This window comes from Lathamus discolor, chromosome 3, assembly GCF_037157495.1.
Source record: "Lathamus discolor isolate bLatDis1 chromosome 3, bLatDis1.hap1, whole genome shotgun sequence".
Taxonomy (NCBI): Eukaryota; Metazoa; Chordata; class Aves; order Psittaciformes; family Psittacidae; genus Lathamus; species Lathamus discolor.
Genome location: NC_088886.1, coordinates 146579342 through 146723520, shown reverse-complemented (window position 1 = coordinate 146723520; position 144179 = coordinate 146579342). Strand labels below are relative to the sequence as shown.

At 39.6% G+C, this 144179-nt stretch overlaps 1 protein-coding gene and 1 long non-coding RNA gene across 5 annotated transcripts; both read right to left on the bottom strand.

Annotated features, from left to right (window-relative positions):
- Positions 1–44963: 44963 nt before the first annotated feature.
- Positions 44964–57883, bottom strand: LOC136011318 (uncharacterized). Of its 3 annotated transcripts, none has more exons than XR_010611330.1 (3): positions 57844–57883; positions 57501–57555; positions 44964–45402 (listed from the first exon to the last, which is right to left on the bottom strand). It is a non-coding gene; the product is annotated as an uncharacterized LOC136011318 (long non-coding RNA). The 3 variants fall into 3 exon arrangements; XR_010611328.1 differs by having other exon boundaries at positions 57758–57865; XR_010611329.1 differs by lacking the exon at positions 44964–45402 and adding an exon at positions 53762–53895 and having other exon boundaries at positions 57758–57865.
- Positions 57884–63122: 5239 nt separating this feature from the next.
- PLPP4 (phospholipid phosphatase 4) lies at positions 63123–124955 on the bottom strand. Of its 2 annotated transcripts, none has more exons than XR_010611327.1 (8): positions 124596–124955; positions 103581–103689; positions 99302–99392; positions 96027–96090; positions 94683–94807; positions 68564–68734; positions 65914–66192; positions 63123–64627 (listed from the first exon to the last, which is right to left on the bottom strand). XR_010611327.1 is itself a non-coding variant. In XM_065672958.1 (8 exons), the coding sequence occupies exons 1-8, from the start codon at positions 124649–124651 to the stop codon at positions 64617–64619; spliced, it is 816 nt and encodes a 271-aa protein (XP_065529030.1). In that variant the 5' UTR covers positions 124652–124955; the 3' UTR covers positions 63123–64616. The 2 variants fall into 2 exon arrangements, 1 of the variants encoding a protein (XP_065529030.1); XM_065672958.1 differs by having other exon boundaries at positions 66004–66192.
- Between the last annotated feature and the right edge of the window lie 19224 nt (positions 124956–144179).

The following is a 144179-nucleotide window of genomic DNA, read 5'->3' as shown; positions in this document are numbered from 1 at the left end:
AGGTAAAATAATCTGACCCCAGGAAACCCAAGACTGTGGATGCCTGGTCAAAGAGGATTTAACTGTTAATACACAAACAAATCTATACAGGAGCAAAGCACCTATTTTGTTTTAAACCACAACTTGCTAATTTGTTGTGTGCTGTAGGAAATTCATGTAACGAAATTCACTGCAAAACCTTATGAAAGTGAAGGTAATATTTGGTTTATTTAATTCAAACTTAGTTATCGCACTGCTCTTGTACGCCTGTATTCACAAGCTCCAAAACATGTTCTATTCTATTCTATTCATAACTATTCCATGATTCTATGTGCATCAGAAGTGTCTGGCCAGTGTCAATGATTTATTAAGTGACAAGATTTATTAATACATATAAGTCTTTTAAATCTTTATTGTTTCTTCTGGAGTTTTCAAATATGAACCTTTCCATTCCTACTTTTATCCAGACCAATTTTAATATCTCTCATTTAAATCTCTGCAATGCCATGAATTTCTCCATTAATCAGGGCCAAATCATGACAAATGAGCAAGTCACATCTCCTCAGAACTGCTATAGCGAATTGAAAAACTGCTTCTTCTTGATTTTAACCAAAGACTAAGTGTTCTGTGCCCATAAATCACTGCCAGAATATCTTAGCCCTGCTTGTTTCCTTGGGAGAAAGTTTTCTAAACCTAAATGTATCTAAAAAATTAATTCTTGCTTCTTAGGCACTGTAATCATCAAGAAAATTAAGGTGGTTTTTTCCTATTATCAGTTGTACTAATAATGTTTGAGTTCTCATACCACATATAGTCTCATGGCATTTTTCTGTCCACACCGAGAGTCAATGTCATGTAAGTTTAAGCAATTCTCTCCCCTTCATGAAGTCCTCTGGCTCTGAAGGAACTAAAATCTTATCTTAAAACCCCCAAGGCATTGCAGTATGTTTGGTACCAGGGGTCCCATCATCCCATCTGCTGTGCGAGCTCCCAGTTGCATCACTGAGTACTCTACCAGCTTCCAGCACACCGCAACCACCACTTGATTTCTCACATGAACAACAGAGGGTGTTCTATTGCAGTTATGTTGGATAAAGCAAATGTCAGCCATGATCTGTCCTCTGACATTAATTACTATGCAGCTTGGTTGGTCAGGCCCTGCGCCATCATTTTGAACCACCGAAATTTGGTGTGTAAAGATCTATCGTTTAACTCTGACCCACTCTTGCAATCCACAGCTGGTTTTTCTACAGAATAGGCCTTGATTGCTCTTTCTTTTGAGCTGGAAAGAGCGCTTTTTATTTCCAGCCTTTAAAAAGGCTTAGGTCTGAGATGGTCTTTTAATTCAGAAGTCCACTAATGACGAAGGGCTTTCAGTGTGACAATTGCTTTCTAACACTGAAAATCCAACTTATATATTCAGGATGTGGAAATAATTGCCCAAATTACCCACCTTACTGAAGACTGCAGCTTGTCCAGGGGAAAGAAAATGCCTGTAATGGTCAATGACCACTCTACCAGGGTTAGTGTTGCACTTGGGAAAGCTCCTGATGGCATCCCAGTTGAATGGTGGGGGATGTGAATGGCCCTTCACCCAGCTGCCAGCCCTGCTGTTTCTTACTGTTCTTCCCCCATGATGCTAATAACAACCCCTCTGAGTTTACAGGGGAAAACAGAAGAGAATAAGAAGAGGAGCTCTATCTATATTAACAAAGGAAGGAATGTGTTCATGAAAAGTCTGTCTCACAGATCTGCTGAGAGAATCACTGCACTGCTTTATTCATACTATGGGAAACCACAGCTTTTCAGTGAAAAATGAGGCATCTGGGTAGTCTTACGCTCATTCCCTACCCATCCTTCTGCTTTATGCCCATATGAAGCCACATGGTGATTTAGTCTGAGGATAGCCCTGAGTACACCTGGGAAAACATGCAATTCTGCATTCTTGCAATTTGCTAGTCACAAAATACACCTTAAGAACCCAATCTGGAGTCCTTATTTAAACTAAATACATCACACCCTCTTTATACTTCAGAATTGGAAGCTTTATGTCCTAAAACTTGGTATGCTAAGGGTGGAAGTGAATTATTCAGCAGTCCACATCTGTTTCTGACACTGATGGCTCAGATGTGGCTCTACACTGAGCTACCCTGGAGCAAAGAGATCATGCAAATGAAACAATTCCACATCTAAGCACATGTTGATATTAAATGGTTGTCACAAAATGCATACAGCTATTTCATCGACCTCAGATCCAACAGAGCTATGCTTTAGAGGTTTCCTGAGCTGGAGCCACATTTATATGAAAATCTGAGGAGCAAAAATGACCACCAGAAACACATAGCTTGTTTGCCATCGAGCCTATTTTAATAGAAATACATTTAAAAGCAAAAGCTCCTCCACATCCAAAATTTGGATATTATTATTTTAATGTTCCAGATTCAAGAAAGTTCTTCAGAAAATATTTAAAGATTTTCTACCTGACATAAACTGCAGATTTATTATTTTTTTGCATTTTTGTCATTTTGCTTGGAAGTGGAATTAAAGAACCTAACCTAAAATTTTGGGGAAAATTGGCTGTCATTGGCACTGCAGGAAAACAGCATTTTTATGGTTGACCTTGAAATGGGAAAGCTGAGAGCTAACTCATTTAACTTTAGCCCAGATTTATTTCATCAGATATGTCAAAATGGGTGTTAATCTTTCTTTGGTTATTGAGAAAGCATCCCAGATCAGCAAATCAGACAGGTCTGTCAGAGAGAAGCTCTGAGTTCCTCATATTAAACCAGAGCAGGCATTTCTGAAGCCCAAGAGGAAGGCAGGCTGGATGCTTGGAAAGGAGGATTTGCTATTTGGAATTGACTTGTCAATGATGAGGAGTATGTTACTGTGAAAGAAAATCGATGACGAGGGATGGTGGCGGAGATGAACAGCAAACAGTTGGTAAATGAACCCCTGCCTCCTTTGTGGTCTGATCCCAAAGCCTATTTGATATTTTTTTCCTAGGAAATCAGATTGTGTTTATTCTTAATTTACATCATGATTTCCTCAGGTGGCTACAGGTACTAGAAACATCCACTCATCTTTGAATAAAGAAATGAACCTGAAAGCAGAGCTACCAACGCCACGTTATAGACAGTCAATCTGACTGGGGGATTCCTCTTTAGATTATAACAAATTTATGTCAATGAGTTTTTATTTTAATGTTTTACCATAAGGTAAGCAAAATTATGGTAGTGTTGCCCTCTTCGTTCAACAGAAGCTAATAAAAATAACAGAGAATCATAGAATCATAGAATAGTTAGGGTTGGAAAGGACCTCAAGATCATCCAGTTCCAACCCCCCTGCCATGGACAGGGACACCTCACACTAAACCATCCCACACAAGGCTTCATCGAACCTGGCCTTGAACACTGCCAGGGATGGAGCACTCACAACCTCCCTGGGCAACCCATTCCAGTGCCTCACCACCCTCACAGGAAAGAATTTCCTCCTTAGATCCAATCTAAACTTCCCCTGTTTAAGTTTAACCCGTTACCCCTTGTCCTGTCACTACAGTCCCTGACGAAGAGTCCCTCCCCAGCATCCCTATAGGCCCCCTTCAGGTACTGGAAGGCTGCTATGAGGTCCCCACGCAGCCTTCTCTTCTCCAGGCTGAACAGCCCCAACTTCCTCAGCCTGTCTTCATACGGGAGGTGCTCCAGTCCCCTGATCATCCTCGTGGCCTCCTCTGGACTTGTTCCAACAGTTCCATGTCCTTTTTATGTTGAGGACACCAGAACTGCACACAATGCTCCAGGTGAGGTCTCACAAGAGCAGAGTAGAGGGGCAGGATCACCTCCTTCGACCTGCTGGTCACACTCCTTTGGATGCAGCCCAGGATACGGTTGGCTTTCTGGGCTGCGAGCGCACACTGCAGCCGGCTCATGTTAATTTTCTCATCGACCAGCACCCCCAAGTCCTTCTCTGCAGGGCTGCTCTGAATCTCTTCTTTGCCCAGTCTGTAGCTGTGCCTGGGATTGCTCTGACCCAGGTGTCTTTGGCAAAGTCTCACAAATTATGCATCACTTTTGAGATTACAAATACTCCTTCCGCAGGAAAGTGAAGTTAAATTAATGTAGAGACAGGAGTAAAGCTTTAGGTATGAAATAAGGCAGAGAGGGAAAACATAAAAGAAATAAATTCCCCAAACCAAGCAACCTCCCGCACCCCAAAGTAAGTGCAAACTTCAGCAGACTGCTGCTTAGCACCATCCAGTGCCAAATTCAAATCAGAGTCCAAGCCAGAAAAATCCCTTGGCTTGTTCTAGCAGCATTGCCTTGCCACGCAATAATTAACAATGCTGGTTGTGCTCTGCACAAATAACATCATCGCAGGCTCCTGCATGCCCTGCGTCAACCGAGCACTTCCTGAGATGTTTAGCACAGCTCTGGGGGCTCACGCTGAAGCTCCATCGCACCTTGACAAAGTCCAGCACCCTTGAGGTGTTCAGGGTGGCCTTTCATAAAACAGCTCAGAAACACAAACACATTCACATAACCTGTTCAATCAATGTAAGACTGCTGTTGGGTTGTTCTCCTTTGAGGGAGGTGGTGTTGTAATATAATCAGGTTTTTTCCTCACTGTTGGTGAAAACTGGCACTGAAGCAAAGCCCAGAACATTTCAGCAACTGTAAAGGTGCAAGTTAGTGCAGAACTGCCCTGATGGAACTGATTTTCTCTAGCTAAAAATGCCACTAGTAAAGCAAAAATGGTTTATCCTGCAGGAGGTAGTATGATGTAGTGACTTTAATCCCATATTTAATATACTTCATCTGTTCTACTGCCCTCATAAACTGTTACAGACAAATCTGTGTGCTGAGTCACTGAGTTCAAGAGCTGCTTGAGGGAAACAGAGTCCAATTTCAGGTCCACCTTGTTGCTTTTGAAGTTGTATATTTTCGTTGTTGTTCTAGGAAAGGAGCATCTAAATATATAAATAAATACAGAATAATCAAGTCACAGTAGCTTAGACAAAGCAAGCAATTGATATTGCATGTGCATTTTGTAGCTGTGGAACTCATCTAATTTGTTAGCTTTCAGGCTTTAAGATTACTTAGTACAAACGTGTCCTGATCCCATGACTGGGATTCTTAGGTTTTAGCACAATACATCATCTTTATTAATACTAACACAAGATGTGCTTTAGCTACTCATTTATCTTCTCCTCCCCATGAGGCTGCCCAGAACCTGGACAAAACCTTATAATTTGTAAGAATTATCTCTGGATTTCCTGAAACGTATGAATAGCTAAAAGGATGACTATTAAAATCCTCTATTTCATAAATAGAAGGATGCAAATTGACACGTTATTAATTATTATAATTAATCTAAAATACTCTGACTTTATGGCCCTATATATTTTCTTTTAGTGGCAGAGATTCTTTTTTGAATGATTCCAGGATATCTGACCATGTATTCGGTTTTCTGTTTGCAAAGCTCAGCATCAAAAGAACAGGAAAAGACTCAATATGAAAGCAGCATCTAGATATGCAAACACATAATAATAAAAACACAGCAGTTTAAACAAATCAACAATTTAGTTTTGCATTCTCATTTTGCAGTCGTGAAACTGAGCTACAGAAAATTGAATTACAGAGTTACAGAAAATTATATTCCTTTAAAACAATTCAACCTCTGGGTGACAAGGTCTTCCCTGGATGAGGACACGTAATTTTGATCGCATGCGTATGTGCAAGACACCCTTCTTCTCTACACACTAATGTAGTTATTTTGATGGATATTTGTGTCAGACGTTGAAATTGATGGAAGAGACAGGGAGGATTTCAGGATGTTGGTAATAACATTTGCACTAAAAAGTGAGACCCTGTAAGAAAAGAGTGCAAAGCATGTTCATCTGCATTAGTAAATCCCATCACTAACAAGCTTGATTACCAGAGATAGATGAAGTACAGAATGAGTCGGAAATGGGATATAACTGACTGTGTATGTCCTGAGTTGCTCCAGAGTGTTTGAAATGCAAAAAGATTTTGCACCGGCTGACAGCAAAAGGAGTTTATTTGCAACCTGAGCTTGCTATATCTTATTCTACCAAGTAGAAGAACAGCATTGTTTCGTCACTATTTGCTTAAAAAATCCCAACTCTGCTCCTGTGGTGAGGATGAATGTGAGATGGAGAAGTTGTGCTTTCTCAAAAGAAGATGCAGCCACACTGGGGAATGAGGGAGGAGAGGATCCTAACCCTGAGGCAGAGAGCAGCTGAGTACACACACCATTGTATTTAAGCCCAGTACCAACTTTCTAAACTAGGGCATTCACATCCAGTGGAAGGCATGAAGGTACAAAGATGACATAATTGTATAGGATTTGTGGGAAACACACAAAGCCAAATCAAACTAACAAAAATGATTTGCCTAAAACTCTCAAAGAACTTACTTGGCTTAAAGTAGGGTCCAGTATTCTTGGAGATATCAGTACAGGATCAGGGACTTACATTTAGGTTAGCAGTCTAAATTGTCTTAAAAATAACCTGCTTAAATTGAAATATTATATGGCTAGCTCTAAAATTAGATGAGTTCAATCTAAAACTAGAAGTTACCTGAACATATAGGATCCTGCATGTGACTTCCTTATAGACAGAAGGAAAAGGAGACAAGTTTATACCAAAACCGTAGAAAATTTATTTGAGAAAGAAAAAGTTAGTACAAATCACAGCAATTCCTTCAGAATACAGCTGCTCTGAACCTTGGTTCTGGCTCTCAGAAATTAGAGGGAGAAGTCACAAAGATTTCAAAACCCGCACAGTTTCAGCTTCTAAATATAAGGATGAGATCTGAGAGTTTGGCTCTGGTTATTTTAAATCAGGGGGTGGTTTAGAGAAAAATAAGGTGTCGTGATTTGTGAAACTGATTTGAGAAATCAGACATAGTTGTTTTCATACTGCAGGCAAAGCTCTTGAAACACCTTGGCTAATGTTTCCTAAACTAATTTAATTGCATTTTTGGTAATCTAACTAAAAGTGGTTAAAATATAAAGCATGGTGGCATAGATGTCTACCAGAATCATCTTTGAAACCAAGCCATTTGTGTGTCCAAGCATGGATTTCAAAGTCGACATGGCTGGCATTTTTAAGAACCTAAGAAACCCAAACCTCTAATTCCACACACTATCCCAAGATCTTTTTTATAAAGACAATGTGAAGGATAAAAACAACCCCTGAACTCAAAGATTCAAATGACTGCATTTATTATGAGAGATAAAAGTACATTCCTCAAAGGAATTCATTGATGTTGTAAAGTTACCATCATGAAACGAAATTTAATGGGTCTTTGAGCAAAGAAAAGGTCTGATGTTTGGCACTGCTATGTATATTTTCATCTTTACAAATAATGATTTTCTCTTTGCTGTTACAAACGGGAAAAGAAAGATGTTGCTTTCATGTTATTTTCACTCTGTAGTCATCAGGTTTTGGGCTATGTATATTTAAAAGTTCATTATCAGACAGATAAAGTTAACAGAAGTATAATGTTTTTAGAAGTTTATGGACTTGCTGACAAACATGTGATGCTATCTGGGAGCTCAGTGACTCTCTGAAGTACTATTCCCCATCTATCTTTAGCAGGGTAAAATCAACACCAAGTCACCAACCTCACTCATTAAAACATCTTGATGTAGACCTATGAGGAACTCCTTCATGAGAGGAAGAAGGACTAGTTTATTCATCTGTGAATTTCAGGCTTTTGGCAAGTAATGCTAGCTCTAAAAGTGAATGTGACTATTGTAATACATACAGCTGCAGTAGGGTAACTTCCAAACATATATATGTACCGTGATTGGCTATATGGCTTATCTTTGACTTGAGAGGATGTCAGATTGGGCAGCTATTCAACATCCATTGGGAGATATCTTCAGCATGTATTCTGCCTGAAGGACTGAGAAGCTAATTTCCCAAGTCCTTGAGCCTGACTGAACTAAGCTGCAGTTTATTTTGCTCAACGCAACTTCTGCCAGCTGAGTCCTCTCTTAAAACTGATTTTCAGATATAATCATTTTGCCATGTCACAGACAGAAAGTGAGACAGTCCTACTTGCCCTTTCATGGAAAGTTACTTAGTTTGCGTTATTCACCTTGCACATTAGAATATAGGAAACTGTTTCCAAAATAGCAACTCTGCCCTCTTTTCTATTATTGATCACAACTTTTGACACTAGGGTATTAGTAAGCCAATGGCATTTTGCCCTTGTTCAGTTTTCTTTTTGATACAAGGATAAGAATGATGACACAAACATGGAAAATAGTCTGACCATGATGATCCAAAGAGCTCACTGTCATGCAAGAAGACAGCACAAAATCTACTCAGAGTTAGGATAACATTACAATATTAAAAGGTTACGTTATTCTTCTGATAACTTTGGCTGCAGGAAGTTAGTACAGTTCAGCTGTGCCACTTCTTTTTGACACCTTTATATAAAACAGAAAAATACAGTTTCCCCTTTTAATAATTCAAATGAAACTTCACAAAAAATGTTACGTTCAGCTGAAGCTGCTTGAATATGCATTCAAGTGCAAGCAGATGAGAAGCGTTTCACTCTTAAATTACATTCTCATAAAGGCCATTTGATCCTCATCAGTCTAAAGAGGAAAGCTGACAGTGTACACAAACAATAGATCCTTTACCCCCAGAAGTAGTGAAAATGGAGGACTTGGTGTTTTTCATACAGCTACAAGATATTTGAGAAATAAAATACAAAACAAGTTCAAACTGTTCAGAGCAGCTGGTCAGCAGTGAAAGATAGATGCATTTTTCTTGCATGTTTGTTTTCTCCTTTATTTTGATCTGCTTTTCAGACAGAGACACGTTAAAATAAGATTGTGTTACTCAGGAGGTAAAAAAAAAAGAGCATTACCATATTCAATTTCCCAGAAACGTCTATTGTAGCAGTAAAAGCAGATGGCACCAGAAACAAATGAACATCAACTATTCTTGAAGTGAAGTTTGTCTAATTAGAACAGGTTGGGTTTGATGAAGATAATGACCTTGGAAAAATGCATCAATTTTTATGCAATAAAAAGAAATTGCAGCAAACATTTTCAATACATCCAGGCAGAGAGTTAATTTAATTGGCCTGCCAAGGGTTGGGCTTGCAAAGGTGAGCGCTTTTTCATTGCTTGCTGCACTGACACAGAGATAAAGGCACGTGAAACTTTTGCAGGAGACCTCTGTCAACATAGACACCTGAATAAATGGAGCTGAATTTGATCAAAGGCATAGCTGTAACACTGCAAACCCAAGTACTTTCTTTGACCTGTTAGCTGGTCATTTGGTGCTGTTCATTCTGAAAGACAAGCACCTACACTGAGTTAACTTTGGCCCTGCAACTACTATTTTTATGCTGAAAATCTAATATGGGACTGTAGATGATTTGGCCATAGATGCAAGTGAGTTCTAGTGATGTGGATTTCAAATATTTATTTATATATATATATATATATATATATATATATATACACACACAAGAACACACACATATATATATGTATATTTTTCTTTTTTACCTATATGGAGCTGAGTCTTAAGGAGTCCATTACAGAATCACAGAATCCCAAGGGTTGGAAGGGACCTAAAAAGATCATCTAGTCCAACCCCCCTGCAAGAGCAGGGTAACCTACAGTACAACCCTACAGTTCTGAATGGAGAAATGGTAGGTATAAGGCAGGACAATAAAACATTACCATATGCAGTTTGTATGGTATAGCTCTAAAGTTTCTCCCTGTCTGCCTAGGAATCTTGTAGAGATTTCCAGAAGATTCTGATTAAACAATTTCTATTTGAAGGGCACTTTGTTATGCCTATGATTTTTAAAGGTTTCACTTATCTTTTCTATTATTTTCCTCCTTTCAGCTCGAAGAGAACTTGGATTTTCCATGCTTGACATCTCTCTCTGCCCTGTTGTAATTGAAGCCAGTTTTCTCTTTGCTTTTTGCTGTGAAATTCCATGATGGAAAACATAAAGGTAGCCCCATACTATATCTAGTTTTTATCACTTTGTCACTATGTGGGATTTCCAGTACTTCCCCTTGTGACATCCTCCCTAAAGTCTCCAGGAGTGAATGCCACTGAAAACAAATACAGACATTAAGACTTTTTGAGTCCCCATGTCTATCCTATGAAATTATATTCTTATTTCTTCTACAAGCATTAAAAATCAGACACCTGGAAAAAAGGAATAAACCAAATATTCTCTGGACCAGTCTCCTCCTTTCAAGCACTTCTGAGAACATGCAATTCACATCAAAACAAAGCAGGCTTATAAATTCCTTACCATTAAAACATGGATGAATATGGACGTTAGCAATTCATCTTTTCAATGAAAAATAAAAGAAAAACACACCACTCTCCCTCCAAAATGGCCCAATACCACCAAATTAACAGAGTTTAATACAATTTGGCAGTTAAGATACAGAAACAGCCACTGGGTAAATTGAAGAAGGTCCAGCTTCAGCTCCACAGATTTAAACAGTAACTCATTACAGATTACTTCTGAGAGTTTACCCAAGAAATAAAATTCTGTGAAGCAAATTCATTTGTTTCTAAGAGAGCACCAAAATTAAGTACAAACGTATTTAACCACAAATAAAATGTTGACGCTTTTTCATGTATGCCAAAAGTCTCAGTGTTTTATAGGAGCTGGTCTCAATGATTCACAAAATCTGCCAAATATTATTTATGGCTGGAAAATGTAGATACAACTCAAAATTTAGAAGAGCTGTAATCTGAAATTTAAGGTTAAAACCAAAAATATGTATTTTCAGAATCTTGCACATGATTTTTTAAATACAAAATAACACATCTAACAGAGGAAAAAGTCAATAAAAGAAAGAGAATTAAAAACCCACCCTATCTCTAACATAAGGTGATATTTATTAGGATTAGAGATATTATAATGATGAACCCAGACTTGATGTTCAGGAATAAGGTTTTGTCAGTATGAATAGAAAAAGAAAGGAAGGAAGCTTGAAAACACAGAGCCACCAGAGCATTGCCACGTAATATGAATATACTAATGTTTGTCAATGAATTTCATCTAGCTGAAGCATACTCATTTCCATATCACTTACTGGAGATGATTACTTAACATTTTAGTTAATATTCAATGTTAATTAAACAGGCTGACAGGAGAGGCATGGATCAACATCTTTGCCTCTTCTCTCTCCTTTATTAAAACACCTTTGGTCTCAGGACAGTAAAGGATTTTGCTACTTAACACTAGCATCATTAAGTGTATTAAGCATCATCTCATCAAAGAGACCTTGAATTTTCCAATAGTTTTCTGTGAAGTTTCCTCAGTCTGCCCGTGAGTACCATAAGTTAATTCACTGCATTCAGTACAACTTTAATGGGGAGAAGAACATCCACCAGGTTCACATCCAAGATGTTGGAAGGATCCAGCCAGAAAAAAAAAAACCCACCTTGATTTAGATGTTTTGGCCCACTGCTTTGATTTTTTCTTCCTTACGAAGGTTTGGATAAGCCATAAAATACTTCAGTGATTCACCAGGCTTACACAAGTCTGGTTCTTTTGTGATTTCTGACAGCTGCAACACTGGCAGCACTGTTGGATTTAATTACCCTGACAAAATGTCTGCTGGCCCTTTCCCTTTGGGAGAGGAGATGTTGTTCACTGAAGAAGGCTCGATCGTTAGGACATCTCTGGGAGCTGTGAAGGCTGAAGTTAACTGACAGATGTCCTTGTCCATATCCGTGAACAAAAAGGCACCTGATATGCCAGATTGAGAGAGCAAAACCTAGAGAGTTTATGCTCATGCCCAATATGTTATATATGAGTAAAGATGGCAGCTAATCACACATCACCCTGCCTAGCCTGGTTGACTCTACTGAGCACAGCTGTGACATGCTTTCTAGCCTAATGGGGATCACTGAAACACAATATGGTTGGCTGGGATTTTTCGCTTCCAGAAAACTCTAATAGCCCATAATGCTTCCACAAAGCTGGCTGGGAGCCTGTCACAGGGACCCTCTGAGTGATGCTGCTCCATTCACTGGTTCTCAGGGTATGCACAGTTTTCTTTCTCAGTTTCTTGCTGAAGCAATATGAGAAAGCTACCTAGATCTCCCCAAAATATACTGCTAGGAAGGCACTTGCATGCAGATGTGACTTTGCCACACAAGCATGGCTGTAACTGTAGCATATAGATGAGGTCTTGCTAAGTGTGTTTCTGCTCCAGTCCCTGTAACAATTACTTTGATCTCTGAAAGCAATAGAAACACATTAATAGGAACAGGCATGTAACAGTAAATGGGATATGACAGCATCTTTCCTCTCTCAACAGGATTCCCTTGCTTCTGATTTCTCTCAACCCCTTTTTCTTCACTCTTGTCTAACAAAAATCTGCAGCTGGGAGGTTCAGCACCAACACTTCTTGATTTCTGCTCTGTGCAGCCATGAATAAATGAAAATATCCTTACTAACCCTACAGATCTCTGCTTAAGGCTACAACCAGTGCCTTTTAGCAGTGTGCAGTATGATGAGACAGAGCTGCCAGCTCCTGTTCCTGAGAAGCATGTTCCAACACAAGCTATCTCTGTGACAGGCTCCCCCTTTACCTGCATAAGTCACGGTCTCTGATGGAAAAGCAAGATGAAAACATCAGTAATCTTGTAGTCCTTCACCTTCAGGCATGGCGTTTTCTGCCTGTTCTGCCCTGCTCTTAATGTGCTGGTCCCCTGCTTTCTGTACTGGTTTCATCCTACCTGGATGTGCCCAGTGGGAAGAGCTGGTTTTCCTCACAAAAATTATTTTGTTGTGCTCAAAGGAGAAAGCTCTTTTAGCCTTCACCCATAAATCAAGCTCCATATTCCTGCTCCTGTTCCATCTCACATTCATCTTCCTTTGCCCAATGTACGGGAAACTCCAAATGAGACCTCACCACTGCCTCTCATGGGACGTGATGATCTCCTCACTTTTACACATCTGGATACATGCAGCTTTCTTTACAAGTCGAAAAACAACGGAAAAGTGCCTTTAGTAATATAGCAATTAAAATTCAAGTTATTGAGATCATGGACAGCTGCAGATATGCAAAGAAGAAATCCCACAGCCGTGTGTGTTTCCTCTAGGAATCACATAGCATGGCCTTTGCCTCATAGGAAACAGACTATCTGGATGGTGGCCTTATAGTCCCCTTCCCGTTATCCCCAGCTCCTACCACACATTATGAAATCTAGTTTAAAATGACTCAGCTGTGCTGGGAAGGAGAGCAGCTCTGGATGGTGGATTATTATCTGTTGGGGCAGTGCGTACGACCACAAGAAACATATGTGACCTCCAAAGAAGCCCCTCTAATACCCGGAGGGATTGGAAGGATTTGCAGTGATACAAATTGATGATCCAGTTTCTTCTGTAAGTAAACACTGGGTCTTTGCCTTTGCTTACGGATTACATATGCATTTATAAATCCATAGGAAACAAAACAGAAGCTGTTTGTGAATAGCAATAGAAGGAAATGCATTTAAAAAGGGGGATTTTTTAATTGTTTCCATTAGTGTTGGGGTTTTTTAAGTGATTTGATCACAAGCTTTTGAGAAAAAGAACTTTGACAAATCTCACCTCCCAAAGTCATTCCCACTGCTCGGAGAAGAGCAAGACATTTACCAAGGACAAAATTAATATTGATTGCTTAATTTAACACAGTCACATCCCACAATCAAGGCTGTCTTTGCAAGTGCGCATGCATTTCTCATCACAGCCAATACATGGACTTTACAAGCAGGGCTGAATAAACATGGGCTTTAGAAGCTGACACCGTGTAAAGCAGCCCTTAAAGTAATTTTCTTCTCAGAGCAGCAGCTGTGGCTGTTCTTTACCTGATGTACATGAACAGGCTCCAGCCAGCAGCCACAGGGGTCTTGATGCTGGCCACAATGCTGTGGTCTTCACATGCTGGTTGCTTGCTGGGCATGTAATGTCAGCCCAGCAGGTCCTCTGTACCTTAGGCTTTTCCATTTCTAGCCTCAGTAGGCTCCTCAGAATAATTATGTGCTTGGAATGGATTAGAGAATCTCTATACCAGGACTGCCAGAAGTACATGTAAAAATCTGTAAGCACACCAGTGTCAGCTCCCCGAGAAATGAAGTGTCAACTACTCCTTGTCCTGCCTCTGAAAGATGGGGACCATTACATGGTACAAAGGCTGAACGAAAACATGCTGCTTTGGTTTAGACCAATGGCTTTAAGACTGGAATTGTTTTAACTTAAGAACATTTGCATTTTCATCTTTCACTGAAGCTATTGTCTACCTCTGAATTTGCAACAAATACCTGTCACTCTGAAATCATACTTTCCAACAATAATCTATTTCATAAAATGACTTTGCTGTTTGCGTTTTATCCCCTGGTTGTAGGAAGCCTCAGATCTTTCTTCCCTTAATCAAAGGAGTGCTGGGAAGTGATTCTATAAGGACACTAAGACCTAAACAAGCTCTCACAGCCCAAGGAGAAATACAACACAATCCTTAGGATCTGAGTGTTTTCTTAAGATGCTGAGTCTTCCCTATCCAGCCTGGCTCTTTTCTGCAATGTTAATGTGTTTGGATTTACCACCATCCTGAGCCAGCTGGTATGGACTTGAGTCCAGACTGTCCAAAACTGGCACCCTGTAAGGCAGGCTCTCTACATTGCCTCCATTGGGAACAGGTTAAAAATAAGGAGTTCAGCTCTGGAGTCAGGATCTAAATAGAAGCAATGTTCCTCCAGAGACTGGAATTGGGAAAGACTGGGAACACTGGGTTACCTGTAAAAAATGCTTTTGAATTCAGTTTTCAAAAACTCTGTCTGCATTGTAGTTTCCTCCTTTGACTTCAACTAAGAGATTTTATTTTCTACTAGTGAAAAATATAGACTACTGAGCAACTTGATGTATACCTAAAAGAAACTCAAAGCTTGTATCTGAATATCACCCCGAGATAGAGCTCACTGCTAACAAAAAACAGGTGAAGTGCTGAGATTTTGAGATGGTTAGAAAAAAATCAGAAAGAAAAATCAAGGTGCTGATGGAGCTCTTCGCAAAGGACACTTTTACCCAGGAAAGCCCATAGCCAAGACATATCATTGATCCAAACATGACAGTGCAAAATACCACAGTCTGGTAATGAAAAAAGAGATTGCACATATAATGGAAACTTATCAGCCTAAGAGGAAAAAGTGGCGGCCTAACTGAATAAAATCAAGACACTCCAGTGAGGTCCAACAATAATGCACATACAAGGGTGGATGTGGACTAAAGGAGGAGTACTTATCACATCCCACTTGTTTGCAGTGCTGGAAGAAAAGGTAACGTACAGAGAGTAGCATTAATGATGACATGAGGTGAAAAGATGGGGAGGTGATGAGAATGACCTGATGGTATGCTTTGATCTGGAAAACAGTATTCCATGGGGTGCTTTAGCTGAGCACAGTACAGCCTCGCTAATCTGTGTTTAAACCAGGCATCCCATGGCAACAGCAAACATCCATAATAGAAAAGCATCTTGCATAATAAGGGTGAAGACACGAAATTCTCTGGAGGTTCTGTGTCCCCCTTATCCTCATATAATCACTGTAAAGCACTCCTTGCCCGAAGAATCACTTTGAATAAGAAAACTATGAATATAAGTGAGGAACTCTTCTGTTCTAGCAATTCACGCAGGGGTTTCCTAAGGTCAAAATGCACATTACCATTTTCCGTTTGCTTTTTATTTCTCATCCAAAAGAAATGTTTTATATGTGCTACAATTCCTGGACTTCACTAACCCATTCCCGTTATCTTCTACGTAAATTACATTTCTACCTTACTGGAGGCTTTATAGTCACTGTGAAATTTACCTTGGCGAGCAAAAGCATCGTGCACTAAATTTTCTGGTAGAGAAAATGCTGCACTTTGGGAAGAAGCCAGTCACCATAAATCCGTGAGCAAAACTGTGCTGCTCTGTGATCAGGGTTTGTTTTCTGCCCACAGCTATGGACCATTCCAGGAGTGGGCTGCCCACAGGTCACTGGGGTGTTTCACTAATGCCTGCTAAGAAGAGAGAGAGATGAACAGTTAGAAGCTCATCCCCATTTTTATTTTCTCAACAATTTTCCAACGGGTTGCCAATACTGTGATTCAAGTTAATGCTGACAGCACAAACTTACTCATAGATAACAGAGTATGGAAACAACTGAAGAAAAGGGTCAGATTATGCTGTTCTGTTTTTGTCCTCAATAGAAACAAATAAAGAGAAGCCAGTGTCTGCCGAAACCTGCTTTATTACACTTGTCAGTGTAACTTCTTTGTAGTTTCAGGAGATGCTACATTTTTTAGGTGCTTCAATAAAGCACACAAAGGGAAGGAAAGTGATGACCTTACTGGCATGGGCAGGTTTGATTCCTGCTCATGTGTTTTCCCCCCACTTCTTTCAGAGTTGGGGCACTTTTATATTTTCACAAGTGAAATAGAACAAGAGCAGGAATGGAAATCTGTTTTTCACACAACTTCTGCTTTTGCTTTTTATATGGTAAAGCTTCCATTCCTCTTAAGAAATTAGCTGCAAAAGAAAGCTGACAGCCAGCATTCCTTGTCACTAGACAGCACCACTGCTAGGATGTAGCGAATTCCATACTCGGCTTGCCTGTGAGCATTGAGGGGTTTACAGGAAAAAATTCTGTTTCTTTAGATGTTAAGCAGAAACAAGGACTCTGAGAGCACCCTGAGCTACCTCATTGTGAAGCTGCATCTGCAGCAAGCATAAAGGAGAAACCAAAGCCACATTTAATTGTGGGTGATTGACTACAATGTGGCATGGCCAACAGCATAAATAGATAATAATGCAAGCAGAGTATGATTTCAAATCAGGAAATGGTTTTATTCAATGCTAATTGGCTGCTGCAATCGATTGAATTAAAATATAATCATAGAATCATAGAATAGTTAGGGTTGGAAAGGACCTCAAGATCATCCAGTTCCAACCCCCCTGCCATAGGCAGGGACACCTCACACTAAACCATCCCACACAAGGCTTCATCCAACCTGGCCTTGAACACTGACAGGGATGGAGCACTCACAGCTTCCCTGGGCAACCCATTCCAGTGCCTCACCACCCTAACAGGAAAGAATTTCCTCCTTATATCCAATCTAAACTTCCCCTGTTTAAGTTTGAACCCGTTACCCCTTGTCCTGTCACTACAGTCCCTGACGAAGAGTCCCTCCCCAGCATCCCTATAGGACCCCTTCACGTACTGGAAGGCTGCTCTGAGGTCTCCACGCAGCCTTCTCTTCTCCAGGCTGAACAGCCCCAACTTCCTCAGCCTGTCTTCATACGGGAGGTGCTCCAGTCCCCTGATCATCCTCGTGGCCTCCTCTGGACTTGTTCCAGCAGTTCCATGTCCTTTTTATGTTGAGGACACCAGAACTGCACACAATGCTCCAGGTGAGGTCTCACAAGAGCAGAGTAGAGGGGCAGGATCACCTCCTTCGCCCTGCTGGTCACGCTCCTTTTGATGCAGCCCAGGATACGGTTGGCTTTCTGGGCTGTGAGCGCACACTGCAGCCGGCTCATGTTCATTTTCTCATTGACCAGCACCCCCAAGTCCTTCTCCTTGGGCCACTCTGAATCTCTTCTTTGCCCAGTCTGTAGCTGTGCCTGGGATTGCTCTCGCCCAGGTGTAGGACCTTGCACTTGTCGTGGTTGAACTTCATCAGGTTGGCATCAGCCCACCTCACAAGCGTGTCAAGGTCCCTCTGGATGGCATCCCTTCCCTCCAGCGTATCAACCGGACCACACAGTTTGGTGTCATCGGCAAACTTGCTGAGGGCGCACTCAATCCCACTGTCCATGTCAGCGATGAAGATGTTAAACAAGACCGGTCCCAACACCGATCCCTGAGGGACACCACTCGTTACCGGTCTCCAGCCAGACATCGAGCCATTGACCACAACTCTTTGTGTGCGGCCATCCAGCCAGTTCTTTATCCAGTCAGTGGTCCATCCATCAAATTGATATCTCTCCAATTTAGAGAGAAGGATGTCGTGTGGGACAGTGTCAAACACTTTGCACAAGTCCAGGTAGATGACATCAACTGCTTTACCCTTGTCCATCAGCTCTGTAGCCCCATCATAGAAGACCACCAAATTGGTCAGGCAGGATTTCCCCTTAGTGAAGCCATGCTGGCTGTCACCAAGCACCTTGTTGTTTTTCATGTGCCTTAGCATGCCATCCAGGAGAATGTGCTCCAAGATTTTGCCAGGCACAGAGGTGAGACTGACTGGTCTGTAATTCCCCGGGTCTTCCATTTTCCCCTTCTTGAAAAAGGGGGTTATATTTCCCTTTTTCCAGTCACCGGGAACTTCACCTGACTGCCATGATTTTTCAAATACGATGGCCAGTGGCTTCGCAACTTCATTCGCCAGCTCCTTCAGGACCCGCGGATGGATTCCATCAGGTCCCACGGACTTGTGTGCGTTCAGATTTTTAAGATGGTCTCGAACCAGATGGGTTCTCGAACAGTGGGCCCAAGGTCTTCATTCTCACAGTCCCTGCATCTACCTTCTAAGACTTGGGTGGTGCAGTCAGAGCCTTTGGCAGTGAAGAGGAAGGCAAAGAAGTCATTCAGAACCTCAGCCTTCTCCAAATCCTGTGTATGACCATGTTGCAAAATTCCAAATCCTGGTCTGACCCCATCTTGCAACTTGTTTTGTTTGCTGGTATCTGTAAACAGCCACATGACGTGTGTTTATTAGAGAAGGAGTTTAGGGAATTCACAGACAAACAAATCCCTGCATGCAAATGAGTTTGATTTTTACTTCACTTACTCCCGGTTTAGATGCTGAAGAACCGACATGCCTTTATTTCACATAACAGATAGCTTCAGGGAAGTCTGTGAAATTCTTATTCTAAATCTATTCTAACTCAGCCAACCCACTCCTTAACTATGGACTAAGCAAAACCCTATCATTTTTGTAGCTTACTTGCGGAAGTAGCAAATCCAGGGCCTGCTTTTGTGTGGAAGGAAGAAGAAAAGTTCCAGGCTCCTTGTGACTATTTCTTGCTTGTCAAAATTTTAGCAGCAGGATGAGGCATCTCTCACAGCCCTTCCAACCTGGCTGAGGCACTGGCATTGCTAAGCATGCAGTGATGCCGCAGTACCAGGCCAGTACAGGAGAGATGTCAAAACACTGGCCACAAGGATGAAGGGCAGAAAGGCAGGTACAGATTTTATTCTTCCATTAGTGCCTTACCAGCCATGCAAAGGCCTAGAGAAAGAATCCAATCCTTATACTGAGAAAGAACAAAATTCCTCAAGAATTCAATTTGAGAGAAAGATTCTTTCTTGCTTCCGAAAGAAAAAATACAGCAGGAAGCCTTTTGCTCCCAGGCCATACTGCCACATTGGTGGTCAGGGATGGCTTTCTCAAAATCCCTTTTCCACTCGTCTTAGAGAAGCAGCCTCCAACACACTGTTACCATCAGACACAGGCAAAGACTGAGCAGGAAGGAAACTGCATAGGAGAATGCAGTAGCTCTGGTCACAATCATTGTTTTAGTGGGTGCATTACGGTAGATTTGAAAGTTAATTTTGTTGATCTAATTCAACCAAAGTATCTGATTTGTTACTAAACTTCAAACCTGGAAGTTTCACATCTTGCTAAAAAACAGCCTCCATACATCACTAGTTAAAATTAAACCTAAGAATTCAAGTGATTTAGCAATTACGAAGAAAATCAATGCTCAGCTCTTAAAAATCCATGATTTCCAGCAAAACTGGATCCTCAGTTATATGGAATAACGCGGAACATTAGAAAATCAGCAATGAACAAGTGGCTTCGAGTAACTAAAAATAAAGTGCTCATTTCTTTCCAAACAAAAAGTACTTTCCAAACAAAAAGTACTTTCCATCAAGTTTGTGTCAAACTGGAGCTCTGATGTGGCACCTGTCAATCCTTCCAGTCTGCCTGATGCATTAATGTCACATCAAATATCAAGAGAAGTGCCTCAGCTGTAAAAACAATATCTCACTAAAGTTGCTGAACTTTTAAAAGTACAAATAATAACCACTATATAAAGATATTGGAAGCTATATTCTAACAAGTGAATGTAATAAAGCAGATATGGGGGGTTTTGATGCGTTTTTTTATAAGTTGGATTTCTTCAGCTCTTGATACAAAACCTGTTGGGTTTGTTTTTAGTAGCTTTTTTTCCTAACTGCCAGCTTTGCAGACAGTAATGTGGGTAGTGCTAACACTGTACCTATCATTCATCAAAGATTCTGTAATAAGAATTTAGTTCATAGTTTTATCAAAACTATACAGGTCAGGAAAAAAGCAAGCTTATGGTTGCATAAACATTTAGGCTTTGCAAGGATAAAGGGCAATGGGAACTTCTGTTGCGTGATATAAGATAGGCAGTTGAGTGACTGAGACACTGATGTGTTTGATAACACTGTGCTGCACATTTGGATACTGGATTATTAAACACAAATAAATTTCACCTTTGCATAGTAGTAATTCACAATTTAAGTTAGCTTTATTTGACCTTATTGGATGTACAGGAGGTGTGTGGTGCTTTCCCCATTTACAGAAAACAACTATTCCCATGTTTGGTATGGGAATAATATTACATGGTCAAGAAAATAATCATCCCCAAGAACAAGACCAAGTTTTCCAAGATAAATTACATACTGCATCAGACTCTGCTGAAAACAGCTGATGTTGACCTGAAATGACGCTCAAGTCTGCATCCGCTTGGAGTTGTGCTACATTTTTCTCTAGGTGAAACTGCTGCTTGGCTTGATATTGCACTCGCTCAGAAAGTCTTGTCACCACTCCCCGCCTCCCTGTCTACCTTCTAAGTTATTGCTGCTGTTAAGCACTCCTGCTTAATAGGTTCAAGCTAGAAATACAGACTGCATCCTATCAAGGCCACTGTTGAAATAAACATTGCAATGTCAAGGAATGAGTTCTGGGAGAGAAGCAAGGAATGAAGTGAGGGGACTGTGATTAATCAGAAATGATTTACCTGAGCTGGCAGTACTCAGCCTGGATGTTTCCTGAAAACATGAATAAAGACTTACTTACTTTGGGAACAAAACTCACTGAGAGCAGTTATAAGCCATCCTCCTGGGCGATATGCCAGATCACAGACCACACTTGAAACAGCTATAACTGCTGTGCTTAAAGAATACAGGTCCTAAATGCTTTCTTTGCATTAGCACTTTAGCATTTTTACAAGGTCTAAAGAGAAATAAAAGAAACATTTTAATACATTTTATGAAAGTTAGTGTCCAGCTGCCAAAAAGAACACTGTGTTTCCCTTAGGTTTGTAATGGGATCAAGTATAGCTTGCTCTTTTCAGGCCTGGATTTGTTCCACAGTTACAAAATAAACTGGTTCTGTAATTTGCAATGTATGATATGCAAGAGCATCAACTGAGGTGACCTCAAGGACCTCTTTTGGCTTTCATTTCCCTGGTATGCCAAAGGTGAAGTACAAAACGCATCGCCTGGGTTGGCAGGAGGTGGAAATAAAAAGGGCAAAATAAATGAAGGGAGGATCTGTATTGTTGAAAGTTGCTCAGAGAAGATGAATCAAAAAATGCCCAGCTAGTTTCAATAGAAGATGAGAGAAAGATAAATTGGATGACTCCTTAGGATCCTTTCCATCTATTTTTAAATGACGTGTCAGACAGCACACTATCCACACTTCAAGATTGCAACAGAAGTCTGTAATTCCCTCTGTGTGCTCCTCTTTGCACAACTGCCAGACTCACAGGTACCAAATTTTTGTGTATGTTCATCAGAGGGGTGCTTCTTAAAGATGCTGGTCACCTTTTCTCGCCTATGTCATGACATGTGAATGTTTTCATAAGCTGTGGTAGTTAATGCATGTCAGAAAAGAAACTTTCCTAAACATTCTCAAGAAACAGGCAATGGAGGTAACAAGGATAATTGCCTGGCGATCTATTCCACAATAACAAGAATCAGAAGAGGGACACAAATAACAGCAAATCTGGCTCACCATGATACCAGGTCACTGGAATCGGTTGCCCAGGGGCCTTGTGAGTGCTCCATCCCTGGCAGTGTTCAAGGACAGGTTGGATGAAGCCTTGGGTGGCATGGTTTAGTGTGAGGTGTCCCTGCCCATGGCAGGGGGGTTGGAAGTGGATGATCTTGAGGTCCTTTCCAACCTTAACTATTCTATGATCCTATGATTCTATGATTCTAGTTTGATGCCAGCAGCGTTTCATGTAGCAGTTATCACTCTGCCACTTAACTGCCTTGTAAACCAGCAGCTTCTGTCACTGAAGCTGTCCATGTGTATTTTTAGAAAGTGACTGTATGCAGACAACTTTAACTACAAAGGTTAAAAAATTACTTATTATGTGAATATCAGTGCAGAGCCTTTGTTGATGATTTCAGGATGACACAGTATTAACAGAAAAGAATAAACCTTTAGAAGAGTCTTCTTTCAGAGTTAATAGCTTTGAGAAGTGTGAGTTTTTTTCTGGTTTATATGAATTCTGTCTGTTGTCCCAGATTTTTGTACTGTTGCCTATCCAAGAGTTTTCCATACAGCATCATTAGACTGATGAAGACTTTGAAGAAACCAGTCAGACCCTGAGTTCCTGTAATCTTAGTGTAGCTTTTGATTCTTACAGATGAAAACAAAAATAAAACCTGAAACTCCAAGCAAAGCTGAAAATAATCTGAGCAATGTTATATAAAGGGAAAAACACTTTCTGGAACTTCCAATTAAAGCAAACCAGGAGCAGAAAAAAAAGCCAAGTGTTCAAGGCCTATATCTGGTCATAATTTTTCAGTGTCACTGTAATGGAGTTCTGATTAGTACATTGCCCTCGCTTCTTCAAACACTATTTTAGTCACTGACATATCATTGATTCTTTATCAAAATGATAATGTTTAAAAGGCACTGACAGGGGACAAGAAGAATCAGGGAGTATTAATCATACAGTCTATTTTTTAACACAGTAAATACTTACTGAGTCACAGACTAGCTCTTGTCTAGGTCTAGAGATGTGGGGAATTGCCACTTTATGGGAGCTGAGCAAGCAGAGGCTGCAGAAGGAAGCATGGAGGTAACAATGCAGAAGCACCTGTGGGGAAGGGGACCTTGATCTTCCAGGGTGTCACCAGCCTAGGGCTGGTTGTGTTTTAGTAGAATTTCATCTTTTTTCCTGTTTTCCCCTTCTCCTCAGCTTCCCCTGCAGGCCCTTTTGCTGTTCTTTCTCTCTGTACACCTGACAACTCGAATAATTGGTATTTATACACAGCATCATACATCAAAGCTATATATACCTTTAGTGACCTAAACCCGTTGACATCTGTTTGAAGACCTAAGTAAAATGAATTACTGCTCTTAGCATCTAGTAAATAAGTCTGCACCTTTTATCACTGCCAGAATGGCAGTGTTAACCTGTTATTCCAGGTTAACAGATAGGACACGCCAATGAAGAATGTGTTCACATTCACCCTGACTCACCTGAGGTTGTGCAGTCTCCTTTTCTGCCATAAGTCTTTTTCATTAAATACAGATGGTATCAGAAGACTGGTATTGTGAGAAGACACAAACAGAAGCAAAAAGGTCCCCAAGTCAATCCCCTAACATCACCAAGGTGCAGTCCCACAATGATTGCAGAGAGATTATGTGCTCACCAAACCTGTGATAGAAATGGGTCAGAGAACATATAGATGGCAATGCTGGATTCTTCCATTCACTTCTACAATTGAAGTTTTGTTTCTTTTATCCTACTTCAATATACTGTTAGTTATCAAAGTGAATCTACAGGGGGAATAATCTTCTCTGTAGTTTGCCTTTTTCTCATTTACTTTGCCAAGCAAGATGTTCCTCTGTACCAGTTTGTTCAACAGATGTAGCTGCATGGCAGTTTTGAATAGAGCTTAGCACTGTGCACAGCTGAGGTAATGACACATTTGAGCCGCTTTCTGTTTCCACTTGATAACTGTTTATCTTTGACTTTTAAAGTCTGTCAGATATATGTACAGCAACTGTGAAATCTATTGTGAAGTCTAATGCACAGGGCTGATGGTCCTGTTTTGATATCATTACTTAGCTGGAGTGTGATACATTACAATGCGTTATATTGACCTGACAGGAAAATACCAAATCCTTTGGCTTTAGTGGCCACATGGATGTAGGAAAGCACAAAAGAAACAGTGCCTTTTCATAGCAACATGTCAGACAGTTTGGGTTGGAAGGGACCTTGAAGTTCTTTTAGTTCCAACCCACCTCCCACAGGCAGGGACACCTTCTACTAGACCATGTTGCTGAAAGACCCATCCTGTTTACTTCCATGCTTCCAAGGCTTTAACTACCTTCTTGGTAGTTCTATAATCTTCTGCTCAAGGTGACCAACCCGGCCTTGAATATTTCCAGGGATGGGACAGTCACAGCTTCTCTGGGCAACCTGCTGCAGCGTCTCACCACACTCGTAGTGAAGAAATACTTCATTATTTTTAAACTACAAAATGTAGACTGTTGAATATCAGATTTATGATGTGCCTAAGAATGTCCTCTTTTTTTTTTTCTACAGAAAATAGTTCAGGAGTTCCAAATGGGAATTTGGACCTGGCATAATTGGCTATAAAAGTCAGATGTTCATATTCTTGATTATGGGTAATTCTCCTCTGAAGTCTGTTAACTGATTGATCACACATTTTTACTCACTGGCTGTCAAACTGGAATTACTTTCTTTTCTTACTTCAGAGAAGAAAAGAGTGAGGGTAAAGATGATAGATTTTCAGATATATAAAACACTACTGAAAGAAAAAGATTGTATTTCACAATTTCTATCATACTGCAGTCACCATCAGATGCAAAAAGTTTCTAATGCTAAATATGAGTGCAAATGATAGGGTCAGAATCTCTGAAGTTATAAGAAACTATAGTCCTCCTATGCATTTTCTAAGAGGACTGAGGAAGTACATGGTAATTAATTATACATGACATCATCTTTGTTTATGCTTCTTTATATCAGTTTTCATATCTAAAGCTAAAATTGTTTTTTGTTGAATTTGCCATTAAAAATGAAAGTATCTAATAGGTTATAAGCCAAGTGATACTGATTTAATGCCCCTTTTTAAGGAAAAAAATCTGGTTGCAGTTAGTCTTGACATCTTACAAGATCTGGTAAAATTGATTAAACATAGGCCAGCATTTTCAGAAGTGATTACCAACTCAGAGCACCTCATTAGGGAAACCATGTCGAGCAGTCTATGAATATCATGGTTCTTCATGCCTAAGGTTGGGTATTTGAAAGGGAGACATGTACAAATATCAATTACTTAGGAATTGTATTCTGACATACAAACTGAGAGGGAGCAAGCACAATTGAACTGCAAATCCATATCTTATTTTCAAGGAGTGATCCCATATGAATCCACTTCAACCTGCTATTCAGTGAAATCTACTATTGCATTAGAAATTGTTCCTATTGATACCATTGCTCATGATCAGGAAGAGGCTAAACTTTCTTCTGTTACAAGAAATGTCTGAGGATAGAGCAGGTGGAAAGGGAAATGACACCAAGGGGATTGTTAAGTTTTTCATATGCAACCATAATAGAGATTGCAGAACTAAACAGAGGCTAAAATTGAACGGTAAAACCTTCTGAATTTTCTATTCTTGCCTACAGTTAATCCAAAACAATCATACTGCATTTGTAACTGTAACAGCTTCATAAAAATTGTACTTTTAAATAAAGTTACAATTGCAAAAGGGTTTTTTTCTTTATATAAAGGACAACTTTCACCCAGCTCTAGTGTAGCACACATTTTGGTGACCATGATAAGTTATGCAGGCTAGAGCCTGTAGTCAGACACAATAATATACCATGGTGAATGGATAAACAATTATATAACCAAACTGTTTAGTTACTCTGAAAGTATCTTTTGTTTCCAAAAGCATAATTATCAAGCAGTCCATATTATAGCTAATCTCTCTGCTTTGGAAATGGTTCATGCCATCTGCTGTGGATCCTTGACTTTTCCCCACAGTGGTGGTGTTTCTCGTGTGATTATTAATAGCTCAATTAGAAGATAAGAATTTTGGAAGTAAATAAAGCAGAAACAATCCCTATATTGAAAACTGGTTTTATCACCTACCTGGACTCCATTTCTTCCTTATAACAAAATCTGTGCTTCAGATTCCTGCAGGCACGCCTTTGCAGAATGAATGCCACACGATTTATCTGCTGGGTCTAAAATGGGTATGATCGCTGTCTACTTTGAAATACAGATACAGATAAAGTCTGCATTCAAGTCTGCACACTCTTGGCATGGCTGTCGCATCATCTGCTGAATTAAGAGAAAATGCTACCTTGGGGCATAGCATTTGATCTGGATCAGTAGGGTCAGGGCATGGGGTTGGTGACATAAATGTTTTTATGCTATTTGTGATGCTCACTTTTTTTTTTTTTTTTTTCCTATAAGAAGTTCATATAGGCAAAACCATAAAGCCAGGGCAATTCTAGTTTGTGCAGTGAACACTATTCCCTGCTAACTTTCACATGTGGCATTTTAAAAAGTAACGGGTTGCATTTAAGTGTGAGAACATGAGACATACACAAAAAGGTAAAAGACTAAGTATAAATAGCTGTGGAGCACTTAATAGAAGTTTGCTTTTTTAAGGACATATATATGAAGTAGTGGACAGAAAAGATACAGATATTTAACTTCCCTTTTTGCTGGTTCATCCCCTTGAGTGCCTGCTAAATAATGCTGATGATACTTTCAAGCTGTTAAATTAGTAGACTTGGTCTTGTTTTGAAAGAGGTTTAAAAAATGGGAAAAAGACACACTCTTTGAAATCACAGAACTTCATCTGCTCAAATATCCCTGTCAATATTCATCTTGCTTTTGGTTCTGTTTAGATAATGACCGCTCCTCTTCTCTCTCCCTGAAGTTTCAGACTCAGCGACAGACTCCTTCACTTTCTATCCTAATCTGCAGCAAGGTGTTATATGCGTTGTTAAACAAGCAACTTATTCAACATCAGAAGTGGTTATATTAAGTAATTGCTATACAATATGCACAGACACACAGCCCTTACACACACACTTAAATGTTTCCTTAAGTATTTTAGAAACTTCTGGAAGAAGAGTTGATACGTAGATGTAGATATAATCCATTTTAATTGCTTGCCCCTCCATAAACTACAGCTTCAGAATGTTCAGACTCTCCCTTAAATATGATTTTTAATTACCAGCAGAATAAATTCATAACTGCAAAAGATAAATCTGGAAACATTTGCGTGCAGTCTTAGCTTAAAGCGTACGTAGGTATCAGCTTGAAGACATCAAAAAGGCAGAGCGTTGATTGCACCTCAGGTAAAGCAACATGTGTAATATACTTAGATATTAGTGAATCCAATTACTGAAAAATCCCTCTGCCTTTTAGAAACAGTAGTTTAGCTGAAATGTCAACATTTCAAAACAGGAGTGTTCCTTTGAGATATTTAACCTGAACTGCCCCCATCAAATGAACAATTACTTTTTTAGATAGCATTTCCTTTGATTAATATCATCTGTCCTTTCTAGTTAGAATCATTCAAGTATTTTCAATTAAACAAAAATACCTTAGGTAATGCTTGGTAAATTAAGGTCCGAGTGGCTTATTTTAGTCTGAGACTACTTGGTTCACGATAAATAAAAATAGTACAGATTATTAAAACACAGGAGAAGAGACTTGAGGGAAACCAAGCAACTGCTTCTGAACTTTAACAGCAAATATTTTGTTGCTAAGGACCCGTGATTAATTATGTTTTATTACTCTAGCACCCCACAAGGAATAGCTGTGCTCTAGAAAAAAACCCTGCTACTTCTTATAAACCGTCTTCTGCCTGTGCAAATTCTGCATAATAAAAATCCCTGAATGATATGTGCCTGTATACCGGTGATTGTAGGCACAACGTGGTGGGAAGTAGAAAGAGGAGTCATCCTATGCTGAACTGAGAAATTAGGTCATAGGCTTGTCCCAGATTTCACCGGTGCAACTGGAGAAGAGTTTTTTATTCTCGTGCAGACCCTATTGCAATGTAAATGGACCGGTTCCTCTCCTCCCTAATGGAAGCAAAAGTGGAAAATCATAGAATTGTTTGGAAGACACCTACAAAGCTCATTTAGTACAACCTCCTGCAGTGAGCAGGGACATCTTCAACTAGATCAGGTTGCCCAGAACCACATCCAGCCTGGCCTTGAATGTCTCCAGGGATGGAGTGTCCACCACCTCTCTGGGCAATCTGTGCCAGGATTTTGTCACCTCTTTTAGATTAAAACCATCACCTCTCATCCTGTTGCAACAGGCCCTGATAAAAAGTTTCTCCCTATCATTCTTATATTAAGTATTTCCTAGGAAGAGGAAGAAATCTTAAATGGCTATTTAAGCATAAATAATTAGATAGAGGACAAAACATGTGACAAAGTGGAGCAAGATCATCTTTGCCAACATGGCAGCTAAGGTAATAAGCCTTAAACAAGGTCTGGCGGAGATGGAGACCTAAGTCTGAAAAGCATTGGAGCAATGGGTGTCAAGAGGAAATCTGTGCAAGGAGCCAACTGCTCTCAGAGGTTACAGTAAAATGACTGAGTCAATGGACATGTATTAAAGCACGGAAAATTGCTTCAGACACTCGGGTAAAATTCTTCAGTGTGTGAAAGGTTTAGCATGGAAATGAGCCCAGAGAGGCCGTGAAATCTGCAGCCTTTGAAATGCTGAGCACTTGTCTGGACAAGGGCCTGAGCTGCAGGATCAAGCTTGAAAATGAATCTTACTTCAAAGCTGGCTCTGTCCTGGGTTGGGGGGACTGGAGCAGATGTTCTCTGGATGTTCATTCCAACCTAAATTTTCCTATCATTCTGTGACACAGATCTGAAGTTACTGCACTGAAACTGGGGGATGTGTCTACATGTATTATAAAGTTGAATACAAGGGCTGTCCAACAACAAAGCCAGACACTGCTTGAGCTATACAGAAATGGAAGCTGAAGAGGAAGGAAGCGGCTCAAAGATAGGCTGAGGTATCATACTCACTCTAACATACCAGCTTCTTAGCTCTACCTTAAGCACCAGATACACTGCATTAAGAACCCTAAAATCCAATTGGTTTCATTGATGGTGAAACATCACAGTGTTTCACAATGGTAGGATAGATGAAGATAATCAAAACAGTAAATAGAATCCTCATACACATTCACAACACCACTCCTTAAAAACAAAAAGATCCTATATGTGTTAGGCAAAACATGTTGTACATCTTTATATTTGCACATTATTTACTTGAAAGTTGCAAGTTATTGTAAGAAAAAGCTTTTAGCAAAATAATTGCTATCCACGACAAATGTCTGTTCTCTCCAAGAATTAATAGAAACAGCCAAGGAGGAAGGACAGCTCTGAGAAAGACTTGAGTAGAGATGAGACAACACAGCCGTAATATGGACCTTGCATTTCGTTTGGTCTGTGCAGTTGGAACTCTCCTCCACCAGATCAGACACCAGATGCTTCTATAATAGAAAAAGTAAGGAGGTTTTGCAGACAATTTTACTGACCTCTACTTTTGCTCATACGAGTGGCAGCAGCATAAACAGTAGCAGAGCTCAAATACATATCACTTTTTAAGATCCCACCTTAAGATGGGTAAAAAGATGGAGTGGGGAGGGTCATCTGACATGTAATAAGTATTGTCAAGCACAGCTAAAGCTTTTTCTTAGTTTGCATCCTGATATACTGTACCAAGGCTTCTGAATTTTACAAAGTGGTCATTTTATCTTGTTCTTTTGGGCAACACAAACATAAAATTTTTAGCATTTTGTCCAGTGCATTTTTCTAACTAAAAGTCACGCAGTAAAGTGTTTGCAGAAATAAAACACCAAAAAGGTTTAAAAAGTGATTAATATTACTGAATAAAAATATTAAGATGCTTTCAACATTATTTTACATTACAGCAGTATATTTCACATGTGCACTGTCTCTTACTTTCTTCTGGTTTTATGGATAAATACTGCACGAGGCAGGCCAGGCTTGCAGAGTGCATTTGAAATGAGTAATACTGCCTTCTCCCTGCAAAGTTCCCCACCATAAAATCTAGACTGTTCCCTTGAAATCCACTCTACACAAACTGGCCAGTTCAGAGTAACAAATAGTAAAATGACCATATGAATCACACAGTGATGAAGGCAGAAAGTAGAGTCCCTTTGTGGCAGGTGATAGATAAAACTGACAAAAAAATGAAGGCATTCTGAAGGGCTCATATTCCTTCTTTATGCTGCTAGCTGCAGGTTATTCATCAGAGCTCGACCTGGGTAAATACATCCCTGGTACTATTCTTGCCCATGGCTATAAGAATTTTCCTGTTCAAAATGGAAGAATTTGTTTGGTTAGTCATGTAATTTCAGCAAATGCAATTAACATGAGTAATACTTGTTCTAGTTTGAGTATTGAGGAAGCCCAGCTCCCATAATGAATAATCAAATCTGTGTAGCTGTAAGTGCTATTGATTCAAGCTGGATTTACTACTTTTGCTTTGTTACTTTACCACATCTAAATTAATGATATTGTGGAAAATTACAGCCCCTGCCATTTAAACTCAAAGCATCTACAGTTCCTGATAGGGCTCACATATTCCATTTTATTTGCCATCTGTGTGCCAGCTAAACTAAAAGCTACATAAAATGGAAGGTGGTTATAGTTCTGTTAGAACCATATACTTCACTACTGCTCTTTTGGTCAATTTTATTTCCCACATTGGGATCAAGTGTTTATAATGGCCAAAGACTTTTTCATTACCTAGGCTGAGCCCAGTGTCTTCCCCAAGCTGTGGTTACTATACTCAGCTTGGAGAGAATTTTGGAAAGGCAGAGAAATGTGTTACATTTTTTGTTTCTTAAGATGTCTGTACGTATTCAAATGTTGACTTTTGATCGGCTCTTAGCTTTGTATTTGTTGCTGAGAAGAGAGACTATAACCCAATTCAATCTGTCACCTCAGAGTAAATGTTAAATCCATGTACACCTTTGTTCCATTTATCTAATTCTTTTTTGTCCCACCAAAAAATAAAGCTTCTGTGCAGAATTAACACTTAAAACCAGAGATTTTCAAACAGGAGCCAAAGCCACATTAAATCTCAGAAAACTTTGCTGTATTTGAATTTTGAAAATTCCAGAATAAATAATATGAAGGCTTTCAATTAGGGATGATGTTTTCAAATGCAACTGAACAAGGAGCTGAGTTGCATTTTGTGTCCATCTGCCAGGCACCCACCCAGCAGTTAGCAAGAACATTGAGTTCACATGGATGCCACCAAGGAGTAAGTGTAACTGGGAATCTGCTCCCATATTATTTTCCTGGGTTTTATAACAAGCAGGCTGGAAATATCTAGAACCACCACCTTTCTGATCAAAGACTTTTAAAAGTCTTTAAAAAGAAGCCAATACCCAAACGACCTCAGTGACTCCGATGTGTCAGTGGTGGCTTCAGAGGCAGAGTTGATAACATGCTTAAATGCATTGACCTATACAAAGTCACCATGCTTTGAAGTGCATTTCAACAATCCAGCAGCTTGCTTAAGCTTTTATATTGCTACATGTCCATCCTTTCAGATATTTGGATTTATAATCCTTTTAGAAAGAGTGATTTGAAATTATTCATTGCCAGGCTTTGAGCTAGTTCCAGGTATGCAAAATACTTTTTTTTTTTTTTTACCTACCAAGGAGACTAGTGTAAGAGGAGTACAAATCAGTTGAGGATTCATTAAAGAAAAGGAGATTTAGAACTGTCATCTGTCACAGGCATCACATTTCCAAATGGAAACGCAGTCTGGGAACATGTCTCCTGTGTGGCAAGTCTGCCTGTACTAAAGCAATGCCACTTGTGCCTAAACTTCTCTTTGATCTTCATACTAGATGAAGAATAGAGAGGATCTAACTGACCTGTTCCCAAAAGTTCATTTTTCTCAAGTCATTAATTAATATAAAAGTGGTGGTCTTCACCATAGGGTTATAAAACCTTTTACTGCTAAAACTGAAACCTTTATCACCCATCCAAGTTTCTGCCTATGATTTCATGTACATGCAATACCAGCTGACAGAACAAGGACAAGAAACATCAGTTCTAGGAAAGCTCAGAAGAATGACATGTTAGTTTCACCTATTTACAACCACTTCCTAGCATAGATGTGGCTAAAAATTTCATTCTTCTTCATGATACAGGTGATTTTTTTACACATTTCCACCAATTTTCATCTTTCTATGGTTATGTTATTATTGGAACTCGATGATGTACTTAGTTACTGAAAAGCATCCCAAGAGAAATATAAATAGAAACCAGAAAAAAAGATTTCTATCTTCCTCCTAATGAACAGTAACATCCCCACTGGTTTCCTACCCATTAGAGTAGCTCTGTATAGCAGTACCTCCAAATTTTACTTCACTTGTATCAAGCAAAATACTTAATTTTTTGCATGCATTGACTTTCTAAAATGCTCAAAAATTACAAAAGACTCAGGAAAACAACCCTAGAATTATGGGGTTTGGGGTTTTTTTTCAGTTGATTTCTTTGAACAGTGGAACATATAGAAAATTTTTACATTTTTATATGGTACCCAGATGGGTTGATACCATGGTGAGGAGAAGGACAGCAAAGCTGGAGAGATAATGAACCGAGAGATAAAGTTGTACAAGGGTACAGAGGGACTGTTTCTCAAAATAGGCTTTTAGCAGAAGCCCAACCTTTCAGAAGTTTATATTCATTAAGAAAGAAAAAAATGGAAATAATGTTGCCAAAATGTAATTAGGAAGGAGATAACCTGATTTCTGAGGAGAACAAAACAGACTGATGTCACAGGGGAAAGAACCTCCAGGGATGTATTTTGTAGAGCTTCTCTCAGAAACATTAAAAAGGAAAGAAGTTAAAATTAGAGCAGAATAAGATGTTCATAGTAAGACTAAAGGGCCAGGCAGAGATAAAAGCTCCCTAAAAGTCAGGAAGGCATGGACACCCGTGTTAGGCACTGATTTGCAGGACCAAGCTTTACTTACTGCTACATCCTCCCTCAACACTGCATAAAAGTGACTTTCTGTAAAGCAGTGTGTAACAAAGCACTGCTCCACTGATACCAGCATCTTGCTCACATCTTCTCACTAGTAACAGTATGTAAAATAAGCAAAATGGAAGCAGTTTCTCTCCAGATCGATTTTTCTGATCGTAAATGTTTTATCCTTTGTCCATATTAAGTTAAAAGAAGATTGTGGAAGGATAAGTAAGGATGTCAGCCCCTGTGGTTTTTTCAGGGGTTTTTTTGCCATGCACTCGGTGCTATGCATGGGTAACTGAATGCTTGTTTATCCTCTCTTTGAACAGGTTTCTCTGCCAGCTACTCTGTCATATATTTCTTAATGATTTTCAATATGCTGCTTAGGACCAAAGCATTAACACATTACGTCTGCTGGCCAGTAAATACAAGGGATGCCAAATACTAAGTCTGAGCTCAGCTGCATGTTCTGCTAAAGTACAATGCCCAGCTTTGCTGTAAACTGACTTACTGTCACTGGGTAAAGATACAGATCAAGCAATTCTCTCCGCAGTCTGGACCTTCTCATCAGGGATAACCACACCAATGAGAAAGGGAAATGTTCCTAAGCAATGTTACCTCTAAATCCCAGTATACCAAGGCTTGTAACAAGCAATACTGCACCAATTGCATTTTAATTGCATTTTTTATTTGCCTTTACTAATATCAGAATAATTTATCCCCTCTTCATTGCACATTTCAGTGCGCTGAACTTTTGATAATGGACCAAATCTACTTCCCTCTGTTCTGTCACCAATGGGGGTGCAACCCAAAGCATCTGGTCCACATTGTATCTGTTGAATGGAAAGCTTGAGTGGGGATATATAAATATCACCATATGGAATATGGAAATCGTTGTGAGGATATGTAATTTAAAATAGCCTGGAGGGTTATAGTCTGGTTATTTTCCTCAGTAAATGCTTGAAGCAAAGTTAATTGGCCTGTCTAAATAATTTGGCAATACAATTTTGTAGTCCTCATAAATGTACAGGGAACCATTTACTAGACAGATTATATTTACCAATAGATGCTTAGTATTTACTAGTGCATGCAGAAGTCCTCAGAAAGCCCATCAGCTCTTAATCTTTGACATTCAAGAGCATTTCCAGCAAAAAAATAAACCCAATGCTATATACTAAAGGAGAGACGAAAGGTGAGAAAAACAATGCGAAGGAAATTAGAAGAAAAAAATAACACCAGAATTAATAAATCCCTTCATCCAAAATCCAGGTAGTGAGGTAGAAGCAGGAGGCACAGGAATTGTTAAGCACCCTGCAGAGTCACACCCTCACTGCTTATGATCTCACTTGGTCCAAGTATTCTGGAACAAGTTGTTATTTTCTCAGAATACTGGACATTCAGGTGAATCAAAGTTGTCTGCAAAATTGATGCACCAGGTCCCAAGTCCTCTGACATCCTACAGTAACATTACCATTTACAAAATACTGACATGGACTGGTTTTCTCTCTATTTGTATTGCATTTCTTTAGAAAGAACATTTATCAGATGCACAACAGATAATTTGGTTGGCCTAGCTGGCCAGATATAGCCAGCCTATTTGTAATTAAAACATCTATTAAACTCTTCAGCAAATTTTAATGTTTTTACTTGTCATAGAAATACTTTTTCAATTGAAAAATGCAGGAACTGATATAATATCCAACTGAGCTTTAAAATAATAGACTATACTCAAATGTATAAAAACAAGGTGACACACTACAGCATTTTGCCATCACTACTTTTACTGGTTTCCGACACCTTGGATGCTGATTTTGTATTCTTCTCATGGTTATGGCTGTGTTTGTAGATCTGCAACCGAGATATTCTGCTGTGAGTACTGCAGTGATTTATCTTTCCTTCCCCTGTGACATGATGAGGAAGACAGAGTCTTACAATTTTTCTTCAGAAAAACGATTTTACTTGGGCCTCTAACAATCAGTTACGTTTTCTTTTATGTTCTAATTTACATTTCACCTTTAACAGTGGAGGCTTACGAGTCTGTTTCACACGAGCACCCAGGTAGCTTAAAGAGACTTCTGTAATTGAAAGTAAAACACTCTCTGGTTAGGGAATAGGCTCTGTCTCATTAATGCTCTATACTGCTTTCTGCTGTCTTACAAAAAAGTGTGCTACCTTAAACCTCTCATTGCAATAGTCACTTATGCACAGAAGAAACTAATTAAAAATGGAAAAAGTGGTACTTTTTTATAACCTTCAGAAGTAATTTCATGAGCCGCGTGGAGACTCATTGATCTATGTTTTATAGCACTGGGTAGCCCAATATATGTATTTTTAATGATTTGGAAAGTGCTCATAAACTAGTATCCCTATCTTGTAGTTGTTCATGACTGTGTGTAAAAGGAAGCAGAATCCATTACTTCAAAGGGAGTGTAAGGGAGAAATCTGATTAGAAGTATCTGCATCAGCACTGCCCGTAAAGTGAGGAAGTTTTTATTCTGAATTCAAGCTAGCTTTATTATTGTGTAATATGTGGTTCTTTAGATTCCAGACTCAGACACCCACAAGAGAATTTAATGCACCTAGTACCAAAACTGTTTGGAGGTCTTGGGCAGATGCAACCAGCTGAAGCTTAACAAGGTACACATAGAAAGTGAGCTGTGATAATTGTCCTTGCTGGATATATGTAACCTGTAGATACGATGGTCATGGGTGAACTACATGAATATATATCCCTAATACAAAAGAGAAAAAAAAAAAAGAGGCATAAGTCAACCAAACAGTTCTTAAGTTCACCAAATACTTTGCAACCATTAAAAGCAACTGTATCTCCAGTTTTGGACAGGATTTCGCCATTTTCTTTCATTTCATTTCTTTCTTTCTTTTCATTTCTTTCTTTCATTTCATTTCATTTCTCACGAAACAAAAAGTCCAAATTTTCATGAAGAGCAGATTTTTTTGCCCCCTCAAAAACAATTAATCCAAGTAAATACTACTGTGGTAGAAGAAAAATTTCACTGTATAAATGGAATACTGTCTTTAATGCATCTAGTGGTAGAAAGTTGAGTTTTCTTTATTCCTATGACTTACCTGCCTCAAGTTGAAGAAGTGCCTGATTTCAGATGTTTCTTTGCATTCCCTACACCATCCATGTTTGATTTTCTGTGAAGCATTGCCCCTGCCTCTAAGCAGAAGGTCTACCTTTAACTCCTCATCCGTACTCTGAAGTTCTACCACAATCACCCTAAAGAACACAGCCGTTATTAGTAAAGGATAACTAAGTACAGAAAGTTAACTTTTGGCTATTGTTACCATAAATCCAACTCCATGGAGTCTGCACTAAGTAAGAATGTTTTGGCTCACTTGGTTTTAATCCTTCAATATGTCGTTTTCTCCCTCTTTAAGCATGCTGAAGGAAGGACAGCAACTAATGGATCAGAAATAAAGAAGGCTAACTCTAAACCATATCCCTACTGTGTAATACATTGTGCCTGAGTCCTGAATGCATATTTTTTTCTTATCATAAATAATGATAATACCTAGCTCATCTGCAATGTTTTGCACCAGTAGAGTTCAAAGTGATTTACCAAAAAGCAAATAACAACTGAGGCTAACCTAGTTTGTTTAAAGGAAAGTTTACCTTAAAATGTAATAGTAATATATAAATTAGGATTATGCTACTGAATGTTCACTTTTCCAGGTTCCTAGAAGTTATATATCAGTGAGACTAGGGCTTTATAAAAGCTCCAGAAGCCAGCTTTCTGTAGCTAGAAATGGCACAGAGGAAATGTTACCAGAGGAAGGCATTTACAAGTGCACTTCTTACAAGCCATTTCTGGCATTTGCCACTCCATCCCTGAAATTTCTTCTCCCTCTGCCACAGGGGCAGCACCCAGCCTGCTCATTTACCATTACCCTCTATAGCAAACAGCCCCTGTAGCTAGAAGTTTCTGCATCAGTGAGATTGAACCTGAGGGAATCCCACTAGAATCTCTTCAGCTCACTTTGCTTTCTGTGCTGTTTCTTTAAACCCACAGATTTAAATTGCCATCTCTTTCTTGTACATGCACAAAAACTATCAAAGAAAAAGCAATTATTATTGCTCTTCAACTATATCATTCAGTTCTATCAAGTATTCTGTGTTGAAGTATGCATGAAAGGCTTTGTATAAAACAAATTTGCACAGAGTGACACAAGCGTTCCTTGAAGGAGTAATTGTCATGCATAAATCAATGGAGATATCCAAGATGCAGAGAAACTCAGCTATAGTTTTAAGTATCTTATTTTTAAAAATGAAGTAGAATTGAATATTCTTTTCCCCCCATAGTCTTTGGCTCATTATCTGATTATCCAAACAGAAGTATAATAACAACTCACTTGCCAAGTAGAGTCTGAAATCACTCAAGGCTACCCTGCTTCTCAGCTGTCTTTGCAAGAATAAAATCCATCCTGTCATGGAATCAGGCGCTATACAGCAGAAATGATTAAAACTGACAAGTACAAAGGCCTAATGTTTTTCAGATGCAAATCAAGAAGATCAAATTGAGCAATGTAGTATTTCCTATCCAGTGTTTCACAGGTCACCAGAGCAGGCAGGCAACTGGGTTGAATCAATACTTTAAACATCCTCTGTGCTGAGGATGTGACAGATCTGCTCTAATCCAGCAGTAAGTCCGCCTTTACAGTATATTAGTAGAGGGTAAAAGTGATACCACAACACTGCCACCATAATAGCCATCATATGCGGGTTACGACCTTCATACTGAGAATAGGGGTGCTGATCACTGCAGAAGGTACATACAGAAGAGGTAGCCAGCAGCTGTGAGGGTAATCTGAGACATTCAGGTAGGCTTTTACAAAGGCTGGGATCCATGACACTGCTTATAGAGTATTTTCTACTTTATTTCGGGATCCCACTGTCACCTGTTAAAGTTTCTAGTCTTATTTCTTGTGTTCTGGGCATGACCTAACCTATCATTCCGAAGTACAGTTCAGTTTATATGCCAAAGTCGGTGCATTCTGTATTTGCAATAATCCATTGCAGAAGTTTTTCATAATGAAAAGATATTTCACCCTCTCCTCCAATAGCAATGAACACCTTCACCCTCAATGGCAAATAAATTTCAGGGTGCAAATACACCTAACGTGCTACAGTGCAATGAAAACAATGGGTGCACCTTCAAAGCACTTCACTTTCTTAGTAGCTCTGGTCAAAACAGTGTTTAGTTTAACAATTTTTTCTTATGGAAGCTTACTCCTGAAAAAGGCTTCATGAGCATCTTTGTATTGACTAGATGCACCTGGTCATTCCACTTTTTATTCAATTACCAACAATTAGGCAGTGAGCTTCAGGGAGTAAATTGCTTTTTTACTTCTTTTGCAGTATCTTTGTTTGAACATATGGCTCGTGTAATGGCAGTGATCTATTTTCTTATGCACCAAATTTACTTCCGTTTTTTACTTCAACCTCCACAAAACCACTTAATCAAAGTAAGTTTAACCCAGAGACCAGGCTATAATTCAGAGATAAAAGCAAGCAAGTTCTATTGTATTTAAAAGAAAAGGCAAAGCTGTACAATTGCCTGCGTCTGGGAAGATTAATGGAGTTTTACTTCATAATAATGTTTTAATTAATAGTGTTTTCTATTAACTAACTGACATGAAAATTTTCTTTTGCCATGTGTGTCAACTATGTATGTGAACCAAGTGTCGTCTACAAAGGGAGAGGGTACGTTAGACTAATTTGTAATAATCAGTCTTAAACCCTGCACCTTAACTCTTACATCCTCACGCACCTTGAGGATCATCACTCAGAGACCTGTTTCAATAACACCCTCCACTGTACCTATTTGGTATGACAGTCCACACATGCCTACACATCCTTCTGTTCAGACAGTGTGAAAGCTCTGTGACTAAATTCAGACAGGACATGGTGCCACCTTTGAAAGTGCCCACAAATCATTTTATATTCCAGGTGCTGAAGCCAGTCACAGATTTAGTTTTCATTTATACGTTAGCATTTTACACATACTTTATGTGCATTTTCTTATATGAGTGATATAGCATATCTGCCTGAAGGAAATGTAAGGGACAAAAGCGTACATACTTTTCTTCTGTGGCAACCAGATCCTTACCAGAAGAAAAAGAAACTGACATAAATTCTTTGCAAGAAAAGGATTATAATTAGCACTAAGACTGATAGGCCAAGAATTAGCCTGTTAAATAAAAACAGAAAAGAAACAGCAGCAATAAAAAGAGACTAACTACAGCTTTTATAAGTAAAAAGGATGTCCCGAAAGAGCTAACTGCTACAGGGAGTCTTTGCAAGAGTCATCAGGGGTTTCGTTGAAGCTTTTAGCTTCAACATTTAAAGAGTAGGAAGAAGCAGATGAAAGGGAAAACACTGATGAGCTGATGAGCAGGATGGCAGGACCAGAACTGGAGGAAAAGACAAATTAACGGATAACTATGGCAGCCTAGAGAAAAAACCTCTCAAAGTAATCACTTGAACTCTGGGAGCTCAACACAATTGTGATCGGATTCAGGTGAAGGGGTGAAGATTGCAAAGCAGCCTTCAGGGAGGAATATAAAAAGGATAAAGATGAAATATAAGTGTGTGATTGGGAAAATTACTTTTAGTCTTGAGGTAAGGTCAAAGGACACAGCCCATGTCTCCTCCATTTCAGTAGTCACTGCCTCTCTTATCTAGTGGCATACCATGAGAAGACAGCTATAAAAGCATAGTAAAATAAATGCACCCAAATCTTGCATATCCTATTCATCTTGTTCTGCTTTTGATGTCTGTCTGTGTTTTCCACATCCATTCCTCTCCTCTGACCGCTGGTTGCACAATCTGCGTCATTCAACAAACACACAAATACTCCAGAAAGAAAGATCAAACAGGAAGACTAATTACTAGCTCCCTCTGCACTGTAAAGGTGTTTCTACTTCATTCATTTGCCACTGTCAGGATTTTGCACACGTTGATGAATACATGTATGATACCCTCCAGTTCCTGCTTGGGTTTCATTACACCCTTGAGCACCTTCACAGCCCTACACCCAAATTAAACCAATTCCACTTCGCCCTAAACAAGCAGGGTGAAGTGAAGGGTGATAGATTGTGAAGCTGAACTGAGGAAGAATAGTCGTCTTGCTTTACTTGTGCTTTTTTTCTAGAAAGGAGTAATGGAGATAAATGTTCAGAATAGATCCGTTTGGGAAATTTGGAATAACAGAAGTTAAATAAGGTTAAATTCCAAGATTATGGATCTTGAACAGCTTTTCCAGCAAGAAATCCTCTTTCATTTTCAACATTTAGAACTATGCTAGTCTTTATTGTAAGACATGAGACAGCCTTAGCATGAATCACTGCCTAGCTAATGACCACAGAATCCTCCTTGTTACAGAACAGCAGGTTCAAAACTACATAAAAAATAAAAAACCCAGGAATTTTACCCATCTACAGCTTAATATAAAAGCTGCTGAGAATAAAATGAAGTTTCATTATTTCAAACTTAGAAGGAAAGAAAATTAAACTTTAACAAAATAGGCCAAAGAGTACTGGTTTTATTATAGATCATAGATCCGTACAGAAGTAATTTTCCTTTAGATGCCTCTCTCTGGGCTACACATCTTTGGTATCATCATTAAATTATTGGACTGCAACAAAACTTTCTACTCCATTCATTTATGTCACTCTTTTCACTTGTAAAATACTTTTTATCTTTTCAAATAGATTATTTGGAGTGTTTGCATCCAGTTATTGTGAGAGTTACTGTACGAGATGAGAAATATTCTTTGAAAAGCACAGAAACACACAAGGAAAATCTGACCCTTCACAAATAGTGACTTAATAAAATTATGTCATGTGGCCATAATCTTAGGTGTCTTAATTTTCTGCTCTGTAAAGGCTATATTATCACACCTAATTATTAACCATTCACTGAATAACCAATTTTTCTACACTTTTGCAGAGACTAGCAAACTTGTTATTCAGTCCATGCACATCCTGCAGTACTATGAGGTCACGATTACCCAATCTTCCTCCCATTTACTTTTAGCTTTATCCTAAGTGAATATTTTTAGGCTAATCAGTATCTGCTAAATCAAAGCACCGATTCCCTCTCTCATCAGCTCATGTGAGCTTTCATTTTCAGCATTTAACTGTGTGTATCAGAACCGCCAACTATATTTAATGTAAGTCCAGGAATGTGCACCATGTGAACACAGAATATGCTGAGAAATGTTTCATAAAATGCAGGTAACATTCAGCAACAAAAGCTCAGAACACCGTATGTATCACTCACTGTTAAAAAACAGTTCTGAAACATTGCCATTTATACAAGAAGTGATGAATTGGCCATCAGAGGGGGTAGTGGCATTCAGTGGGAAGGAGGAATAGACACAGTGCAAGTCTCCATTGTCATAGGATGTGTTGACCACGTGGGAAGTCCAAAGGTATTAGAACTGGCCTGATCACAACATAGGTTATAAATAGTCCCAAGGTTTCATTGAAGGGAGACTTGATAAGGCAAATTAGGCTGGAAGTTTAGGTCATGTAGTATTTAGATGCTGTGATGCTTTCAAGTTCAAGTGGAAGAATATTTTTGATGTGTGCATCAGTGCTGAGAATAGTGTTTATTCCATGAAAAATATAACCAAGATAAAAAATAAGTCTGTTTTTTCGGGTTTTTCTGTTTATAGATTTTGATCTTTGAACTCTTGTGAATATTTTAATAAAAACTGAAAGATTTTGATTGAAAAATCTTTTTATTCAAAAGCCATTCTGATGGAAATTTATTTGCAAGATTTTTTTTGCCCGGCATGTATTGCAGAGAAATTTGAGATAACCCATGTAGAGCTGGAAACTCAAAGCCCAGGAGTACTTTGCCAATAGCAAAAGGAAATCAACCAATTTAATAAATTGCTGGAGCCAAGTGAAGTAAAATGCTGTGCAAAACCAATGCAATTTGTGAAAAGTCATTCACACAGATGGATGGTCATGCAACACTGAATCAGAAGGGTGCGTTGACAGACAGACAGCTGAGATACCCCTCTCCTGTGGACAAACAAAATCTATAGAGCAGGCAACCAGAGAGGACTTGGAATCCACTAACAAAGACACAGAATCATAGAATAGTTTGGGTTGGAAAGGGCCTTAAAGAGCATCTAGTTCCAAAATCCATCTTTGTTCTCCCAAGGACTAGAAGAAAGCACATGAAGGAGGGCTGTGAGCAGTGCACGTTGAGACCACAGCTACCTCTCCCTATCAAGAGAACTAAATTTAGTTCTTACTTACCCTAGATGTCCACCTACTTCTGTCACTTCCCTCAAACCCAAACTACAGAACTGCTGCTACAAGTAGTATGTTTAAATAACACCTGAAAGTCACAGGTACACAGATCTTAAGGATACAGTGATACAGTTTTTGCATACACAAGAGAAGATGCAGACCTAAGTTAAAGAATGAACTATCTAGTGCTGTGAAACTTTGAATGCAGCCAAACAATCATCAAAAATGAAAAAATGATAAAAAATCATCGCTGTTTGGAAGCTGATTTGTAAACCTGGCTGGAGATTTCAGAACATACTGAAAAATATCATCAAACTAGGCTCATGGGAACTGTTGATCCTGTTGAAGTAAGGAATTCAATACAACTACACAACAGGGTAATTTACCTATCTGCATCTTTTGGTCTCTCCATAGTTTGGGATCTAAAAGTTTATAGCAAAAAACCCACAGAAATTGAAGAACATTTGTTGCTATTGTCTTGCAGCTGTTCAGACTTAGAAGGCTTTTTATGATGTTTATACAAAATGAAATCACTCAAAGATTTGGTATTAACTTCTCCATTCTCTGCAGATTGCAATTTTTCAGCAGCAGCTCCTTACAGTGGAATTAAGTTGGTGTCAGCTCCACCTGGAGAGATCATGAGATGAACAATGACATTTGTCCAGTGATAAATCTCAAGGTTTTGTGCTGAGCTGGTGGAATTAGTACAACAAATTGCAAGTGACGGATGTAAATGGTCTAAGGAATCCCAGCCTGGAGCATGTAACTGCCTGTCAATTTACTGAGTGTTTCTACCTATGGTTATCCTTTATGGAGTACCAGGCACTTGCAGGATGAGGAGCTGTGGGTGGTTTTCCACCTGCAGCCACAGACTCACGGCATGGTCTCAGATGAGCCTTACCTAAATTTCAGCCTCCATCTTGTCAATTTACTAAGTTACTAACAAGTCCCTTCCTCCTCCACAATCTAAATCAGCGAAGTCCTTTCTTGCATGTGGTTTTCATTACATGGTACATAAATATTCATAACAACTGCTTCCCATTCACTGGTTAGCTTCCTACTCCATAAACTCATTATAAGACTATTTTTTTCTTAGTCTGTTTAGAGGCCAAGATAATGACAATATAAACAGAAGCACTTTCACAGCAAAAAGATGTGGTATCATTATCTGAATGCTTTCCATTTTCCCTTTCATTAACCTTCTGTGATACAAAACTGCTGCTAAGTCACTTTGTGTGATTTACTGGTGAGACAGAAATGCACTCCTTTCCAGTCGCTTGGAAAAAGAGTTTATATTTGTGTTTTCAGACAGAAATACTGGTATCCAGACAAGTATGTCTGTGCATCTGGGTGGTTTTCAGTGTTAGGAAATGTTTGTGCAGGGACATTTGCTGCAGAAATTTAACCCTGGCAGACGGAACAGGCCAAGGATGTTCCCATCAGACTTGCTGGGATGCCAAAACTGAACTTGTGGTGAATGCTGTGGTACCCAGCTGTGGCAGCCTTCATTCTCCTGCATGAATTTGGTGCGTTAAATACTGACAACTCCATTTTTTTCTAGTTTCATAGAATCATAGAATAGTTAGGGTTGGAAAGGACCTTGAGATCATCCAGTTCCAACCCCACTGCCATGGGCAGGGACACCTCACACTAAGCCGTCTCACCTGGCCTTGAACACCACCAGGGATGGAGCATTCACAACTTCCCTGGGCCTTCCAGTGGCTCATCACCCTTACAGTAAAGAACTTCCTTATAGCCAATCTAAACTTCCCCTGTGTAAGTTTTAACCCATTACCCCTTGTCCTACCACTACAGTCCCCAGTGAAGAGTCCCTCTCCAGCATCCTTATAGGCCCCCTAAACAACATGTTTACCAAGTAAGTCTATGTTGGACCTGATGAAGATTGTTGTTGATTGACTCTTAGCAGTTGCCATGGCCTGGATGGAAGCACAAGTCCAAACACATTTTAAAAGCTTAGGGTAGTTTGGATATAAGCCCTGGCCATTCAGGTTCTGATCTCAGAATTCTTGTTATGGTCTCTCTTTTAAAACAACCCAGATCTTGGAAATTAAACTCCAGTGGGCATCAAGCTACCCTGCCTTTAGCAATGGATCTGTCAACACAGAATGATCTAATCACAGAGTTTGGACCGTGGCACACACATCCTTGACAATCACTTGAAGAGCTACACTGCAACTACACTGCGGCTGCTCATAACCACAACCCTTTATACTTCAAGAAGGTGCATGAACGTGGAAAAAAAAACAAGATTTGATTTGATTTTGGGGAACTCGTTCGTGTCTAGACTAAAGCTCTGCAAGTTCCTCTGATCATTATGATGGTTTAGGGCTCTCCCTAACACCCTGTTCCCCATAAAACTGTTTCATGATTTTATAACAGTTCAATATTCCTATAGTCCAATTTCTCCTTACCAAATGTATTTGTTAAAGCATCAAGATCTTTATAATTACCATTGTTGTCAAGGAGAAAGGACTTGTTCTAATTAAGTCAGTATAAAAGTATTAATCCAGTGCATTTACATAAAATTTTAATTTCACATTCATTTGTGTTCAGTTCCTTTTATAGAATGCCCAGTAAGCTAATAACTTATTATGTGTCCTTTCCTCTCTAGAGGGAAGAAACACCCATCCTTACTGGGGTTACTTTTAAATCCTATTACTGAAAGCATGTATTTTCATGCTGGCAACTGCTTTGGTCTGTTCTGTGGCAACTCTTCATTGAGCCCTACTGGCACTGAAAACATCAGCAAAACTTGCTTTAAAGGAACTTCCCGAGTGATGAGCAATCGGACTGTCTGCCAACAAACCTGACACTTCTCACTGTGGTTTGCCCTCTTGCTTTTTCTCAGCTATGCATGGACCTAGAGCCAAGATTGTGATGCATTTTTAAGTTCAAAGCAGCCTCGGGGCTTAGGCTGATTGAAATCAAATGTTGGCTGTTGTCTGCTTGTCCCCAGGAGCTACTCCAGGCTTCATCCTTAATCAAGGTCATTTCTGTCCTCCTCCTCTGCCACTGTAAGTCCTCTGCAAAGGACAACAGAAACTGTAGAGGGAGCCTGGTACATTGATGTTATGGTTTAAGCCCTGCCAGCAACTAAATACCACACAGCCACTTGACCACTCCCTGTCCTGCCCTGTTGGGATGGGTAGGAACATCAGGAAAAGGCAAAATCACAGGTTGAAATAAGAACAATTTAATAATTAAAATGAATATAATAGAAATAACAACACAAATAGTAATAAATAGGGAAGTAAAAAATAAAATTATTTAAAAAAAAAAAAAAAAAGCAAGCAACAACCAGGAAACACAAGTGATGTACAATACAACCACTCACCACCCCCTAACCAATACCCAGCCCGAACCAAACAGTGATTTGGGCCTTCCGGGTAACTCTCCCCAGTTTCTATACTGGGCATGACGTGCTGTGGTATGGAATGCCCCTTTGGCTAGTTTAGGTCAGCTGTCCTGTCTCTGCTTCATTTCAGCTTCTTGTGCCCCTCCTGAACAGCAGAACATGAAAGACTGAAAAGTCCTTAACTGGGGTAAGTGCTACTGAGCAACAACTAAACCATCCGTGTGTTATCAGCATTGTTCTCAGACAGAAGCCAAAACACAGCCCTGTACCAGCTACTGGGAAGGAAAATAACTCCATCCAAGCTGCAACAGGACAACTTTGTAGCTTAAGAAACAGTAGGCTTGCCTTATGGGCCTTAAGATTGCCCCATCCAAGTTTCATCACTATGAAGCAGAATAAATCCTATTTGTTTTCTTAGAATATTTTATATTGTAGTGAGATAAAGCCACACACACAATGTTTGAAAGGCAAACTTCTGACTGTTTTAGGCTAATACCATCAGCCATTATTTTGCACGCAGATTGTTAAACCAAGATTTTCTGTTAAATCAACTTTTCTTTGGAGTGGATGCTTTCTTTACCCAATTATCTTTTATTAGCTGTGTCATTAACACATTACTGTGGACTGCTGTTCTGTTCACACACAGAGCACCAAGGGGCAGCACATACCCTTTGCTCAACACTGCTTAGCAGAGAACAGGCATTTGCAACAGGCCTGTGCTGCCTGAATGGAAGGGGGGGTTTGTTAGTTCAGTGTTGATGCTTCAACAAGCATAGTCAATGAGACATTTTTAGAGCTTGTAGGTAATTAGATTAATGAGTTGACTCTCCTCAAACACACGATTTGCAGTAAGCCTTTCTGCTCATTTCTTTATTGAGTGGCACAGTAATGATATCTATTAAACCTCGCCCAACCATCAGGAAATGCAAATATATTCTTGCAGACAGATGCAGTCAGAAATGACAGGCACAGTATTGATGCAGTGCATACATTTTCTGAGGCAACTACAAAGCTCAAGTTGGTATTAATCAGGAAGAAATAGGACTCTAACAAAGGGCCAAATTATCTCTTGCTACAGTAGAGTTCTCTAAGGTATGATGTCCACATAAGGATTGTTTCGTAGGGATTCAGCTAACCCTTTGTCTTTCTAGAGGTGATGAGATAGGCAATCCTCAGGGTAAAAATCCTGGTTGCTCTGAATAACCACCTTGACAAGCAAGAGTTAGAAGACAAGTGCCTTATGCAAAGCACCTGATTTTCCTCATCCCAGCCCAGCAGCTGGAATTTAGGTTGTTAGCATGGAAAGCTCTGTCAGTGTCCTTCATTGATTCCCAAATAACAGCTAGCAGAAGCAAACTAAAAAAGACACCTTGAGCTGAAGATAGTCAAAGTAGCACAAAGGTATAGTTAGAGCCTTGGAAGAATGGAAGGAAAGTGGATGGGGCTTTGAGCAATCTGGTCTTGTGGAAGGGTTAGGGGCACTTGTTTTAGAGGAAACCAATAAAATTAAATGCTGCACATCACTGGGGTCATGGATAGCACCCCTAAATATAATTTTTTAAAAATATAAAATTCGTAGTAGCTATTTGGGCTGCACGTGTCACCCCAGAAAGAAGCGTATCGTGCAGCTTAGCAGTAAGGAGGAGACAAATATGCCACTAACGTAAGGTTAGGACAAGCAGCTTTGGAAAAGGCCTGAGCCGTTAAGATTCAATAGCAATGGAAAATTTTCTTGACAGATGTCAAAATGCTCTTGAACCAGAAATACAGCAGCTACTGGTATCAGAATTGGTACCAGTCTCAGTGCTTCAATGGTAAGCTGAGTGTTTCTGCTAATAGCTCACTGTCATTGACCTAAGAACACAGAAACAGCAACAATAGATGTGACTGTCACATACATTTAGTTCAGCCAGTTGTTTGGGAAGTCCCCGGGAGCACAGCTCTCCCAGCAGATATGGCAAGGGTAAGCCTTGCAGAAGACCTGGCCTGAGCCAGCAGCACTGTCCTTCAGGCACTGGCTGAGCTGGGAAGGGTCCTGGGAGCTGGAAGGGCTCTTACAGAACTGATGCTTGGAGCAATGATGCTGACAGAGGGAACAAGCACAGTTTGGTTTGGGAGTCACTGCATCGCAGGACTGAGACAGGATACATCAAAAATAGGTGACTTGTGTTCATAAGGGGTAGTAGCGTAGGTTATCCAAAGTTGTCTGATGGCTGCATGAAGTTGCTTGTCCAAACATATATCTACTATAGTAAGTGATGTCAGGGGCATTGGAACTAGATGATCGTAAGGTCCTTTCCAACCCTAACTGTTCTATGACTATGATTCTATGTCAATTGCAATCACCAATGTGGACATAGAAAATGCTAAGTTGGGTTTTTCAATTCAATTAAGTCCGAAAAACACGGACTTCAAGAAGCAGATGCAGCTGCACTGCAGGCATCATAACCATATGAGCCTGTTACCTAACTGCAGTGTTGCCAATACAAAAAACCACAGTTCAGTACAGAATGAGGTGATATTAGCAAATACTTATAGACACCAACTTTCTATATTTCATGAATCCTGGGTTTTATGAAGGTTATTTTCAGGAAAATTCCAGCAATAAATATAAATCCCTAAAGGACTGTGCACTAAGCCAGATGAAGAACAGCTGACAACTCCTACAGGGATTCTTGCTGGGAAACAGTGATCAGTGACAACTTGCACACCGCATTTAACAAGTTGACTGTTGACAAGCTTAAGAGATCCCCAAAACTTTAGGAAGTCTTCAGAGCCAGAGAACCGATGGGATGAGGACACATGCCACATTGGAAATAGTGTTTCTTACCCTAGCTCAAGAGCCAAAACCCACTTAATTTCTTTTTGCTTTTACTACCTAAAATATATGCCTAAATTTTGTGTGTGTTACTGTGCTAATACTGCTGATTTATAAAGCAAGAAAGACTCAAAAAATCCATTCTCTCTTAGTAGGTAAAAATAAGTAGGAAAAGTTACAATAAAAATTCTTCCTGATAGCTTTGGCAGTAGATGTTTGGAAAATTAAACGTGTATTTGTCAGTCAGAAAATAGTGTGGGCTGAGGGGGAGGAAAGGGGTGAAAAGTTTAAGCCTGCAATAACAAATCCATGATATATATTCAGTATCCTTGTTTTTTCCAATAAATCCTGAAGACATAACCTTCCTTCAATCGCAAACTGATGAAAAAGAAATTCCAAGTTAAGGAACTCCTCTGAAATGTTTCCTTTGGACCTTTTTACCTGTCATAGCCAGAGTCCAAATTCTAAATCCAGAGGTTGTTTCCTGGTTGCAAGTTTAATCACCCACTTACATAGATTAATAGACTTCAAATAGGAAAAAAAATATGACTTTCCCATTTATCTGAGATTTAATTAGAGCACAGATGTATGAGACCTGATGTATGGTCTTTACCTAGCGATGATGCTACTACTTGTATGTACTAATAAGAAAGGATTAGGAATACATCTCTCCACTTAAAGAAGCAGTATATTATTTTCAGTTTGATTATTACTATCTCGGACTTTCAGGCACCAGTTCTTGTTCCAAGCTTTATTTCGCTTTAGAGATGTTACCTTCAGTGTAATAGGTTTTAGGACCTTCAGTTAGGGCCTAAATACTGACCATGACCTCATTTTTTTAAGCCTGTGGTCGTGTATATCTATTTCTCATGACACTGAGGTAGGTGTCAATGTGAGGTGTGCTAAATTCATGCTGCCTGCAGTAGGAAAGCTTTTCCTGTCAGCTTCCTGCAAAGGTACATAACTGCAGCTAAACTGTCACTTAATCTGTTCTGAAACGCAAGAGCTGCACTATTATAGTGATTGGTATGCCATCGATTATTAAAATTCATTAGTAAAGATAAACGTAGGTTATTTAGCCAACTTTCCCTGTAGCTGATCCATAGTCTTCCTGGGGTATTTCCAGATTTATCCCTTGGTGGATTTAAAATTAATTATATCATTTATAATGGATAATTCATGGCAAATTAATGTAGAGAAAATAAGACCTTCATACATAAACTTCTGTTAAAAACTCACAGGGTACAGAAGTACCATTCAGGAAGCCAGATTTTAGAGCTCCTGCCAAGGCTCATCTGATGCTATTTGTTGACCAAGAGATAGAACCCTTGCACACAGAGGACATCTGCAGCGCTGAGTGCTGGGGGTGCAGGCAATGCAGCTCTTCAACTGTATGTACTGCAGGGGTCGTTGGTTTTGCAAACCCTTTTTTCTACAGAGACACAGGGATGATCTATTTTAATTGCATCGTTATGGTTTTTACTGAATATTAGAACTTGCATAAGCAGGCTACAAAATTTGCTGCCACATGGATACCTGTTGGTTAACAAATAACTTCTCTGTTTTTATGGAGCAACATTCTCTTTAAAACAAGCTGCTCTGATGGACAGGTGCAAAGAACTATTGATGTTAACTAGTAGGGTTAGCTGGAAGAATGGAACATGCAAGGTTCTATGAAATTTAATATACAAGCTAAAAATAAATTAGAGATGCATAAGCTACAAGGAGTAGATCTTTATGAAACTACCTAGAGAGGTTTCCTGAGTAGAATATGAAAGGCATAAAGTGATGAGCTGAGGAAGCAAACACTTCTTCCCAGGATATCCAAACCCTATTTTATGATTAACATTAGCTGATAAATGTTCTCGCCATTAATAGTTATTTGCGTATGCAAATAGTTATTTGCTTATCTATTGATATTATGTTCCCACCCTTAAACACAAGGTAAACAGTGATTTACCTTGGAGAAACAATGTAACTTATGAGTCAATACAGTGTTTTCTATCATGACTAAATATGGACTAATGTAATTCTTAATAAGACATAATAGGATGTAGATGTAGAATAATAATACATATGTAAGGTTATTACAGACAATCATCATAGAAAGGTCAAAAGGATAGATACTTCCCAGAATAAATTACTACCAAATTGGACGGTCACCTAAGGACCGCAAACTCGTTGTTGAATTGCAGTAGACTTTTTCAAGATGTGCAAGAGCATCTTCTGAACACCTTGAATATTGTTTTGAACCTTTGGATACACGACTAAAAAGAACCAATTTACATGGCTGTAATGAGGCAGAGCAATGGAGCTTTGCTCTTTGCAAAACTTCTTGTCCCTCATTTTTAAGAGCTTGTACTAACCTGAAGCAAAGCTCTAGAACTGAGGGCTATTATTATGTGAGTAAAAATAAAATGGCTTTTTTAGGATCAAAAAGTCATACAATAGTGATGGATTTGGCCTACTGTTTGAGAAATAAAATGTTCCACAATGACTCTTCACTATCTTGAAGATCTTAAAGTTATGCTTATAATAAATATAACCAATTACAGAATCACAGAATCACAGAATCCCAAGGGTTGGAAGGGACCTAAAAAGATCATCTAGTCCAACCCCCCTGCAAGAGCAGGGTAACCTACAGTACATCACACAGGAACTTGTCCAGGCGGGCCTTGAATATCTCCAGTGTAGGAGACTCCACAACTCCCCTGGGCAACCTGTTCCAGTGCTCTGTCACTCTTACAGTAAAGAAGTTCTTCCTGATGTTAACGTGGAACTTCCTATGTTCCAGTTTACACCCATTGCCCCTTGTCCTATCACTGGATATCACTGAAAAAAGCCTAGCTCCATCATCCTGACACCTACCCTTCACATATTTGTAAACATTGATGAGGTCACCCCTCAGTCTCCTCTTTTGCAAGCTAAAGAGACCCAGCTCCCTCAGCCTCTCCTCATAAGGGAGATGTTCCACTCCCTTAATCATCTTTGTGGCTCTGCGCTGGACTCCTTCAAGCAATTCCCTGTCCTTCTTGAACAGAGGGGCCCAGAACTGGACGCAATATTCCAGATGCGGCCTCACCAAGGCTGAGTAGAGGGGGAGGAGAACCTCTCTTGACCTACTAACCACTCCCTTTCTAATGCACCCTAAGATGCCATTTGCCTTCTTGGCCACAAGAGCACATTGCTGGCTCATGGACATCCTCCTATCCACCAGGACCCCCAGGTCCCTTTCCCCTTCACTACTTTCCAGCAGGTCAACCCCCAACCTGTACTGGTACATGGGGTTGTTCTTCCCCAGATGCAAGACTCTACACTTGCCCTTGTTAAATTTCATCAAGTTTCTCCCCGCCCAACTCTCCAGCCTGTCCAGGTCTCGCTGAATGGCAGCACAGTCCTCTGGTGTGTCAGCCACTCCTCCCAGTTTTGTGTCATCAGCAAACTTGCTGAGGGTGCACTCAGTTCCCTCATCCAGGTCATTGATGAAAATATTAAACAGCACCGGTCCCAGCACCGACCCCTGAGGAACTCCACTAGTCACAGACCTCCAGCTAGATTCTGCGCCATTGACCACAACTCTCTGCCTTCTTCCTTTCAACCAGTTCTCGATCCACCTCACTACTTGATCGTCAAGCCCACACTTCCTTAGCTTATCTATGAGGATGCTGTGGGAGACAGTATCAAATGCCTTACTGAAATCAAGAAAAACTACATCTACCGCTCTACCATCATCCCTCCACCTAGTCACTTCCTCATAGAAGGCTATAAGGTTGGTCATACATGACTTCCCCCTCATAAAACCATGTTGGCTGTTCTTAATGACCCCCTCATCCTTGATATGCCTAGTGATGGAGTCAAGAATAAGTTGTTCCATCATCTTTCCAGGGATGGAGGTAAGGCTGACCGGTCTATAATTACCCGGGTCCTCCTTCTTGCCCTTCTTATAGATTGGTGTGACCTTTGCCATCCGCCAATCCTCAGGCACCTCGCCCATTTCCCACGACTTACCAAAGATGATGGAAAGTGGCCTAGCAATGACCTCCGCCAGCTCCCTCAGCACCCGTGGGTGCATTCCATCCGGACCCATCGATTTACAGATGTCCAGTTTGCATAGCTGATCCCTAACCCAATCCTCATCTACCAAAGCAAACTCCTCCTTTGTCCTGACTCCTTCTGGGGCTATAGAAATCCGGGGCCCTCGGGGAGAGTCTGCAGGAGTAAAGACAGAGGCAAAGAAGGCATTCAGCACCTCTGCCTTCTTTATATCCTCTGTCTCCAGGGTACCCACTTCGTTCAGCAGTGGGCCTATATTGCCTCTTGTGTTAGTTTTATTTGCTATGTATTTGAAGAAGCCCTTTCTATTGTCTTTAACCCGACTAGCAAGATTGAGTTCCAAGGAGGCCTTAGCTGTCCTAATTGCCTCCCTACATCCTCTAACAACTGTCCTATATTCCTCCCAAGCGGCCAGCCCCTCCTTCCATAATCCATAGATTCTCCTTTTCCACTTGAGTTTGCCCAGCAGCTCCTTGTTTAACCACGCCGGTCTCCTAGATCCCTTACTTGACTTCCTACTCATTGGGATGGTTTAAGGGTTTGTAAAAGTTTGCAGGACAATCTATCAGTGCTATTGTCTGCAGCTTTCCAGATGTTCTTGTCCTGGAACATACCAAATAAAATAGCTGGAAGGCATTTTTCTACTAGGAGGCATGAAGCCTGAAAAATTAAAGGTGTTCTCTGTAAGTGCATTACATTAATGAATTACATTACATTACATTAATGATCAAGGAGGGAGGTAGGGAAAAATATCACTATAGTCCTTCCTGCTTATATCAAAGCAGAGTAGTAATCATTATTGTATGTAAAGAAATTATAGAAGCTTTCCCATGGAATAATGGATGCCTCCATGAATGCCCAGCCAGCATCCCAGGAAGACACCTGTTTCTCAGTCACACACACCATGTTGATAACACATTGTCTTACAGCTTCCATTTGCAGCAAGACTTTGTTTAATAGCCCTAGTGTCTAATCATTTTATCACTGCTGTACTTCACCTATTTAATGAACATGTACTCCATGGATATCCATCCAGGAACTGCCGCCTCAGCTGAGATGCTGGTGATCTCATACAGGTTGCTAATGCTTGCAGTATATCATCTTTGAGCACAAAGCCACATTTCTATGGATTTCACAGGTAATTTGCAATGCTGGATGGAACAAATCTAGTCTTACATTTAAAACACAGCCTATGTAATGGACAAATCCAAGCAAGTAGCCACTTGAGTTCAATGTAGCGTTGTAGCAAATCAGTCGTCTTCGTTCACAGGTAACAAATTTCCCGACTCACTAAATTGTAAAGCAAAGAGCTGGTGTTAATTTGGACCATACAGAAATGCAGTAGGTCATTACTGATTGCTTACACTGCAGAGGAAATGTTTCCAGTTATTTCTTGTATGACGTGTATGCTCAAGTGCAAGTTGTCTTTGTTTCTTTTCCTCCTGTGATGGAGCAACTATTACATAGTTCCAGGCTCAAGGTTTATAGTGCACAGCATATAGCTCTTTTCCATAATCCGTGACTCCCCTCATTAAAAAAGAGATGAAGGACTATTGCAGAAATGAGTTACTGCACGTGGCCATAAAAAGTCCGTGACAAATGACTACTTGGCAAGCAAAGTACAGTCACTGAACTTCAGAAAGAAAAACAGACCTCCTTCCACATTACAATCTCATGAGTCACAAGAACTGGAATGAACAAAAGAGTTGAGACAAACCATTTCTACTATATTCCTAGCAGTATAAATTGTCTATGCTCTGTCAGGTGAATGGTATTAATCTCCATCTGCTTCAGGAAGAGGCTGTTTGAGTGAGCACAAGGGATAAAATAGCCCTTCAGTGAGGAAGCTTCCAGGGCTTACCCCAGCCATTCCCCAGTTCAAGTTTTCAAAAAGATAAACCTTTATCTTTGATTGCCTGAATCTCCCTTTTCTACTTAGCAAAGGAGATAAAGCAGTCAAAATGAAGGCAGCCACTACCTGCACAAAAGCAAGATGTTCAGCTTAAAGCACCTCAGGCAGCTGCTGACTTCATTCCTCTAGCCCAACCCTCTGTTATGATCCCATTTCAATCCAATCAGAAATGACCATGAAGCCAGGCAGACTTAGGGAGCAGTAGTGTCACAGTAAGCAGTCATCTAACAATAACAAGCTCTCAGATGTCCAATAAATAAGGGAAAACAAAGCAAGCGCAAACACACAGACCATGAATAAAACAGTTCACAAGCAAAGCAGGAGTAACCCCATGTTCCATGTCCAAATTCTAATCAAGATTTTTACTTAGCAGAAAATCTAAGAGAAAATATGCATAATAGACATGATCAATAATTAAAACTACTCAAACAATTTTTCAGGTACTTAAAATCATTAAACTCTTAGCACACACAATTTTGAATGTCTCACTGTAAGTCAGCATTAATACTTAATGACTTGGAATATTGCAGACCCATTGCTTATATAAATACAGGACTTGTACAAACTTCACAGCTTTCCAAGGCTGCAGAGTAATTTGAATTGTTGTGGTGGTGTTGATGTGTCTTTAAGTTTACTCTTTGTATTCACTTGCCCTGTTCAAACAGTTACTAGCTTGGCTACCAAAAAAAGATGCACTGAAATGCATCCTGGGGAAGCTCTGGAAGGGGTATTTCAGTCATGTTCTCCCATAGCCAAGGCAAAGCTTGATCACGGACAGCAGTTACAGACTTGAAAAGTGAGTAATTTTTATTAAGTTAACTGTCACAAAACTCCCAAACCTTTATAGGTGTTGAGAAGCAATTCAAACCATGGGTACCGCAGACATCCATCATCCTATTATCCGCATTTACTGTGTACCAGGAAAGAAAGACTGTATCAGAGCTAGGTTAGCAATGTGAATAATTGATATTAAGATTTGTTGAAATAAAACAGTGTGACTGACCCACTTTTAGAGTTCAGGGAAGTTTATCTCATATAAAGAACTATTTTGAGTTTATGATGACTTATTTAAGAGCGTAAGCATGCCTACCACAAAATTTATAGAAAGTAATGCACGGTATAATGCTAGTATTCCCCAACTATATTTGGCTTCCGTTGATTCAAGCAGTGATCAAAGTTCTGTTTCTTAATGACTAGAAATGACATTAATTTTGGTATAAGCCTTTCCTTATGTCCTGGGTTCACCAGTAGCCATTTTGCTCCTTCTTAGTAGCTGGTGCAAGCTCTGTTTTGACTTCCAGCCTGGGCAGAGAGCTGATAACACCGATTGGTTTTAATTGTTGCTAAGTAATGTTTGTTCTGGCCAAGGGAGGTAACGGGGAGTTACCTGGAAGGGCACAGTTTCTATTCAGGGGGGTCGAACTCATTCGGCAGTGGTATTGTATTCTCTTCTCTTGTTATTTTCTCTTATCATTATTATCATTGGTGGTAGCAGCAGTGGTTTGTGTTATACCTTAGTTACTGGGCTGTGCTTATCTCAACCTGTGGGAGTTACATTCTCTCAATTCTCCTCCCCATCCCTCCAGAAGCGGGGAGGGTCAGGTGTGGGAAGGAAAGAATAAGGGGGGGAGTGAGTGAATGAGCTTTGTGGTTGGGTTTAAACCACGACACCTTATCAGGCCTGATATCTGTATTTGTCCTAAGCAGAGTCAGGGATTCACTTGGAACTGGAGGTTTAAACCCTCCATTAGAGCAGTCCAAGTACAGAATGGCGTGTTGACTATAAAGAAAGCCCAGAGCCACTAAGCTATATTTTAAGGGCCGAACGTTGGGTGGAAACTGGCTCAGACCCCACTTATATCAGCCTCTTCCAGCTTCACTGAACAAAATCTGCTCAGCTGTGTACCCTGAATTACTGAAAGCAAAAAAGAAAGTCATTTAACTGAAATAGTAAGAGCCAGTGCTTTGCCGGAGAATCTGTTTCTTAAATAATCACCTTTGGGAATCACTGTTTAAGGATAGAGAGCAATCACCACACACAAAAGGTACTGAAAGCCCATTTAAAAAAAAACCCTTGCACCTAAAATACTCAACTTTTCCCCTGCGTAGTAACATTAGCTCACAAAAGTTTGTGGGATCTACTGTAACCATTTAGAAATGACCCAAACCATAAGCACACTATTTAGCCGGAAGAAAGGCATAGTGTTTTAGAAAAGCACAATCCTGAACCTTAAAATATCAGTTGTGGCGATCCTCTAGCAGGGCTAGAAGCAGAAAGTATCTGTGAATCTTTCCCTACTTATCTGAACATTGTATGATTAGTATCCCCCTTTGAACCTAACCTTTATTCCTTTAACACACTTAGAATGGTAAATAATACCTCTTGCCCTCCTTAAGTGAAAATTCAGTATAATGGGGAAGTGACAGAAAAGCTTTCAGTCGAGTTAACCTGAAAACAAAATGCATTTCAGTACCGGTCTCCCCAGCAAAGCCATTGAAATTCAGGTCACAGCATTGTTTTAGATCATATTGTGCCCATTAGTTCTTGTGTTTAAACAAATTCGTCACAATATCGATGTACCTAGGTGAATGTCAGCAATGCTACCAGCAAAGATTTAGCAGAGGAACAGCAAGCTTACAGTCCTTAATGTATGATTTACTTGAGTGGGTTCTGAGGTTGTTACACACCACATAAGATTCTGAATGGTGATACAAATTACAGCAGTGACTCCAGCTATTTAACGGATTATCACAACATAATGAGGTGGTCTTCCTATGGTTTAACTTGTAAGCACCTTTCTTCAAATCCACATTCATTGCTTTATAAATGCTTCTTATTGTACAGCCACTAGCAGTGCCATTAAACTCCATAAACCCTCTTGTCATGACTACAGTTTTACAGGAAGACAGCAGTAGAAGTAGTGCAACTTTTCCTTCTATTATTAGCAAAGACAAGATAATGGCAAAATATGCATTTACTTACCCCATAGGTACGTGCAAGTCCTTAGAAACTAACACAAACCCCAGTGTGCCACCATCTGTTGAGTTACAAAAACAATATGAAGCTAAAAATTCTAACTCTCCCTGCCGCAGAAACCTTCCACAAACTAGGGGACATCAAGAATTAAAGTCAAGTCTTCTGTCCCCCCTTTATCCATAACACAAACCCCTTCTGCAGTTTCACTGCTTTAAACGATGCAATGCTTAAACTTCACAAACTCACAGCTGAGATGCACTCACAACTAGCTTTGATCCGTTTATCTTGAGAACTCCTAAATAGAACAGAGGCTGCTTTCCTCTCTTCACTGAAACTTAAAACCACTTACTAGTCATAAGCTCTTATAACACCTCTTCTTACACCACAAACCACCTCTCTACCTTCTAAACTTGCCAACTCTCATTAAAAGCCTCGATGCAGGATGTTGGGTTTGCCTGTGATGGTGCTTGTTCTCCATTAGCCTGAAGTGGATACTTGGATCAGCTGTGCTCATCTCTTTTGGGGGTGAGTAGCACAGGAGTTTTCTTTCAGTATTGAAAAAGAGGGAACTCCAGCTGATGCTAAAACTAAACTGGTTAAAAGAGAAAATGAAACAATTTCCCATCAGAACAATTCACAGAAACAGAAGTCAAACTGATGGTTTGGGGGAGGTTTCTCAGCCTGGGGTAGAATTAGGAAAGGAACCCACTTGAGAATAACCCTGTTATTGTGGGCATTTGCTTGACATGAGTGGGTTGGAAGCCTTGAAGAAGCATGGGTGGAAATCATTCTCTCCACATGCTTTATTCAATGAGCTTTATTCAAAGAGCTGTATGGAGAGATTTTAAGATTTTTTAAATTAAAATATTCCTAAAATTCTGAGGTTTATGTGCATATGGAATTAAACCTATTTTCTAACCAATTACATGCTTGTGAAATGGAATTCCGGTTTCCAAAACAAACCTCAGAAACATGATTTCTAACCTTTTGTTCATTAAATTATTTGTGTGAAGAAGCCAGCTCCAGTCTTTTTCACACTCACTGATATAGAGAATGATTTAAGTTGCTTTATCTTTGTTGGACAGTGCTGCAGATATGAAATCCAGCACATTCACTCCATAGACAAGCTTACACTTCCTAGATTAGAGTGACATTGTGACATTGCCATAATGTTCTTTTCTCCTTTCTTTTTTACAGTGTTATATTGGTTTCAGTAAGAAATCACATTTGAATCTTTTATTATGGCTTCAATTTGTTGGCCTGGAAATGAAGATGAAATTCAGTTTTGTATACACAAATGCCCTGTAATGATGATAAGAAATGATGTGCACGGAATACAGACTAATACATTAGTATTGTACATTAAGTCTGTCTGGTAAAGGAGATGATAGTTATTTGACAGTCTGAGTAACAATAAATGATTTGTAAGCATCACCCTCAGTAAAGTGTGGAGTCCTTTCTCCTAATGACCCTGATACAAAGAATTGAATACAAAGCTAAAGGAGATTTTTGACAATAATTTAACTCCTTGGAGCATCGCCTACTCTGTGTGTCCAGCTAGGGTCAATGAACAAGGCTGTTGAGACTAGTAAATCAAACATTCCCTTGTTTAGATATTAGGACCTAGTTCTTTATTGTGAGAGTGGTGAGACACTGGCGCAGGGTGCCCAGAGAAGCTGTGGCTGCCCCATCCCTGGCAGTGTTCAAGGCCAGGTTGGACACAGGGGCTTGGAGCAAGCTGCTCTAGTGGAAGGTGTCCCTGCCCGTGGCAGGGGCTGGAACTGGATGAGCTTTAAGGTAGCTTCCAACACAAACCATTTCATGATTCTATTTGTCCATTCATGCAGCTTAGGCAGATATTTCCATTCTGCATGCTGATGCCTTGAGTGCTGTTGCACTGCATTGCTTAACCCAAAAGGGGCAGGGATGTGCAGGGCAGGCTTCAGATGCAGTGTTTATAATCCTGTGAGCTGCCTCACTCATGTCAATCTAATCTACTTGTGCAGAGCTCTTAGTGTCAGCCTATATATTTTATTTACATCAAAGAGAGAAAGTTAACCCAAGCAGCTGATTGCAAAGCAACTGCTGGCTGCTTTCCCTGAGTGTGGAAATACAGAGTTGCAAATGCTATGTCAAACCAGTCCAGTCTGCAAATTAAATCAGTGTCTCAAAGGAGGGGTGATGGTGGTGTATATCGAGCTGACTAAAGCTGTGACCAGAAGAAGGCAGTTTTCAAATAGGAACAAGGGAATATACAACAAAATAACAGAGAAGATCGCTTTAAAATCCTCTAATGCATGTAGAGAGGATTGAAAAGGGAGAGGAGTGAGACAGACACCATCCAGGAGGAGGTATGTGTAGATGTCAGCAAACATTTCTCTTCCGCTTCCTTTCATCAGTAGAGTAGCTGCTCTGGAGATGAAAAGAAGGGAGTTGAAGGAGCTCACAGGACATGGGAGGGGAATTAAAAAGCACAGCTATATGTGTGAACAAGAGGCCAGATAAAAGCAAACACTGGAATAAAAAACAGGATCCTTGTGCCCAACCCCATCTACCCCTGGGAATAAACTTGTTTCAGACCATGTGGATTGAGTCTTCATACCAAGTGTTAAATTGTAGTAGGTAGACAGAACAAGAGATTACAGCTGTAAAGCTGCCAGTGAAATTAAGTCTTTTTTGGTAAACTAACAGGGAAACTCAGTCCAAAGGTTTGAGGTTTACACACCTGGTTGAATTGTGGCCCATGCTTGACATTCTGCAATACCCATGAACTGGTCGAATGCATCGCTATATGGTTTTGGTCAAGTCAAAGCACTGAGCAAGGATTTTCCATTTCATGCCCCATTCATACGTTGCTACATAATGTGGACTGCCCCAAATGCCTCTTGGTTTTCCCTTTGGAAAAGTTTCTTAGAAGCTGGCAGCAAAATAATACTGGGCAGGTCTTTACTATGCAACTTCAGGATACATCTATTGCATCTCAGGTGTTTTTACTATAGTAACTTGGGTTCAGAATCTGGCCTGAATTGTCTGGATGCTGATCTCTTGGCTATCTCTGCAAGTTTAAGCAAAGAAACCTGTAGCATTCTGTTATTGTGCCAAGCATCTGTAAAAGGAATTCCGGTTCAATTCCAAGTATCAAAAAATATCCTCCCAGTCTTCTCATTTTAATTTTATTCATGTTGAGCAAGTTTTGACTTCATGGCAAAATGATCATGCTTTCTCTCTGTTCAGAGGATGTTGCCTGAGCAAGGAAAGCTATGTACTCCTATGGAATGGGAGTTCTCTCTGTAATAAACTGTATGAAACTGAGTGCATCCTACTGGAAACTTCTAATTTAGTTTTAGCCTTTTAGGAGAGCAGTGTAGAAATTCAGCTTACTTGTAAAGATGCTACAGAGTAATATGGAAAATACGCCTACAGTTTATACCTATGGCTGTTAATCCTCACTCTGACAATTTGGTTCTGCTTAGCAACTTTAAGATACACTTTACATAGTGGGAATAAAACCCTAGTGGGTGCCTTCATTTTGTATTTATAACAGAGTCAACTAAATGAAATCATTTGGAACTATTTCTAACTGCTCTTTGCATCGTGTCTCATCCACTAGATATACTGTTGTTTATTTATAGATTTTTTTTCTTCGGGGGGTTTAAAGCATATTAACATGGCCTTGAATTCTAATTTATAGCATTACCTAAAGATTACCAATCGTCTTAACAGCATAGTTACAAACACCATTTGAGCAATATGATATTGTTTTGCTTGCTCTGCATAAAACTGATTTTTGCACAGTTTGCTAATTCTGATTTATGTGCTTTACTTTTTTATTTCATTTCTACTGTTCCTATATTTCTTTCTAAGTGGTCTTAATAAAGGGAGCTGCTTATTTATATGATTTTCTTTCTAAGAGAATAGAGAAAAGAATTAGAGAAAAACACTGGAACATCTGGAGAAAATCATAGAATAGTTAGGGTTGGAAAGGACCTTAAGATCACCCAGTTCCAACCCCACTGCCATGGGCAAGGACAGCTCACACTAAACCATCTCACCCAAGGCTCTGTGCAACCTGGCCTTGAACACCGCCAGGGGTGGAGTATTCACAGCTTCCCTGGCAAACCATTCCTGTGCCTCACCACCCTTACAGTAAAGAACTTCCTCCTTATATCCAATCTAAACTTCCCCTGTTTAAGTTTTAACCCATTAGCCCTTGTCCTGTCACTACAGTCCCTGACAAAGAGTCCCTCCCCAGCATCCCTATAAGCTCTCTTCAGGTACTGGAAGGCTGCTATGAGGTCTTCATGCATCCTTCTCTTCTCCAGGCTGAACAGCCCCAACTTTCTCAGCCTATCTTCATACCGAAGGTGCTCCAGGCCCTGAGGATGTTTAAATTCTTTGATCATGAGAATTCTGGAGAAAAATAACAACTGTTCAGCATTGTCTCTTGCAAGAAAGAAATTCTGCATTAGACAGATGTTCATGCAGCTTTAAACCTCTCTATTACCCAGATTGACATGGAAGGTTTTCCTGCCCTGTTGAAATGGTAGCTGTGCATTCCTAGAATGTCCCTCCTAAGACATGTGTGTAGGCGTACAAGTCCTGAAACTATTTGCTGTTTAATGCACACCCACAATAGGATGACTCCTGCAATATAACATTGTATGTTTCAAAAGGAACTATACACTCTCCTTTTCACATTTAAGTTGTTAAGAGTTTACTGAAAGCAAGATCCAGCCTGTAGTGATGAAAGACCAAAATCTCAAGTTGTGTTTTGATGATGTATTATTTTGGAGTAACTCCACACAACCCAACAGTAGCTACACTGGTGTAATGAAGAGCAGAATTCCTGTTTTCTTTCCATGAATTAATAGAAACCTAGTGTATCTCTTTCACAGAGGACCTGCATTGTGCTTGTCCCAGCTGGCACAGCACTGTTGTAAGCAGCAACACTGGTGAGTAGGTAATACATTAATTTCATAATCATTGTTACATATTGCTTGTAGCAATTCTGAACACATTCTGAACTTCAAAAGCAACAGAAATGTGTGTCTGACCTTCCCATTTCCATCATCCTGATGCTGCTGTGTTGAAGATTTCTCCCCTCTCTTAGGTCAGAGCAAGTCAACATGAAAATGTGAGAATGAATCAGTGTATATGCTCCAGTTGTATTCTAACACATTGCCTGAGACATGCATTCACTGTGGGACATTTTGCTGGCTGGTTCACAAGCTCATGCCTCTCCTGGATTCAGGTTATTTCTGCTGTGTTCAATTAGATGCTATCCTCCTTTTCTAGTCCGACCACACTTGTTATTAAATATGGCACTCCTAGTGCTATTTGAAATATGGAACTTGGCAGATGAAAGGGACCTGTTGCAGTTTAGCTGGTTAAATATTTAAAGATTTCAACCTCACAGACTTACACGGCCCATTTTCCTGGATACAAGTTGGATAGCAGGAGGAAGGCTGCTCCAGTTGAGTGGTATCAGTAATGGCTTCTGGAACTGCTGTTGTTTGCTAATAATGCAGTCACATTAGGGCTTGTTTTGTTGAAATACTCCATGTGGTTTATTAATGAAACTTGGTAACTTTTATTCTTTGCAGAAAAATGATAACACAGAGATGTATAAACCCACATTCACGTGTTGTTTTATTGGTGTGTTACAACATTACATTTCCTTCACACTGAGAAAGCATGAGATTAAAATACACTGATCCACAGAAATGCCTTCCTTATGCTGACTGCACTGGTAATTACAGTGCCCACAGATCCCTCCACAAGTTTCATTTCATTAAGCCTTTCATAATTCTAATTACATTCTAATCAAAGCTTTTACATTGTCTATTTGATGACTTTCAATTTAATTATTCCCATTAAAATATGTTATTCTTTACCGCTCGGCAAAGTTCACCAATTACTCTTGCAATGTAAGTATTTACGCTGCATTACACTTGTGTTCCAATCTTTAAACAGCCACTACTCATTTGAGGGCTGCATAAGATTTCCTCATGCCAAAGATAGCTCATTTGTATCAAAAGCCATCAAAATAACTAGGAATGTGTACAGCACATTTAGGAGGCCCCACTCGTTTTTGAGAATAAGCCAGATCTATATAAAAACATGCAAAATGCTCTATGCATCAGTATTAAACTGCTAATTTTCATTTAAGATTTATTTTCTTTTAACATTTGCATATAACCTGGAAGACTAGGGTTCCTGCTGAAAGAAAAAGCTAATGGCTAAGCCCTGTATAATGTAAAGACATGATACCCTTAGTGTAGGGCTTTCAGTAATCCTCCCCTATGAAATAATACAAAATGATATCCCTGTTACAGAATTCTGTAGGATGGTTTAAAAACTTTGTAGAAAGATTAAACCTCCACTAAATTGTGTGGATTTCTAGAATAAGACCTTGATTACGCTAGAGGAGTGCTTTGTCAAATTCAGTGCAAACGCAATGCTGGAATAATTTTGCTTTGCTGATGCTAGTTTTGTGAACCAGCATATATACATCAGCAACCCCAGTTACATTTGGGTAACTGTCTCTATTCTAGAGCTCAGAATACTGTAACTGTCAGAAAAAAAAACCTGTTTCTAACTGATGCACTCAAACTGGTATCAGTTTTACAAGTAAATCAGGCCTAATTTCTGCAGAACCCTCCTGGGTTCATGCCTTTTACATTCTGTTCCTTAATGTCATTTCCTATTTATAGTTATTTCCAAATATCATATAAGTTTATACATAGTAAGGTTGCATCCTCTTGTACACAATTACTACATTTATTTTTAAAGGGCTTCTAATTTACTTGCTTTCTATAAAAATTCAAGTGTTGCCAATGAGGAAGTAGCTCTTCTCAGAAAAATCTACAAAGCTTACCTTTGAGAAAAGTAAGTGACAAGCTTTACATGAAGATATTGAGCTGTTTGAATCACAAAATGCCTACAAGGCCAATACATATTCCAACAGTAACACAGAAATTATAATTATGGCAGCAGTATCCTCCAGTCTAAAGCACCGTAATAATGGTCGTTGATCAGCGCTATCTTGATCGCTTTAACCAGCAGCTCCAGATAAGAAATGTTCAGCTGCCAAGGTGTGGTCTGGAACATTTGCCTGCATTTTCACAGGATACCTAAGGGAAAAAAAAATCTGGAATCTGACATTCTGCCACCCAAAGGTACATCATTTCACAGGAATGGGAGGTATACTGCGTAGTGCATACATAATAAAACAGGGTCCTACCCATAATAAATTAACTAAAATCATACACTCAGTAATCTTCTCCATACCAACAGTGTTTTGATTCTGGTGAGTTTCAATCGAGGTACCAAGCCAACCCTCGCAAACACCATGCTCAAGAACATGATGAGCTGAAAATGTGGAATGGGTCTAGTGGAAAACTGTCTCAAGCATTCCTATGGATATGTTACAGTTCTGGAGACCATCACAAGCATTCATGGTCGTGTGCCCAAAGTCACAAATGAGAATCTTTGCATTTCTTTAGATCGCCAATGCTGCAGTGGGTCACTGCACGGGAATGAAGTGGCACACCGAGATTCACAGAAAACACTGTGATTCTTTATCCTCACAGTTTTTGGATTTTTTAAAACTTTTTACAAAGACTTCAGCATGTTGAATGTCATGGGTGTTATTTCATTTTGTTTCGGCAGTAATTACCATGACTGCCCTCAAAAAACTGCAGATTTTATTTAAACGCCAAGTTTCTAATCCTTCCTATGAACATATGTTTCCGTAAGCTATATAATAATTTTAACAGTGTGGAATTTCTTGACTGTCAGAATCATCCTGTGAAACCACTAGTGCATGAAGCTTGGCTCTTACAAACACTTACCCATTCACACCTTTTGGCTGCTTGATCATTAGTAGCTCAAGTAGTAACTAGAATGACCTTGTCAAAACTTGACAATTAATACAAAGTTTTACCAGCATGTGGAGATTTTTTTAATGTTAGAAGGCAACAAGCTAAACATAAATTTGATGCCCTAACTTACTAAGTTATATAGAGAAATGTCTAGACACAACAGATGTTGAGCATCAGGTGAAAAGTGCTTTGTGTATTCATCACTCATCAAAATCAATGAGTGCTGAAGATGACCAGAACCTGCTAGGAGATACTCAGTACTTTAGAAAATCTATTTCCAGATCTACCCTGTCCTTAACCAAATCTTCTTAAAATCACTTTCTTAACCATTTGTCCACATAAGATTGTTTTTATTCGTGTTCTTTCCCCTTCCCTCAAGTAGCTTATCTGTTCGCAGCAGACTGAAAACAGATAATTCAGCAAGTCAATATGAACTGAGAATTTAACTTTAGAAGTATGATGCTATTATGCCATTAAAACCAAAATATTTATTTTCTCTTTATAAAAAGGAAAGAAACAAAAGAAAAACAACATACAGTAAGAAACACTGTGTTAAGAGACCAGTTTGGAGGAAATGTGAGAAGGCTAAAAGTTCATTCTGCACATTTCTTAAAGTCATACAGGACCTTCAGTTATTCCCTCTAGAGGCAGGCCAGTAGCATTATCTGCTGTAGGTCTCTCTTCTTTCTTCATAGAGGTCTGATCTAGCAGGCTGACATAAGATTTATGACACGCTGTATTACCCAAAGGAGGGTAGTGTTGTCTGTAGCAAATATAAGCAAAAATGAGGCCAATGATCCCCCCAACAAAGGCATCTAGAGAAGAAAAGCAACAAAACCAGAAGCATGTTACTATGGAAAGGTCAGGCAGTGGTAACAACTGTAAATAAAAGACATCTGGTTGACCTGGAAGTGTTTAACCCAGAAACTGTGAACTTTAAACTTTCATAAAGGATTTGGAGCCCAATACCACATAGGACACAAAATCAGTATTTTGTTGGGGACTTCTCCAAGAGTTTGAATATCCAAAATCTAGATAATTGGCTGTGTTTCAGGTGATGAACAAGGGGAATAGAACAGCCTCCATGAGGCCTCCATGATGTTGCAGATCTCCTCTGACCAACATTTGTGAATAAGCAGCCCATGTATCCTCTTCTAGTGTGCCATGATTTACAATGACCACCATCAGGTTTTCTATTTATGAGCAATACAGCAGAACTATGCTGTTTACAGCATCCAGAGCTCTCCCACTGATCTATACCACAAACTATTGCACTGTGTGCAGTCTGCTCCTTGTCTCTGTCCAAGTACCTCCAGAATGACAGCTACAAGAGATCTACTCTTGTTTCGTATTCCAGAAGGCATTCTCCAATGCAGACAAGGAGCAAGTAGAATGTAAGATGCAAAATTATCTTCCTTCAGAAGTGGGCCACTCTAGCTAGAACAATTAATTTCACTTGTAACTACAGAGAAAGACAGCTGTCAAGGACCATTTCAAGCTGGGTGAATTCTTCCTAAAAGAACCTGAATGGTCAAAGACTAAGCATGCCTGATAACTGATTTGACACCTTTTGAATTTTTTTGATACTCTTTGCTATCCCATACCAGAAAATAAAATAGGATAAAATAAAGCCAGTGTGTGAGATATTTGCAGCTCTCACACATGGGCAATTACAAGTTTTCCATGGGAACCACACAACACTGGAAATGTAAGAGGATTTGTTCAGTTGTCAGATTCTCCCTCTGTCTTACTAATATACTCAGATCCTATGTTTCATTTTCAAGCAACCAGATCAAAATATCACTGAAAATACACACTGACTTTGAAATCCTCAGATCTGAACACAAACAATAATAGAAGTGAGGTAAAAGTTACTGGCTAGAATACGGCTTGACACAGTCTTTTATTTTAACAAGATGTAGCAAACACCGTATCATCTGCGTATATAAAAGCTTAGGATTAAGCATCCTTCAGAGTCCTGATGCTTCACTTAAGCATATCCCTTGTGGTTCATTATAGGTAGACTTTTAAGGATGCAAGTTCATCTACAAGCAGACCTTTTATACGATTCACTCATATAACAGATGCTGCTGTTGAAGACTTAAGAGCCATCTCCCATTCTGTCAATAACTGTCACTCCTTCACAAAGGTAAGCTTTAACATTGTGTAGCATGTTTCTTTAGCTTTGTGAATATACTTTATGATCATGAAAGGCACTGCATGCTGCTTCAATAACCTCCTCATCCATATTGAATACATTCAACATTTATTTGCAGTTACAGTCTGTTGCGTATTCACGGGAACCATGTGTATGGTACCATGCTGAATCCAACCCTAACAACTAGTCAATATAACAAAGTATCAACATAAAAATAGATGCAGGCCAAAGCTATGGAAAATCATTTTTAACAAGACAGAACAAGAAAATAAAATATTTCTCTTCCTTAACCTGACTTTGGAAAGTGTAGAAGTGACAACTTGGGAGCAATTAGGACCTTGGCCAAAAAAGTTAAGAGAACAGAAAGCATCAAACTTTGCAGCAAGTTTTCAGTGTGAGCAGAATCTGTTGCAATCTATGCTATATAGCTTGGTATGCAATGTTTCTATATTTCTCAAGGAGGGAACATGAACCTACCTCATGCCAAATATACTTCGATATGAACGAAAAGCAGTGTATTACATCATGTGCATCCAATAACCAGAATACAAATGACTGAATGCATCTTTGCAGTGACTAGTTACACACAGATGCATCAGTCTAGTCTAATGCACGTGTCCATATATTAGCAGTCCCTCACGTACCCAACAGGCACCTTGCAGATACATGGAGAAGCAGTAGGCATGGACTAGGCAGAGCTTCTAATGGGCCACATCCAGCCTATAGCTGGATCCATCCAGGACAGCTGTGGCACATGTGTACACTTGTAAAAAAGGATGATATAAACCACCACTGATCTAGATTTGTATGTAACTGCGATGATGTACATTGTGTACATAAAAATACAGAATAATAAAGAGACCCTGCAGTAAAATTTCAGACACTGAAACCCTTAGCATCAATCCAGGAGCAAGGAAAATCTATAGCATACTATGATGAGTTTTAACTCGTGTGATTTAACTAAAATAATCAAAGAAATACAAGGCTAATAAAAAATAGCAGAAAAAAAAGGTGTCTCCATGGCTCACCTTGCCAGTGGTGTTTGTAATCACACATACGAGACAGGGCAATCATCATGGCACAGTAGAGTGGGAGAATTGCTGCACAAAGCCGCCAGCTCTTCCCCCGGCCATTTTCCGTGAAGCAATGCAACTTTCCAGCTAAGTAGAAGGTGGTAAAGCCAAGGCCTGAAAATGCAACTGATAAAGAAAAGCACAGAATTACAATAATTCTGTCATTATCATTGTAACAATACTGTCCCTTAAGATCTGCAAGAACTGACAGCAGGATCGTTCTACTGGACAGAAGCCTTGGACTTTCTAGGGTGCTATTAGGAGCTAAGTTACGTTGAGATGGCCCATCTGCCTATCCCTAGGAGTGCCCAAGGCCAGGTTGGATGGGGCTTTCAGCAACCTCGACTAGGGGAAGGTGTCCCTGCCCATGGCAGGGGTTTGGAACTCCATGAGCTTTAAGGTCCCTTCCAACACAAACCAGTCTGGGATTCTATGATCTGCAAAACATTGAGGGGGTTTCATAGCTCGAATGGTGATTCCTATGCAACCATATAACTGACACTGTTATAAGTCAGTATTTTAAAAGGATGTAGCAAATTGCCTAGGTAGAGAGTTTTCTTGCTTTGTCTTTTTTCATAAAGCAACAATGATCTTACAAAACTTTACATAATCACAATTCTTAGGGGGATAAAAGGGAAAAAGTATTCTGCCACAAGATCCATGACATATGTATGTTCTCCACAGTAATAGTGGTATCTATGTAGCAATGCAAGCAATCAGGCAAGTGAACACTGAAAAGCAAATCAACTTCCTTCTCTTAGATACTCAGCTTTCACATAATCTGACAAGTCTGCAAATACTGTGGTATCTCTAGACATTCATCTATCCAACAGCAATTTAGGGTTTTTTTCCATTAGCAATTTAGCTTTTTCCTCCGGGGCAGACATTGCCTGTGGAAAGAATTCCCAATTTTATTTGCACATGAAATTAAACATTTAGGCAATTTTTAAAACTGGAATCACAAAAGCCCTTTAATTCTTAACTTTCAGTGCAGCTTTTCCTATTTTAGACTTATTCTAAACACTTACAGTTCAAAGCAGAAAAGGATTCAGTCAGATTTTACTGCAATGGAATTACATTTAAACAAGAATCATAAGTTCCATTAACCTTTTTCTATAGAAATAGACAACTGGCAGTGGTGACAGAACTCGGGCACCAAGTTTCCGTAATGAACATTTTTCATCTTGTTACTTTTCACCTCCCAGAGGAATACCAGATGGATTTATATTTTTACTATACATTTTAAATGCTTTTTACAAAAGCTTTTGAGCATTTCTCTCCTTTTTACTGCAGGAAAAGTAGTGTTGCACTTGAACAGGTAGCGCTGTGAAATACGTTTTCTATTTTCCACAAATGTCATACTCAGCTTTGCTGCTGACTGCAAAGATCAAAATAGAACATGAGCACATAAAGCACAGGTAGCGAAATTATAAATATTTATCTAAGCATTTGAAATTCTTTTCCTGGCTGCCTTTATACTTTTTATCTTTGTGATATACAAGTGCCTCCACAAGAACTAACAGGTCACATTCATAATACATACCCTGTTCTGATTGTGCATCCAGTGAATTTAATGGTAAAATCACTATATCATAGAATCACAGGATAGTTAGGCATGCATCTTCTTTCCTAATCTCTTGCTAGGGCTTTTCAAATGCCCTCCTCTTCATGTTCCCAAATGCTAGATGTGATAAAGCCATTGCTTTGTGTTCTGCTGATGAATCTATGAGACGGTCAATTTTAGCTGACAGTACAATGGAGTAGTTTCGTAAGATTATAGTGAATAACTGTTTGAATGCAATTACTGAAAATTTGGTTTCAATCTTCAAACACACAGATAAATCACTTCTTTAGACAGGCAGAGCAAGACAGAATGCTGATTTATCATCAAGCCACTATACAAACTACATTGTTTTCTACATGCTTTTTCAACCACTGCTGATTCTGTACTTGTCAGAAGCAGTGGGAGGCAAACTTTAATATATAACAAACAATCCTGAATAAAGAAAAGTTTCTTGCAGACTGGCTTACCTTCTTACGTATCGTATAAACTCATATGACATATAAACTCGCCTTTAAGAATATCTATTAGATAAGAAATAATTTCTTCTGACATTTCTACATCATTGTATTTCTGAAATTTCTTTTCCTAAGAGTAACATGTCTTACACAGAAACAGGTTGTGAGCTGTATAGTCAGAGCACCAGGCTATAGCCACAATGATGAAAATACATCTATGATCCTGACAACATCTCATAAAATTGGAATACACTCTCCCCTGTTTTAAACATCCTCTCCAACTCTCAGTACTCAATCTAAACTGACACACAAAAAACCCAAGGAAACACTGCTGCTTCTTTCCAGTGTAGACATGCTCTTGTGCCTGTCACATTCCCTAGAATAGCCACTGGCATATGACAAAAGACAACACTCGCCTCTCTTGTGCTCTTCCAGTTGCACTAGATAATTTATGTGGCATGGTCTTTTGTATCAAAGACCTGCAGCTCTTTAGAGACTCATAGAATAGTTAGGGTTGGAAAGGACCTCAAGATCATCCAGTTCCAACCCCCCTGCCATGGACAGGGACACCTCACAGTAAACCATCCCACCCAAGGCTTCATCCAACCTGGCCTTGAACACTGACAGGGATGGAGCACTCACAACCTCCCTGGGCAACCCATTCCAGTGCCTCAGCACCCTAACAGGAAAGAATTTCCTCCTTAGATCCAATCTAAACTTCCCCTGTTTAAGTTTTAACCCGTTACCCCTTGTGCTGTCACTACTAACAACACACATCCACATCTGTGAGCAGACACAGGGTTGTCCGTTCTGCAGACCTTTGGAACTAGATTCATGTCTAAACTTACCTGAGACTGCAAGAACAGGACTCGTCTGCACCATTCCATCTTCCAGTTGAGTAAATGGAGTGAACAAAACTGAATCTATGTTGGATATTCAATATCAAGTGCAATCCTGGATTGAATACTTTCAAATACTTCCTCTCAAAAATACCTTTTTTTTTTTTTTTTTAACTTTCATATTTCCATTTTCCACCTCAGGTTATTTATTTTTTGTAGATCTTTAGAAGATGAACTGAAATCGGAAGACAGTATTCCCATAGAAACAGCAAGTGCTTTGTCGTTTCATTCTCAGGCAATCTACAATGCCTAGCTATTTAGAGAGCTTAAAGAAATACTGCCCAAACAATAGAGTAGGTGTTCCTTTCACACATACTCATATTCAGAATTAGTAGTATTTGCCAGGCTATCTTACTAGCAGTTGTCAGTGTGGTGGGCAGTAAAATTTAGATAAATGGGCTTTACAGCAAACCCTGTGATAGTTAAGAAAAATTCCCAGAATTTGTGGGGTTTTTTCAGGATCTGCCTCAATTTAGAATGTGGTGCTCATGAATGAATATGGAAGTTCAGCAGGAGCTATATCTGCACTAGACCCAAAGGCAGATTTTGCCTTCCTCTAAACTAAAGGTCAGGAAGAAGAGACTCACAAACACTCCTTCAGGGGAACTTATCCTAATGCAAGATGGAAAAGTACTATAATGGTGCTCTAGCTTGTGGCTATGAAACTAATATTCTGCAGAGCAGCTTTATATTGCAGTGTTGTAAAATTGACTTCCCTTACCCTGGTGCATGCACATCCAGAAAGCACTGCTTGACCCAATAGTCCCAGTGTGTGCAGAGTCAGCAGCAAAGAACATGGAATTAATAGTGAAATGCTCTGGGATGCGGGAGTACTCATCATAAAGGTAATTATATATCTCAAGACAACTTGATTACTGTGCACTCCATGAAAGCAACTTTGGTTTATGCCTGTATTTTGAAGATGTTGTCAATCAATAAAATTAAGAGTAACTATTCACTCTACAAGAATCCTAGGCATATAGGTGATATTTGCACTGCAGAATTGCTCAATCTGTAGAATATAGTTGAGTGGTATTTTTCTGCACCAGATAGAGACAAGAGTTCACTGTATCACAAAGCAAATACAAACATACGCGTACACACGTCACATGCCCTAACATATAATGTACAGCTTAATGTTATAAGAAAAATTATCATTCTGCATAAGAAGACAATGCTCCTCATCTCACAAATACTTCTGTTAACCTGGTTTCTCCTTAGATCATTAAAAGTTAATACCCTGTTTATATAAAAATATATTTATATAATATTTATATCAAAGTGCAATATCAACCAGCCCTCTTTGGAGACAGTGACATAGAATCATAGAATCATAGAATAGTTTGGGTTGGAAAGGACCTCAAGATCATCCAGTTCCAACCCCCCTGCCATGGACAGGGACACCTCTCACTAAACCATCCCACACAAGGCTTCATCCAACCTGGCCTTGAACACTGCCAGGGATGGAGCACTCACAGCTTCCCTGGGCAACCCATTCCAGTGCCTCAGCACCCTAACAGGAAAGAATTTCCTCCTTAGATCCAATTTAAACTTCCCCTGTTTAAGTTTGAACCCGTTACCCCTTGTCCTGTCACTACAGTCCCTGATGAAGAGTCCCTCCCCAGCATCCCTATAGGCCCCCTTCAGGTACTGGAAGGCTGCTATGAGGTCCCCACGCAGCCTTCTCTTCTCCAGGCTGAACAGCCCCAACTTCCTCAGCCTGTCTTCATACGGGAGGTGCTCCAGTCCCCTGATCATCCTCGTGGCCTCCTCTGGACTTGTTCCAGCAGTTCCATGTCCTTTTTATGTTGAGGACACCAGAACTGCACACAATGCTCCAGGACATGAACGAAAATAAGAAAACCAGTCTGATTAGTATAGAACAATGTTAACAAATTACAGACCCCAGGAATAAGTGCAATGAGCTAACTTAAAGGGGATAAATGAGAGGAAAACACATTAAGCAATATATGATTTGTCCCCTTATTGTTTGCTTCTATTTCCTGATCTGCTGATAGCACCAGATATTTGATTTAAAGCCAGGGAGGCAATTTAAACACCAGTAAAAATCCTGGATTTGCAAATCTGTACCTTTCTGAACAGACTCTGAAGGGAGTTGAGATTCAGAGTGCATCTTACTTGTGTTTTCAGTTTCTTTAAAGGAATAACTGGAATTCATATGTATCATACTTTTGCTCTACTTACATGGCTTTATTTCAAATTCTTATCTACAAGGAATCTTTAATAATGCATATGCAGTCTCCAGATTATATTAATGGGACCTAGAGAGTCTCAGTCATGAATAAACATTAGTTTATGTAGAATTAAATCAATTTAATTTCCTTTTTATACCTGTTGTAACTATTTACACTTCATAACATAGATACACTGGTTGTGTAGACCTGCCAATCAAAGGCGTCTGACTGATTTTGTTTGCAACACGGCTACAAACCATTCAGAGACTGTACTGTAAGATCTGTTATATGATTCAACCTAGCGAGGTGGTAGAGGGCAAGCACGTTGTCTTTCTCTGCTCATCAAATTGAATTCCCTATTCCCACTCTCAGAATGAGATTTCTGAATACCAGTTACACATGGGATCCGTCAACTTGAAGTCAGCACTACAGGTCAGTCCAGTCCACGCAGTGTACTGGGGTTTCTCTCTGCAGATAACACTGCCTATTTTGGTTGCTGGATAAGGACTTTTCAGAAGTTCACAGAGTTGGCAGTCAGAAGGGATGAGCTGATCTTTTCATTGACCTCCTATATATCACACTGTTGAGTATGATCTAACACCAGAATGGGAGCTTGGATAAAGTGCACAATTTCCAGAGAAATAATCTGAAGACAGAGGAGGAAAATTAGGTCATATACGCCAACAGTTGGTGAAGTTCTTACTGACAAAACCATGATCAAATTGTAAACTGCCATCGTCAAGGGCCATTTTCATCTGAGAATCTGATTCAGTAAAACACAATAGAAAGAAATATAAAAACTGTTATGTAGGCAAAACATCACTAAGGCTCCCCAAGAGCCTTCCCACAAGAATTGCTGCTTCCACTTCACAGTAATTAAATACGTGCAGAATTGATTCAAACATTCCATTTCAAGCACCTATAGAGGTAGAAGTGAAAGGAAGTATCTGAATATGTTTAGTTACTGCTACAGCAATGACATTGAGCAAAATACTTCATAAAAACTCCTGAAAACCTGGCATGCCTTCTGCCCAAGGAGTACATGTACTGAGCCTTCATCCTGTAATTGCATCAAAAGATGCAGAACCTCGCCATCATGGAAAACTTTGAAGGAGATAGAATCATAGAATCATAGAATAGTTAGGGTTGGAAAGGACCTCAAGATCATCCAGTTCCAACCCCCCTGCCATGGGCAGGGACACCTCACACTAAACCATCCCACCCAAGGCTTCATCCAATCTGGCCTTGAACACTGCCAGGGATGGAGCATTCACAACCTCCCTGGGCAACCCATTCCAGTGCCTCACCACCCTAACAGGAAAGAATTTACTCCTTAGATCCAATCTAAACTTCCCCTGTTTCAGTTTTAACCTCTTACCCCTTGTCCTGTCAGATAATGATACGCTCTAAAGGCACTGGGTCTAAGCTTTGCCGATCTGATGAGTGAGCAACCAGTAGAGAGTAAAACAATGGAACAGTCAGAAAAACCCCAATTGAATAGAACTAACTGGATGACAGCTGTAGACTTCTGTGTGAAGACAAGTGCTCTGACCTTTATATCTTAACGGTATAGGAATTATCAACTTAAGAGTGTGCATTTCAATGTGTTTTGTGTAGGTGGGATATCTGGAACTGCTATTGGAAGGCACATTTTAAAACTACCATAGTGGTACTTGGAGAATGTCACAGAACAGTTTCCTCCTGGGCACTGTGATTATTGGAATGAATAAAACTACATTAGACCAAATCTTTCAGATTGTTTTGATCGCATTCTTTAAACAAAACCTAAAAGTTCACAGAAGAAATAAGGAGAATGTCTGGAGACATTGCAGACCCCATCCTGACATCTGATTCTCTCCAGAGAGGGGATTTAGGTGAGTTTAAAAACCCATCTGTACACCCCAAACCAATTACCAAGTTGAAATGCATGAACTGAGAAACTGTGAACAAGAATCTGATCTAAAGAACCCCAAATAAATTATTCATTAAAAATGTAATTGCTTTTGTGGGTGTTTTCTGGAAATTAAACTACCCCGTGAGGATCTTCAGCTTCTCAAGTTCTAATGGATGCTTTGCTAAGCACACAATACACATCTTCTTTACAGTAAGCAGTTTTTGAGCTGAAGAAAAAATCCTCAACTTAAGTGGCAACAAATTATGAAACTGAAAAACAACCATTCAAACAGCCTATGCAACAATCAGAGAAAATGATCCATCTCTTTGTCTGTTATACTTTATACTTGCAGTGATTACCGTGTATTTTCCAAGTGCAAACACACACTATTCATCACTGGAATTGCACAGCAGCCTACTGCAATTTTAGCTAGGGCTGCTGGTGAATGTTTTCGTTTTCACACTGTTCAAAGACTAAAATATTTATCTTTCCTGAAGGAAATTTTAACACATAAATTTTAATGCTGAAATTCAATTCAAAGAGCATTTTATAGAAGTACAATTCCCAGAGAACCTTTTGAGCATATTATCACAGGCAAAATATTTTGGGGTTTTTTTTCCAAGTGGGACAGTCAATCACCTTCCCTTTGGCTTAGCTTTATTAATTCCTTTTTAAAAAGAAAGAGACTTCAGCAGAACCAGCATGAAAACCACATCACAAAATACGAATGTATGCAGGGAGTTGGGAAACAAAAAGGAGGTATCGGAGACAGAGACATGCGAGAATAAAACATAAACCTATGTTATCTGAAAGCAAGTAACGAGTGTTGGTCATTAGGTTGTTATTTGTAGGACTGTCAGAGTGAGTTCTTGTGAATTTTTTGTGTTTTTTTCTGACATTTTATTTTCAATACACCTTTGAAGATACCTTCTTACATCTGAAATATCTAAAGAAATCTCAGGGTGCATCTCTTTGCTACCAAAAAATGAGAACTAAGTTCCGATTTGTTCAGTTAATGATGGCATTTACAAAGAGTCCTATAAGTGAACCTGTTCCATAACCTGCTTTGCCATTTCTTTTGGCAGAAACCTTGAACAAATCCTCTTTCTCTGAGAGCACAGTTAACACAAGCTTAAAAGGGCTCAGATTCTGGAATTACTTTGAAGAGAAGGGGCAGCACTCATGCCCTGATCAAAGTAGCCTTAGCATTAAGATAAACTACAAGAGACTGTCTTGTAAACTCACCCCTAATAATACAACTGCATCAGACTAGAGAGTCACCTTTTCCTACACGTTATGTTTTTTACTCTTCACTACATCTGCCAAGATCTCCACGCTTCTCAATTACACTTGGTGAAATTAGGTCCATCTAATGAACTTGTATCAGATTTAAACCTAGGACGGAATGACATCAGGATGCAACTGGTCCTTGAACGCCCCATGATAGTGCCGCACTAGTGTGGTCCCTGGCTAATACATTCTTCCCCTGACAGGCATCAGGAATACCAAGCGTTGAGTGAATTGTTTGGTCTTTTTGTTAAACCAGATGCAGATCACTTCATGAAACAAACTCCTAATACTAAAAAAAAATACAAAAGTTTTATGTAAATAAGAGTTTGCAGGGAGGGGAAGGGCAAGCAAACTGAAGCTTTCTTCAACCGCACTTTAAGTAGCAAAGTGAACCAGGACACCAGCAGGAGAGTGGCTGCACAGCTACATTCTACCAGCACTGAGTTCAGTTCTAGGATCCAAACTTGTAAGTGATTTTCTAAAGTCTCTCTTTCCTTACAGAAACTTTTAAATAACTCTTAAGAGAATCAGGGACTGGAAAGTGGGTACCTTCACTTCCAATTCAGCCTAGATCCTCTGAGGATAGCAAAAATAAAGCTGATGTCCATTGTGGAGCACACAGTGAAACCGTGATTTATTTAATCATGCAGAGAAAAGGCAAAAATATATTGTGATTACTACCAATAAAAAAGTTAGTGTGTTAAAGGCTACGGCGTGAAAGACAATGCATAGAACATGTTTGATAGGTAGCACACATACCAGCAAGGAATGACTGGTTTACATTGACGTGATAACACATATTAAAAACCCACACTTTTTTCTAAATTCAGGAAAAATAGAAAGTCTTTTGGCAATATGCTTAAGGCATACATAATCTGAACTTCAAACATACTACCAAGAGTTGATTTGTTATTAGAGCTGGAAAACAACTTTAAAGAGTACCTCTCACAAACCCGTCATAAATTCAAATGGCCTTAGCTATTAAACACTGAGAGATAAATATGCCAGGAAAGAAGTAAAAGCATTAAACACAACCATTTCTGAGTGTACTTACAGTTTGAATTAAGAAGCCAATAAACCCCACAGGAGATTTTAATTTTTTTTCTTGCATATCTAAGAAATCAATTCCTTATTTCCCTGATTTTTTCTTAAAGAGGATGAAATATTTCAGAGAGACACTGCCATACAGCTGTTAATTAAGAGATTTATCTTGAAAATACGAAACAGCAGCAATTACTGCCAAAAACCTGTGGTTTGTAGCTCATCTGTTACTTAAAATGTTCACTTTCAACTAAAGGAAATATGATTATCAGCCATGAAATTGCTAGCTAAAGATAATTAACAGTTCAGATTTAGATACCCAACTATAATTACGTGTGCTGCAGTAATATTTTATATAAATTATCACAGGATAGCAAACAATTCTATTGAAATTCAATAATTTCCTCACTTTGATGCACATAAATAATTTTAATTTTTCAAATGAATTAATGGCTTTTAAAATGTGAAAATCTTTTCATTTTTACAACTGACTGATTTCAGTTATATCGTGAAAAAAAGGGAGGAGGAGTTAGCTGTCCTTTCACTTGAAAAACAATATTTTCCAGTCTCCTGTCTTCTTTTTATTGACATAGCAAGACATACCACAGACACATTCATTTAACTAGCACTTCATCAAGCAAATCAAGTGCAAGCATGAACTGCAAGCAGCTTTGATATCATCAGTGAAGGCAACTTCTCAGGGGTAATACAAAGGTAATCCACTATGGAGGGACAAACAACAGAGGAACAGTTAATGGTGGAGATAAAGAGAAAATAAAATATTAGCCAATCAGCCAGTCAACAGCAAAGTACCTATTTCCTTTAGGAACTGCTGTAGTAGTTCAGAACTATTGTGGTAGTCCTTACCTGTTCAAGACAGCAACTCACATCAAGGAAACTCCTTATCTGAGCATTAGAGACTGTAAGTGTTCGAGAAGGAAAAAACCCAAGAAATCTCTCTCTCCTTTCTCCAAACCAAGGAGCAGACTGGACAGACAGCAAAGTCATTTAGGAGTAATCTTGAGAATGATTTCTGCTCAAATCAGCAGTTTAGCTAGGAGAAATGGGACACATCCAACCAAATGCAGACTCTGGAATGTGACTCAGTTACCAAGACTATAGCTGCTAGCGATAAATAGGTGTTTCCAAGGTATGCAATATAACATTTTCTGGTAACAGAATCAAGGCCAAACCATAAGCACATCCAAATTATACTCCTGCTCCTCATATTTAACTCCTACCCATTACCTACCCTACTGCAAGAGGCATTTTCTAGATACAGTGATACTCTCTTTTTCATTCAGACTCAGGCCACCTTGCCATACTAAGCAATACCAGAAAGTGATACACTATTTTATTGCTTGATAGCATAAATATCTTTTAACCCTTGCCTTTAGACTTCAGTTATTTACAGCAACTAGTAATTCAGTTTTTCTAGACAGGCTCTTTCTGTGTTCGTTCACACAAAGTCACTGATTTCAAGCACGTAATGAAGGAAGAAAGCCAGAACGGGGAAGACAGAGACCAGAACAGAATAGAATATTTGCAGTTGGAAGGGACCAATAATTATTTTCTGGTCCGACTGCCTGATCATTTCAGGGCTACCCAAAAGTTAAAGCAAGTTATTAAGGTCATTGTTCAAATGGCTCCTAAACACTGACAGGGATGGGGCACCGACCACCTCTCTGAGAAGCCTGTTCTGGAATTCAGCCACCTTCTCAGTAAAGAAACGCTTCCTCACATCCAATCTAAACCTTCCCCAGTGCAACTCTGAACCATTTGCATACATCCTATAACTGGATGAGATGAGCAAAGAAGACAGGCTAATACACTGAAGAATAAGATGGCTAAAAGAATTGCTAAATGATAAAGAATTTCTTGAATCACTGACCACTCTTCACCAGTTCAAAACATATTTAGTCCCAAGTGCCTGTCTAAATGCTATGATACCGAAAACATCTGGCCAACCATTCTGATTTCTGTTTTCTGATTCATTTGCTCAGTAAAATCATCCAAAGATGCTTTTCTTCTCTCCCTTCTCCCCTGTAAATTAGAAACATATATATATGCACACACACACTTTTTTTAAAGACCTCCTGTGCTATTATCCACTGAGCCCAACACACACTGCCTTCCAACAATCAGAAACTTCTAACATAAACATTCTCCATGAGTTTCTGGGGTTTTAAACAGGATGGAGGAACCCCAGACAGAGAGACTTCCAAAACCACTGCCTTAGTTTAGACCGAAAGAAGCTAAAACTAAAAGTCTCAAGAGAAAATCCCCATGGAGACCAGCTGATTGCAACAAAGCAGTATTAGTTTTAAAAATATTTTGCATTGACATTTTTTGTGCAGGTTTCCTTAGATAAATACTGGCTTCAGTATTCGCCCAGTCCTCTGAGGAGGAAATAAATTACCTACTTACTTCTCTGTAATAGCTGATGGTTTCTATGTAGAACTGACAGTAACAGCAAAATCTAAATGAGGCTTTCTGTAGATGTTCTGTACTTTTCTCTTTCTGATATAAATAATATGCTTGATTTCCTGCATTTATCTCAAAGCTCTTATCTCAAGAGGCTTTTAATATCCCCTTGTTTATAAGAGACCTAAATCAATGTTTATGTCTTTATGACTAGGATTTCTGCAATTTGATAAATCAGTCAGCTACCCTTAAAGGAAGGTGTCTAGCATTTTAACCATACAATTCCATTTCAAGCATTTTATTGATTTATTTCTCCTTTGCTTACAGCAGAACTGTAGTTGATACTCTTTATTGAAATAATTCTGATTGAGTCAGGATTATTTGCATTACAAGAACATGTCCTTATGTGAGTCAGCTCTATCACTCTTGCTGCTCAAAAGGGGTTTGCATCAACCAGCAGCATTTGGAGACTGATCACAACTAGCTTTTGTAGAATGGAAAATGCAGACCCCTAACTCATGAAAGTGACTGCTCTGTAGACAGATTTAAAGTCCCCATGGAAACAGAATGGTTGGGTTTACTTCCAAGTAGCTCTAGTCTAGGCAGAACACTATCATACACATTCTGGTTTATTCTTATCATGGGCTTGAAGACCACACCATGATGTGAAAATACAGTGCTATAAGAAGGGACTGTCATAACACTGTCTTCAACAGTGTATGATTGATCAGAATGAAAATGCTGCCACAGAAAATCTTAGAGATGTAGAAAATTGCCCTACCAAGATGAAGAGCAAGGACAGATTCTAGCAGTCATTCCTGATCAAACCTGAAGAAAATGTTTCACAGCTGGTGGGACTGAAGGCAAATTCACACAAAAATATCAGCTTCTACTTCTCAAAACAGGAATTCTGACTAGACCAATGATTCTCTATTTTCCTCTTTGCAGAGGAGGATGAAGGGACACCCTTCATGAGGCCAGGCTTTGACCTGAAATTAAAGTTAGAAGAAAGAAAAGGTACATGTTTATGCTTGTATACAATGAACAGGTAACCAAGACTGTGTTTTGCTTGGGCTATTTACCTGCTTCTCATATACAGTGTAGTAGCCAAGCTTCCCTTACCTCCAAAGCGCTGCCTACTGTTAAGCTTACCTACCTTGAAGAAAACTCCACACTGAAGGACATATTACTAAGAAAGAGCTAATACGCATCTCATTTAGAAACAACTCTACATTTGGTTTGTTTTTGCACAGAAATGCTATACAAAAACATACTGGATGGATTTTGGAGTATAATGTCAGTGCTATTTCAAGGAATCTCAATGTTTGCAAGTGCTGTAATGAGACTTCTTCCTTAAAGATACTCAGAAATTGATGCATCGGCCTCCTCTGAGTTGAGCTGATAGCTACCCACTTTCAAATTAGTCTTGAGTTTTCTGACCCATTTCACTCCAGAGAAGAGCTGTCACTGCCGTTCATAGATGTAAATTGATCTTTAGATCTTTAGTGTAACTCAAAGTCCTTTTAATTGAAAAGGTCAGTCAGAACAACAATAGTCTTAGTTCTACATAGAGCTAAAGCCAACAACATCACAACGAAGCCATCTGCAGGCTGTGAAATCAAGCATATACCTTAAACTTAGCTTAAAAATTTTTCTTCAAAAGTTAAATTAAGCAAGAGAAAAGACAGAAATAGGCTGAAAAGTAATTAAGCTTCTTTCCTACACAAAAGAAAGCAAACTGAACAGCTATAATAAACAAGAAACAGCAACAGATGCTGGAAAAACTGGTTGATAGAAGCTTAAGCTTAGAGATTTATGTAGACTTCCAGCTAACCTATCAACTTCAGCTCTCCAGCTCTTGAGAGTCATTCATTTTATACTTCTTTAATGACACAGGATTGAAGACAGTTCCATCCTTTTGCTTACTCTCTTCTGAAGTCTCACCGTACTTTTGAGTTCCTTGCATGATCTGGTCGCCAGATGAGGAAAAGCAAAACCAAATAGAAAGTTCCCCCCTCCTCTCTCTTTGGCATCCTGTGTGAATCACAAATTACAGTGGACTGCAAGTCAGCAAATCACAGTCCTGAGATCAAGAAAACAACAGGCTCATTTGGTACAATTTCTGATTCTTCATGCAGTCCTTGGAATTGCTCAATTACATGTTACCATGAAGAATCATATTACTTCCAGCTTTTCTTCAAGAAGATCTGTTGAATTTTCCTAGATAGCAGAGAGATGTAACTCCTCACGCTTCAGTTCTTTGGTCATTTTAATGAAAAAGGCTAGGTGCTTGTGTAAAGAATACGAGAATTATTCGTGTCAGGAACTTGGGAATCATTGTTACCAATGCACCTGTGACCATGTATGGGATGTATAAAAACGATTTTGATTATAATAAATGTTGCTGTCAATACAATGAAGGGAGAGAAGAAGAAACAAAGGAATAGAATAGTCTTTCATCAGTTTTGACTGTTAAAATAATAAGGTTTTGTTTTACTGCTTGAGTGCTTTAAGGAAGGGGTTTGTGAAACCTATGCTTTGACTAAATAACCATATAAGGATAGAACTAGGGCAGTGATTAAGCTTGTGATAAACGATTCTTTATTAATAAATTACCAAGGGGTTCAGTACCTCTTCCAAGAAGTTTCTTCACCGAAAAGCAGACCTCGGCAACAAGAAAAGAACAATGAAAAGGGGCCGCGTCGGCATCCGGGTACAGATGAAGAAAGGACTGGCTGAGACCCAAGACCAAGAAGTATAAGAGACTGGACCCCAAAGACCCCAGTGTGTGTCTTGGTGAAGCAGAGACTCCCCTGCGCACCCAGTGCTGCTTGCTTATTGCCTCTCTATATTAATCAATTGTAATAAAATAATTAAATCAGACGATGGCCAAGGCGGAATTTTTATAACACTTGTAAGAAGAAAAGAGCTCTCACATGGCTTGGAAGCAAACATACTGCTTGCAGAGAAACTGGTGGAAAGATAAGGACCTTTCCTTTTACCTGAAGATTTGATATATTTTCAGACAGAGAAGTAGTAAGCGTTGACAAAGATGAATAGCTACATCTTTTCATAAAGAAAAGAGGCAGATAAATAAATAACCACCTTGTTTATCCCAATAATATGCATTATAGCTGCTTGATAAACTGGCACCTAAGCCAGTTTAAACTCAAAATCTTGGCAGCTTGTGAAAATTAACCATTGATTCTTCCTGGAAAAAAGGTGGAGCACAGACCTTCAGCATTCACCTTCTCTATTCTGCACAAGAGAACTATCTCCCATGTACTGCCTCCAAAACTGGATATGTTGCCATTCCTGGGTAAGATAGGATGCTCTGTAAGGGATGAGGTTGGTGACATACATGGTCATTCCCCCTACTGCCACCTGCCTTCAATAACAATCATCAAATGCAAATACCAACTGCAACATTAGCTTTCCAGTAGAAACTCTTTCTTTCTGTGAGGGCTTTACTAAAAAGCACTCCTAAGAAGTTAACACAGAAACTTCACTCCTGGGAAATATTTCAGTGCTGTAGGGAAAGGCATGCATATTCCGAATATCTGTAGGATACGCAAAGGAAGAAATGTTGATGTGGTGAATACAAAGGAGTCAGCTGGGATTCCTCTCTCCTTGTTCAAGGATAGAGCTTGGGGACCTCTGCAGAAGAATTTTTCTTATATATTCTTAAGCTTGTTACAACAGACTGAGCAATCACTGCTTTCATTCATAATGGAATCTGGCTACTTAAAGAAGGAAACTGCTATTCAGGACTGGTCTGAAGATGTAATCTCATTTATAACACCAGCAGTAACCAATTACTTTGTATTGCTGTTTGTACTCCCTTTCTTAGAGACTGTTCTTTCTCCCAACAAATAAGCACAGATGACCTCATATCCCATACTCTTATAATAAGCATAACCTAATTTTAATATAACCAGATCCTACAATGTGTAACATGCTCCACTGACAACGTTTACTTAATGCAATATGTGAGTACATAGTAGGTATTAAGATCCTAATTCCTTGGCTACTGCTCTCATTAACCCCGTTGGTTGAAAACTTCTTAGCTGTAGTAATGATGACTACTAATAGATTAGAATTCTCCAGGCAGTTCAGTTCTGCCATTGACTTTGATCAGAGCAAGATTATGCCCTATAAGTTTATACCTGTGAAGGCTTGTCCTAAATAATGAAACTGAAAAATCAGTTCTTCATGGTACAACTGGTTACAACCCTGCAAAGCTGGTCACTGCAAACAAGTTACATTAGCAGTGATGCATTACTACCTAGGTTTTATTTATATAAAAAGTGCAATTTGTTAAAAATAAACAGTGAAAGGAACTGTTTCACTGAAAAACATGAATTCCTTGTAAAAATGGGGTCAACCAATATATAAAATTTGAGAGTTTACGTGCTATTGACCATCCTGTCTACAAAGACTGCAATGTAAATATAAACTATAGCTTGAAAGGCAGAGAAAATAATTTCCTTCTTCACTTTTAAAAGGCCGTATCAAGCATATCAAGACACTGTCATTCATCAAGGAGGTAATTAAGATATATATGAAACAACAGTCACTGTTATTGTCCCCACAAACAAATACTCTGATTACATGCTTAATTTCAGATTTCTGATTAAATTCTCCTATCTCTTCAGCTGTATTAAAAAGTAACCACTATAACTCTCTTTAAATAATATAATACAAAGAAGCATAAAAACCTAACACCCTAAAAACCACAAACACAAGAAATAAGAGCTCTTGTACAGCACTATGCTAACATTCACTCTGGAAGCTGAAATCAAATTGAGATGTTATTGGGAAACGGTTTCTTCAAATCTTGATTTTTCCTTGCAAAAAGGAGCCTCAGGAATCAGTAGAGGATTCTATTAAAAAATAAAAATAAAATCAATGGCACAGTTTAACCAAAAGTCAACTTTCCAAGCTAAATTATTACATTATTGCTACAAAAATAAAATCACAGAAGTATTTTATTTGTTTTGCTGCTAGTGCAGAACTTTTGTACAGATTTCTTTTTAATGATTTTATTCCCATGAACCTATCCAATCCAACATCAGATTTTAAGTTTAATCATCTCTGCAGCCACCAAGTTATTCAATTGACTCATTTTTATCAAGTTTGGGTTTCAGTCAGTTGATGTGAAATCCACTAGTGTCAATTAGGATCTTCCTCTCTGGGATCGATAGCCAGTATCAATCTCCTGAAGCTCAATAGAGAAAACTACAAAGTCTTGCAGCAGGGAAAGAAAAGCCAGGCTCCCCTCTGCAGGAGCCAATAAAAGGAGAAGAGACAGTGGATACAAATTGGAAATCGCATTTAAACACAACAACATTTTCACTGTGAGGGTGGTCAAACACTGGAGAAATTTTCCCTATGAGAAAGGTTGTGAAATATCCATCTTCAATTACATGCAAATTTCAACCGGACACCATTCTGAAGTGCCTACTCTCACCGACCCTTCTTTGGCCATGGGTTAGGACTTGAGCATTTCCAGAGGTACCTACAACCTAACAAGTCTGGGGATGAAGCAATAAGCTGATACAAACCCAACTAGTATGTGATTATTCATTTATTCACAGTAAACATCCATTTCAAGATGTGTATGTGGATATTCATGAGAACCATGGCCTCAATCTGCCAATACTAAGCAGTACAGGATCCAAGGAGGTTAAATTAAACTTTTACCAAGCCATTCTTTTTTCCTTCAGCACAAACGTATCAAACCCAGTTTCATGCAACCTCCTCAAATCTATGCCAGCAATCCCTTGCTGAAAAACATAGCTTAAATAGTTCTGACCAATTCAAAACCAACACATTTTCAAATAGTCACTAAATAAAGCTAGGGCTAAAACTCTGGCAACTGCAATCTGCTTGCAAATGTGAGTAGAATAAGAGCTTTAGGGGAGTTATACCATGATTAATCACTTCCTCTAAGAAAGCACATACAGTCAAGAATTTGGCATTTTATTCACACAGGATTTTTGGTGTTTCTAAATAAAATGTGTTATGTTACTATTATTTACCCATCGTTGCTTGTACAAGCACTTCCATGTCAGTATATCAGATATCTGACTGTCTAGAATTTTACTTCTTTCTCCTAAACAACCTGTTTTACTGAATACTATTTGAAGCAAGCCCGTATGCTCAGTTGCTGCTGTTTTCTAAGAAAGTTTCAGGAGAGAATCCATTCAGAAATCATTTATATAACAAGCAGATCAGAATATAAGGCTATGGGGTTTGCTGCTTCTGCAAGCTGTATTTACATCAGAATGGTCTATCGCTTGTTGAGCTCAGACATGAAACAGGTCTATGGACACAGCCTTTCTTGTACATGATATGGCCTTGGACTTTCCTTTAGCAGTTTAATACTAAACTAAAAATAGAATATTAATGTATGACTACCCAACAGTCAGCAACTGTGAAAGAGAAGGCTATGACAATAAGGTTATGACAATAAGAGACACACACTCTGAGATCACTGTGCTATGCTTCCCTCAACCCTCTCTGCCATCACACTACACAACATTCATAACCAGACACAAGAACCCAAGACCATTCTGTGGCTGCAGCAATATTTCTGACTGGCAGCTCAGTGATGTCTAGTTCCTTTCCTTTGTTTATCCACTTACTACCCAGTAAGTAACATTTGAACATAAGCAAACATTTAAGGTCAGATCTAATCAGGAAGTTGACCCAGTTTTGGCAATGGATCAAGACTCATTCATTAAACGATATTAACATAAACACATAATCCTTTTGCAGCACTTTTTAGCTTGCTAGTGGTGGCCTATCCTCATTCATACAGACGTATTCTGGTTAAAGACTCAGTTAAAGCACCATGGACCTGGTGTTTCTCCCTCTGATTTAGCAAAATCTGTACCCAAAACTTGGTGCCACCAACTTGGAAAGATGATCTGGATTTGTATTTTAAGTCAAAATCTTCAGGCACAATTAGAACAAGGCTTGGATTTCTATGAATTTTTGCTTCTAAAACATGCCTTCTTTGATAGCTGTTTATCCTATCTTTTGTAGCATCCCTCAGTTTCTAACTCTTCATTCCCTACACTGGCTTCCTACATCACTCACACAAAGTATGTTCAACTCCTTCTCCACTTGCAAAAATCTATGTGCAGTCTTGATAAATGGTGTCTTAAATCAATAGCCAGTCAACATACAAATTGTCTAACACCATACATTAAGTAGACAGGTGTTCATTCCTGGTCATGTTAAGATACTAAGGCCAGCCTTTTAAAGATTTCAGACCTAAAGAATGGAAATCTGCTTCCATTCATTTGTTCCTTTTCCAAAATTGCTAGATTTTAAATGCACCCTGAAATTAATTTCCTTGGTTTGCATTTTAGAGTGCCTTAAGGGATTTTAAGAAGACTGGAGCATATATCATGATAGCATCTATTTTAAAGGGCATCTATTATGATAGAGATACTATCTGACAAGAAATCTGCATCTAAACTTACCCTTAACACAGGCAACTTACAGCATGCACAATTATATCACACAGATGATCACTCTGTATCACTTGTCAAGGATTATATAAACAGGTTTTAAAACAGAATATCAGTGATACTCTGACAAGCTACTAAAGCATCATCTCATCCTTGTATAAGCTGGTAGACAGCTCTTTTTGCATCAGTCCCCACACGCAGTGTAAGAACCAAGAGAGACATAAAGTTTCACCTCATTCCAGCGCAACTTGCTTCCCTCCCTCCTCCTCCCTGTCGTACCTAGTTCTACCACTTAATTCTGTCAGACATGATCAGACGTTTTCCAATGGTTTTGATACCTGGAGAGTTCCACAGTGAAGTAGCCTAGAGAATTAGCTCCTGAACTCCTTATTATCATACTTGGTGAGAAAAACAAGCAAATGTGCTACCAATGATATACATAAGTACAGAAAATGGTGTTAGCATGACAGCAAAAAATAAATTGTGCAGCAAATTGTTGGAACACGTAATAAACTGCAACATTGAACTGCAGCTGAATAAAGGAGAATCAACTGACATGAGGAATTCAGGGAAATTTGAAATGAGGCACCAAGCTCAGAAAAGAAATGTCCAATTAGGTGGCTCAAGATTAGACCAGAGAAAGGTATTTATCCTAGACTGAGCTCACAGACCATGTAATAACCAGCCTAATTTTGAGCTGCAGAAAAATCCTACTATGCAAGATGCTGAAAATTAAAATATGAAAATTTGTCGGGAATAAAAAATTTTTCAGGAATCATCTGCACGCAGCAATAAACTCATACACTGTAATGATAAAAGAAACGTTTTCCATCTTCAGTGCATATGGATGTATGTGTATATCTGAAAGGCAAAAGTCTGCTTACAGACTGAATTCTGTAAGATTGCAGCATCCATGGCTTCCAGGTCAAACCTTCCCAAACCAGACAGAGGATAGAAGATACTCTCAAACTCCAAACTCTAATGTTCTTTGCATATTAAGGGGTTCAAGAGTTTAACTTACCTCTACTGTTCAAAACAGAGGAAAAAACTAAAAACAACCCATAATTTTTTAAAACTTTCCTTTGTGCTTAAGGAAAGAACTGAATTTTGACTGGCATGCAACTGAAATCTGGACTTGTCATCATCTCTTAAAGCTATAATGTATGATAGATTTAGGGAGAGCAGCTACATCTGGTACTGCCTCAGCGCACACCACTCCCAGAACTCTCTAGTGGACCCTTCACCCTTTGTGACAATTGTAAGCTGCCACTAATTAACCCTAGGTCCTTTATGGAAATATGAGCTCTCATATAGAAAACATGCTCAGTATTTCTGTCAGCTTAATTAGACATCCTCGATATATAGTTTTCTATTCACAAATAGAATCAGTCTGCATAGTGAAACCCTGATGGTTTGTAGGCTGAGCATGTTCCCCAAAGAAATTTCAATACATTATCTAAACAAAGATATTTACCTGATTATAGCAACAGCAATTTAAGACTAATTCAGGGACTAGAAATCCCATTAGTATAATGTATGCCTGCAAATTCAGTGATCTTTTCAGCTACCAGCTATGCATGTGGCTTATCCAATTAACTGGTTTGTGTTCATTCACCATTTTATTTCCTCTTATCAATGAGTTTTCAAGTGTTGCATTCAGTTAAATACTCTTTATTCGTACATGGCATTTTTCAGCAGCTGGTATGCTGGGTAATCATTACACTTCTTAATTCCAGACAGTAAAAGGTTTATGTTGATTTCTGCATAAGTTGTTCTGTTTGTTTCCTTAAATACACAAACTCATCCTTGTTTGTATGTCCATCCATTTGGCTGCTTATTGCATTTTTTAATCTGTTACTTGCTGCTGCTGTTTGAATCTTCCTGCAAAGAGAGAAAAATGGTGAAGGGTCTTGTATCTGTCCATCAGCAGTTGCACTATATACTTCCCAAGACTGCAAGGAGTGATCTGAAGAAACAACATGCTGTGCTGCACATCAGGAGGTTGAAGAAGGGAGACTATGCCAAAAAAACCCTCAAAACAAAACAGCAAAGGACAGTTGCCATCATACTCCACCAAACATAAGACAATGTTTCTTCAGAAGCTCACTACAGAGAAGACTGAATTCCTCCAATTCCTTACTACGGTGTAACTGGCTTTGGACGTTCAGAAATGTCCACTATGCTCAGAACTATGTTTGAGAGAGACTTGCTCCTTATTTGGGTAACAAGCTTGCAAAGTACAGCTAAAACAAACCCTGAGGAGTATATGTTCTCACTCCACATATCTTGAGAGGTAAGGATGCTGTGAGGTATGTCCAAGGTAGGCTGCCTCAAGGTTCTCTACAGAAGACACACAGGAAGAACACAAGCAGGAGGAAGAAATGCTGCGTTTATGATCTTCATAAACATATTTCTTTCCATAAGTATGGACATATAGAAGCTGCAGGGTATCTCCACAGGTAGTAGCTTTAAATAGCAATAGCCAATGGATTATAAAACCATAAAAATACTAAAAAAAAAAAAAAATAGACCTGCATTTTGGAAGTGGTTTAGTTAGAATAGCTACATGCAAACCTGACACTCAGGAACTCCTCCGAGCTACTGGACCCAGGCGTGAGCCTTGGCTCCCTACCCCCAGTTGCTGGTTCTCTCAAACAAGTTATACTGGTAGTTCAACTGGAAAAGAAGCAAAAAAATGCTCCAAACAATGCAGAAGGTGCAGGGACTTCTCTGATCCATCAAAACACGCCCTGTGTGAATTTCAGTGGAGCCATTGAACTTTGGGCTGTGCTTGTGGAGGTTCCAAATTCAAGTCGCTGTTGCAAGAAGTTACCAAGAGGAGGCTCCCAACTTCAACAGTCTTTCCAAGAAAAAAGGAGAGCAAAAGACAGAGCTAGGAGGCAGCAGCCTTGAATGAGGTATGCCAGCTCAAAGTACATTTTCAGTAGCCACTGCAGGTAGAGTCCTGCTCCTTGTTCAGAGAAGGTAATAGCAACACAACCGGTTGTGGGTCAACAGCCTGTTCTCATTAGGTACAAAATGCCTCATTTGTTTCAGGAAACCATAGTTTGCATTTATCTGCAAGTCACTCTTTTACTTTACAAAACAGTTTGTGCTCCATACATTTCTTTTATCTGTATTACATATGCTCCTTGGCACAGGGAGATGAAAGACATGGTAATTCAAGCCAAGAAAATCATCTGTGCTTTAATAAGGAGAACACACTTTCCTTCAGGGCACAAGCTGACTCTCAAAGTGGAAGACAGGTAGTTCACAACATTTTTATTGAGTGCTCAAGGTCAGGTCAGGCCATCTGGGGTGTCGATACCGTCACTCTTGTTATACATCCTTGCACTACATTCTTACAGCACAACATTCACAGCACCACAGATTTTTGTGTTAAAGGTTTCATTTTTTCACAGATGAGGCTTTAGATCCTGGTATAACAAAGCCTTTGATTGACAGCCTGTCCAAGGAATGCTCTAAGAAAAACTCCTCTGAAGATGAAAATGGCTCTTGACTGAAGCTAACCTCTCCTTATGAGCTGCCTGGCAGCTTTTATGTGTGATTTATTTTCTTCATGTGTTCAAGTGAAGTAGAAAATGCCAAACTCTAGTGGGCCACTTGTACCTATCATTCCAAAGACAGGTACTGTAGTTTATGGCAACTTCCGTCCTCCACATTAATGCTTCTGCAGGCCATGAAAATAGACAAAAAGCCCACAAGAAAACACAAACAGTAACTAAAAACTACCTTTTTTTGGTGCTGCCTCATGAATTACAAGCCAAACAGATAAAGGATGACAGAAAACTAAGAACGGAACTCCTTCATTTTACTTAATAGCAATCTTACACTGCAGGAAGGGAGAAAGGAGCCAAGAGAAAGATTTTGGACCAAGTTTATGGGAAGAAAGCTTGCAGTTACCTACATGTTAAGAGGGCAGGAAGAAGAGCTTTTTAAAACTCAGATAAGAGGATGATTTTCTACAGGGAGTGGGAGATAGAGGAGGCAAAGTTCATACATTACACGAACCGAAATACTGAAAATGGAGAATCACAGTAAAATTTCCAAATGTGAACTATTATGCTCTCAACATCCTCATTGTTTTACAGGTCCAGGAAGGTAGTATAATATTGTGCTTCCCATCTTATGTTTTGCTTTTCATTCTTCAGTTTAATGGGGGATGAAGTAACAGCAAGAAACTAAATTTATTATCACTATTATAAACTATTCTTGGTAAAATAATACTGTCAATCCTGGTTATCTAAATTATTTTGCTACACACCAGGAGCAGGGGTTATCATTTTAAGATTATCAAATTTAAACGGTTTCTTTCTCCATTCTGAGACTAAGATACTTTTGGATTTTAAGGCTTCAAAACACACAGTCTTGTCAGAGACTTAGACATTATAAGATCTGGCTTCAAACAGCTGAGTACTTCAAGCAGCTGCAGAATTGCCTCACTTCAGCATACACTTGCTAACAGATAAAAACTACTGCACACATAATATCTTTTCATTCTTATCACACTGTAATAAAAGGCTTTGTAGCAGGAAATATAGTCAACTCAGCCACATGCTAATGTAATACTAGTCAGTGGCGGAGAAAGCTGTTCTCATATAATTTTGATCAAAATACACTGGGCCATCATTCTGCTCCAATTCAATTGTGTGTAAGCTGCAGTAACATAACTCAGAGCTTATAAAACCAAAACCAGTTCAAAGCAAAACCCCAAGTATACAATCTGTGGCTGCCCAACTGGCACAGGGACAAAGCACTTCACTGTGTTACAAGCAGTCTTGGTAAGAGAGCTAGTATGGGTGCCAGGGGTAAGCAGACCATGCTACACCTACTGCGTTTCTAGTCTGTGCAAAAACACATTGGATATGTTCTGCACCTCACACTTTGCAGCCTCCAAGTACACTGTTGCAGGTTAGTAAAGTGATGAGCTATAGCACTTGCTGAGGGCTAATCTATAAATTCTAGTACATCAGTGTAGACATGCACTTATTTTAAGCCGTTGTTGTTACTACACTGATAAAATACTGAGCCAAAAGGATTACAATTAAGGGAGACAACCAGATCTGAAGAGACTATAATTAGCAATAAATACCATTTGTTCTAAACGGCATATGATATATTCTACTATTGTCTCTTTAATGAAATTGAAGCTTATAAACAAAATCTGAAGCCGCTAAGTTGTTTATTGTTTAGGATTATAAAGCTTACAACACACGCACAAACACCTACTGCTGCCTTATTGTTTCTGGGACTCGAACAAGAAAAAGGGTGCAAGATCAGCGAAGAATTTTGTTCATCTCATTACACAACTTGTTTGCAATATACAATTAGGCAATTTGAAGCTCCTTAAACAAAGATCAGAACAAGTTCCACAGATTATTACTTAGTGGTACTTAATTGGTATTTCTCAGAAACAGAGCAGCCATGCAACAAAAATATTGGCCAAAAAAATCCAAAAAGCTGATAGTAATCCTGTCATTTTACAGATGAAAACAAGTCTTATTAAACACTTGACATAAAACACTCTAGAAGTCAGCTCCTTAAGACAGAGAAAGGAACCTTTGTAAATGTCCGAGTTAACACAACTAATTAAATCAGACATATGAGTTTTCTAACACCACCTAAGTATCTGTCAGAATACAGCATAAGCTAGGAGTATCTGCTCAAACCATCAGACCTAGACTGAGGACCACTTCAAAGACAGACAGAGTGAAAAGGGACTGTGTCCTGAGAGCAGACACTCCAAATCTGAGCACTGTGTGCAGTTCTGGTGTCCCTGCTCATGGCAGGGGGGTTTGAACTAGAGGATCTTAAGGTCCTTTCCAACCCAAACCATTCTATGATTCTGTGATTCAAATTAACCCCTCTTTCCTGCCTACCTGTTCGTCTAAATAAAATACTATTTATAGATCTATTCCCCCACTACATGCTACCTCTGTGCTGTCATGCTGCAAGAAAAGTCAGGACATTCCACCTATTCTCCTCTGCTTGCTTGCACTGAGCTACCGTTTACCCCTGCCTGTGCCCAGGCAAAGCAGTCCATTGGCAGTAGACATCTGAACACGGAAGTATAAAAACCCCTCAGAATCAAGGCCCGCACAGAGAAGGATCCTTTCTTTAGCCACAGCCAGCAGTGGATCCTGTCAGAAGAGTAAGAAAACAGGGAATGAAAGAACCACCCTTCTACTAGCAGATTACCGTAGCTCGTAGTGCTATAGGGACTTCTTGAACCTCACTTTGTATCCAGGTCGTTAGGCTGGACTGCATCAAAATTATGCAACATGATCTCTGTGCAGTCCTTTCTACCCCTTCCACCTTCAAGCATAAAACTTCGTATGAAGAATCCTTAATGATAAAAGCAGTTGAACTGTCTTTGCGACTGGAACTTTGGTTTAATAGATGTAGTACTTGAAAGATATCAAGTAGCTCTTGTTAGAACTATGCATGTAAGACATGCCTTGTCACGTTTCATACTTCAATGGAATACAACGAAATAAATACTATAAAGACAAAGGTTGCATACAGAGGACTGCATCAGGGAACAGATACCCCCTCAGAAACACACACGTGTTCTTTAACCTTGAATAGTGCTTCACTCTACTGACGGTCCTGCTGTGGCTCTCAGGGATGTCAGGTGGTTCTCAAGGTAAGAACAGGCTCACAACTTTATTTCTGGCAGTGGTGACCTAAGACAGAAGTCCAAGCCCCTCCAGCAAAAATCAGGTTCACGATCTAACAAAAAAAGAGCAGTTCCAAAACACAGATAGGACAGCTTCTTACAAAAGAGTCATTGCATTTAAATGAACTTACAGGAAGAGTGGATACTCGGAAAGCTTTTTCTGCCTTCAGACACCAGATCTGGATCACCTGTGCAGTGCATTTCAGAGTTCATTACTCCATCTGGAAAGCAGCGGTAAAAGAAATCGGGACGCGGTCTACAAAAAACACCATGGATATTAAAAATATAAAAGCTGTAGTAGCAAATAAACCTCAAAGTGGTTATTACATTTAGTGCTTATTACATACAGAGTTCATTCCCTCCCTTAACACAGCAACATCTTTTAGGCTGGAAAAGACCTTTAAGATGACGGAGTCCAACAGTAAACCTAACACTGGCAAGTCCACCCTGAGCCATGTCCCTCAATTCAAAGTCACTTTCTTTGCAGGCAGGCTATCTCAGGGAAGCTACCAGTGAAGCATACAAGTGGAAGCTGTCTTGGAAAATCATACTGTCAGACTGATCCTGAGCTAATAAACCATGTAGAGAGGCAAGACCAGAGACAAGCTGACAGAGCAACTAGTTGGCTCGAAGTGCAGGCAAAATGAGCTCATGTCTGCCTGAAGAAGAGAGTGCAGACGTTCTTAATTGTATTTCAAAAGCACTCTTAAAGTGCCAAGTGCCATTATCGTCAGGGCATTTGTAGCAGAGAGGGTTCATCAGAAACCAAGCAAAAATACTGATTCCTCAATGCAAAAAAGGTGAACAAAAATTGCAGCATTGGTCTCTATTAAATAGCGTATTAAAGCCAAATATATGTTTTTCAGATGAAATTACTTAAAATTCTGATGAACAGCCAAATAGTACCTAAAAAAAAAGTTAATTTCCAGAGGGTATTTTTGCTAATTTTTCTTTTTTGAGCCCTTCATTCAAATTTATGCTTTCCTAAATAAATGTCCTACCTAGAGCCCTCTTCCTGCTTAGCTCCAAGTTTTGATCTGCCATGGATCTTGATTTTACCTGGAAATACTACGTGCAGTAATATGCTTCACATGAAATGCATTCACTGGGTTATAAAGAGATTCAATTAATTCCTCTTTAATCAGAGTAGTGGCACCAGCATCTGACCTCCCACATGCTGTGTTGCCAGTTTAATGAACTGATTCTACCTCACACCTTTCCCTTCAAACTCATTTGTCTGGATCTGCCAACTGGTCAAACAAATAACAAAGCACAAGGGCATAGACTCCTACCACAGTTGGATGCCACATAATGAAGTTGTACAACATTTGCACCAGGAAAAGGACAGCTTCACAGGGGCCCATTCTAATTCAGAGCAATAGCTTTTTATTTTTATTAAGATGCATTGTATTTGTCAATCTGCCTTCATTTCTCTCAACAGTTAAAGCTGCCATTTATAACATGACAAAACTTACCTTCCCACTATTAATTTGATAGTATTTGTGCAGACACCATTCAGAGCTAGAGCCAAGGAAACAGCTATAAAACAGAATAAACAAACAGAACAATAATAGCCTAAATACCAGGCAAAAAATACAAGCATTACAGCATTTCATTTACAGAGCAAAACCTTTTCTGGACTGAAAACAGAAAGGTCTTCACAGCCTACTGTTTTTCTTTATACCCAGACTAAAGAAAGACCCCAGAGCATCATAATAATCATGACTTTGCACTGCTTTTACTCTTGAGAAATCTGATTTTCTTCTACAAAGCCATCTATCATGCCATTTGCACAGGCATGAATCAACAGATGGAAGCGACTATTAGAGAACCAAGTACTGTGTTTATCAGTTTTGTAGTTTACTAGATCAAAACCTTAAGTTCTTGGGGTCAAAATGAGTTCTATAGACATACACATAAGATGTATGCATATGAGTATATACATATATACACGCGTGTGTGTTTATGTGCGTATATATGCATACGTACAACAGTTAAACAGTCCACTTCCAGGCTAAAGGTTTGCCTTTTGGGTAAAACTAGAATTGGACGATTTTTTTTTTTTTTTTAATTTTATTTCAAAAGTATGTGGATATTTTGAGTAAAACTCTTGATATTTTCCCCTTATATTTGCTCCCATGATTAACCAATTTTCCTAATAAATTTGGAGTAATAAACATGAACTGTCATACTAGGTATGACTGGATCCTCTTTTTCATTTGTACCTGTGTGCTGAGTCCCTAGAGTTTCTGGAGAAACTCATCTGCAGCCTCCTGCATACACTCATTTTAGATTAAAACTGAGATTTAATGTTGCAGTCCACACTTTAGCTCATTGGACTCAGCTTATTGGACTGCAGCCCCAGATGCTACACTTCAGCGGCACTCATCCTGTGTCCATAAAATCTTTGCCAGAGGATACTATAGATCAAAAAAATGTACATTTTAAGATCTATTTTTCTTCAAGTTAAAAAAAGGAGGCTCTCCATCAAAGCAAAACCAAAGGTTTTCTCTGACTATAGCAATAGCTGCCAGCAGAAATGAAGGAACAAGTCAGAGACACTGATACTGCTCAAAGAAGTCTTCCACTTTCAATACCTATGCTCAGAGTGACCGATCAATCCCATGCTCTCTTTTTCCTCTCAGTTGTTTTCTCTCAGATATTTATGGTGGTTGCACGGTGAATTGAAATTTTCCACGAAGCCAAATGCATGTGACCAGAAATGTTAAAAAATGGGAGATGTAAATATCTGCTTTTTGAGACATGTGGTAAAGTTTAATCATTTCATAGTGCTTTGTCTTGATTGTTTGTTGCCTACCTGACTGAACCTACTTCCACTGATGCATATTCCTTATAATGCAAGCCAAGCTTCTAATGACAGTGTGAATGTAAGATGATAAACAAACTGCAACTGCTATCATTTTGTTCCCTTTAGGAAAGATTCATAGTGCACATCAAAAGTCATATAATCAAGTCAGTAGTGAGATCTAGGTACTTCTAGTGCAAGGATTAAAGGCACCTACAGTAGAAGTTAACTACTCCTTACCCCTGACGCACAAAATCACCTTCTTTATGTTAATGAAGTACGTTAATATTATGAGAGACAAAGCACTTTCACATCATTTTAATCTTTGATTTATTCTAGGTATGATGTCTAAAGAAATTCACCTTTTGGGGATTACCTGACCATTATATTCTGACATTATATTCTATATCTCAGCAAATCAGCAAAGCTCCGCCATAGTTAATGAATCTTCACTATCAGCTTCGCATCACAAGACACATTAACATACTGAATCATAGTAATGTACAGTACACTTAAATAAGCCACAAGAAGTTCCACATGTATGGACAGGGGAATACTGAACAGGGATACCCTGCAGAACAGAACATCAAGGCTTGGGTTTCCTTAAAGTTTGGCCAGCAAAGAGAATACTGGGGAAGCTGGCAGTTTTTCACCTGGACATTTTAGAGGGAATCATAACAGAAGGCAAGAACAGCAGAAAAAATGAATGTCTTTTTAGAACAAAAAAGTGAGAATACGTGATGGAGAAACTAATCAAAGCTCCTTTCCTTCTTAAACAGGAAATGAAACTGAGAACTGTGACGGTATGCATTTTATGAATCACAATTATTTTCACTTGAATTTCACTTGAATGGACTTCTCAGTAAAACCTCACTGCAAGGCATTTCAGAACTTACTACAAATGACTGGCAGCAGCCGAAACAAACCTCAATCTTTTCACACTTGTGTTAGAGCAACTGGAGAAAGAGCAAGCTATAGGAACCCAGTCTTGTCTTAAGAAAACTTCAAAGGCAGATACACAGTGGCATTTACATCCTTTCTAGCTAAGGCAAGGGTGAGTATTGTTTAACCTCACAATCTAAGGGCCAATAAATTCAAGTGTAAATCAGCCAGTAAAGGAGATTTTCAGAATTAGGCACATTTCAAATGCGCTGCCAACAGAAACATTTACTGTTCTTAGTGCTTCAAAGCGTCCTCTGCCAGTGAAAGTGCTTTAGTCAATTTTGGTCTCTGGCACTGTGTATGTAAACAGGATCTGGGCACATATCACTGAAAGATTTCAAGAGATAGACACAGCCAGAATCAGCTGGAACAGTTTAAGATTTACCATCCCCATTGTCTACCTGCTCCTCTGCTCAAAGTTGTTGCCTACAACTGTAATTAGAGCTCATCCGTAACACAGCCATAGCAGTTCACAGTCCAGCATTAAGTGCACATCTGACTCCACTGGCAGCTTAAAATGAAACATCAGCTCCTGGTTACAAAAACTGAGCCATGAGCATGCATTTTGCAATGGGGAACAGTAAATTCCAGGAGATCAGAGAGAACAACGGGAGGAGTAATTTCTTACACTAAGCAGCTGAATCTCACATGGCTTTCCAGTGATACCATTAATTTAGAACAGCTACAATTATAAATAAGAGGTAACACATTGATTGTAACAGAAAAATATACATTTGAACAGTGTCTCAGATGGTCTTGTCTTTGCTAATTGAATTCTGGCACTCGCTAGCTATATTGTGGAATGAAGGCACAGAATTTGTACCTTTAGACATATGCATTTAAAAAAAGGCTTTTCTGAGATGGCTTTCAACTACACCTGCACTGGAAACAACTGTAATGGACTGTAATGGAGACAGGATTTCTTTGAGGTTTAGACTACAATTGGAATCAATCTCTGAGAGCTATCACACATTTTTCATCTTGAAGAATCACATACATTACCTAAGAAAGCCTCTTTGATTTCAGTCTTGTCTGTTCGCCGGATTATTTTGACCACAAAAATGACTGCTAGTGGCGTAAGGAAGGAAATTGCCTGTAAAAGATAACAAACAGCATGTGTGAGAGCATCAATTCCTTTTCAGTCCAACCGATAAACAATCAGTTTCAGTTAGCTCCATTTAAGCTGGAAAGCTGAATGATCTTTATCAATCAAAATCCTGACCTTAAGAAAAGTGGCATCCCAGACTGGTTTGTGTTGGAAGTGACCTTAAAGCTCATCCTGTTCCAACCCCTGCCACAGGCAGGGACCCCTTCCACTGGAGCAGCTTGCTCCAAGCCCCTGTGTCCAACCTGGCCTTGAGCACTGCCAGGGATGGGGCAGCCACAGCTTCTCTGGGCACCCTGTGCCAGCGCCTCAGCACCCTCATAGGGAAGAGCTTCTGCCTGAGAGCTCATCTCAGTCTCCCCTCGGGCAGGTTCAAGCCATTCCCCTTGGCCTGACCCTACAGGCCCTTGTCCCAAGCCCCTCTCCAGGTTCCCTGCAGCCCCTTTAGGCACTGGAGCTGCTCTCAGGTCTCCCCTTCAGGAGCCTTCTCTTCTCCAGGCTGCCCCAGCCGAATTCTCTCAGCCTGGCTCCAGAGCAGAGCTGCCCCAGCCCTCGCAGCATCTCCGTGGCCTCCTCTGAACTCACTTGAGCAAGTCCACGTCCTTCTTGCGTTGGAGGCCCCAGAGCTGGATGCAGGATGACTTTTCTTTGCAAGTACAGGGCAATGAATATGTTAAAAATGCACTGTAAATGCACTGTAAATGTGCCTACTTCATGCAGTGCTTGTACACTGCAGTCTGTCCTCCCAGAGCAGGGATTTATTGTCTTGCCAGAGAGATATATCAGTTTCTACCAAGAACAATACAAGGGAGTTTTTCATTAGTAGCCTGCCATGAAAACTATGATTTTGTTCCTAACTGGTCTTTCCATCATCCCTTCTGTCTCAGACTTTCAATTGCAGAGGTAAAAGGCAACTTGTAATCCAGTTATGCTTCTTGTTGGTTCTGGTCTAAGTTAACCAATTCCTTTCTGAAGTCTACAAACCTCTTCACAAACACATTTCTTCAAAAGTGAATCAAGCATTCAAAAATCATTCAAAAGCATTTATTCTCTTGAGGTGAAAATGAGCCTTCAAACAAGGTGAAAATTAAGCTGTACATGGCACAAGGGGTGCCAAGGTTTAAGTAAGATTATGCTGCCTCTACTGAGGCTGAACAGTGCTTTCTTAAACACTCTCACTGAAATAAGAGCTAGACAGGACAAACAGGTTATGACAAAACACATGCAACTCCCTTCTTTTTATAATAGAGATTAAGTCCAGTCCTCATTTTATGCTTTTAGAATATCTGAATAGGCAGCAATGTGAAAATGCACTATGTTTGTTATGTTGGAAGTGCATCATGGACCAGATTCCTGTCACCTGCATCTGCAAATTACTATCTAACTCACTGAGCCATGCAAATTAAAACACAGTCTGGAGTCTGCTCCCCTTTTTTCATTTAGAAAAGCAGGCACCAGGTTTTCTGTAACAAAGATGCATCATTTCCACTTAAAACTCCCTTCTGTCTATAGCCTGAGTGAGATTTATTTATGTTAGGATGCCAGTCTCATGTTACTGCTCCAGAAACGTTCACTTCTCTCCATCCTCAGCAACAGTTTAATTTCTGCTTTCAGAGACAAAGAGTGAAATAAAAGTTTAAAGCAGAACCTTGAATTATAAGTTTCATTCTAAAAAGTAAGGAATGCCACCAGGAAAGAAAAGAAGAAAGATATCTGCATGCCATTGTTGGAGAAGATGTAGAAATATAGACAGATGACAGGCTCTTTTGCACAAACAGAAGCAGAAGAAAATCTTAAGAACAGAATTCAAGTAGAAGCTCGTTCCCAAACATTTTACAGTCAATCCTCAGAAATCTGGTGCAGATTTCTTCATATTTCACAAGCATATAGATTTTTGAGGGAGATGAAGAATTATTTGTGTTTGTCTTACACTGCTGTTCCTTACACAAAAGCATTAGCTGGAAGGTGGATATTATTCTATTTTACTTTTATTCTGCAGCAAAATGCACATATAAAGAAAGTTTGGCTTGCTGAGGACTCTTTTTTCTTTATTTTGCAGAAAGATTCTGTGTGGCTACTATCCATAACAGATTTGGCACCAGTCTAATGAGCAATACTCTCTTCAGACGCATCTCAGTAACGTTTTCTTTTCCAGCAGTGAAATATTCCAAAATTGCCTTGCTTTTGTGAAACATGGTCAAAATCCCTCTCATTCATTACTCATCCTGGCAAGGCAGAGATATGTTAAAGTTATAGGGACTCCCCCATACTTCCGTGCATTGAAGAGAAGTTGACAGTACCTCATACTTTCCAAGACAAGGAATATTCGCTCACAGAGGGACACAACAAGACTCAGGTCTTTTCAGTCCTACCTGTGCAGAAGTCGGTTTTGTCTAGTTTGGATTTGGGTTTGGAATATTCACAACCTTTCTCTTGGATTCAAATCTCTCAGCATATAAAATGATCCAGCAGTTCATAAAGTCTTCTGGTAAGCCACAGCCATACACTTCAGTATGGGAATATGCCACTAATGGCAAGAAATTCTTTACCTAACGAAAGCTTGTGTCAATGTTACAGTTGGATTTTATTTCTTAATTAAAGAAATAACACTTAGACATGATCTATGTTTCTGAATTTTAGAAGTTGTTCACTGTGCCACTTGATGTTAATGATCTGAGCCAGAAAGAGAACATGGACTATGCAAACATTACTGACCCAGAGCTACCTGGAAGTTCCACCATCATGAAGTATATCAAAACCCGGCTCTATGGGAAGCGGTCTAAGGGAAATATATAACACATATCCCAGAATCGTGCTTCCCAGTGGCCACTGACTAGAGAGCAGAGGATGAACTAATGATTATCCCAAATGGTTTAAAAAATAATTTAACCACTGCAGCAATCCCCTGCACAATGATTCACTGTTATCTCTTTAACTCTTCAGTTATAAATCCAGATCAGAAAAAACAAGGTAGCAAGGTAATGCTCAGCATAAAGAAAAATGGCAGAATTAAACTCAAGCGTCTTTCCTAGTGAAACAACTTCATGTTTAGGTTTGTGAGTTTGGGGGTTTCTGTCTGTTTTAGACAGCTATATACTACTTCAGGAAGGACGCATATTTCCACTCATCCATCTCAAAAAATCCTTGATAAAGGTTCTCCTTAATGCAATACGAACAATATATTATGAACTTAAAACCAGGTCTTCAGCCTATGTCTTAGAAAGCTCAGATATACTGGCACTTCATAAATAGGAAACACCTTCAAGTTGTTCCTCAATTACGAAGTTTCCATAACTGAAAGCCTGACCCTTTAAAAGAAAAAACATGAAGATAAATAACATAGCTGATGTGCAGTTAGCCTGAATTCAAGCCTTAATTTGAAAAGTAAAATCCTGGCTTCACTGAAGACACAGGAAAGGATGTTTTGATATAAGGGTACTACGATTTGACCTCATCCACCATCCCCACTCGGACTGAGGACGCCTTCACAAAGACTGACCGACAAGTTTCAATAGCCTGAACTACGGCTGTAATTTCTCAGCATCTCTGTACCACTCTTACTGCATTCTTATATATGCAGATTGTTAATCATAGCTAGTGAAGGTTTTATCAAAACCTCAAATTTTGATAATCCAATAAACCATCAAAATCAGCCAGTTTGCCTGTCAAAGTAAGCTGTGATGGGGAAAGCAGAACAACAGTGACAACAGAGCATCCTTACGATATATTTAGTACACTTGTTGGCAGAAGTTAAGGCAAAGTTTTGTCTGTATGGGAAAAAAAGCATTTGGAGTAAAACAGTCAAATATCTCAGTGCCTATCATGCCTAAAACACAAAATTTAAGCACTTCACCTAATAAGAGCATGGCAAGGTTTTGTCAGGTCACCCAACCAGCTGATTTGGAAAGCTTCTCTAATCATTTCTCTAGAATCCCTCTAAGTTAACACAAGCTTAAATCTTAACCTGTAAAATCAATATTCATAAATCCAATCGCCTGCAATTCTGCTTTCTATAAACTCCCCACAATTTCCTACATTTTGCCACTTTGGACATCCCTGATTTGGAAAATAATTGCCATCAGAATTACGTAAATATCCTATCATCCCGAAAGATTTCCTACTGGTTATCCTTACTTGTACTTAGCTTACAGCCATCAAATGCCCTTTAGTACTTACAAACATAAGACGCGTAGGTATGTTGTCTGATTGCACCAAAGGATTTTTATACAGCCAGATCTCTTCTGGCTGGATAACCCGCTGGAATGGATCCAAAAATTCTGTAAAACTGAAAAGAATAATTAAAGATACAACTTTTTTCCCAATTAATGATAAGTAAAAACCACAGAAGAGTCCTGTTGATTTAAAACTTCCCCAGGGTTAATTATGGTATAGAGCACATGAATTCTTATATTACATTTCTATCCTACCTCACTGCTTTTTAGTAATATAACCTTCATAAATGTACCTTTCAGAAGTCTATGTTCTACAGCTTCATGACAGGTCCATAAACTTTCGCGTGGAGAATAAATTGTCTTTTTTTGTTTTGGTGGGAGAAGTGTGCAAAGAATATTGTGGGATTAGAAAAATCACATAGCAGACGTTTTATACCCAAGAAACCATGTACGAAATATCAAATCCAAAATGTGTCTTTTAAATGTCAAGATCCAGACTTTGAAGCATGACGGTTGTATTTGCAGGATCACAAAGCAGGGAGAAAGAAGCAGCCCAGACAATTCCTTCTACTGATAGAAAGAACAGATAACTTCAGAGAATATCTCTGAAAGAGACTTACTCCTAAAACAGGATGGGCTCACAGAAACACATTCAGATTGTAGTTTGATTTGGCTATCAGGCTTAAGAAGAATCTAACTTTACCAAACATGTCTCATTTTATCAAACCTGTTTGATAAAATTGAGAATTTCCATTCTCCTGTCATTTAGCTCTCTTAAAAAACAAACCATAAAACAAGAAATGAAACCACTGATCAAAAGAACCAAAACCACCCACTGTTTTCTAATTACATTATTTTGAAAGAAAGACCATCAAAACAAAGAGGTTGAACTTACATTGTTATGTAGAAAGCAAATCATTTGTATGGGTATCTGATCCAGCACTGAAAGAAGCAGCAGTAACTGTGATCTTTGACTGGAGTAAGAAGTTTCAAAAGCTTTTTAGGATTCCATAAATTCCCTCTATTCATTGAAACCATAGACTATTTTTTCCTTGGAGTCCTTCACTGTCCCTGAACTCTTCTTAGCTCTGAAGACATCAGCCTTCATGGGAAGTTTTGCCTTTACTTTACATTACACATTTCAGGGCTAGTTTAGTAGGACTGAAAGAATGGCTGTGGAAAGCAGACACAGGGACCAACTTTCTCCAGATTGGTCTTACCTAATAAGCCCATGGAGCCAGAACACAGAGATGCAGTGGCCCAAATCTGTCTTTACTGTAAATTTCTCAAAGCCATGAACTTTAAACTCCCTCCCCCCAAAAAAAGAAGGTAACAGCTACAATTGACTCTGTAAATAGAAAAAGCTCAAAGCAATTTGTAAAGCAGAGTAAAATTAAGCCATACATATGCTGTCCCTTTGTGAAGACAAGTCCTCAAATCTAGCCAGGTCAGCAATTTCCCAAACAAAACTTATCCAATCTTCTCGGTCTTAGGAAATCTTTATTTTTACCTCTTCTGAGCAATGACCAGCTCTTCATTTTCTTACCACAGAGTATAATCTCTGTACCAGCTACAATCTTCCACATCTCCAGCACACACTACTACTGACCCCCTTTCCTGAAACAAGCTCAGACTTCCACTAGACAGAAGGTGCAAAACTCTATTCCAAAGAGCCCAACCACCCTCTTCTTCCTAAAATCCAACAAAACCAGCAAACAATCACACACAATCTTGCCACTTGTACCAATAGTTATGTTTCCCTTACTGACCTACGTGGACAACCAGATTCTTCTAGAAAGTTAAGGAGTCTGGTATTGCAAGGAGAATATTTACTGTTATACTCAGCTTCTTCAAAACCAGAGCCTGATCCTGCTCTCCAAAGCAGGTGCAAAGTGAATTTCAGAAGTGTCAAAACACTCTGTTTCAGTGTTTTCAAGTTGAAAACTTTAATCTTTTTTATGTTTAAAAAATGTTGGCTTGTGCAAGACATGAATAAGGGAAACATTTATAAAGAGAACATTTCCAGGAAATAAACACATCGTTTATGAGAAATTCATTTTATCATTTTTCTCTTTTGTTAGAAAAATCATGGTTGATTTCTGGCCAATGCAAGCAACTTTGTTTCCAGATTTCAACTGTGAGTCCTAAAGTGTATTATTTTTATTTTCAGTCTTTGAAGATATTGACAGCAGCTAGAAGCAATTAACTGCTTTTTGAAAGGATTCAGTGGCCAAGCAAAGTCACAGGCCTGGGTATGACATCCTACACGTCATCTGGGAGAGCTGAACAGCAAAGTCTACAGGTATACTGTCCAGACCTAACGTTGCAGAGATATGTAGGGTCTATGGCCAGGATGTGCTTCACCAATGTGAACATAAATAAATAGATAAGCACATGCATGCCTGGGCATATACAAGAAGTGAAAGATGACAGTTGTGTTTCAATAACCAAGTCTTTTACTCAGTCACGTCTTTTCTGACATACTCCCTCAGGCACTGGCAGGTCTGGCTGTTCTGAGGCAGTTCTCAAAGAGCTAGGACTCCTGGATATGCTAAGGAGTGCCTTGAAGAACAGACACAGTCTTTGACATATCCAGGCCTTGAAGCATTTCTAATTGCAAAAACCAACCAATAGACAAACATTTATGCTTGTGATCACAGTGTATCAATGCACCAGTGCACGTCTGGAAAATGTGTCACATTAGACTAGAGATTTAAATAATTTGACATAAAGATATTTGACATTATGAATGTCAATAGAGTTAAAGGTTTGGGGCTCTTCTTTTATTTCCTGTCTCTTCCTAATGCAAGAAAAGATTAAAATATAGTTTAAATCTGAGAAATTAAGCTAAAGTCAAACCTATAGTTCTCACAGACATCATAATACGACACCACAAATACATACTAAGTCATAAGATTTCATTCCTTTAAGAGCAAAATAGCACATGCAGAGATGAATCTATAATAACATAAATAGTATTTGATTTCAATTAAGGACTGATTTTCTGATTAGTACATACTCTCTTTGTACTCTTCTAAAGAAAGATTTATTTCAACATATTGATCAATGAAACTAGTAATTATTATAGTTGCTATTGTGCAACAGCCGATTTGCATATTAATTCAGACTATGCATCCATTTCTTCCCACAATTTGTGTTCTGAATGTCTTTCAAGAATAGTGTTCAAATGTGCTGAAACATACTGCAAAAAAATAGATAAAAATGCTGAAACCAGGTTACATGGGGCTGGTATCTGGCTGATACCCACCACAGAGGCAAAATCTTTTAAAAATCATTACTGAAAGAGAAAAAAGAATAGATGCAGAAGGCAGCAGATCTTGTCTGCATGAACAATAGAGCAATACAAAATAAATGGTTAAAGGGAAGCGACTATCTAAAAAGAAATCACTTCTTTTCCATCTTCAGAAAGAGCTCAGCGGCTAATTAAATTTTTATGCTAAGACTCATAAGAGAACAATTCTCTTCTTTTTTTTTGAAGCATTGCTGATGGGCGACTGGATACAACATTGCACTACCTTGAAGGCAATTCCCTCTGTACCCTATTAAACAATCATGAGGACATGCTGGTTTCTAAGCAGCCTGACACCTAGTGATCTATGTTCCTTCTTTCTAACCAAAAGTACAATCTATAACTATTCATAAGCCAGCACAAGCTTGTTTAAATGAGTAGATGTTACTGGAAATGAATGTAGTCCTTGGGTAAAGAAAACTGGTTTCTAGACATTTTCTATTATGCCTGAAAATATAAGCTCCATCATATAACGTCCCCTGGTAGCAGGTGGGCAACTTAGGATGCTTACTTCATATTAGTACATTAAATTTTAGTAGTAGCTTTTTAGCCTTACATTTTCTGCATGTTGACATATTCATGCAACATTTTCAACACTTTAACAAGCAAGATTTTGAACACTTCAGACTAATAACATATAATAAGGTACAAAACTTCAACTTCAAGAGCCTTTAAGGGAGAAATTCAAAGCAATCTAAGGGAAATGGCAACCCTAAAATTCCCTTAAAAACATCAGTGAGGAATAGGTACCCAAGTGCCTGAGGTTGCTTTAGACATTCCTACATTCTACCTACAGTATTACACTGAAAAAAATGCTCTTTTCTGAGGACACAAGCACTTCCAAGGTACATTAACTTCATTTCCATTTAACAGCATGTAGCCATGGGAGATAGTTTCAACACAAGTATCACATCACAAACTGATCAAGGTAAAAGCTTTGTGATAATATGGACAAATAATGGGGGATTTTATGAAACCATTCACTGGTAGTGAATGAATCAAACATTGTGTAAATATCTTCATGGAGTCTTTGATCTGCGCTTCCATCATGTGTTTCTGTTGTGGTTTAAGCTCACATAAGTAACAGCAGGGTATTGTTTGGTACCTCACCTTACTGTTTCAAACACTGCTTACAATAGCTACCATTCCCCGGCATTCAGCAGCATGAAACCAAGTAGCAATGACATTTGGAAATCAGTAGCGTCAGAGAAAGAGCAATAAGAAGTACTGCACTGGCAAAGTTGGTAAGGTAGAAAACTTTAAATGTTAGAGAAGTACTCTAGGGTGGTGAGGCACTGGAATGAGTTGCCCAGGGAGGTTGTGAATGCTCCATCTCTGGCAGTGTTCAAGGCCAGGTTGGATGAAGCCTTGGGTGGGATGGTTTAGTGTGAGGTGTCCCTGCCCATAGCAGGGGGGTTGGAACTGGGTGATCTTGAGGTCCTTTCTAACCCTAACTATTCTATGATTCTATGATTCTAAGTATGTTCCCAATCTAGTGACAATGACAGGAATAGGATATATGGTCCCATTAGGACTGTATTTTTGTATCCTGTTGCAGCAAGATAGAAGCTACCAGCAACGAAAGCATGTCTAGCATTCACCTTAGGAGCACTTTCTAGTGTTTACAAGAATTGCCACTGGCCAACAGCTTCATTTTCAGAGTAACAACGTGAAATTACAGAGGGGCTCCGATCCTGGCAAACCTGGGGACTTAAGTACCTGCTTTGTTGGAAGAGTTCTTAGCACACTGGAAGGTTAAAGACATCTCCCTTGTTTTGAACATCAAGTAAAGGATGTACAAGGGAGTTTTCAACTAAGTGATGTACACGGGGGGGTTTGTTTGTGGGTTGGCTTGTTGGGGGGAAAGGGGACATTTGCCTTGTCTCTTGCAGACAAGGTCTGTCCCAAGTAACAAGTGCCAGTAACTAAAAGAGGACAGAGAATGAATGACATATAGCATGACAAAGCACCAGAAGAGAGTGAACATGAACTTGTGATTGTGTTAGGGTTTTATACCAGATACCTAATGATCTCCTCTTTTCTACGCTGTTTGTAAGCATATTGGGTCCTAAATTAGCTTTGGATGCGACTCCTCATTGAAGCAAGTAACGAAGAGACGGCAGATGCTCACGACCTGTGTAAATCACCTCTGAGGGCTTGTGGAAGAAAAGTTTGTGTCTGACCACCATTCCCTGGTTGCAGAACTCTGTGTGGACAGACCGAGTGCTGCCTCTCCCACAGAAATGGGTTAGCTGCAGATGTGCTTCTGGAACTCTATCATGCACTTACTTACAGGGATATTTCATAGAAGAGTTAGGGTTGGAAAGGACCTCAAGATCATCTAGTTCCAACCCCCCTGCCATGGACAGGGACGCCTCACACTAAACCATCCCACACAAGGCTTCATCCAACCTGGTCTTGAACACTGCCAGGGATGGAGCACTCACAACCTCCCTGGGCAACCCATTCCAGTGTCTCACCACCCTAACAGGAAAGAATTTCCTCCTTATATCCAATCTAAACTTTCCCTGTTTAAGTTTTAACCCGTTACCCCTTATCCTGTCACTACAGTCCCTGACGAAGAGTCCCTCCCCAGCATCCCTATAGGCCCCCTTCAGGTACTGGAAGGCTGCTATTAGGTCCCCACGCAGCCTTCTCTTCTCCAGGCTGAACAGCCCCAGCTTTCTCAGCCTGTCTTCATACGGGAGGTGCTCCAGTCCCCTGATCATCCTCGTGACCCTCCTCTGGACTTGTTCCAACAGTTCCATGTCCTTTTTATGTTGAGGACACCAGAACTGCACACAATGCTCCAGGTGAGGTCTCACAAGAGCAGAGTAGAGGGGCAAGATCACCTCCTTCCACCTGCTGGTCATGCTCCTTTTGATGCAGCCCAGGATACGGTTGGCTTTCTGGGCTGCAAGCACACACTGAAGCCGGCTCACGTTCATTTTCTCATCGACCAGCACCCCCAAGTCCTTCTCCGCAGGGCCGCTCTGAATCTCTTCTCTGCCCAGTCTGTAGCTGTGCCTGGGATTGCTCCGACCCAGGTGTAGGACCTTGCATTTCCTTGAGTATTCCCCAAACTAGGTCCCAAGTCTAGTAGTAAAAGCTTTTATAGTGTACCTGCCATGTTAAATTGTGCAATCAGTTGTCCTGACACTAAAACTGTGCAGCTGTGGCTAGCATCAGTGATGCTGAAGTTGGTAAGGCTCTGTATAGGTTGGCCTCATTACAGAGTATACACACAATACGTAACTCAGTGAGTGGTACCCATACAACAGATTCACAGAGCCAGCATTTTGAATGAAGAGCCATAAAGTAGAACACATCATAGGGCATAACAGCTGTGGAGAGAAAATTCTCTTCTGAAAGACAGGATTAGATTTATGGGTTTCCAACAAGTGACTTAGGCTAAACAGAAAGACCCCCGTGTTGATACAGGCTGGGTACACCACACTGAACACTCCTTATTCGCATCACCTCTGCTCACATTTGAAACTAAGACATCAACTTATCTATTCTGGAACATATTAACAGTGTGAAAAGCATTCATGTCATGTTATTTGATATACCTGGAGAGAAAACTTACTCTCATTCCATGAGAAAACCTGGTCTTCTGTATTCCCCGCAGATAATAAGGAAAAAAGAAATGTAACTTTTTAGTGGTTATTTTGGGAACTCCTGCAAAGACAGGAAAAATATGAAAAGCTTGACATGGTGTGTGGCTGGAATGCAAAATTAACAGAACAGAAGGGAATAGGATAATGATGAGGTGAGATAAGAAACAATGCCTGTGGTTTATCACCATCATTCTGGTCTCCACAGAGTTGGAGCAGTTCAATTTCTGAAATGCTGCTGTCCATGAGTATTAGCATGATGAGAGAGCTTTGTGTTCGCATAGAGGTTTGCTATAAGGAAAGAGAACTGAGCCATTTCAGTTCTAAATCTGGGAAATCCACAATTCCTCAGCCATCAAGAAAGGAATTAGGTACTGGTTACAAAAAAAATATGACCAAGGAGCAGTTATTAATGATGAACTGCAATTTCACCTAGGAAGGAGCTGACATAAATGAAAAATGTTACTCTAGTTTTGATAGAGAAACTTTCCCTATAGTTAAGGCACAACACTGGGTATCAAGAGATTTGATGTTTTTTGCCACTATTTTACAAAGCAAGGTAGGATTATTCATTCCAGCAAGAAGTGGCAATACCAGTACCAAAGCAAGACTCCTAGTGTGGTGATTAACTGCACTGGAATTCTGACCAAAAATTCAAGTAGGAATGCAACTGCTTTAACTTCACTATGGAAATCAAAAGTAGAGTTAAGTTTAAAATATAACAGTTTATATTGCAACAGATACCGATTGCATAAGATGCATATATTAGTTGAATATGAAATTAATGTTTATTGGTTCTTCACTGGCTCTGATGGAAAAGTGTTATTATAACCACCATCTTATAACTTCCATAAAATCAATCAATTAATTCACATTAAGATACAGAAGCAGCTGTATCAACAAATTATCTCTACCTTTTTAACAGCTAAAACCTTTTATTGCCCAATACAACGCCATGCAACATATACACCTACCGCTTCTGATGAACAATCTATTCCTAATGTAAAGCTTTACTGGGTTTGAGTGTCCTGCAGGAGCACAGGGTAGTTAATATTCACAAGGAACGCCCTACAAAGATAATTCAGAAGCTGTTTTTATTGCTTCAGAAATTAGAAGATCTGATGCCTCTCTTCATTTGCAGTAACCTTCTGTTTGTAGGCACAAAGAGCACTGGCAGAAAGTAAATGGTAAGAAATACGTTGCAAAAAGCTTCTGTAATTCTGTTCTTATTCAGTGCCAAATGGAGCTCTGGGAATAATGCAAGTTGGATCCGTTTTTTATAAATTCCTTGGTTTTGAGAAGCTAAACCAAAGCCTTCATACACTTCCAGATGACATTTGACATTCTAATCTGAATGTATACAGCTTTCCCCCCTTTTAGTTCTGCGGGTAAACTTTTACATAGGGAGGAGCACAAAGTCAATGGAATTAAATCCTGGGCTGATAAGGACAAAGGACAATATTTTGGTGGGAAGGAAAGTAGAGAACTGGTTCTCAAGGGTAGCTGGGCTTCATATGAGTCAGTATCACTTAATGGAGAATATCTGTGATTGTTTTAAATTAGCTACCAATTGCAGTGTGACATTCAATTAGCACATATGCCCACATCAGCCCTTTGAATAGATGAGAAATCATTTTGATTAAGAAGGGATTGAAAATAAATTCTGATGCAGTTTTAAAAATAAGCACATTACCACGGCTGTCATATTCCCCAGACGTGCTGCAAGAAGACACCTTCTAGTATTTTAGTTCAGTCTTACTAGCAGGTTTTCCAGATTTGCCTCATATCCACTGACTTAACAGCTATGGGGGTATGACTTCTTCCAAAGACAACTGGCCACCCTCTCGACTCTCCTCCTTTCAGCTAGCATTGCACCCCAGTCAAGGTGAGCTATTCCTGGGATAGCAAAGGTACTATTCCAGGGATAACAAAGCCAACCGCAATGTGGTACAGGTTCTTCAACCAGAACATGTCTAACTAGATGATGAAGCCAGTGCCAGTTAGTGTCTCTGAATGGCCATTGCACCCTTCTCTGATAGAGCATTTGGGGCTGTAGTTATAAAGGCTTTATCAACTATGCCTGAGATTAGGCACAAGTCTGCTACAGCAAGTGACTCGAGCCACGTGTAACCACACTGATATATATAAGCACAGAAAGGCTGAAACTAGACACAAGCCTTCTGCTCAAATTTTCTCTTCCTTATTTGATCCACATTCAAGATACAATATGAATTAACTGAATCAGCAAGGAGGCAACAGCTGGGGAGTCTGGGCTCAGTTAAAAGCTCAGATCTGGAGCTAACAACAATAGAGATTCACAACAGGAGATTGAAAATAAATCCTGCATCTTATGAAATAATATATAAATGATATGCAAAAGTTCTTAGAATACCCAATATGAAATAGTGAACAAGCAATCTTTTCACAGTGCTGAAAATGAGAGGATAGCCTGGAGTTCTAAACCTTATGTTAGTTTCCTTAGTACCTAAATTATACCTCTGCTGCTTTCTCAATCCCTGGCATTTGAACTCTCTCTGGGTAAACAATTTCCTTCCTGTGACATTATTTGAGTTGTACTAAACCAAAGAGGAAAGGGAAAGGATTATCTGAGCATGCATGAATAGCACAAGAACAAGCAATTAACATCACCAGCCTCTTGTTCTTGCACACCTAATACAAAACCTTCCAGTTCATATACTCTCCTTGCTCATGGACTGAGCACTCTCAACGCAAGTAGCACTAAATATCACTGAGTATCATTATTGCCACTGTGAAGTGATTGAATCTAGAAAACTCCCACTCAATAGGAATAAAAATGAGCATCCAGGCATTATTATACTTAACTAGCTTAGATACAACATTTTCACCATCATTTCTTCTTTACAAAATGGGAGTATTTGGAAATGAGCAAAGTGAAAGGAAGAAAGAGGGAACAGCTGGTCATGCTACATTGCAGCTTTGAACAGAAGAACAGACATGAGTGAGTATACCGAAACAAGAAATAAACCACTGCAAAATGAGTCGAATTGACATATTTTGGATCGGTTTACATTTTTTTTTTCCCTTTTCTTTGACCTAATATTGAAAGTGATCTTTGCATCTTTTGCTTTCTGGTCAGCAGGATATAAAATAAACCATGCTGAGACAAAATCATTTTTGTTTTGCCATTTAGCAGCTCCTGAGATGTAAAAGCACTTCAGCTCTTGTGATCCCTGCTCAGGAGGAGCAGGGGTACACTTCAAGCACAAGACAAGCAGCTCTGAGCTGCTACTTATTCTGTCAATGTACAATACTTCAGGCAATGCAGTACAGCTGCACTACTACAGAGATAATTAACAGTTGTAGTCTTACAGAAATAACACATGCCAGCAAAAGGGAAACTATTGGCTACCGTTTTCATCGTATGATCTCTTTTTAGTTAATAAAAAGCATGATTTATGGAATTATTACCTCTGTGCTCTACTTCTATGAAATAGACACTGTGTTGTAAACTATTTCACAAAAGCCATTTTAATGTGTCTGTGTCTGGGGAGAAAGGAAAAACCAAAGGATCGGTATATGAACATTGCTGGAGCCTTTAGGAGTTCCAAAGCTGGCAGTTGTACACTAATCTTGTGTGAAAAATAGAATTCCTATTACAGGCTTGAATCACCTAGGCACACACCTGAATAATGAACCAAAACACACCGCAGACAGTTAAAATTTTGCTTTTGATGTTTGTTAATGATTATTTTTATTACATCTGAAACTGTTTTCAGCCAAACAACTCAACAGTTCCCTGGACAACAATCCTAGCTTCACAGCAATTTGGCAGAGCTAAGTAGCCTGACAGTTTCTTCTGTTTCCATGCGTATCTGCCACAGTCCTGTCGACTGTAGGTTTGGACCCAAAATGCAAGTCAGGAGTTAAACTCACAAAAATGCCAAGTTTCTCATAGTGACCAAAGCTTTCCTTCTGAGTTATTCCAGTCCCTCCATCGCTCACTCCTACTCCAAAAGTTCCTTTGTAGCTCACTGTTACTTCAATGCTACTCACTCCTCTCCCTTCTGCGACAGCTCTTTTAAGAAGTGACAATTTAGCCCTAGCAACTTATTCAGAAGCAATCTCTAAAACACTAAGATGCTCCTCCATGCTGCAGGATCTCGTTTTTGCCACGCACTGCCCCCAATCCCATCAAAAGCCCCATATCAAAAACCTACCACTTCTGCACAAGATTTTTTCTTTCTCACTCAGCTTTTCACTAGAACCTGAGTTTTAATAATATGAACACGTCTTGATAATTTGCTGCCAAGTTATTTTTCCTCTATAATATGTGTATTACATGAATGTTTATGATTCGTATCCCATTCGCTATGCACCACTGTTCCCCTTAATATATGACGGACAGACAGAGACATGACCTTGAAAGAGAACCTGTATGGCAGTGAAGCTTATCGTTGTGTAATGTTATATACTGAAGGGGTACAGGCTGAATAAATGTGAGGACTAAGTAACGTCAAATAAATTGTCCACAACTAGAGCTAAGTGACAAAACACATTCTCAGACTACTTTTTTAAGTAAACCACTTTGTGATTAATAAAGAGGCACTTTTCTGGCCAAGTTATCTACTAAATGTAATACAGATTTACAAGTTGTTTTGTTCCAGTTTTTCCTTCACAGTTGCTGTATGCAATGACTACATTACTCTCTGGAGAAAAAAAGAGACCTGCCTAATGATATTCACAATGATATCCAACTATATTAAAATCACTCAATCCAAAACCACTTGTATGAATAACTACACATTCCAGAGCATTAATAATATTTAAGAAAAAAAAAAAAGATATAAAGATACAGTAATGAAGAATAGGAACATCACTTTTAGCATTTTGTAGCACTGACTGAAGTCCAACATCAATAGTAAAGCACCTTGGGCATCAGATGAATGAAGTTATTAGTGGCCTCTCTGCAGGCTATGAGAGTACAGTTCAGGCTATTAGATCTGTTCTCCCATTAGTGAGAATTGGCAGCTAATGAAAATATAACACTTTATATCAAATGATAGTCTCCTCTGTTGTTTTCGATTTGCAAGGCTTCACAACACTGGCAGGGTGCCACAAATCCTTCAGAGTTGAAAGATTTCTGAGCTGACATTTACATCTTCATTATAGATTCTAAAGTAGTAGTAAGACTTTTCACTCAAAATAGAGTAAGATGCTGAACCGCAAGATTGCAAAGTGAAACATTTCACCTAATGTAGGATTTCATTTCCCCCGCAACCTCATCAGTGCAGAATACTTAGGACATGATATCTGGTGTGGCGCTGCCCCCCAGCCAAAAGGGATTGTCAGCTTCTGCTCAACCTTTGCTAAAGTGCTCTCCAGGTAATAGTTTTCCTTGCTGCCCATCAACATGAGCCAAAAATCTCATACAAGAGATTTTACTTTAATGTCTTTCAACTTCCCCCCCCCCAAACTGGGATGCTCCCAGGCAGCATAAACTACTAAATGGACCAAATCTGCTAAACTGACTCATGCCAGCTTACAGGGCCACCTCGTCTGTCTCCTGGCAGCCACACGGCAAAGCAAAACTTTGTGTAAAATACTCCCAAGATACTACAGTGTAACTTGCTTTTTAAACTTACCATTGGAGGAGGCCCTACCTGAGGCAATATGCCTCCGGCAATCTATCGCAGCACTCAGAGTCCTTACAATCCCCGCATTCAGCCTAAATTTCCCTTGTTACACGCTTAAAAATCTTTCCTTTCTATACAACTCCCGAGGGACAGGAAGAGCAGTTTGTCTTCTTCATACATCTTTATGGCAGCTGTTTACATGTGAAAATTACAGGCATGTCTCCGCAGATTTCTCAATTAAACAGCTCACTTATTTCTGTCTGTTCTCATAAAAGGTGTTTCTATACCCCTGTTGCCACCTTTCTCACTCCCTCACTCAATCCTCTGAAATTCATCTGCATAAGTTATCTTAGCTACTTATTATTACACCACCACTTGTAAACCCATTACTCTAGCCTACAGTAAAACAATTCCCACTTACTGCATTTTATCTGTGAGCAATTTTAATTAAAATTCAGTGGCATTTCAACAAGGAAAACATTTAGCTATTTGGATAGTAAATGCTTAAGAGTGTTTTGTAATGCAGAGAAATAAACAAATACAATACACAGGGACCGTAGCAATCCGATTTACGACAAAGAAACATTCCTAATCTAGTTTTCTGCAGAATCATATAGATCAGTCACAGATTTTCTTGCACAGCAACGACTTGTGGTCCAATGATCACAGATTTATCATTTACAAGGCAAGGGAAAGACATGCCAGGAAAGTACCTTTAAAAGCCATGTAGGTATGAAAAGGTGTTTTCATGCGCCACATCTGATAACTTTTCTTTTTGACAATCTAATTGGATCATCTGTAAAGCAGTTATCCTGATTCAGAAACCACTGAAGCTTTCCTTAACCATTCAAGTGTAAGCCCCTGCTGTTCCTTATTGGATCACAACTAATACTTTAACTAGGGACATATGTACTGTCTTTAGCTTTCTCTTTTTGTCCACTAATCCTTGCCAGTATAGATGCAGCACTCAAGCATCCTCTGTTCAGTATCTGTACAGGGCTTACTACAGAAAAAAGTTACAAAATGCACTGTGTTATCCTTAATCCACTCTTAGTGTCAATAATTCTGTCAAGTATTTCCAAGTACTCACTTTTCCGTCTCCAACAGATTACGAGACTATAAAAATCTCCCTTTACTGTGCCAGGTATGAGTGCATTGTCAGCAGTTGGACTGTGCTTTTTATTAACATCCTTGCCCTGAGCAACGCAGTTGCGCCACAGCTTGACTGTGCTTAGATCAAAATCAATTTTTTAAAAGACAAATTTCCCTTACAGAAACCCTATCACTCTTAGTAGCATCCTCACTATAAAACATCTGCAATCAGAGCTGGGAGCAAAGAAATACAAAGGGCCAAAGTCACTGAGTAAATAGGATTCAACAAGAAGAGACACAAAGTCACCATTTACTCCTCAAAAAGTCTCGAGCAGATGCTCTGGCATTTACAACAACATCCTTTTTTAGTATGTATTCAACCCTGAGTTTAGCCATGAACATCAACTGTTAATCCAATCCTATTAAGAGGATATTAAGAATCCCTGCCATTAAATCCCCTTTTTTTTCCCATCTGGGACTTGGCAAAGACAAATGAAATAAACTTAGTTCCACAATCTAAAAGTACTGATACAACAGTCTGTAAAAGGCAGTTTGTCTTCTGCACACACCAAGGCCTGCACAAAGAGACAGGAAGCTTCAGCTCAGTGAAATGCTGAGTACCCGTGGTGGGTTGACCCTGGCTGTGTTCCAGGTGCTCACCAAAGCTGCTCTGTCACTCTGTTCCTCAGCTGGACAGGGGAAAGAAAATATAACAAAAGGCTCATGGGTTCAGATAAGGACACAGAGAGATCACTCGCCAATTACAGTCACAGGCAAAACAGACTTGACTGGGGAAATCAGTTTAATTTATTACCAATCAAATCTGAGTAGGGTCATGAGAAAGAACATCAAATCTTAAAACACTATCCCCCACCCATCCCTTCTTCCTGGGCTCAGCTTCACTCCCAAATTCTCTACCTCCTCCACACAAGTGGTGCAGGGTGATGAGGAATGGGGGCTACGGTCAGTTCATCGCACAATGTCTCTGCTGCTCCTTCCTCCTCAGAGGAGGACTCTTCACACTCTGCACTGTAGGATCCCTCCCACAGCAGACAGTGTCCATGGACTTCACCAATTTGAGTCCTTCCCACAAGCTGCAGTTCTTCATGAACTGCTGCAGCGTGGGTCCCTTCCATGGGCTGCAGTCCTACAGGAACAGACAGATCCATTGTGAGTCACAGTTCCTGCCAGCAAACCCACTGCAGCATTAATGGGCTTCTCTCTCCTCAGGGTCACAGGTCCTGCCAGGAACCTGCTGCAGCACAGGCTTCGCACAGGATCGCAGCTTCCTTCATGCATCCCCCTCCTCTGACGTGGGGTTCTCCACTGGCTGCAGGTGGATATTCGCTCCACTGTAGATCTCCACGTGCTGCAGGGGCACAACCAACCTCATCATGGTCTGCACCACAGGCTGCAGGGGAACCTCTGCTCTGGCACCTGGAGCACCTCCTCCATCCTTCTGCACTGACCTGGGTGTCTGCAGGGCCGTTTCTATCACACATTCTCACTCTTATCTCTAACTGAAGTTGCTGTTGTGCAACAACTTTACCCCATTCTTAAACACATTATCCCAGAGGTGCCACCACCACACCTGATGGGCTCAGCCTTGGTGGCGTATCCATCTTGGAGCCCACTGGCACTGGTTCCATTGGACATGGAGGAAGCTTCTAACAGCTTCTCATAGAAGACACCCCTGTAGATCCCCTGCTACTGAAACTTTGCCACACAAACCCAATGAAATAGCAAGTGCCTCCATTAGCTTGGTAATATTTCATACGTATTAGGATAGGCACATGGGCTTCATATCACACTAGGTATAACAGGTTTTTATGGCCTTTTGTTTTTACAGTAACCTTTCAAAGACACAGAAATAACCAAAGTTAAAATTTGGGTTACTTTGTAATCTATCAGCTACATTCGGTGTATTACAGAAGCTCCATGGCATTCTAATTTGCCCACCACTTCAGAGGTAAAATAGACTCTTCTAAGCACTAGAATAAATCTGTTGCTTGCCAGTGAAGCTCAGTATGCAACCTTTGATATATGTTCTCAGATCCTTAGCACCAGAAAGCCTACGGTCTTTTTTATAGCAGGTCTTCCCCTTAACTGTTCATTAACCCAACTCAGTGAACTAGACTTCAGCCTGGGCCACCAAACTATATCTTTCTCTCAGTATCATCTAAATTATGGTTTGCAATACAGTACTTATTTTTAAACAGGTTAGTAAGCAAACATGTTGACGTTCTCACTTCCTATTAACATTACTGTTTGTGAAACTAACACTGAAAAACCTCCAAGCATACTGAATGGGTTTGGCTACCATCCACATACCTCACAACAAAGAATTTATCAATGAACAATGGCGGAGACAAAGAAGTATCGGTCTCCCTTTCTTGATGAGGAATTAAGGTGCACAGAAATGAAGTCCAAGACTTTTAAGATCAGAAGCCAAAAAATCAGTTCCAAAAAGTCAGAATTCTGGGATACTCAAATCGAGAATGAAGGACACGAAAAGATTAAGAAGCTCATGTAGCCAAATACCTGCTTCGCTTTGAAACATTCGGCTAGAGAGCCTAGGCTTTAAGGGTGCTTTGAAATCTTGGTCCAACTGATTTGTGTCATTTGGCAGCATTTTTGTCAGCATGAGAAAATAAATCTTAGTGTCTCAGACTGGTGATTTCTTCTTCTGAATACCATTTTGCTTATATTACCTACACATCTCTGACTGCTCATGACTCTCAGCTCAGTCTATCCTCCAAAAATCCAACAGATGTAACAGAGAAAAAGCAAGTGCAAACTGTGAGAAAAGTAAAGCAGCATTGTGGAATTTCCTCAGCTAATTGATTTTCTGTCTGTGTTAACAAGACTATAATTTATACTATCATTTATGAAGGCAACATATGCAGGATATCCAGAAGATCACCACCCATGACTACTTGAAAGAGCTTTTCACGCTAAGTCATTTCATGCATATTCATAACTTGATTAAAGTCTCAACATTGTAAACTTGTTAGAAACCAAATACGCACAGATTCAGCTTTTAGTCACTTAAAGCAGAGTCTGAATAGGGCACACACAAGATGCAAGCATTAGTCAATATTGTGCGCTCACACGTGTGTAATATATATATACGTTAGCCTGCAGATAAACATTTATTCCCAAGGGAGACTGCTAATGAGACTCTGCCAATTACTCTGAATGACACTTATATTTGAATCACATCACACTCATTGAAGAACTCCAGGTTTGCTGAAGTGATCCTTGAAAGCCTGTCTTTTTAGTCAATTAAGACAGCTCTAGAAACATAGGCTGTTGACAAGTCATTGGGCTAAATATACAACACATGCAAATCCTTCTGTTTTCCTACCAAGAAAACAAAACTTCTGAAACAGATGATAATGTTCTCCTTGTAGGAGATAACAAAATATATGTTCTGTTTAAGGTAAGAAACTAAGGCACCCCTACTGATAATTACAGGCTCACTCAGAGCTACTACTCAATGAACTGTTTCTAGGACAGATAAAGAACACTGTTTTAAGGACATCACTCCTGTGTAAAAATACCAGACTTGCTCACAAAAGTATTGTCTTAACTGCATAAAACCAAGTCACCCAAAGCAATTTGCTTTCATCACTCATTCAGTTAGTGACAAATACCACAGTCTGAAAGACTGGCCATATTTAACATGTTTTAGCATTAACTGGGCATCTTAGGATGCTCCTGGTCATAGGAAAAAGTACCAAATGAAGAAAACACAGATGAAAGACCTTAATTCAATCATTCTTCAAAGTATTGTTTGATTTTTTCCTATAAACAGAGTACATGCCCACAGCTGGCTTCAAACAATAGACTATTTCTACTTCTGAGACCTTACATGAAAAACTTTACTTTAAAAAAATCCAGTTCTGTACTCACAGATATTTCTTAATAAATAAAAATCTAAGCAAACAAAATATATTTGACAATGTAGTAAGACTGTAATCGTCAAATTATACCATGAGAATTTTCTTTGCCTGGTGGGCAACAGACCATCTATGCTCATTAGGATCGCTTCAGCCCAGTCAAAAGGTGTAAGGCTATATATTTTGATAACTAAAAAGGACTTTGTTAATGTTAATAACATGGGAAAAACTGTAGGAGCAAAAAAGAAATATATCTTCTTTACAGTTTGTAACTTGTGCCTTGAGAGCTATTGTGCTGAAGTACCCAAAGAATATCTATTTATCTTCCCACTAAAGTCTGCATTAAGTGTGGTTTTGAGGGCAACCTGTTGCAATTATCTTTTGGCTGTTATTTGGTGGTTTGGGGATTTTTTAACTCCTGCTTCTGACTTTCAGGGGCAGCTGTAGTTCTAATAAATCTCTCCTAACTAATCCCTCCTTCGATATTACTATATCCTGAAAGCTAAAGTGCCCTTCGGCACAGATGTTTGTAAATGCACAGAAGTTTGAGTTGCTGAATTTCAATAGCTAAACTGGTCTTTAATTAGGAAGCAAACACTTAGCAGTTGTTAAGAGCATATCATCTAGAACATCTAGAGTCAGTTGTTATCATTATCCTCCCTGAATGTCTGTTGAATTCATCCAAACCCATGAGCAACCATCGAAAATGTGTGTTATTTATAATGGTGTACATTTGCATGATAGAAGAGATCTTAAATAATAATTGTAGATTTTTGCTTTTGGTGGAATGACTAAAGTTGATAATTATAGCAACTGGAGGAAAAAAAAAGGTTGCCATTCTTAAGTATAGACAATATGGCTGTTGAGGTAAAATACATTCAAAGCGGCAATACCTTTAATTTCAGCAATCATCGACATAAATTCTTACACCTCCATTTTTATGAAATGGCATTTAGCACCAAGCAAAACTACAACATGGAATATGCACCTTTTTTACTTTTGCATTTTATGGTACAAAATATGCCACTATATTATTCTGAGTTATATTAATCAGTAGGTCAAAGCTAAAAAGACGTCTGGGAGGCACAGATGGTTCAGGATTGCAAATAGCTCTGGATCCATTATCTTCAAGGTCAGACTTTTAACACGACAAAGGTTAGTAGTGACCCAAAGTCATCAACACCTTTTCAGTCCAGCTCCTGGCGGACAAACACCTACATCTCAGCTGGCATTCACAACAGAGATGATCTTAGACCTAGCCCCAACCCATTGCTGTTAATAACATTCCTTTCCAAGGGAGGTGGAAACTTTACAGCCTTCTCACTCCTAGAAATCAGTTCTGCAACAGAGCTATTGAGCTTACATTGCTGCTGCCTGGATTCCAGTCCCAGAGCTTCCAAATTCAACAGCAATTGTTCATTATTGAAAAGATATTTCAATTAACACTCCATAGAAATCCTTGCCCTGGCTGCCCACAAAACCACAGAAAAGACAGTATTTAAACCTCTCTAACATAAAAGTTTCAAAATATGAGTTACTGCCTCTTTAGAAAAAGTGAGAGAAATGTTGAATACTATTTCAGTGGCAAAAGATTGATGTTAAGATTATCTGAATAGAAAAGCTATTCTTTAAGCCTACCTAGAGATTATATTCTTGCAACCATTACAGGCAAGTGAAGTGCAATTCTTCCTGAAACTAAATCCCAACCTGAATTTAGAATACTACTGTGTTCAGTACTTTTAGATGGCAATTAATTCTTTAAATGACTTATTGCAATGTCACGATTATTCCCCAGAATTCCAAAAAGGCAGGAACTGAGTTATGTGAAAACATGAAAAGTGCTTGCAGAGGCATTTGCCATCATGGTGACTCTACCAAAAGCTTTTCCTCCCTGTTGATTTTAGAACCACAGCATGAAGAACAGTGATAATTACAGAATTATTTGGAGAGAAAATTAAGAGATAAAACAAGCATAACCAAGAAATTACTGCTTATAATGGGTCATTATTTACATATCATGGTAATAATCCACATGAAGACCCCTCTTACTAGATGGTGTAATTGATGAATTATACATGAGTTTATCATAAAGAGCAAGGTTCTGATGCAGCATCAGATTCTGAGGTCTTTGCTCACCCTGTAATTTCACATACTCAAAAAAAAGAAAGAGTTCTGTTGAGAGGAACAGGTCTATTTCCAAAGTAAGATGCAACTGAATTGAAAGGTATGAAATGTACCTTACAGGTTGTTGAAGGTATCAAAGTTTATCCCAAAATGAAGCGGGTTACACTTACCAAACAGGTTACAAATCAAAAGACTTGCATCAATATTCAGGTGGGATGAGCACTGAGGAAAAACTCAAACACCAGTAAATTGGGCAAGTTACTCAATAACCATGAGAGGTTCAGAAAGGAATCGCACCAAAGCATTCCAATAACACCGGCTGTAAGTCAATGTCACAGCTAACGAACGCCCCGTACTATTACTGCCTGCACCTGCGACCAACAGCATCTATCGGTGAGCAGACAACCAAACAGGAGCACAATCTGATCTGGTTTCTGTGGTACGTCTGAGAGATCACAAAGATTGAGATTATTCAAGCATTAAATAGCTGAAATACAAACTTATAGGAAGAGTGGAACTTCTCATTGTTCAACCATAAACTGCCAGAAAGAAGAAACAGGTACAGCCCTGAAAAGAAACAGGAAGCCTGCCTGTAATACACAGAGCAAAACAATACATAGCTGCTATCTCCTACAAAAGGCAAACAGAAAGTGTTCGCGCAGCAACAGCTGCACGTCTTTCAGCAACCAGACTCCCTTGACTTTCCTCCCTACATACCAGGGTACGGATATGCTTCTCAAACCCAGCTGAGATCCTCCGCATCTCCCGTTCAGTCCCAGACACTTCCCCGGCTCGCAGCACGGAGGTTCTCCCGCGAAGGGTGCCTGCCCCGGCTCACTGCGGGCTCTCGCTGCCGAGGAGCACCAAGAGCCTTAGCAAATGAGACCGTACAGCGCAAAACTACACCGCTCCAAGCAAAACCAATAGCAGGCTTGGGGTGCCCTTTCGGTTGGATGCTTTTTGCACACTTCTCCCACAAACAGCAGTTTCTCCGACAAAAATTGCCCTCAAATCTCCTGCAAAATCTCAGGGCGGGGAGTGCTCCCCGCTGCTCCTACAGTGACTCCCCCGGGGAAAGACTCCCGCACCCGAACGGCGGCATCTCCCCCCGTCTCATGGCACCCGAAGGGGCCGCTGCTAGCAGGGTTTCTCCCTTTAGGGATACGGGGCCATTAACCGCCGTGAACCGGCCAACCCCGCGCCCCCACACACACTTCCCCTGCCCGGCGATCCGACACCGCGACCGGGTGCGAGGAAGGACTCGGATGCCTAAAGTTGAGGCATCCTCGGAGGCTCTCGCTGGTACCACTCCGGCTGGAGCCGCCGCTCCCTCCACCCCATCTCCCCCCTGGTACTCACACGAAGACCCCGAAGAGCAGGGCACGAATGCCGATCTCGATCGCCAGCTCCCGCATGGTGTGTCCCGGCGGGCAGCCCCGCGGTGCCGCCTCTCATTCCCCGCTCGGGGCGGGGGCAAGCGGGGCCGCTCCAGCCGCTTCACGCCGCCCGCCCGCAGCCCGCCCTGCTGCCCGGAGCCGTGCGGAGCCCCCGGAGAAGCAGCCCGGGCCCCTCCATCCCTCTTCAGCCTCACGGAGGCGGCGCGGCCGGGCTGTGCGGGGAGCGGCGCTACCGCCGGGCTGACGCGGCCGCGGCACGGGGGGAGGGTCCCGGTGAGTAACGCGGTGTCTCCCCGCGCGGGGGACGGGAGATCCTGGGGATTTCCTTTCCTTTCCCCTCCTTCCCTGCTCTTCCCTCCTCTCCCCTCCTCTCCCCGCCCCTGCCGTCGAGCCGCTGCCGCCCGGCCCCCTCCCGGGGCATCCATGCGGCGCTCCGCCTGGGTCCCGCTGACCCGGGCAGCCCTCTGTAGGGGGGAGCCTGGGCTGGTGCCCCCTCCTGAAAAAGCGCTTTTTCATGTCTTATTTAATGCATCAATCCCTGCTCTCGGCTGCAAAGAAATGAACGCCGCTGCCCGTCAGTGGGAAGGGCTGGCCTTCCAGACCTCATGGGTACAGTACAACTCCGGTGAGGAGCCGGGCTGGCGTCTCAAGTGTTTCTCGCTTCGCTCCCGAAAAGATAGAGCTAAAAAATATCAGCTGTGTGGTGGAGAGGCAGGACCACCATAGGCACAGCTGGCATTAGCTGTTCATAAAGAGCTGGTTGGTTGAGCAATGGGCAGTTACATACAAGACCACCCGTGCTGACACCGAGGTGGGTACATTTAATCTTTGTGTGAAGGACTTGGAATGTTTGGATACTTTCAGCAGTATGTGTGTAACTGGCTATCCACCCATTTAGCCATTCGTGCCACTTGAAACTTACTGCTAATGCAAATAAATCCGCATGGCGCTCCTGCTTCACACGGTCAGATTCTACCCATTATGGGATATTATAGCCTAAATATATGGTTAGTTCAGTGTCTGTTCATTCCTAGTGCTGAGTTTAGCTGAATAAACAGGCAGAGGAGGTAGCTATGTGGGGCTGTAAATTGCTGGCATGGGAGAAAGGCAGCAAAACCTTAGCCTTGCCTCACTCCTGCAGTGGCAAGCTCTGAGCAGCCCTAACCCTTGCATTGCTTTAGCAGAGTTCATTACACTTCTTCTCTGCATGGAGGGATTGAATCCTGAGCATCTTTATTGTAAGAGAGCTTCAGCCTTAAGCCATGAAATGCAGCAAACTAATTCACAGTTAAATGTATTTAATTATCTTGCTTTCTTGCGGCCTTTGAAAGCATGTCCTTCAGGAAAGTGTTCCTAGCTATTAATACTGCACATAGTTACAAAACCATCACTATTGGAGGAGGGATCCAATTTCACTTTACTACATGATAATTGCTAGAGAATTAATGCCAGAGATGCTTTATTAAACCTATCTGCTTAGTATATCCACTTTCCATCAAATGGAAGCTTTGAACTCTGAATTAGCCACCACTGTTTGTGGAAGAAGAGGCAGAAACTTACATACTAGCTTCACCTATAGGTAACTACATCAGTGCTGGATTTGTTGCAAGGAAGGTGACTGAAGCCCAAAACACACAAGTCTGTAACTATCATTGAGGAGAAAGCATTTAAATTGTTAGTGAGATCTTTATTCCTTGTATGCCTTATTTCCAATTTTTAGGACAGAGCTTGGTCTAAACTATTTATATTCTGGCTTTAAAAAAAAATGTGATTCTGTTTCAGGAAACAAAGCTAAATTGTGAAATCTCCATATTAAGCTGGTGGTGGTAAAGGACATGTCCCTTTCCTTGAAGGACACTCGGTTGGTTTGTCTTCTATGGACAAAGATTTATGCTTCCTCTAGTTTGTGACCCTACGGCTGAATGTGTGTCTACGTTGTTGATAGGGGTGCACAAGAAAAGCTTTTGTCTTCATGAATAGTCCTTCCTTACAGACAAAGCCTCATAATTTGTATGAATCAAACCAGCCATGAAAAGAGGACCTTCAGGACTGTTGGATAATGCTAGCAGTTTGTGCTGCGGTTATCAGCGCCACACAAACTGTGGAGGAGGCAGATGACAGAAGTGGATAAACTATGTCTGCTCTGCTTGAGCATCTAGATGCCGTGTATATAGTGCTTAAAGGAAACAGTTACCACTCAACACATCCTTTCCCCTTTTCTTTTTCGTCCTGGAATCATATATATCTCTTCAACTATGTTGCCTTAGCCTGTGAATCCTTCAGCCTCTGGCTTTGCTACAGTACCTTTGCCATTATCCTGCTGCAGAAGAGGGTATTTTCCTCACAGCTTGTATCAGTGTTTGGAATCATTCAACTGTTATCAGCAGAGCTAAGAAACAAAACGAGTTATAAATTTAAAACTAAACAAAATTTGTCCTGCTGCAGCTCTCTGCTTGCACTGTTCTGATTCCCCAGAATATATCAGCTGATGGTGATTTATGAAGCATAAATGCTTCAAATTGATTTTTATCAAAACTAGACCCAGCTTGCAGCTGGCTGCTGAGCAAAACTTGCTTTGACTTTCAAACCCATTATGAGCTATAGGGATAATTGGCAAGGAACGGATTTCAGGCTGCATTGTGGCATTAAGCTACAACCCTGCTGCAGGAGCCATGCGGAGTCACTGTGCTGCAGCAGATGCTCAGAGCAAACCACAATAACCCTGGGAACAACCCCATTTCTTATTCCTCCCATCTCTGTAGTTGTACAGGCAGAGCAGGTACTCTTGATGCTATCAATTTTCTTAGGTGTGACTGCAAAGGAGAAAGAACTGATCCCACTGTGATGGAGGCAACTATCAAGCCTTTTAGGTTGACTTCTAGTGTTCTCGATATTTTCCTCTCACAAGGATTAGTCTCTATTTGAGCCACCTGCAACCTACTTTCAGTCTACAAAGAGATGTTCACAGGCAGAAACAGCTGCACAGCTGGTAGGGCTTTTCTGAGGTTACAGATCTTTGTCAATGCAGCAGGATGTATGTGTGTTTCTTACCTGCCTTTGGGTGAGCAGCTCATGGTAAACTGAGTTTAAACAGGCTGATTTTTTCCATTAAAGCACATAAACTTCATCATACCAGAAAGCTGTGGAAAATAACAAACTTGCAGCAAAAGGCACATGATAAAAAACTAAATGATGGTAACAATTAAAACTGCAGAAGCTGTTTTGTAATGCTTCCTAGGAGCTTGTAACTCTTTATGATCTTAAGGGCAAAAACCCTTCCTAGAAATAACATTGTATGGCCAATTCTTAGGTCTTGTAGTTGTAGAATTTCTAAAGTCCATAGAGTTTCATAGGCTGATGATGGCTTTTACTCCGTATAAAGGATTCTTAAAAAGGTTACATGAAAGTCTAACTTTTTTAGTCTTATGTAGCTACACGCACTGGTCGGTCACAGAACAATCACAGGTCCTGCCCAAAATGTTTGTTAGACAGCTCCACCATCTCCATCTATGTGTTTTTTAATGTTTTTGTATAAGACAAATGTTACCTATAAGTATTCATAAAACAAGCATTGTCAGGCTGCACAGGTGAAGAAAAAGTAATCTGTGAAGAGTCACCAGCAGCGTTTCAAAAGTTGAAGAAAACCACTTTGGTCCTAAGGAATGCAACCTTCGCTGGCGAATTCACAGGTTTCAGGAGGGGAAGCGATAGCAGTTGTTCAGTTATTTCAGAATTCAGATGAATACTTTTAAACAACCTCTGTTTTTCATATCACTGCAAAAATGTAGAAGATCGAGTCATATTTAGCCACCATCAAAGCCAAGAGGGATCTTTCTGCTGGGTTGGGATGTTAAAATTTGTCCTAGATGTCCAAAGTGAGACATAGCAAAATTATCCCCAAAAATTCCTATAATTGTGCTCACTCAAGAAGTTCAGACTGAATTTTTGCAAAAGAGGCCATTATTATCATCGACAGAAAACAAAGGGTGTTTAGTATTAGGACTTTATCATTGTTCATTCTTGAATCATTTGAAGTAGTGGTCATGTTCTCACTGGTTTTAAACTTTTTGAGGCAAAGTACAGGTTTTTTGTACTTTCAAATAGTGCCTAATCATGAATATAAATACAAATACTTTGGTGTATTTTTTACAAAATCACATCAATATGAGATATTGAAATACATTTCAAATGGAAGAGGCACTTAGATCCCCCAAAGTGTACCCAAAGTTCATTGAAAATACCTCAAAATGGAATATCCTTTTTATTTTAAACTGTGTCACTTCCCCTTTTTTCTTTTTTTCTTTTCTCAAAAGATGAATTTTGTGGATCTAGGAGCTGTTGAGAAGTTGAAGTTTTCACTGTAAGGGTCACCATTTGCAAGCTTGGGTTCCATCTGCACAGTAAAACCAGGTAAAGGCTTTCTCAGACTTCCTAACTCTGCGTTAGCAGAATGCAGTGGAAGTTGATTGAGCTGCACTCTGAGTATACCATACACATGGCTTTAAGTGGCATATGTGTACAGTCAGCTCTTTTACCCGAACGAGGTAGCAAATGGGAAATGACAGTATCAGTGTCCCCATACTACTCAACTAATGTACTTAAAGTGATGTCCCTGAGAGTTAGAGCGATGCTGTGTTCCTGCTGAGGAAGTTAGACTGATGGCTGCGGGCAACCCAAGGACACAAGCACAACCTGAGGACTTCATCCTGTGCAGACAGGCCCCTTTGTGTGCCTGAATGCTTAATGAAAACCAGAAGGCTTTGTATAGATTGAGGTAGCTGCTCAAGTCAGTCTCATTGATTCTGAGGTGACATTATCAACCACAAGAAACTCTTCCATTAAGTTGAACTGGTGCAACCGGTTCATATAAGTCAGTGAACAAAAGCCACCGTTTCTTCTTTTTCCAAAAAGTTGTAGTTCCATAGCCCTCCTCTGCCTGTCATTCACTTTTAGGCTACTTAACCTAAACCAGAATGTTGAGGAATGAAGAGACTAAGAAATCTGGAACACATATAAGCGTGTAATACATTTCTGAGAAAATCTCTATGCATATGTACGAGTACCTCATGGGAAACTCTTGAATCTGCATAAGTAATTTCTTAACTACTAGAGCTCATTCCATAAACAACTAGTCTATATTTTGAGGGGTTAATTTCTATGGTAAAAAACACATCTACAGAACGCACAGAGAATGATTATGTGACAGGTTTGTAATACATTCTAATACACAATACTTCAAACACATGTTGTTTAGCAGTGAGAAATGGCCATTATTTTGCTATATTACCACATTACAGTTATTACCAGTAATTGCTGTTATTACTAATGAAAACAGGATTCATTGAAATCTAAATAATTCCCCAGACAAACCTAGAATTTTAAGATATTATACAATTTCTCTAGAATACTTGAAAAATTATGCTGTCTATAGACCAAATACTCTCACTCTTACCCTTTATAACTTTACTGAGGATTTTTACTAATTAAACGCCTCACTGCTGTATCCATGAAATCACTGGTTATTATTACCTTATATTTGTGGTCAATGGCTCGATGTCCGGCTGGAGACCGGTAAGGAGTGGTGTCCCTCAGGGATTGGTGTTGGGACCGGTCTTGTTCAACATCTTCGTCGCTGACATGGACAGTGGGATTGAGTGCGCCCTCAGCAAGTTTGCCGATGACACCAAGCTGTGTGGTCCGGTTGATACGCTGGAGGGAAGGGATGCCATCCAGAGGGACCTTGACACGCTTGTGAGGTGGGCTGATGCCAACCTTATGGGTTCAACCATGACAAGTGCAAGGTCCTACACCTGGGTCGGAGCAATCCCAGGCACAGCTACAGACTGGAGAGAAGAGATTCAGAGCGGCCCTGCAGAGAAGGCCTTGGGGGTGCTGGTCGATGAGAAAATGAACATGAGCCGGCTGCAGTGTGCGCTCGCAGCCCAGAAACCAACCGTATCCTGGGCTGCATCAAAAGGAGCGTGACCAGCAGGTCGAAGGAGGTGATCCTGCCCCTCTACTCTGCTCTTGTGAGACCTCACCTGGAGCATTGTGTGCAGTTCTGGTGTCCTCAACATAAAAAGGACATGGAACTGCTGGAACAAGTCCAGAGGAGGCCACGAGGATGATCAGGGGACTGGAGCACCTCCCGTATGAAGACAGGCTGAGGCAGTTCAGCCTGGAGAAGAGAAGGCTGCATGGAGACCTCATAGCAGCCTTCCAGTATCTGAAGCGGGCCTATAGGGATGCTGGGGAGGGACTCTTTGTCAGGGACTGTAGTGACAGGACAAGGGGTAATGGGTTAAAACTTCAACAGGGGAAGTTTAGATTGGATCTAAGGAGGAAATTCTTTCCTGTTAGGGTGGTGAGACACTGGGATCGGTTGCCCAGGGAGGTTGTGAGTGCTCCATCCCTGGCGGTGTTCAAGGCCAGGTTGGACAGAGCCTTGTGTGGGATGGTTTAGTGTGAGGTGTCCCTGCCCATGGCAGGGGGGTTGGAACTAGATGATCTTGAGGTCCTTTCCAACCCTATCTATTCTATGATTCTATGATTCTATATAAAAAGGAGTATCTGAGAGCAGAAAACCTGGGTTTATATTTCTTTACAATGACCCCGCTACTGTTTCCCCCTTTCAGAAAAAACCTTTCAGAAAGTAAGAATTATGTGTCCAACACATAATAATATCTTGTGCAAATATTAAACAGGATATACTACATGGCCAAATTTAGTTCTGCCTCAAAGTGAAACAGATTTTTCATAAGACAGAGAAGGCAGAGCATTGGTTCTTTGTAAATCCATGTAAGGAGTTTGGAATGAGCCGTGGAAGGAGGCAAAGGTCTCATCCTAACAGATGTATGTGAAATAATTTTGTAAGCTTTAAGAATTATTCAAGTGATGTTGGCTAAACTTGGCAATATTGTCATATTTCTGATGGAAAATCAGGTTCAGCTTAGAAGCCAACTTTAATTTTTGGAGTTGTTTACACTCAGATTTGTCACAGGACATAAAACTGACATGGGTTCACATCCATTCAGATCATACAGTAAGTCATGTCTGCATGAACAAGATTTCCCATTCATTAGATCTGTAGACAACCAGAGAAACTGTGGCTGCCCCATCCCTGGCAGTGTTCAAGGCCAGGCTGGATGGGGGTTGGAGCAACCTGGTCTAGTGGAAGGTGTCCGTGCCCATGGCAGGGGGCTGGAACTGGATGATATTAAGGTCCCTTCCAACCCAAACCTTTCCATGATTCTATGACTAAGCAAAAATAGCTGGGAAAACAGTCACTAAAATCAAAGCTGGTATGACAGTTGAGTACATTTTTATTCTTCAAAAATTAAAATATATTTTCAAAATTGACTTATTCCTTCAAAGATAGAAATGGAAGGCTATTCTAGTTCTTATATCATCTGTATTTCTGTCAGTATTTTTTTTCTTTTACCTTTTACTGCTTCTTTTATTCTTCTTCATGTCTGCTTGACTAATTACATCTAGGTCGCCATGGGGAAAATCTCCCATTTTCTCTTCCTCTTCTGCATACCACATACCCAGATTCCTTATGCATGCTCACAAAATTACCCTGATGTAACTGCTTTGTGCTGTGATTGACATACGGCGCAATCAAGACTGAAGTACAGGCAGAGCTCTCTTCTAGGGGAGCAGCAGCCAAGAGCCTGAACTTTAAACTCTCTTTCGCCAGTTTATGTCAGTCAAGAATTTTAGCTTTCTGAATTGGTTAGACTTGGAGTCATGGAACACTGCCAGCACAGAGCAGTTTAATTGAGGCGATTTTGCCTATTACACATTATTAGCCTATTACAGGTTAGCTTTCTAATTCTGGGAAGTTAATCTTGTATGACATGTCAAAATTCAATGTGCACCAACAAAACCTTTTTTCCAGATGTAGCAGCAATCTTTGCATTTATTTGTCTTCATAGGACAAATGTTTTCAGGTGCCAAGTGTTCAGACATCAGTACATGTCAATGAAAAGACAGACTATTCTAGTCCTAACCTTCAACAACTTCACAACGATCAACTAGGGAAAGAAGTGTCCTGATCGTAGCATAAATAGCACTGCTGGTCTTACTGGAGAGTTTGATCCATATTGCACACCCAGATGCAGCGCACAGCCCTTGGCTGTAGTAGATTTAGCATTTAGGTAACTCCAAAGAGGTGGAGTATTTTGCTAAAGACTGAGAACGTTTTACTTATTCTGTACACGTCTACACAGATGCATACAGCAGCTGGGAATTTCCCATCATCAGTGGATTTGTCTGCTGTTCTATATATACTGCTGATAGTTTGTTTCCTAAGTAACTATTGGTACTCAAATGGACAAAAGTAACATCAGAGAACAAAGCTCAAAGGAATTACAAACCTCAATCAGCAAGATGTAACCACGGACATCTTGTCTTAGATATCATATTTAAACATTTATAAAAGCAAATTGTCAATGTCTGTGTTTCGTTACTATACAAGTGCCTACAACTGGCTCATGATTGTGTCTAATTAAACAGTTCTTTGAAGCATCAATGTATCAGCATATTTCAGTAGTTGCCATTTAATGAAATTATGTCAAGTATAGACTCTGAAAATTTATTAGGCTTGAATGTATGTGCTTAGAGCCATCTTGTGGTCCAGAACTACACTGTTACTTCTATAATCAGCAACTCAGTGAACTTTGGTAAGTCTAAATAATTAAACTCATGTATATAACAAGTCGTTATGTATTATCTAAGAGCCAACTGATGTGCAACATTGTTAGCTTTCGTACTTGATATACTCTATATATTGTTGTGGGGTTACAGTTGTGAAAGTGTTCATGTTCCCATAATAAACCTGTGATAAATTCAAGCCTAAATTTACAATAACTAGTATTCTTGTTTAGTATTTAATAGGAGACTGTGACTTAAAGCAGCCATCTACTATCTATAATCCTAAGTAACACTTCATGCCAAGAATGGCCTTATTGCATTCAGTGAAATGATTGTGTAATTACTTTTCTCCTTTTCTTTTGCTTATCAATGTAGTAGAAACCTGCCAACACTTGCCACATTTCAAATTACTCTTGACCCAAAAGGGAATAATCAAGTGGGACAATTAAATATATGAGGTAAATGGAAGAACAAGCACAAACAACATGCTGCTCAACCCAGGACAGTAGTGCAAAACAAAACTTGTATTGGACAGAAGCTGCAAAACAAACACTCTGAAGTTCAAATATGGCCTAATGGTTTAGTACTCAGGAACACTAAGGGACCATTTGTTCATGTTTCGCATGGATTTTTTGAAACTACTAGCCATTTCATCTGGATTTTGTGTAATAAGTCAGAATATTGAAGCTACTCAGCACGATTTTGTTGTAGCCCAGTTCTACTGGAAATAGCCCTGGGAGCAGCAAAATTGGACGAGAGAGTTTGTTAATATGGCTTCAGATTAGACTCCCCTTTAAGCATGCCATGTGTTGCATAGCCTTAGGAGTTGAACTCTGTAATGGCACACTTAAGTGCATAGGGATCTGCATGCCCAACACCGTACGAACAGTGTGTTCTGGTGGCTATGCTCACTGCAGTGATACCAGAGAGCTTCAAGAACAATGCGCCAGGGGTTTCCCAGCAGGAATCACGTGTTATTGCTGTTCTGTGGGCTACCTCAGCCACCAATCATGTCAGTGACACGTAAGTGGAGAAATGGGTTTTTCTGCTAGGTGAGAATGAAACCGTTTTCTAAATTGTAGCTGTGAGCTACTGCAAAAGCAATTTCTAAACCTGGGACTAGGAAACAACACCAGGGACTTCATTCCTCTTTAAATTCTTTGATGTTGTGAAATTGGATGTATTCACCCACATTGCAGCAAAAGGAGCAATTTACTTTATCCTCACATCAACATCTTACCTTACTGGTTGCTGAACTGTCCAGTCAATAGCTGCAGAAGTAGAAGCCGCCCTCTAATTTCATGGCTAACCAGGATACATGAATGATGTTTTGTCGGACACATGACACAGGTCAGAGGAGAGCAGAAACATCCTGATTTAGGACCAGCTTCCACAAATAACACTGAAGGCAGAGTTAAATTAGATTTGAGCACTTTACGTACTTGTGACAGCAGTGACAAAACTTTTGTTTCCCAACTTGAACCCTGGAATTCATGCTTCATCACACTTAGTCATAATTTCTGTGCTTATTTAAATAAAGAAGTTATTGCTGTCTGGCCTAACATGATATAGATTTCTGACAAATGAAGATACGAGGTTTAATCTGTATCTTTCCCAATCTATAGTAAAAGATACATTTTGCCAGTAGTCATGAAGAGGAAGCATAGGGCAAGTGTCAAGGAGTATTACCTTTTAGATGCCTAGAAAATGTATTTGTAACTTCATTATTTTCTGCAAGGTAGGCTGAGAAAGCTTCTTTTCACCTAAGCTGCACTATGACAGCCTCAGTACTGTCTTTCATTTTCTTTCTCATCTATGTTATCTATATTTAAAAAATCAGCAGCTCTGCAGGCTAAGGAGCGAACTGGGCCTGGATGTGTGTGTTACTGCTGATATTGCACATCTCGCTGCAGTTCCTCAAAGTAAAGATTGCTAATTGATTAAACACAGTGGCTGAACCCCAGCTTACGATATAAAGCAGCCTGTGTTCCAAGCAAGTTCGATCAACAGCCACTAATGTTGACTACCAGGGAAAGTGTACACCATTTACGTAATAATTCTATGGTTATAGTGGAAGACTACCCCCTCATGGCAGGGGGCTGGAACTGGAGGAGCTTTAAGGTCCCTTCCAACCCAAACCATTCTGTGATTCTATGATTCTAAGTGACAAGTAATAAACAGATGATTTAAATTAGCTCCAGCAAGCTTGGTGCCATCCCAATCTACAGCAATGTGGATGCTGGCCACCCTAGGTACCTAGGCAATGTTTAGTTTTCATTTATGAGGCAACTGTGTCTCTTCTTAGAAGTAGAAATAAGCAATTATCTTGCTGGGATTTTTTCCCTGTGAAAGCCAAGGGCAAATATTAAATATTTGACTTCTAAAATATATGATGAGATTTTGTGTATTGATTTGTAAATAAGGATCAGTTCATACATCTTTTACTTTCTACAACTGCAGACAGATTTTAATCCACTAGTTTTAAAGAATAAGCTTTTATGCTGTTTGATGGTAGAAGAAAAGCTCTTAACATTACATTATACCAATACTGCTGTGTGTAAATATTGAACTGCAGAACTATTTCTGGCAGAAGGATCTCTTTCTGCTGTGCAAGTACCCACGGAAGGATCCTATTGTAGATTCAACCACAAATCACATGGTTTTGAAAAGGATATAAATTTGAACTAAATGAAATTGTGGCATTCCTACAAACTTCCATATCCATTGAAAGAAGTTCTGTGTATTTATCATAATCAGTGTTGTACAGCAGGAGTAATAATGACTCGCTACTTATTGTGGGTTTTAGGAAATAACCTAATATTACTCTGAATCTTCAGTCTTGTTTCAGTGAACAAGAAAGAACAGAGCATCTTTGTTAGCAATGCAGCCCTCTAATATAACAGGCTTTCTGTTAAGGTTTCCAAGGCTTTTAGTGGAAGTCTTGACATGTTCTGTGCTCTCATTTGTTCTAGAGGGAGCATTTAACTTCACTGGAAGTGGGTACAAGAAAGCAGTTGGCACTTACTGGAGCTAAGTTAGGGGCTCTTTCACCAGGCTGGCACTTTAAAATTGCAAAGATGCACATTAGCTAAAATGCTTTAAAATCTTTAAGACTGCATTTAATGAAGCACTCTGGAAAATTCCTGTGTAAGCAATAAAGCTCTTCTTTTCCTTCCATTAGGTTGACTTCACTGATTATTCTGAAAGATAGGTTTTTTTCCCTTTCCTCCTGAATATTTATTTAAGCGTAGAATAAAAGAGAATTGTTACTTCTAGAGAGATGAAAAAACAATGTCTTAAAGTGTCTATTTATATTATTTTTACTTGAATAATTCAAATCTCTTGTCCCCAGATTTGTTAATGGTAACATATGAATGTGATAAGTAACTCATTATGCTACATTTGTGTTGAATATGGCAAAACAGAACAAATACATGAGACTGCTTTCTAATCATTAAAATTCTTTACAGAATTTCCTTTTCTCGGAATTCTCAATCTTCTTATTTTATCTTCAAATCTTGTAATTTTCTTACTAGTTGACAATTAGAACTCATATCACCTTGTCTAGTTTTTTGCTAGTAAAAAATACAGAGTATTTTCTAAATACTGGACATGAAATAATCATTATTTGCATGTACCAAAATAGAAGGCTAACTTTAGTAATAATAATGAAAAAGTACATTTTTTTTTTTTAGGTGATTCCAAAACCCCATTTTGCCCACCATTCCTGAAATTTGGACATAGTTTTGTTGGATACTGGCATTCTATCCAAGTTTCCTACCCTCGGGTGGAAATCAAATCTGGAGCCAAATGAGTTCACTTACACTTACTTTTCAGTCATCTGTGATTTTCTGATGCTCTTTTTCCATGTTTCTTCTGATTCTTCCCTTTTCTTATTCTTCCCCAATCTTTTTAGTTTCTTTTCCTCCTCCGAAGAGTTACAGCTTTTCCCAGCCCCATTTTTTTGCTCCAGATAATCCAAACATATTTACTGGACTGCAGTACAGGTCTTGATGGAGAAAGAGGATAAGTTACCAGCTGCTGTTTTAATGCTGGAATCAACATACTTAAGAACTGGAACTGAGAGAAGTTTAGGTCTATAGTGGTACAAAAATATCAAAGCCTTCTTACATCAATGTAATCCAAAAATAACCTCAATTTCCCATTACTTCTGAAGTGACTATGACTTGCCCTCCTTTGTAACTTGCTGCAAGTGTAAAGAGCAGTTGAAAGGGTAGGTCTTTAATTCCTGCTGGAGGCAGTGAAAAAAAGTTCTTTAGATTTACAGTAGCAAACAAAGGGGTTAGCAGTGTAGTGGAGAAGGCTGCTTTTAACAAGGCATTCAGGTTGTCTTTTGTTTCAATGCTGTTTTCAGCCCACAGATTTGGGCTGAAAATTCCCATCACTTCTTTCAGGACTAGGTCCTATCAATCTTACTCCAGAAAACATTGTTTGGGTTTATTATTTCCTTGCTTTTAAAGGAAGCACCTGTATATACCATGAAGTTAATATTTCATGGTTTATTTGATGTGGTGTAAGGGTATAGGTACTTATTTTTAAGGAGAAGACATTAGCTACAGTTTGACAAGCTATTCGTTAGCAAACCACTGTATCTTCAGTGGTCTCTGAAGTGCTGGCAGTGTTCCCACTTGTGCTTTTAGGACATAACTGGGCAATTATTGTGATGCGGTGTCTGTAAAGAAAGGCTAAACACACACACACACACACACACACACACACTGTTCTCACAACTACTTCCACTTCATTAATTCAAGCATGGTAATATATAGCACACAGATACGGGTCCAAGCCATGAAGCCAAACAACAACTACATCATTCCCAGTGACTGTTTTCAGTCACTATAAATTCCATTCTATAAACAATCACTCCCAAGGCTGCTTCCCAGCCCAACCTTGTGCCCAAATACTCCCTGGCTTACTCAAGACCCAGGTGCTATCAGCAATTCTTCTTCTTCTTTAATTATCCACAGGATAACAGGAACAGGATGGCTTGCAGTTCCCACATTGTGATAATCTGATTAGCGACTTTTTGAGAAGGGCATTGGTGTATCAAATATTATAGAACAAATACAACCATTTATAGGTCAAAAAGGCACATATTACTCTACTTGTCACGGAGAATGTTTGCATTCCTATAAAAATCTTGAAGATTATGTGTTTCTGAGGAGAATTTCTATGCAAGCTTCAATTAATGTCATTGATAAAGTGGTATTAAAGACAAATACCTCAAATCTTAGCTATAAGTGCGAAAAGCATTAAAATGTGTAATCATCACCTCACTTGGAGACCTCATTTAGAGTATTGAGAACTCACGTGGAGTATTGTGACCTCACTTGGAGTACTGTGTGCAGTACTGGTGTCCTCAACATAAAAAGGACAAGGAACTGTTGGAACAAGTCCAGAGGAGGCCACGAGGATGATCAGGGGACTGGAGCACCTCCCGTATGAAGACAGGCTGAGGAAGTTGGGGCTGTTCAGCCTGGAGAAGAGAAGGCTGCGTGGGGACCTCAGAGCAGCCTTCCAGTACCTGAAGGGGGCCTATAGGGATGCTGGGGAGCGACTCTTTGTCAGGGGCTGTAGTGATAGGACAAGGAGTAATGGGTTCAAACTTCAACAGGGGAAGTTTAGATTGGATATAAAGGAAATTCTTTCCTGTTAGGGTGGTGAGACACTGGAATGGGTTGCCCAGGGAGGTTGTGAGTGCTCCATTCCTGGCGGTGTTCAAGGCCAGGCTGAACAGAGCCTTGTGTGACATGGTTTAGTGTGAGGTATCCCTGCCCAATGGCAGGGGGGTTGGAACTGGATGATCTTGAGGTCCTTTCCAACCCTAACTATTCTATGATTCTATGATTTTTTTCATCTGCAAGTACTTGAAGGTCATGAACACTGGATATTTGTTCATGATTTTCCCTTCAGTGAATGAAGGCACAATAGTTTTCGGCAGCTGTATGAGCTTTATAAGCCTGGCAGAAGGATAAATTTGCAACTTTGTTTTACCAGGGATAATTTGAGGGGAAAGCGCTGTGCTGGAGCACTTAGTCTTTGAAAAACCGAAACTGTGCTACCTGCTCTCTAGGCAGACACTGCAGTAACAGTAATCCAAGTTAGCCCAGTTTCAATCTGTATCCAAAGCACTTTGAGAAAGTCACACAGAGCAGGAAAGAAAGAAAGAAAGAAAGTGTTCACTGTTTCCAGCTCTAAAGACACCAGTCTTCCTTTTGTCTTCCAACAGTAGGTCACAAGATGGGCATAAGATTTTTGCCTCAGACACATGATGGAAAAGAGCCCACAGCATAAGTTTCTGCAAGGCAGAAATCCATGTTTCTTAATTGTGGCACAGAATTGAAGTTCTTTGGAATTTTCCACATCTTTCAAGCTCTTCACAAAATCAGAGCAATGCTAAATTCTTGTAAAGAGAGTAGAAAAGTGAGGTTAAAGCTTCATGAATTTTCCTTCTTGCCAATAAACCCATTACGGTAACTTGTTTTGTATCCAGGGACAGAAAATAAGGCTCTGAAAACGTATGAGCATCCAGTCTGGGTGTTTCAAGTGCCTGATTCACTCTCTGAAATGTAAAGTGCCTTGAATAAAGAAATAAAAAGAAATAGAGGCATCAAAAAATCAGGCATTTCTGTAAAAAATTGTATCTCTGTACAGATGATAATGATACATGTAGATCAAAATGAGAGAGTAAGAGAGAAAAAAGACTCAAATTCAGCTCCTGAGATGTAATCATATATTGCCATTATGCTTTGCAATTTTAATTGAGTCATCCAGCTCTCTTTTATAAAGCAACTTCCACAACAATCTGAAACTTTTGATGTTCAAGGGATCAGACAGAAACAAAACCACAGTCCTGTGCGTGGTGGGTACCTGCTTTACACCATCACCGTGCAGTGTTTCTATTAACATCTTATAATTTAGCACACTCTACTCAAAATTGAGTTTGTTTCAAAACAGCTCCAAGCTGAGAGACAAAAAAACCCAACCCAAAACCATTTAAACCTTGCTCTTTCTTTGAAGAGAATATCAATCCTAAAGGCACAAAAAGCCATCACAGTCTAAATCGAGATGAAGCTGCCAGTTCCTAACTAAAACACCATAACCTCTGGAGTTCTTAGTCTTGTAATAAATGCTTGTAATCCATAAAAGAATTGCATTAGATATGCAATTCTTAAATATGTAACTGTTTAATAACATACTTTACATGATATTACAGAATGTATCATATATTCCACGCATATACTTATTATGAAGTAATAGCTCAGATTTTTGAATGAATCAAACCTTCCCATGCCATATGGGAAAGCTGTCTATTCATTCATTTGCTGTTATTTACTGCATCATTTAAATCTATTTCCTGCAATATATATGTAATAAAATAACTGCCATAATAAACATTGTGATGCCTGCTCCTAAAAGCTGCTTTTTGACTTGACATTATTAGGACAAGCACAGCAATGACATTCAGTGTTATTGGAACTTATGATTAAAATCCTGGGTACTTCGTTCTCTCTCATAATTCCCAAACATCTGTATCAAAACTGGAAAATGCAGGGTTCAGATTCAATGAATTTCTTCCTTGAAAGGATTGAATTTCTGGGAAATCTATTTTTATTCTTCCTGCAAGGCCAAACAGCAGAAATATTTTTATTCTCAGGAAAAAATACAAAGGAAGGAAAAAAGTCATTACTTTCCACAGAGGCATAGAGTGCCCGATCAGCTTTATCGAAACAGTGATTTCTCTGTGAACCAAGTTGGTAGATCTTGGCAAACACATGGACAATAGGGGCAGTTTTGCTGCGTGCACAGCAAATGAGCTCACACTTAATGAAAAGGGGATTACAGTGAAACATTCAGCTCTCCTTTCCTTTTCCAACATCCCCAGCCCTTGTTTCTGTAGTAAGTTGACTTTGCGTGCCAATAGCAAAGCAGATGGGAGGCTGCCCCTGCAACAAGCAGATTTTAAGTCATAGCATAGTGCTAAAAACTCTGAAGGCTGTCATCAAAGGAGTAGAACAATGTCGGACAGAGCAAGGAAGTTGCACAAGCCACATTTTACCTTAGCAAGACTGTGCCGCTAAATGTAGGGATTGCTTCAGAAACAAAAGGGGCATGGGAAATTTAGGGGATGCTAAAATGTGTTCATATTTCCTATAACATTTCTTGAGCAAAAAGGAGAAGTTCAAAAACTCCTGAAGTATTTATTTCTGGATTGGTCGGAACTGGAAAGAATTAGCACTAAGGTGCTGAGCTTTCAGATGTGATTACATCAGTGGAGCCTCTGAAAGAGAAAACTAAGTTATGTGGTAAACAAAGGGGATCCCAGCTGAGCAAAATCTTACTGTAGCATCTGTGTTTACCTTTTAGGTGTTCTGGAGTTCTTTTCATGAGGAATGCCTGAGGGAATGTTTTGAAAACAGGGCAGTACCCTAATCCTTACTCATATGCGTTGCATACGTATGTATGTTAACACGTAGCACAGCCTATTAGGAATGGGGTGATACTGTGAAACGCTGATGAGCATTTGGTGTCTGTTACGTATCTTTAGGAGGTTGTTCCAGACTGTATCTAGGCTGGTGCCCTGAACTGAGTGCCTCTGAGGACAAATTCATTAGATGAGTTTATATTAAAGAACTCATTAGATGAGTTTCCAGTTTCCAGATTAAATGGATCTTCCTCATTAGTGTCATCCAAATAAAACTCAGTTTCTGTGCCCTGAGACACAAAGGCACTAACCAAAACGTACTAAATGGAAATGATCTGGAGATTCTCTCAAAGAGCACGCTTCTGGTGCTAATAATAAGGACTCAACTTCAAACACCAATAATAAGACCAGTAAATGCTTATGTATCAATTCAGGCTTCCAGTTTCCCAAACCTCAGAAATGATTCATCACTCCACAGGAGTTTCTAGTAGGTGATTCACTGGAGCTGGCTTCAGACCCTTTTGCTATGACACAGTCTTTTGCTGAGTCCATCCACTCTTCCACAAAAACCATGCAAAGTACCAGACAGGGATATCACAGACAGTCCAATAGAGCTGTTTGTCCAGTCACCAGGCCAATACCTATCATTCATTCTACTTCCCTGAATCCCTATTCCTGCATTTATCTATGGATAAATGGACCAAATGAGAGTGTGAATGGTAAAATAGATGTCTGAAACAGCTGGAGAGACCATTTTAAGACTGTATAAAAGAAATATTTCACCCCATTTACATTTGTGCATCCGATGTTCTGTTTTTATAGCAGTTCAATTCTGAAAGGAGGTGAAGAAGAGCCTAGAAATAGACCAGGAAACAGCAAATAAGTTCCAGTGGTATATGTGAGATAATTCCTATTTTCCATCTCACTTTATGCAGACAACCTGATTAGTGTGTAGCCTTGTAACTGCACCAAAAGCTGAACTAAATAACAAAAAAAGGAAGAAGTTCATAAGGTTTTATTAAGATATCCTGTTGATCAATGTGTTGGTCAATTCTACTTAGAATTTAGAACCTACAGATGAGCAGGAGCTATACAATCTAAGAAAAGAAAAAGACACCCAGGTCTATTGAACAAAATACCTCTGCCTGATAGAAACTTCTGTAGCATAAACTGGCAAGAATTCATTGGTTGAGAGGGAACCAACCTGGAAGATTCTGCAGCACATTACTGTCGAATCAGCTGTAAACCATCAGTTCTGGAAACCAGCAGGGAAGCAAATACACCATGTATAACTGTTTACATGGGTCAGCACTAAAGCTTTGCTAGGAACAGAACACAACACAAATCTTTAAGCACAGAAACATAACTAAATAAGGGCTTCATCTCCTATCTACTCTTGTGTTTTCTATTGAGAGCATCCAGGCCCAAACTGGTCTCACAAGAAGGGTGTAAGATCACAAAGAGACAACAAAGGCAATTTAGAAGTGGCTTGCAACAAAAAAATACTACTTTTTTATAATTTAGTAATTAATAAAACAAAATAATCTCAGGTATCTTTACTTTGTGATGGTCAGAGACCTGTAGAGAATGAAATATGCAGCAACCACTAAAATTATCTCTTTAGCGAAAGAAAACACATTTGACTACAGAGAGGTTAAAGTGACAGGTCAGAAGTGGCTTAGGAGACAAATGTGAATCTCTCTGAGAGGTTTAACTAAAGTCCTGTGATTCAAAGCCTAAATCCCTGAAATAAGATTGGAACAAATGGTACTCTAATGAGTTATGATGCCAATTATTAATGGCATCTTCTACTCCACCATGAGACTATGTATGGCGGCTGCAAGCAACACATGGGGTTTTAAAATTACCTTGATTTTTTCCACACAGGAAAAATACATCCTTATTACTTCTTTTTATGAGATCCCCCTCTGGTACCTTATGCTTAATCATCAGCACGATATAAAACATCAGTCACTACTACAAAAAGGAGCACAAACAAGCTCTGTTACTCAGCTGATTCGTACCTAGTGTGGCTGCAAGACTAAACTTGGAAATGCCTCTTTCTCGTGATAATAGAAGCTATAGATTATAGTAAACACATTTTTAATATCTACTCTGTGCATCTTGGTTCAGGGCTGTCAGAGTAAAGCCTCTTGCCTGTATTCATAACTTACTTCCTGAGACCACTCAGATCTGTGCCAGTGAACGGTTTCTTAAGAGGTTACTATTCTAAAAAAGGCCTTTAACTTTTCAAATAAGAACATATTATTTAAAACCACTGAAGAATACTTTTGTTTCATGCTCATAGGACTCGGTGAGAAAGCAAGGGAGAAGTTTTGTAGGCGCCTTTCTCCGTAATGTTTGTAACGTTTAACATGTTTGAAAATTCACCAGTAAATAAAGCAACCTACCTCAAATGCTTTAACAGTTACTGAATTGTTT

Coding starts and splice junctions, on each gene's coding strand:
- PLPP4 (XM_065672958.1), bottom strand. CDS start 124,651: ATGCGGGAGCTGGCGATCGAGATCGGCATTCGTGCCCTGCTCTTCGGG. Junction 94,808..96,026: donor ATCAAATTAATAGTGGGAAG/GTAAGTTTTGTC, acceptor TGTTTTTTGTAG/ACCGCGTCCCGATTTCTTTT. Junction 66,193..68,563: donor TTACAAACACCACTGGCAAG/GTGAGCCATGGA, acceptor TTTCTTCTCTAG/ATGCCTTTGTTGGGGGGATC.